At 45.1% G+C, this 144179-nt stretch overlaps 2 protein-coding genes across 5 annotated transcripts; one reads left to right on the forward strand and one right to left on the reverse strand.

Annotated features, from left to right (window-relative positions):
• Positions 1–7233: 7233 nt before the first annotated feature.
• SRD5A1 (steroid 5 alpha-reductase 1) lies at positions 7234–56169 on the reverse strand. 2 transcript variants are annotated; one of them, XM_045008112.1, is made up of 6 exons: positions 55581–56169; positions 43495–43587; positions 32323–32489; positions 16319–16420; positions 12463–12613; positions 7234–7558 (listed from the first exon to the last, which is right to left on the reverse strand). In XM_045008112.1, the coding sequence occupies exons 1-6, from the start codon at positions 55892–55894 to the stop codon at positions 7492–7494; spliced, it is 894 nt and encodes a 297-aa protein (XP_044864047.1). In that variant the 5' UTR covers positions 55895–56169; the 3' UTR covers positions 7234–7491. The 2 variants fall into 2 exon arrangements, with proteins under 2 accessions (XP_044864047.1, XP_044864046.1); XM_045008111.1 differs by lacking the exon at positions 43495–43587 and having other exon boundaries at positions 55581–56164.
• Positions 56170–56359: 190 nt separating this feature from the next.
• Positions 56360–114124, forward strand: NSUN2 (NOP2/Sun RNA methyltransferase 2). Of its 3 annotated transcripts, none has more exons than XM_045005000.1 (19): positions 56360–56537; positions 57093–57250; positions 58075–58179; positions 59900–60005; positions 61900–61971; positions 64951–65035; positions 65992–66184; positions 72064–72138; positions 73966–74096; positions 75683–75756; positions 81468–81598; positions 85733–85829; positions 88383–88558; positions 89804–89896; positions 90390–90525; positions 105909–105989; positions 107293–107431; positions 108908–108947; positions 111678–114124. In XM_045005000.1, exons 2-19 carry the CDS (start codon positions 57195–57197, stop codon positions 112072–112074), a joined length of 2187 nt encoding a protein of 728 aa, XP_044860935.1. In that variant the 5' UTR covers positions 56360–56537; positions 57093–57194; the 3' UTR covers positions 112075–114124. The 3 variants fall into 3 exon arrangements, with proteins under 3 accessions (XP_044860935.1, XP_044860933.1, XP_044860934.1); XM_045004998.1 differs by lacking the exon at positions 56360–56537 and adding an exon at positions 56648–56824; XM_045004999.1 differs by lacking the exon at positions 56360–56537 and adding an exon at positions 56650–56824 and having other exon boundaries at positions 111690–114124.
• The last annotated feature ends 30055 nt before the right edge of the window (positions 114125–144179 follow it).

A 144179-nucleotide genomic window follows, 5' to 3' on the forward strand; every position in this document is an offset into this window, starting at 1 on the left:
CCCATATGAGGAAAGATTAAAGAGGCTAGGACTCTTCAGTTTGGAAAAGAGAAGACTAAGGGGGGACATGATAGAGGTATATAAAATCATAAGTGATGTTGAGAAAGTGGATAAGGAAAAGTTATTTACTTATTCCCATAATACAAGAACTAGGGGTCACCAAATGAAATTAATAGGCAGCAGGTTTAAAACAAATAAAAGGAAGTTCTTCACGCAGCGCACAGTCAACTTGTGGAACTCCTTACCTGAGGAGGTTGTGAAGGCTAGGACTATAACAATGTTTAAAAGGGGACTGGATAAATTCATGGTGGCTAAGTCCATAAATGGCTATTAGCCAGGATGGGTAAGAATGGTGTCCCTAGCCTCTGTTCGTCAGAGGATGGAGATGGATGGCAGGAGAGAGATCACTTGATCATTGCCTGTTAGGTTCACTCCCTCAGGGGCACCTGGCATTGGCCACTGTCGGTAGACAGATACTGGGCTAGATGGACCTTTGGTCTGACCCGGTACGGCCTTTCTTATGTTTTTATGTTCTTAGGAAAGACCCTACTAAGTGTGGCCCAGTGGTTCTTTTGGCCAGGCATACATCAAGAGGTCTGGGATTACTGTGCCTCTTGTCCTGAGTGCCAGAAGTCCAGTGTGAAGGGGATACCAAGGGCCCCCCTGGTACTTTACCAGTGATTGGCATTACTTCCAAGCAGATTGGCCTCAAAGTGGTGGGACCTCTGGAAAAGAGCAGCTTGGGCCATAGATACATCCTGGTCATGGTCAACTATGCAACTCAGTACCTTGAAGCATGACCATTACAAACAGCCCCAGCCCCAGCCATCGCCAACAAGCTCTTGCAGATATTTTCCCGAGTGGGGTTGCCACGAGAGAGATTAACGAATCAAGGGACTAATGTGACCTCCAGGTTGATGGCAGAACTCTGCCGATTGTTGAACATTCGTTGCCTCAAGACCTTGGTCTACCATCCCCAGATGGACAGGCTGGCGGAACGTTTTAATGGGACATTGAAGGCGATGTTATGGAAATTCATGGTGGACGACCCCCACTAGGGGGACAAGTTACTTCCAGCAATCCTCTTCACCATATGGGAAGTGCCACAAGCTTCCACCAGGTTCTCCCCATTCGAGCTCCTCTACGGGAGGCAAGCCCGGGGAATCTCAGACCTCGAGAGAAACTTGGGAGGAGCAGGAGACCAGGGTCAGAGGCTCGGTCTAGTATGTCCTTCATTTGAGGGAGCGGCTTCGGGAATTGGGCACCCTGGCCAGGGAGAACCTGTTGCAGGCACAGCACAGCCAAGAGGCCCAGTACAACCGGGGAACGAAGATGAGGAACTTTGAGCCTTGGGACCGAGTCCTGCTATTACTGCTTTCCTCTGAGTCTAAACTATTGGCCAAATGGCAGGGGCCGTACGAGGTAGGTCCCATCGATTATAAGAGCCCGATGTCCGGACAACAAAGGGACACCCATGTGTACCACATAAACCTTCTTAAAGCGTGGAAGGACCGAGAGAGATTCCTGATTGCCCCATGCCCCTTGGAATCCAAACTAGGGCCATTGGCCAGTAAGTGTGAAGAGCTGGGGTCCATAGCCATTGGCCAGGAACTCAACTCTACCCAGCAGGAACAGGTGCAGCAGGTGGTGGCAGCTTTTCCCCATGATATTATCCACCCAACCAGGAAAGACCACGGTGACCAGTCACCACATAACCACTGTCTCCGGCCAAAAGGTGAGGGAGAACTACCGCCTGCTCCCCAAGAAGATGTGGGAGAACATGCTGAAGGAGTTGGAATCAATGCTAGCCCTGGGGGTAGTGGAAGAATCTAAGTGCAAGTGGCAGAGTCCCATAGTGCTGGTCCCCAAGCCGGATGGCTTGGTCAGATTTTGCCATCTCCCACTTTGATGCCTACCCCATACCACGGGTGGGTGAGTTACTGGAAAGACTAAGCCACGCAGAATTTATCTCCACCCTGGACCTGACCAAGGGGTACTGGCAGATCCCCCTGCCACCTACCTCACGAGCAAAGACAGCCTTTCCCATGCCATTCAGCCTCTTTCAATTTACAGTGATGCTTTTCGGTTTACATGGAGCTGCGGCTACATTCCAGTGGCTCATGAACCAGGTACTGAGCCCCCACAATTCATATCCTGCAGCATACATTGATATCGATTATAGCGCAGCTGGGAAGACCACATACGGCATCTAACCCAAGTACTACAGGCCCTAGACGCAGGCCACATGGCAAATCCAGCCAAGTGCCATTCAGGGCAATGAGAAGTGACTTATCTAGGCTGTACGGTAGGGCGGGGGAAATTACGCCCTATGACAGATAAGGTACAGGCTTTAAGGGATTTCTCCACCCCTAAAACCAGAACAGCAGTTCTAAGGGCTGGCGGGTTATTATTGGCAGTTTGTCCCTAATTTTTCGACACTGGCCACCTCCCTGACAGACCTAACAAAGAAAACACAGCCCCAGAAGATCCAATAGACAAATAGGCAAAGGATGCCTTGTTGGTCGAAATGGGAGGCAGGTAGCCTCAAATGATGTTGGAATTAAGATAAGGTTTTAAAGAAGGCAATACAGCTAAGCTTTGTTTGTCTTCAAAGCAGCACTTAAGATCTAAAAAGTGTCCAGGCATATTGAGAATATTTAAAAGGTAACTTCCAAAGAAAACAAAAACAACCCTCCTCCCCTGACCCCACCCAAAAAAGAGAAACTGGGCTTGTGCCTTTCCTTAGGATTTATATAAAGAAAAAAAATTGTAAACACTTTCTGCTTGTTTTTTACATTAAAGATTCAGGACTTATCTACTGTAAAAGACTATGGAGACTGGAGAAGTAAGAATATCACAAGAGAAAGGAGACTGAAAGCTGAGCAATTGGGAAGAGAATGGATTTTTAAATCACTATTTAAAACTCCATCTACTTTTAGTCCCTATTTAAAACCCAGCAATTAAGTCTCTGTTTAAGATTCAACAGCCCCACTCTTTCAGTTAAGGTACTGGAACTCTCATGAATGTTTACTGTGAGCTCACAGAGGTCCTTCAGCAAATCTAGGGGTACGTCTTCACTACCGGCCGTATTGGCAGGTAGCAATCGATTTCTCGGGGATCGATATATCGCATCTCATCTAGACACGATATATCGATCCCCGAACGTGCTCCTGTCGACTCCAGAACTCCACCAACGTGAACGGCGGTAGCGGAGTCGACAAGGGGAGCTGCAGACATTGATCCCGCGCCGTGAGGACGGTAGGTAATTCGATCTAAGGTACTTCGACTTCAGCTACGCTATTCACGTAGCTGAAGTTGCGTATCTTAGATCGATTCCCCCCCCCCCCCAGTGTAGACCAGCCCTAGGAAAGGAGAACAGACATGACATTATTAAGGTAAAAACAAGTATTCAAAAATCCAGTTCTCTTTGGAAAATAGATGTCATCCATGCACTTATCATAAAGTAGTAAAAACATTTTTGAAAAATTCTCTATAGTTCTTAGGTGGTGAGGTTAAAACTGCTAAAAGTGTCAGTTAAAGACCCTAACTTTCCTAAAACAGAAATAGATACCAAAAGTAAACTTTAAAAGTCATTAGAATGTCAAAAAGAACAGGAGTACTTGTGGCACCTTAGAGACTAACAAATTAATTTGAGCATAAGCTTTCGTGGGCTACAGCCCACTTCTTCGGATGCATAGAATGGAACACAGACAGGAGATATTTATACATACAGAGAACATGTAAAGGTGGAAGTAGCCATACCAACTGTAAGAGGCCAATCAGCTGAGATGAGCTATCATCAGCAGGAGAAAAAAAACCTTTGAAGTGATAATCGAGATGACCCATAGAAGGTGTGAGGAGAACTTAACATGGGGAAAAAGATTCAATTAGTGTAATGATCCAACCATTCCCAGTCTCTGTTTAAACCTAAGTTAATTGTATCTAATTTGCATATTAATTCAAGTTCAGTGGTCTCTCTTTGGAGCCTGTTTTTGAAGTTTTTTTGTTGCAAAATTGCCACCTTCAAGTCTGTCACTGAGTGGTTAGAGAGGTTGAAGTGTTCTCCCACTGGTTTTTGAATGTTATGATTCCTGATGTCAGATTTGTGTCCATTTATTCTTTTGCGTAGAGATTGTCCAGTTTGGCCAATGTATATGGCAAAGGGGCATGTCGGCGGGGACTGGTAAAAAATTAAGGCAAATCTTTTACTAGTAACACTAATATTTCTCATATGAAAAATAAAAAGCGGAACAACAAGTAGAATGGAAAAAATAAGGAAAGTAGAACATGTCATGGAAGTGGGCGAGACGCCAGCCACTGAAAAGTACCTGAGACAGTTATCAATCTGGAAGAAGTAGTAAATCTTAATCCATTATTTGCCAAAGTTATTGTTTCTGTCATAAGTAGTGCATGTAGTGTTAACAGTGTTCTATTGTTTGTGCCTGCACAGATGTGCAGGGGCTGAGGGTAGCTCTCACCACTACTCCTTGCTCAGTGGCTAGGCATAATACTGAGTACAAAGACTACATTTAGTGACACCACTAGCACTAGATTATCCGGGGCTGGGGGCGGGGTGAGGCAAGTCAATCCTGTGTTTGTGTGGGGGGTAGAGAGTGCACAAGCACCCACTGATATGGTGCAAATACCGTATTGTCCCGAGTATAGGCCGCACTTTTTCCCCCTAATTTAAGTCTTTAAATTAGGGGTGCGGCCTATAATCGGGATCTTGAAAAAAAAAAATCAATAAAAATACTTTAAATCCCAGCCGCGGCGGGGAATCAGAGCGCTCTGGGCTGCCGGCCGCGGCGGGGAGCCCAGAGCCCTTTAAATCCCAGCCGCGGCCGGGACTCAGAGGGCTCTGGGCTGCCCGCCGCGGCGGGGAGCCCAGAGCCTTTTAAATCCCAGCCGCGGCGGGGAATCAGAGCGCTCTGGGCTGCCGGCCGCGGCGGGGAGCCCAGAGCCCTTTAAATCCCAGCCGCGGCCGGGACTCAGAGGGCTCTGGGCTGCCCGCCGCGGCGGGGAGCCCAGAGCCTTTTAAATCCCAGCCGCGGCGGGGAATCAGAGGGCTCTGGGCTGCCCGCCGCGGCAGGGAGCCCAGAGCCCTTTAAATCCCAGCCGTGGCAGGGAATCAGAGGGCTCTGGGCTGCCCGCTGCGGCGGGGAACCCAGAGCCCTTTAAATCCCAGCCGCGGCAGGGAATCAGAGGGCTCTGGGCTGCCTGCAATCGCAGGGAGCCCAGAGCCCTTTAAATCCCAGCCGCGGCAGGGAATCAGAGGGCTCTGGGCTGCCCGCCGCGGCGGGGAGCCCAGAGCCCTTTAAATCCCAGCCGCGGCGGGGAATCAGAGCGCTCTGGGCTGCCCGCCGCGGCGGGGAGCTCAGAGCCCTTTAAATCCCAGCCGCGGCGGGGAATCAGAGGGCTCTGGGCTGCCCCAGCCGTGTCCCCGCCACCCCCACCGCCGGCCCTGGCCTCGCGCCGCCCAGCTCCAGCCCTGGCCACATCCCCGCCCCGGCCCCAGGCCCGCCTCCTCCGGCCACGTCCCCGCCTCCCCTGCCACCCGGCTCCACCCCGGCCATGTCCCCGCCTCCCCCGCCGCCCGGCTCCAGCCCCGTGTACCCACCTCCGCCGGCCCCAGCCTCAGGGCCGCCCGGGGGGGGGGAAAGGGGGCAATTTGCCCCCGGGCCCAGCAGGGGCCCCCACGAGAGTTTTTCGGGGCCCCCGGAGTGGTGTCCTTCACTCGCTCCGGGGGGCCCGGAAAACTCTTGCGGGGCCAGGCGCAGGAGCTTCCTCTGCTCCTGGTCTTCGCCTGCGGGGGGGGGTTACCTGGTGAGTTACCGCCCAAGCGGGACCCGTCGCTGAAGTACAGCCCGGTCTTCGGCGGTAATTCGGTGGCGGGGGGCCCTTCCGTTCCAGGACCCGCCGCCGAAGTGCCCCGAAGACCCGCGGCGGGACCTCCCGCCGCCGAATTACCGCCGAAGACCGGGCTGAACTTCAGCGGCGGGTCCCGCTTCGGCGGTAATTCGGCGGCGGGGGCGCCCCGCGGTGGGTCTTCGGGACACTTCGGTGGCAGGTCCCAGAATGGAAGGGGGCCCCCCCCCGCCGAAGACCCTGGGCCCCCGGAATTCTCTGGGCGGCCCTGCCCGGCCGCGCGTCCCCCGCCGCCCGGCGCCGTCCCCGGCCGCGCATCCCCCGCCGCCCGGCGCCGTCCCCGGCCGCGCATCCCCCGCCGCCCGGCGCCACATCGCCCGTCCCCGTCCCCGCGTCCCCTGCCGCCCGGCTCCGGACCCGGCACCGCATCCCTTCCCGGCACCGCATCCCTTCCCGGCCTCCCTACTCTGGCCGGCCAGCTACCTGGCTCTGGCCGTCCGGCTCCCGCCACATCCTCCAGCTCCGGGCTCCGGCCGCGTGACTCCTGCCCCGGCCCAGCATCCCGGGGCTCCTAGCTCCAGCCGCGGCCGGACTGTAGTGCCGCCAGCCACATCCAGGCAGCGCAGTAAGGGGGCAGGGAGGGGGTGTTGGAGAGAGGGCAGGGGAGTTCGGGGTGGGGGGTGGATAGGGGTTGGGGGGGGTCAGAGGGCAGGGAACAGGGGGATTGAATAGGGGCAAGGGTCCTGGTGGGGCAGTTAGAAAGGATCAGGGGATGGAGGCAGTCAGGGGCAAGGGTTCCAGGGGCTGTCAGGGGACAAAGAGAAGGGGTGGTTGGATGGGGCAGGGGTCCCTGGGGTGGGGGGAGGTGTCAAGGAACGCGGGGGGTTGGATGGGTCAAGAGTTCGGGGGGGGGCCATGATTCCTAACCCTAAGAACATTTGCTAATGTTGTTGATTGTTGTGCAGGGGAGAGGGTGAGAACTGTTCCCATCAGTCTCCTTGTTATCCATTCCTTTTCCCTTCTTTATTTACAGTATAACTACAAAATAGTTTTCAATATTTCTGAGTATGTAACATATGCCCTCAAAAGCAGGACTACCAAAAGTGTTAAAAATACTGGTACATGTCTTCCTATTCATTACATAAAATACTGTTTTACTGTTCTACTAATGTGTATATTTTCTTTGTTAAAAAAAGTTAAAAATTTAATTTTTTTAAAATAGCACCAAACTTTAAGGGTGCGGCTTATAATCAGGAGCGGCCTATACTCGGAACAATACGGTATATGAGATCTTGGAGGTATTGTGCCCGGCTGAGGCAGAAATAGCAACAGGCAGAGGCAGGATAAGAAGCAATACAGGCACCACTGTAGTTCTAATGATGAAGATATTATCTTATTAAGTCAGTTATTACACTATGCTCCAAATAGGAACAGGATGGCTGACTCTTCTGTCACTATGACCTCATCCATCAGTTGTATTTTATATGTTAGGAAACCAACATAAGTGACACTGAAAATGTTAAAAGAAAACCTTTAGCCTAACTTGTTGGGAGCTGTTTGTGAACTGAATATTTTCAGAATAGCAACCACCATCATTCAAAGTCAGCCAACTCCATGATGCACACCTCAGAGCACAAATGGAATCAATATCTTCCTGGCCTTTGGGTAATCTTCAAATTTCTCAAGATACCATCTGAAAAAAAACAAGCCACTTGAATTAGTATTCATCATCAAAATACTACAAAAGAGACTAAATTATTGTAGGAAACTGCCAGAGAAACATTTATAGCAATATAAGTGGATTATCTTCAAAGGAACATCTCCAGGCTTCACTTCATGTGCAGAACTCCTATTTTAAAATTATCACACCCATCCTCATGAGATCAGAGTGCTGACTACAAAAATTAAATCAAACCTATGGTTGCCAACAATGGTGAAATCAAATTAATGAGAGTGGTGTCTGTGGAACAAGGGCAAGTGAGTGGCCCAACATCATAAAAAGTAGATAATGTACCACAGCAAGTGCCCAGATTCCATTACAAGATGGATACATTGGGATGATGAAAGTGAAGTGGGTAGATTTTAAAGCAGCTACAAGAAACAACATGAGGAAAGACTGACAGGTTGGAACAATAGTACCTTCCTCTAGGTAAGATCTATATGAACTCTCATAAGAATTTAGATATACCAATTCAGATTGCTGGTGAGAAACAAAACAAATCATGAGGCTTAATCATCTCCAAACCTGGAAAAAGACCCAGGCTTATTTTGGTGCTCCGGCTCCGCTCCAGCTCCAGGCAAAAACCTGCAGCTCCACTACTCTGGAGCTGCTCCGTGCTCCAGCTCCAGCTCCAGGCTCCGCTCCAAAGCCCTGATTGTAAAAGATGTGTCAGCTCTCATGTTACTACACCTTCAAAAGGGACACCATCAACTTCAAAACAAGACCATTTTAAAAAATGAGTTAAGTGTTTTGAGGTTCTACACTTGTCCTGGAGTCCTTGTTTTACAAACACATTTTCCTGTTTTAAAAATATTTTTCTGCCCCTTCTTGCTGTGTGAAAGACTCACACATCCTGGGGAAATGGGATCTGATTTAGTCTGGTCTCCTCACAGGTGCAGGTGTTCATATTACCAGATCCAACAGCAGGATCAGGGTCTAAGTAATTATTACGGGGAAACATTAAAACTGACTACACACAAGACTGTCCAGTGCACAAAATAAATCATTTGGCATCATTTTTCTCCACTCTTTCATTTAGGGTTTTTTTCCTCCATACATCCCCCTCCTCCTTGTCTTCTGTGACACTCTTTCCTCCTCAACCTTTTCTACCTTTCACCAGGCTCCCTGTGCAAAAAGTTTGCAAAAGGGAACTGGCAAGGATTATTCAGTTTTCTTCTTCTTTGGAGTTGGCAAAAGGTTGATGTAGGAGGAAACTGGAAAAATCCTAGGCAATTTGCCTTGGCAAACTATTCATGCCTGATTGTGTTCATATTGAGCTTTAGAAACTCTAGCCACAATTGATCTCACATCGTTGCAGCTCGACAGTGCTAGTACCTTGTGAAAGTGCTAGTGTAGAGCAGTGGTAGCAGGGTGGATTTGATTTAAATCATTATTTAAATCACTAGTCAGGAAGACTGGATTTAATCATGGATTTCTACATAAAAGTGTATTCTTGTTGGTTGTTATAACCTTAATACATATCTTCACAACTCAGAGATGGTTTAATTTTTAGAAGGTACACACGATACATTTTTAAAGTGATTTATTTTGAAAAAACTTTTCAGATTAGTTTTACAGCTATATCAGAAAATGAATGATTGTTTGGTAATTTCATTTACCAAACATAACTGGAGCAGATATTTATGAAAAAAATAGATGGCCCTGTCACAGCCAAAGTTCTCAACATTGAGCTTAAGAGAAATGTTGAACACATACTGAGTACCCTGATGCCTATTTCTGTAGCCTTGAACAATATGCCGGGAAATAGTTTTATTGCTGATGCTGTTGAGATTTGGAAGGAACTGAGTGAGATCTTAAAGAGAGAACTATGCAATGACAGAGTTAAATTACAAGCATTAAAAAAAAATGCATGGGACAAGCACTAGCTCCAGCTCATTTTCCTGCAAATGTTCTCAATACTCGGTACCAGGGTCAAACCTTAACTGCTGAAGAGGATTTGCTATGACATGGACATCCAGCAATCATCCATCCATAATGCAAATTATTATAAACTTCAGAGCTAAGGGTGAACCATTCAAGAAATATATGTTTGCTGATGATGTTTTAAAGAAAGTCACACCAGTGAACTGGTGGACGTCACTTACGCACTTGGATTCAGAGACTGTTAAAGTGATAATCTCACTTTTAACAGCAGTAGTTTCTTCTGCTGGCATAGAAAGAATATTTTCTTCCTTTGGACTAATTGAGAAATTGTTTGGGTCCTGAAAAAGCAGGAAAGCTTGTTTTTCTTTTTCAGATTATGAACAAACAGGAAAATGAAGGTGAAGACGACTGAGTTATCTGCAGAAGCCAATATTTTAAGTTTCTCATGTTGACCTGGCTGACATAGTCGATTTAATTTTTGTTTTGTTTTTTAAATATTTCATTTAACTACTTTAGTTAAAAATAATTTTAACAAAAACAAACCTAATTTAAAAAAACTTGAATGTTTAACTAAATTCAAATGCTTGTTTTGTTAAAATATTCTATGTTTGCTGTTGAAGAAAAATCCAGAATACATAAAATTGTTGTTTTAGTTAAATAAAACAATGTAAAGTCTGTCTGGTGATGTTTTCCTCCTAATACAGCATGGCAAGAAAATCTTCCAAATATTAATGATTAACCTGTTGAATTGGAGATAGATCACCTCCCAGTGACTTCATAAATATCTGCTTCAATTACCTTTGGTAAATGAAATAACCAAACATATGAGGAGAGGCTGAGGGAACTGGGATTGTTTAGTCTGCAGAAGAGAAGAATGAGGGGGGATTTGATAGCTGCTTTCAACTATCTGAAAGGGGGTTCCAAAGAGGATGGATCTAGACTGTTCTCAGTGGTAGAAGATGACTGAACAAGGAGTAATGGTCTCAAGTTGCAGAGGGAGAGGTTTAGGCTGGATATTAGGAAAAACTTTTTCACTAGTAGGGTGGTGAAGAACTGGAATGGGTTACTTAAGGAGGTAGTGGAATCTCCTTCCTTAGAGGTTTTTAAGGTCAGGCTTGACAAAGCCCTGGCTGGGATGATTTAGTTGGGTTTGGTCCTGCTTTGAGCAGGGGGTTGGACTAGATGACCTCCTGAGGTCCCTTCCAACCCTGAGATTCTATGACTCTATGATTCATTTTCTGATATAAAACTAATCTGAAAAGTTTTCAAAATATATCACTTTATTAAATGTCTCATTTTTATAGCTTGTTTGACTGGAGTGGTTATTTGTACAAACTACCTAATGTCTCATTCACTTTATAGGGTGCTTTAAACAATCACTTAATGTTCCTTAGAAGTGACAATTAACATACTCTGTTAAGAAAGGAAAAAGTGAAATTGGCTATGCTATGGTTAGGTTAGGAGCTTTTTATAATTATTCTTTACAAATCTTTCAGACCTTATGTTACAACTAGATATAGTGTTTAACTCTTCATAAATGTTGGTGGTTTACATGATCATGTTCTAAATATGGCCCCAAACCTACACATGCACAGTTCCATTGTGCTCAGCAGGAATAGCTACATTCATAAAGTTACTCTAAAGTTGTTGCATGATTAGGGCTTGTATCATGATACACTATCTCTTGGTCAGCAACTAGAGAGCATCTTGATTATCTGTATTACCATAGCACCAAGGAGTCCCAGGCATGGAGCAGGACCCCAATGTGAGGTGCTATACAAAAACAGAACAAAAAGATTGATTGTAAGCTCTTTGGGGCAGGGACTAATATAATACAGGACACAACAGATGGATATAGAGAGATTGAGAGGGGAGAAGAAGGAAATCAGTGCAACAGTTTTGGTCAGCATGATAGACTACTGGGGTGCTGAAGTTACAGCCTAACTGTTATGTTGTGGGTCTGCCAGGGAACTGGTTATGGCTCCCTGATTTTCAGGGTAGATCTGTACTGATAGAGTAGATCCTGAGCCTGATGCAAGTACCACCTGGGGATTATGCTACTGTGAATGCTCCAGCTATGCTCCTCTCCATGTCCCCTGTGTCACAACTGAGTGTGGAGGGGCTGGATGCATCAGTTAAGGATCTGGCTGTTTTCTGGCCCTCTTGTACTCAGCAGGCAACATAAAGAGTCCAAAACACAACTATGAAGTCGATCCTCTGTTTTTTAAAAGCCCAGTATTAACTGAATTACTTTAGGGGTTTAACATAGATATTTCTCTGGAGTATTTGCATCCCAAGTATTCCAATATTAATTGCTAGTACATCCATTTTACCAAGGCTAGTGATGGATTCTCCATCACTGACAATTTTTAAAACCAAGACTGGATGTTTTTCTAAAAGCTATGCTCTAGGAATTATTTTGGGAAGTTATATGGCCTGTGTTTTACATGAGGTCAGACTAGATGATCACAATGGTCCCATTTGGCCTTGGAATCTATGAAAATTAGAATTGTTTTTATTGTTTCAGCTGAGTGAAATGTAAGTAGTAAGCAAGCAACAAATACTTGCGAGCAAATTTGATTTTAAAAATTCCTTAGGTTTCAGGAAAGTGTTCTAAGTAACATTGGGCAGGATCCTCATCTACTGACTTAATTCAACTGAGTTATGCCAATTTATACCTACTCAGGAAAATGCCCCCCCCCTTTTTTTTTTTAAAACACACATAATATTCTCCCTCTCTGCCATTTCTTAAAAAGCCCCATGAGATTAGTGTAAATTTTATTTAAAAATGCTTTAAGTAATCCAAACGTAAAGTTATCAAAAGAAAAAATACTTCAGAGTCAACATTTTTGTATGGCTACATATAAAAAAACCCCTTACATCTTTATGTTCTAGAAATATTTTTATACCCTAGATTTTGTGATTCAATAGCAGATTATTTATAGGAAAAGTGACGAGGAGGAGATCGAAATTTTAAAATTTCGAAAACTTACTGATGATGTTGGTGTGCCCTGGAACCTAGGATGAAAAATGTGCATATGGCAAAAGCAGCACTTTCAATAGTGCAGCTGGCAAGAGCAAATCCAAACCATTCAAGAATCTCTCCAAAAAAGTTGGCTCCAGTTACATATTCGAACAAGCCTCCTAAAGAACACAAACACATTATTATTACTCTATGCAAGGAACGTTGTAATAGTACCTGTAATTGTATTAACAGTTCCGTCAGGAAGGTCTGGCTAGATTTCCTTTATTAATCCCAGTTGTGGTGAAAGAATTACTTCTTTGCAAGGTTTCTACTATGAATGAGTTTCTTTTGGGCTAAGTAGTTCTGAAATCTCAACTTTCAGAGAATTTTCTTAAATTACTAAAGTGTGGACAAAATAAGTTAACTGGTTTCAGTAGGCACTTTTGTGCCTACATACATTACTATTTTACACTGAAAAAAGCTGACTGTTCATCCACAAAAAAGTCTTTGTATGTACAAAATTCTAAAATGGTTGAATTATTCATATTTGTGTGTGCTATAGGGGCCCAGTCTTGCTTCCACTTAAGTTAGTGAGACTACTCCCAGTAGTAATAAGAGCAGAAAACGGCCCTAATTTTTCCCTCTAAGGTAAACAAGCATATCTACATTGATAATGGTGAAACACATAATACAAAGTACTCTAGACATCAATTATGCTGGTATAGTAGACTCCTATGACTGTGAATGAAAAGCCTACTGACATATTTCTGAAATTAGGACTATAGATATAAGACTGATCAATGACTTCAAAACACCTGTAATAATTTACCATATCAGTTTGCAAGCAACCATACAAAATATATTATGAGTGACTAGTAGGACAAGTTTCAGAGTAGCAGCCGTGTTAGTCTGTATCCGCAAAAAGAACAGGAGTACTTGTGGCACCTTAGAGACTAACAAATTTATTTGAGCATAAGCTTTCGTGGGCTACAGCTCACTTCTTCGGATGCATAGAATGGAACATATATTGAGGAGATATATATACACATACAGAGAGCATGAAAAGGTGGGAGTTGTCTTACCAACTCTGAGAGGCCAATTAAATAAGAGAAAAAACTTTTGAAGTGATAATCAAAATAGCCCAGTACAGACACTTTGATAAGAAGTGTGAGAATACTTACATGGGGAGATAGATTCAATGTTTGTAATGGCTCAGCCATTCCCAGCTCTATTCAAGCCTAAGTTGATTGTAACTAGTTTGCACATCAAGTCAAGTTCAGCAGTTTCTCGTTGGAGTCTGTTTTTGAAGCTTTTCTGTTGCAAAATTGCCACCCTCAGGTCTGTTATTGAGTGACCAGACAGATTAAAGTGTTCTCCTACTGGTTTTTGAATGTTATGATTCCTGATGTCAGATTTGTGTCCATTTATTCTTTTGCGTAGAGACTGTCCAATTTGGCCAATGAACATGGCAGAGGGGCATTGCTGGCACATGATGGCATATATCACATTGGGAGATGTGCAGGTGAACGAGCCCCTGATGGCATGATACAATTAGGTGATGTCACTTGACTAGATATGTGGACAGAGTTGGCATCGGGCTTTGTTGCAAGGACAGGTTCCTGGGTCAGTGTTTTTGTTCAGTGGTGTGTGGTTGTTGGTGAGTATTTGCTTCAGGTTTGGGGGTTATCTGTAAGCAAGGACAGGTCTGTCTCCCAAGATGTGTGAGAGTGAGGGATCATCTGTCAGGATAGGTTGTAGATCTTTATAGCTATTAGGATAGCAGTGGAATAGCTCATCAAAGACTATACAAAGCTTTGCTGATTATATAAAAACCATAAATTCTACTACAAAATGCAGTTTTCCTTTTACTATTCTTACAGCTGTGTAATAGCAGAGTTACTAGTGTATTATGGAGGAATTATTTCACAATGGGAAATAATTTTTTCCCCAGTTGACAGTGACTTTTATGTAAAGAGGCCTTAACAGAGTGGACTGTCCCATTTAGGACACTTGTTAGTTTAGTTATCAGACCTAGCTGGGATGGAACCAGATGCTCCCTGGGCTGAAGATGGGACTACAGGAGGGTATTTGGCTTCTGTGATTAGCCCTTAAGTAGAGAGAGGGTTTGCTGGGTCCTGGCAGCTTGTTACAATGTATAGTCATTAGAAAAAAAAAGTAGCAAAATGTGTATGGTTTCCAGTGTTTGCATATACAATTCACTTAACAGTACACCTTTATTCACATGCAGATGTCATTCTCTCATGAATTCTCTCATGTTGCTAGTACCTATACTTGAAAATTTGGCACAAAGCCTACTAGAAATCCTCAACAAATGCCTGTAAAGCAGTGGCCAATCTGGTCATAGAGCCCCACAAGTACATATTCAACTAACTGCTTCCAAGTTTTGAAATGTGAGAGCTAGAATTTATGAGAACTCAGAAGTGTGATATTTCTATTTATAAATGACAGCCTTTTGAATGGTACCATACTGTTTTCAAAGGGTCATTTAGTCAGCTTAATACAATGCTTAATTTCTATAACCTAGTGGGGCACCTTAGAAATTAAGTATCGGGAGTAGTCATGTTAGTCTGTATCCACAATGTAGTCAGATGTAGCTGACGAAGTGAGGTTTTTTACCCACGAAAGCTTATGCCCCAAAAAATCTGTTAGTCTTTAAGGTACCACCAGACTCCTTGTTGTTTTTCTTAGAAATTAAGTTAGTGCCAAACTCTCCACAATTTTACTCTTCTGAATGACATTTTAGTCCTAAGTATTTTACCCACTTAAACCACAGAATTTGTTTGCTTAAAGTTTGGTAAAAAATAACACACCTCACTAGGAAACAGGAACAAAAGAGTCTCAGGAAAATAGTCAACTTTACTGTTTTAACTCTGGCACCTAGTGAAAGAGACAAGGTATTAAAGAGTCCCAAACTGTATTTCACAGCTGTATGATCCTAAAGTCAACTCTTCACTACTGGGAATTATAAGTAAAATAAAAGGATTTTAACACCCGTATTCATTTAGGAGAGCACTGACTCAGATAGTTCTATTGTAATCAGTAAGAGTACTCTGATGAACAAATGCTATTCAATTTAAGGGAGGCAAAAATCAGGGACAAAGTTTTAAAACTGTTTTCTTTAAGTAATAAAAATGAAACAGGTATCAGAAAAGTACAGTGGATGCCAAGCACAGTACTTACACATCTGACATGAAAATTCTTACATCACATTTTGGTTTAAAGTTGCTGATTTTATTTAGGTAAATATATTTTTTAAAACAGCATCCTCCTACCTGTGCAGCAATTAACCTCTCAATTCTTTTGCAAAACCTTTATATGTTGATCGTTTCATAGCAAGCCTGCAATCAAGTCCTGGGTGGGTGCTTTTATTCACAACTGTCAATGTTAGAGGACAATCTCAAAATTAAAATAAGAAGAATGACTGCCCAAGGAAAGATTGCAAAAAGTGGTTGCAAAATTCAGTGGAAAGGCGTGTTAATTCTCAGGAGAGTGAATAAACACATTAACAAGAACCATGAGAAAGCAGTGCAGAAGTGGAGTATCTCAAAAAAACTGCAGAGCAACATATATTAACAGGCCTTGGGTCATGACTAGTCACTAGACTCTACAAAAGCAGCCTTCTGCTCTCAGGCAATTACACAGAGATAGGCAGGGTGTTTGCGGCGTAGTCAGACAGTTTCCCTTCGTTTAGAGTAATAAAGCCAATTTCTTGTTTCAGGAAATACACTTGAAAATCCTCTTGCCATTGGTTTCCTGGTCTTGATATTTGTTATGTCCCTGAGCAATTTATGTCCTTTAAATACAACAGAACCAAGTTTTGAGACATTCCTTTGGAATTTTAAATTCCTTAACTTTTTACTCACCTCTTGGTATTTTGTAGCCCGTTTCCCCTGGTTTTCTCAGATTTCTGAGAATGTGATCAGAATAGATATTAATTGTCATGCCACTCAGCCACCCTGCAAAACCTAAAGAAAAAGAGTCAAAGTAATAATATTAAAATACTGGACTGAAAACACCCGTTTTAATAGAACAAACTATGGTTTATACAAACAAATAACCCTAAAATATAAGCAGTAATGTACCTCTACCTCTACATGAACTTGCAATTCCATCAAGCAGTTCTGGTGACATTGTAAATTATGGCCCCAATCCTATAAAGAACCAGTTGCAGGATTGGGGGCTATGAAAACAAGGACAGAAGGCTTTATTCTTATCACTACCCCAGATTTAAATTATACTTTTAATATATGCATATGTTCTCACACCCATACTGATAAACTGAACTGCTCAAATAAACTAACATTCAAAAAGATATTAAAGAAATTAATCCACATTGATCACTGTCAAAAAAGCATGCTTTAACCTTCTCTTTTATTGGATGTGTTCCTGAATTTTCCACAGCAGATACATCATTTTAGTTGTTACATAGGAGTAAGCACTGCAGATCCTGATGCAGGCCCAGCACAGAAATGTACATCCATAAGGCCCCTAATTCTGGAAATATTTATGCACTTCTAATTTTGTGCATGTGAATAGCCCCCGTGTCTATACTGTGCCTGCATCAGGTTGTCTCAGTATTTTCCACAGATACAGCTTGTACCTTGTTAATATTAGACATTCCCATTTTCCTCACATTTCCTTGACTTCAGTGAGACCTCTCATATGAGAGAACTTAAGCATGTGCAGGTTTGCAGAATCCAGGCCTAAAACAGGAACACCTACTTCTAAAAATTCTGCTACAGAGATTGAGTGCTGAGACTGCTGTCCAGCTTGGATAGCAAGCTTTTGAGTAAACTGCAAAGGCTCCATGAGCCCATATGGAGGCAGCGTACTCTAGATTAGTAGGTGAAGGGTCAGAATCCATTAGCTATGGTTGTAAGATCTTAACTACAGTTTCTGCTAAGAACTTTTCAATATAGGCCCGGAGTCCAGAGCTTGGCTTGGGCTATGGGGGCTGGCTAATAGAGAACAATACATAGCTCAGAGCAAGCTGGGGTAAACAGATAACCTTGTGTGTTTCAAGTCCGTGAGCGGAGTCAGCATAACTCCGAATGTAATTGTGCATCCTTATTGTGAGTTATAGACAAATGAAGCGCTGAGAAAGGCCTCACGGCTATTTAGGGTGACCAGATGTCCCGATTTTATAGGGACAGTCCCAATTTTAGGGACTTTCTTATTACCCCCCACCCCCGTCCTGATTTTTTACACTTGCTGTCTGGTCACCCTACGGCTACTCCCTAATGCGGGGAGGAGACAGTGGTACAATACCCCTCAGATCCTAGACAAAGTTCGGGGAGAGGCCTAATATGATTAACTTGAGTTATGCCACCCTCCCCTCACAGATGTATGCCAGTCCTAGCCCACAGAAATGCAAGGGTAAACTTGTGAAATTGTTAAGTACTAATTACTGCTTTTTCGCTTTAAATCTCTAAGAATGTACCTGTTGGTCAACCGAGAGAGCTGCTACCTCATTCCCCTGGACCCAAAAATTAGGATTTAACCTATACACTTTAATAGACATAGTTTGGGGGTAATTACCTGTGTCAGCAATATGTTAATTTGGGTCATGGGCGGAACCATTATGTAATCTTTTAGACCATTGGTTTATTGTGCTTTTCTTGTCTTGCTGTTAGAACCTATCCAGGGGTTTAGGAAAACCCATCCCTGTCGCTTCTCTCCACCCAAGGAGCACCATATATAATCTATTGTAACTAATTGTTTTGCAGTGTCTCTGAGCCTAATAAGCAAAGTTACACTCCACCAGCGCTGTGCGTAATAGACTCCTGTGCTTGACTCTAACGGTGTGGATTATTGTTCCTTCAGTAGGTCTATCAGCCCAGCTGATAGCAGATCAGAGATGATGAGACTTCATATTAACTTGCTGAAACAATGGAAAATAAAGAATATTAAACATTCCAGACTCACTCACTACCTGTTCCCACAAACCTCCTCCTCTTGCTTGCAATATTAAGCCAAGAAATTGAATGCAAATGCTGACCTTCTTTCCAAAAGGTGTGTGTGTGTGTGTGTGTATGAGTGTATGTGGTAAGTGGAAACTAAGGGCTGGTCTCCACTATGGGGAGAGCGACGCTGCTGCAATCGATTTAGCGGATCTAGTGGTACTCCAGCTCTCAAAAAAGAGTAAGGGAAGTCAACTGGAGAGCATTTTCCATCGACTCAGCGCTGTGAAGACATCAGAGTAAATTGACCTAAACTATGTTGACTCCGAGTAGCATAACTTAGGTCGACTTACCCCCGTAGTGAAGACAAGCCTTAAGCTTCCAACAAATATGCCTTTAACACTCAGGGATAAGGAAAAAAGTGAGGATTGAATGTACAAAGGATCTTGCAGTGAGGGGATTACAACCATACCCCTAACACCCTGTGTTGCAGGAGAATGGAACCATCAGTCAAAAAGTCTGCATGCAATCAACTAATGAAGACTGGTGGATCAGCGGGATCTTATGAAGTCTCCTTACCCCCAGGAAAGAATAGAAACTAGAGCAAAAAAGAGAGAGATGATATCTGGAGAAAACTAGATGACTGGTGCTCCCATTTGCTGTCTTTGGGAGTCATTGTTGAAGAAAGTCCATTTCCATCTGTATCTACTGGGTTTCCGGGCCATTTCCATCTGCAGCAGGTTGGTTACCTGCTCCTGCCCTGAGGGGTTTAAAAAGTGGCCTGCGAGGGCTTGAAAGCTGCAGCTCTAAAAGCTGGCCTGACTGGGGAAGTGGCCACAGCTGGGCTACACCCTAATCAGGCCACAGCTGGCCTGTATAAAAAGGCCAGGGAAGCCAAGAACAAACACTCTCCCTCTGCTGGTAGAGGGAGAAGGGCCTGGCTGCAAAGAGCTAAACAAGGTACCTAAGTGGAGCAGGGCTGGGGAAAGGCAGAGGAACTGGGGAGCTCCTGCCTGGAAAGCCCCAGGCTGCGGCCTAGCATTAGGCCAAGAGGTACTGGGGGTTGCAGGGGGCAGCCCAGGGGTAGGCAAAGGCAGCAGGTCTAAACCCCTTTGCCTATGATGAGTGGCTGATACTGCAGTCTGCCCCAGTGAACAGGGGCGAGATGGAGACTGGGCAGTAGCCAAACTGAGGCAAAGTGGGGATAGTGGGTTGGGGGGTCCCCAGGGAGGGGGAGACCCAGTTAACAGAGGCACCGGGGTCCAGGGAGGGACTCAGGGCCAGAGGACAGGTGGATCACTGGCCTGCAGAGGGTGCTCCATGCTGGAAATTTGAACTAATTCCTGGAAGTCACCAGCAGGAGGCGCCGCAGGGGTGAGTCTGCTCAATTACACCATCATACTTTAAAGAACAATGCCAACTTAAAAAAATCAGTCGGAAAACATGCCTCCTATCATTACAAGAAATATCTATGATCACTATAACTGACAAAATTAAGAATATTTTCCTCTGTTTCCAGCTTGCTTAAGTTTGTGTATTGACAACACTTTGGCCCAAACCTACTTACATACCTAAATCCCAGACTTAGGTGCTTAAACTGGGGATGTACGCACTTTGAGTCCCACTTTAGGCTCCACTCCAATTCACAAAACTCCCACTGAACCCTGTAATTGCCTAAACTCACTGAGTGTCTAAGTTTTCAGAGTAAAAGTTCCTAGGCATCTACATTTCTGGGCAAGTGCCACTCTCTAGGCATCCAGACATTTATCTCCTGACTAAGCCCCAGAGCAACTCACAAGCTGGGGAGGGGGAGAGGGAAATAAGCATGCAGCCACCTCAGTTGCATGCAGGGCCCAATCTGGTAGGTGACCTCTGAGCACCATTACCAGAACAGGTCCCTTTAGGAATCCAACTGGAGGAGAAAGATATGGTCGTGCCCACCTTAAAACCTTTACCCCAGGGGTTAGAGCACTCACCTGGGTTAAATTCCTCCCTCTGCCACAGAGGGGGAAAGGATATGAACATGGGTCTCCCAAGAGAGTGCTCTAGCCGCCAGTCTAATGTGGGACTCCCTCAGTATCTCCTGTTGAAGCTGTGGCTAAATAATGAAAGAGTGATAAGAGCAGCAGGACTGGGGACTGGACCGTGGGTCTCTCACAGCTCACATGAATGCCCTAATTACTGGACTCCAGTCATTCTCTTTCTATATATGACTTATAAGTATTTATGCACAGTGGAACAGTTTTAGCAAGTACCCACATCAGACTATCCCATAGCTCAGTGGCAAGAACACCCTCCTAAAAAGTGGGACACCCATATTCAAATCCTTTCTTCCCCTCAAGTGGGGTGTTGTCCAAACCCTAGATGAGTGCTCTAACCACCGGGCTAAAAGTTATAAGGTGAACATGGAGTGAGGCAGGCAGGTAACTCATTCACATAAGAAGTGACTTAGGCACCTAATTCAAGGTGGCAGGTTCTCTTTCATGGATTGCTAAACAGAGATAGATGCCTATCTCAGAGGGCATAGTTTAGCACACCCCTCTCATCAGCATCTCCTATTGGCTAGCTTGGGCAGCTCCCCACCTACTGTTGTGTCTTTTGTGGATCATGTTGTAAGGCACCTCTCCCTCCCCCACATTCATTGTATAGTGAGCCTAGACACATAATTCAGATTTTGTATTCCTGTGATTTCCTAGGCAGCTAAAAATTAGCTGCCATGATACTCAGCATTGCAACAACTAAATGCCTGTGTGGATCCAGGCCTTTGTGTATAATTAGGCACCAATCCAGAATGAGCTCTGAGTGAGCAGAAAAAATGGTTACTTACCTATACTATAACTGTTGTTCTTCAAGATGTAGGTGCAGATGTGTATTCCACTCAGGTGTGCACACCCAGTGCATTGAAGTCAGAGAATTCTATATTATCCTGCACCTAGTTGTGGTCCCTCCTGAGACTAATTAGGGGCAGTGCGGCCATGGGTGGTGGGTTTAATAGGCCAGGGCATGCTATGCCTTCCCAATCAGGATGTGGCGCACCTCCCTTTGGAGGCATCTTGACGACCCACCACATTTGAGTGCGGACGCCTGGGCTGTAGCCTTGCCTGCATTCCGCCTCAAGGCCCTGCTCCGCTCTTCCCCCATGACCCTGTCCACACTCTCCTCTTCCAGCCCTGTCTCTTTCCCCCAAAGCTTGCCCTTGGTTGGCCCCTTTCTGTCCCCATTCCACCCCTTCCCCTAAGGCCCCCCCATCACTCACCAAGTTGCTCCTCTCCTCCAATCCCCATTCACCAAGGCCCCCCACAACTGCTGCCGCCACTCACTCCTCTCCTCCATTGAGGAGAGGAGCGAGCAGTGATGGTGAGGCCTCGGGGGAGGAGGCCGAGCGGGGGCAGGGCTAAGGTCTGGGTGCTGGGGGAGCTTCCAGCACTCACACCAGCCTTCCTAAATTCCCTCTAGCTGACATTATAGCAATAAGAAAGGCTGTCTTTTGGCAAAGGAGGGAAAGAAAATGTGATGCTAGGGACTCAAATGAAGGTCCCACAAGGGCAGCAAGCACATGTTAAGGTCTGAGAGGGGAACCACTTCTTTTACACATGGAAAGACACTGACAATACCTTTCAAAAATCTAACTACCAGGAGTTGGAAAATACTGACTTCCCTTGGATCGGGAGATGAAACGCTGAGATCGCTAAGTGGACTCTCAATGAGTTGAGAGACAGACCTGATTTAAGATGCAACAGGTAATCTAAAATGATGCATGCTAACTGCCCTGTGTGGACACTGCTCACTACTCACCCAGTACAGTAACTGAAGTTCTTTCAGATGTGTCCCCCTGGGGGTGTTCCATGGTAGATGGAATCGGAGAACTTCGGTAGCAATGCCTGCTGCCCGCACATATCCTCCTCCCTGTCTCATGCCATGAGAGGCATCTATATAGCGCTGTGCGGTCTATCTGCCCTCAGTTCCTTCTCTGCCTCAGAGTCTATGTTTGAACTCTGAAGCAGAGGGGAGGAAGGTGAGTAGTGGAGCACCCATAGGGGGACACATCTTGAAAAATCTCAGTTACTGCACAGGATGACTAACCTTCTCTTATGCTTATAATAGTGTCCCTATGGGTGCTCTACTCGGACCTCCTCATTCCACCAAATGAATACAGTTCAGTGTTCCCCTACCCCTTTCTTTTCCTTGTTTAAAGTCAGACTCCTTCTGGAGCACTGCAGCCCTACATCGATCTAGAGGCCAGATTTAGGTGCCTAAAAATCAGAATTAGGCCCAACTGGAATTCATAAAACCCCTGCTCAGCTAACCCCAAATCCTGTAGATGCCTAAATTCTCTCAGCGACTAAATTCTTTCAGTAAAAGTCCCCTAGGAGCATATGTTTCTGCCTCTGAACAAAAACACTGCAGCCCCACACCAAGCATCCAGATGCTGAAGCTCCAGAGCAATGTATGAACCAGTGGAAAATAGGGGTTTCTCCACCTAACTTGCCTATCCAGTAAGTGAGCTCAAAGCTTGCCTATCAGATTGGGCCACTATAAGAGAGCTTATTTAATTGCAAAGAATAGACATTCAAGTGACAGAAAATAAGAAAATTAGAAACAAATGGTTACATATAAAACAATCATACTATCCTTTCTAGAGCCTAAACTTAACTAATGAGGCATTCACCGATCTCCTACAAAATAGCTTACCTCAAGTATTTTTACCCAGTTTGGCTGAGATGCCTCAGACATTCAAGCTCACTGGCGGCTTGTCCTCACACACTGAAGGAATAATTGGAGATTCATCTGCACCCGAGATATAGTTTCAAAAGTTCATTGTCATACCCTTTAACATAATAACCCATGCTGTTTCTCTTTCCCCCCGCAACCTCCACAATCAGTTAGCATTTTGCTCAGACTGTGAAGGGCCATCCATTGTGAACCATAGAATACTTAATCAGTGACCTGCCTTAACTCACATGTAAAGAACATGAATTTTAGTGCATATACATAACTACACATATTACCCATACATACATCTCAAAATGATTATGATAACCAGTGTGATACAGGCTTTTATTAGAGTCCTTACATGGTACTCTTTGGTGGATTAGTAGATAGAATCAGAGAATATTAGGGTTGGAAGAGACCTCAGGAGGTCATCTAGTCCAATCCCGTGCTCAGAGCAGAACCAACACCACTAAATAATCCCAGCCAAGGCTTTGTCAAGCTGGGCCTTAAAAACCTCTAAGGATGGAGATTCCACCACCTCCCTAGTGCTTCCATCCAGTGCTTCCTTTGATCTGCTGGCAATGCTCCTATTAATACTAATATGCCATTGGCCTTCTTGGCAACAAGGGCACACTGCTGACTCATATTCAGCTTCTCATCCTCTGTAATCCCTAGGTCCTTTTCTGCAGAACTGCTGCCCAGCCATTCGATCCCTAGTCTGTAGCAGTGCATGGGATTCTTCCGTCCTAAGTGCAGGACTCTGCACTTGTCCTTGTTGAACCTCATCAGATTTCTTTTGGCCCAATCCTCTAATTTGTCTAGGACCCTCTGTATCCTATCCCTACCCTCCAGCGTATCAACCACTCCTCCCAGTTTAGTGTCATCTGCAAACTTGCTAAGGGTGCAGTCCACACCATCCTCCAGATCGTTAATGAAGATATTGAACAAAACCGGCCCCAGCACCGACCCTTGGGGCACTCCACTTGATACCGGCTGCCAACTAGACATGGAACCATTGATCACTACCCGTTGAGCCCGACCATCTAGCCTGTTTTCTATCCACCTTACCGTCCATTCATCCAGCCCAGATTTTATTAACTTGCTGGCAAGAATACTGTGGGAGACTGTATCAAAGGCTTTGCTAAAGTCCAGAAATAGCACATCCACTGCTTTCCCCTCATCCACAGAGCCGGTTAACTCATCATAGAAGGCAATTAGGTTAGTCAGGCATGACTTGCCCTTGGTGAATCCATGCTGACTGTTCTTGATCACTTTCCCCTCCTTTAAGTGGTTCAGAATTGATTCCTTGAGGACCTGTTCCATGATTTTTCCAGGGACTGAGGTGAGACTGACTGGCCTGTAGTTCTCTGGATCTTCCTTCTTCCCTTTTTTAAAGATGGGCACTACATTAGCTTTTTTCCAGTCATCCGGGACGTCCCCCGATCGCCATGATTTTTCAAAGATAATGGCCAATGGCTCTGCAATCTCATCGGCCAACTCCTTTAGCACCCTCGGATGCAGTGCATCCGGCCCCATGGACTTGTGCTCGTCCAGCTTTTCTAAATAGTCCCGAACTACTTCTTTCTCCACAGAGAGCTGGTCACCTCCTCCCCATACCGTGCTGCAGAGTGCAGCAGTCTGGGAGCTGACCTTGTCTGTGAAGACAGAGGCAAAAAAAGCACTGAGTACACTAGCTTTCTCCACATCCTCTGTCACTAGGTTCCCTCCCTCATTGAGCAAGGGGCCCACACTTTCCTTGACTTTCTTCTTGTTGCTAACATACCTGAAGAAACCCTTCTTGTTACTCCTAACATCTCCGGCTAGCTGCAACTCCAAGTGTGATTTGGCCTTCCTAATTTCACTCCTGCATGCCTGAGCAATACTTTTATACTCCTCCCTGGTTATTTGTCCAATCTTCCACTTCTTGTAAGCTGTTTTGTGTTTAAGACGAGCAAGGATTTCACTGTTAAGCCAAGCTGGTCGCCTGCCATATTTCCTTTTCTTCCTACACATCGGGATGGTTTGTTCCTGCAACCTCAATAAGGATTCTTTAAAATACAGCCAGCTCTCCTCAACTCCTTTCCCTGTCATGTTATTCTCCCAGGGGACCTTGCCCATCAGTTCCCTGAGGGAGTCGAAGTCTGCTTTTCTGAAGTCCAGGGTCTCTGTTCTACTGCTCTCCTTTCTTCCTTGTGTCAGGATCCTGAACTTGACCATCTCATGGTCACTGCCTTCCAGGTTCCCATCCACTATTGCTTCCTCTACTATTTCTTCCCTGTTTGTGAGCAGCAGGTCAAGAAGAGCTTTTCCCCTAGTTGGTTCCTGCAGCACTTGCACCAGGAAATTGTCCCCTACACTTTCCAGAAACTTCCTGGATTGTCTGTGGACTGCTGTATTGCTCTCCCAGCAGATATCAGGGTGATTAAAGTCACCCATGAGAACCAGGGCCTGTGATCTAGCAACTTCTGTTAGTTGCTGGAAGAAAGCCTCATCCACCTCATCCCCCTGGTCTGGTGGTCTGTAGCAGACTCCCACCAGACATCACCCTTGTTGCTCACACTTCTAAACTTAATCCAGAGACTCTCAGGTTTTTCTGCAGTTTCTTACTGGAGCTCTGAGCAGTCATACTGCTCTCTTACATACAACGCAACTCCCCCACCTTTTCTGCCCTGCCTATCCTTCCTGAACAGTTTATATCCATCCATGACAGTACTCCAATCATGTGAGTTATCCCACCAAGTCTCTGTTATTCCAATTACATCATAATTCCATGACTGTGCCAGGACTTCTAGTTCTCCCTGCTTGTTCCCCAGGCTTCTTGCATTTGTGTATAGGCATGTAAGATAACTCACTGATCGTCCTGCTGTCCCAGTATGGGGCAGGAGCCCTCCCCTCTTGCACTCACCTACTTGTGCTTTCTCCCGATATCCCACTTCCCCACTTACCTCGGGGCTTTGGTCTCCTTCCCCCGGTGAATCTAGTTTAAAGCCCTCCTCACTAGGTTAGCCAGCCTGCTTGCAAAGATGCTCTTCCCTCTCTTCGTGAGGTGGAGCCTGTCTCTGCCTAGCAATCCTTCTTCTTGGAAGACCATCCCATAGTCAAAGAATCCAAACCCTTCTCTCTGACACCATCTGCGTAGCCATTCGTTGACTTCCACGATTTGACGATCTCTACCCTGTCCTTTTCCTGCCACAGGGAGGATAGACGAGAACATCCTTCTTCCCAGAGCCACGTAGTCTGCAGTGATATGCTCAAGGTCATTCTTGGCAGTATCATTGGTGCCCACGTGGAGCAGGAAGGGGTAGCAATCTGAGGGCTTGATGAGTCTCGGCAGTCTCTCTGTCACATCATGAATCCTAGCCCCTGGCAAGCAGCACACCTCTCGGTTTTCCCGGTCAGGGTGGCAGATAGATGACTCAGTCCCCCTGAGGAGAGAGTCCTCGACCACCACCACCCACCTCCTCCTCTTGGGAGTGGTGGTCGTGGAACCCCCATCCCTAGGACGGTGCATCTCATGCCTTCCAATCAGTGGAGTCTCCTTCTGCTCTGTTCCCTCAGATGTATCATCCACTCCACTCTCTGCACTAGTACCTGTGGAGAGAACATGAAAACGGTTGCTCACCTGCATCTGTATTACTGGTACATGGTACAAAGAGTTTCTGGTACTCTTTCCTCTTCCGGAAGTCACATGCCGCCAATTATCCTTACTGGCCTTCTGTCCCCGCTGAACATTGTGCCCGCTGAAGCTGATCCTGACGTCTATCCAGGAAATCCTCATTTTCTTTTATGGTACGCAGTGTTGATATTTGTTTCTCCAGACCTTGAATCTTCTCTTCCAATATGGAGATCAGCTTGCACTTTGTACAGACAAAGTCGCTTCTATCCTGTGGAAGGAAGACAAACATAGCGCATCCTGTGTGGGTCACAACAGCGGCTCGCTCAGCATCCATAGTCTCTTCCTTCTAAGAGCTTCCTTACTTGTGGCAGACGCTATTCAGAGAAACCTGCGAGAGGGGAGCCTCAGTAGGCTCTCTCCAGGCAAACTCCTTCTGTTTGCCTCTCTGCTGTTCGCTGCTCAGCTGGTTTGCAGCTGACTGCCTTTTTATAACAGTCAGGCCCAGCTGCAACAAAGCATCGAGATCATTAATAAAGGTGTTGAACAAAACTGGCCCCAGGACTGACCCCTAGGGGCACTCTGCTTGATACCAGCTGCCCACAAGACGTGGAGCTGTTGATCACTACCCGTTGAGCCCGACAATCTAGCCAGCTTTCTATCCACCTTATAGTCCATTCATCCAATCCATACTTTTTTAACTTGTTGGCAAGAATACTGTGGGAGACCGTAACAAAAGCTTTGCTAAAGTCAAGATATATCACATCCACGGCTTTCCCCATATCCACAGAGCCAGTTATCTCATCATAGAAGGCAATCAAGTTGGTCAGGCATGACTTGTCCTTGGTGAATCCATGTTGACTGTTCCTGATCACCTTCCTCTCCTCCAAGTGCTTCAAAATGGATTCCTTGAGGACCTGCTCCATGATTTTGCCAGGTTCTCTTTCTTCCCTTTTTTAAAGATGGGCACTATATTTGCCTTTTTCCAATCATCTGGAATCTCCCCCAATCACAATGAGTTTTCAAAGATAATGGCCAATGGCTCTGCAATCACATCAGCCAACTCCCTCAGCCCCCTTGGACGCATTAGATCTGGACCCATGGACTTGTGCATGTCCAGCTTTTCTAAATAGTCCTTAATCTGTCCTTTCACCACTGAGGGCTGCTCACCTCCTCCCCATGCTGTGTTGCCCAGTGCAGCAATCTAGGAGCTGACCTTGTCTGTGAAGACCGAGGTAAAAAAAAAAAATTGAGTACTTCAGCTTTTTCCACATCATCTGTCACTGTGTTGCTTCCCCCATTCAGTAAGGGTTCCACACCTTCCCTGACCTTCTTCTTGTTACTAACATACCTGTAGAAACCCTTCTTGTTACGCTTCACATCCCTTGCTAGCTACAACTCCAATTGTGCCTTGGCCTTCCTGATTACACCCCTGCATGCTCTAGCAATATTTTTATACTCCTCCCTAATCTTCTGTCCAAATGTCCACTTCTTGTAAGCTTCCTTTTTGAGTTTAAGATAACTGAAGACAGATGCCTTACCCAAGGGATCTCTGTAACTGTTATGTACCACAGTGCCCTCTCTCAGTTGGCATCAAGATGTCCTTGAGTCACATCCCCCTTTCCACCTCAGGGGACGAAGGGATTAGGACAGGGATCTGCCACTTCTGTTAGTTATTTCTCTAACCCCTAGACTATAGGATATTCTGATGTGGAGTTCCCTCAGTCTCTCTTGTTGAAGCTGTTCCACTGTAGATAAATAATTTAAAAAAGTAATTGGGCCAGACAAAGAAAGTGAAAGCACACAAGCCTGAGAAGGACTATCTAGACTGGTGTTAGAGCACTCACCTGGGAGGTGGAAGACCCAGGATCCAGTCCCCTAGCTCCAATGACTCCCTGCAGCCCAGGCTTATCTCTATGAGAGTGGCAGGGCTTAACACATATCCCTTCTTTTTTGGCAGCTCCCATTTGCTAGCTTAGGTGAGGAACTGCCTAGAATGCTGACTCTTGTGAATCCCATTGAGAGGCAACTATTTCTCCCTATTCATTGTATAGGAAGCCTAGGCACCTAACCCAGGCTTTGTGAATCCCAGTGATTTTCTAGGTGCCTCAAAGTTAGGTGTGGCAGTGCTCAGTGTCATCACACTTATGTTTCTTTGTGACTCTAGCCCAGCAGATAATTTCCAAAAGAGAATTTTTCCATAAGAACATAAGAACGGCCATACTGGGTCAGACCAAAGGTCCATCTAGCCCAGTATCCTGTCTTCCAATAGTGGCTAATGCCAGGTGCCCCAAAGGGAATGAACAGAACAGGTAATCAAGTGATTGATCTCATTTCCCATTCCCAGCTTCTGGCAAACAGAGGCTAGGAACACCATCCCTGCCCATCCTGGCCAATAGCCATGGATGGATCTATCCTCCATGAACTTATCTAGATCTTTTTTGAACCTTGTTATAGGCTTGGCCTTCACAATATCCTCTGGCAAGGAGTTCCACAGGTTGACTGTGCATTGTGTGAAAAAATACTTTTTTTGTTTTAAATCTGCTGCCTATTGGTGATTCCTTGTTCTTGTGTTATGAGAAGGCATAAATAACACTTCCTTGTTTACTTTCTCCACACCAGTCATGATTTTATAGACCTCTATCAAATCCCCCTTTAGTCATCTTTCCAAGCTGAAAAGTCCTAGTTTTATTAATCTCTCCTCATATGGCAGTCATTCCATATCCCTAATCATTTTTGTTGCCCTTTTCTGAACCTTTTCCAATTCCAATATATCTTTTTTGAGATGGGGCGACCACATCTGCATGCAGTATTCAAGATGTGGGTGTACCATAGATTTATATAGAGACAATATGATATTTTCTGTCTCATTATCTGTCCTTTTCTTAATGATTCCCAACATTCTATTTACTTTTTTGACTGCCACTGCACATTGAGTGGATGTTTTCAGAGAATTATCCACAATGACTCAGATCTCTTTCTTGAGTGGAAAATTATGGGGTCTAAATTGGCTATGTATAGTTGGGATTAGGTTTTCCAATGTGTATTACTTTGCATTTATCAAATTTGAAATTCATCTGCCATTTTGTTGCCCAGTCACGAGAGATCATTTAGTAGCTCTCCGCAATCTGCCTGGGACTTAACTAACTTGAACAATTTTGTATCATCTGAAAATTTTACCACCTCACTGTTTACCTCTTTTTCCAGATCATTTATGAATATATTGAATAGGACTGGGGCTCGTACAGACCCTTGGGGGACACACTATTTACCTCTCTCCATTCTGAACACTGACCATTTATTCCTATTCTTTGTTGCCTATCTTTTAACCAGTTACCAATCCATAAGAGGACTTTCCCTCTTATCCCATGACAGCTTACTTTGCTTAAGAGCTTTTGGTGAGGGACCTTGTTGACCCCCCCCCCAAAGAATTCTAGTAGATTGGTGAGGCTTTATTTCCCTTTACAAAAACCATGTTGACTCTTCCCTAACAAATTATGTTCATCTATGTCTGACAATTTTGTTCTTTATTATAGTTTCTACCAGTTTGCTTGGTACTGAAGTCAGGCTTACTGGCTGTAATTGCTGGGATCACCTGTGGAGCCCTTTTAAAAAATTTGGCGTCACATTAGCTATTCTCCAGTCATTTTGGTACAGAAGCTGATTTAAACGACACATTACAGTTAGTAGTTTTGCAATTTCACATTTGCGTTCCTTCAGAACTCTTGGGTGAATACCATCTGATTCTGGTGACTTATTCCTGTTTACAGAGTGGTAGCCATGTTAGTCTGTATCAACAAAAACAATGAGGAGTCCTTGTAGCACTTCCTTGTTGTTATTCCTGTTTAGTTTATCAATTTGTTCCAAAACCTCCTTCACTGATTCATAGATTACAAGGCCAGAAGGAACTATTGTGATCATTTAGGCCACGGCCACACTATAAACTTACATTGGTATAAGTATGATGCTCAGGGGTGTGAAAAATCCACACATCTAATACCAACCTAACCTCTGGTGTAGACAGCACTATGTTCACAGGAAAGCTTCTCCCGTTAACATAGCTATTGCCTCTGCTGGAGGTGGATTAATTACACTGGCTAGTGTAAATACACACAGATGCAACTGTGCTGCTGCAGCATTTTAAGTGTAGACCTGCTCCGTGTCTGACCTCCTGCATAACAAAGACTATAGCATTTCCCTGAATTAATTCCTGTTTGTACTAGAGAATCTCTTTTAGAAAAGACAGACAATTCTGATTTTAAAATTGCCAGTGACGGACAATCCACCACCTTTGGAAAATTATTCCAATAGTGAATTACCCTCAGTGTTAAAAATTTGTGCCTTATTTCAAATCTGAATCTTCAACTTCCAACCATTGGATCTGTGTCTGCTAGACTGAAGAGCCCTCTAATATCAAATTTCTGTTCTCCATGCAAGTATTTATAGACGGTAACCAAGTGACTCCTTAAACATCTTTGTTAAATTACATAGATTCTGCTCTTTGCGTCTTTCACTGTAAAGCATTTCCCAATCTTTTACTTATTCTCCTGGATCTCCTCTGAATCTTCTCCAATTCTCCAACCCTCTCCTTCTTGAATTGAGGACACCAGATCTGGACATTGTATTTTAATAGCAGTCACAATAGTGCCAAATACAGAGGTAATGCGACCTTCCTACTCCAACCCAATATTCCTTGGTTTTACATTCAAGACCACAATGTTACACTGGCAGCTCATGTTCATTCATTATCTACCATGACCCCCAAATCTTTTTCAGAGTCCTTGCTTCCCTGGATAGAATCCCCCATCCTGTAAGTATGGCCTACATTCTTTGTTCCTAGATTTAGGACCATACATTTTGCTGTATTGAAGCATATATTGTTTGCTTGCTCCCAGTTTACCACACAATCCAGATAGCTCTGTATCAGTGATCTGTCCTCTTCATTACTTATCACTTCCCCATCTACAAATATTATCAATAACAATTTTATATTTTCTTCCAGATCACTGATAAAAACATTGACGAGCACAGAGCCAAAAACTGATCCCCGTGGGACCGCACTAGAAAACACTGAATGAATGAGCCCACATTTACATTGAAACCTGTAATTTAATCAGCCTTTAATCCATTTAATGTATTCCATGTTCATTTTCTTCTAGCTTCTTAATTAAAATGTCATGTGGACCCATGTAAACTGCATTACAGAAGTCTAAGGATATTACATCAACACTTATCTTTATCAACCAAACTTGTAAACTCATCAAAAAAGGGCATCAAATTAGTCAGTTTTCCATAAACCCATGTTGACTGACAATTTTATTGATTTCCTTTAATTCTATATTAATCCAGACCCATTTCAGCCATTCCATTTTTTTTCCCAGGACCAATGTCAGGCTGATAGATACACAGTTGCTCAGACAGCACATCAGAAGAGGGAATCAAAATTCAAAGGTGGAAGTAAGGAGAGAAAAATAAAGATTAAATGACCTCCATTGTATCACAATAAGCAGGTCTAACAACAAAAAAAGTCTAGACCACTGGATTCCCATTTATGAGAACTATAATTCATTTTTTATAAATACTTACAATAATTATTTTTGCTTTTGGTTCTCATAAAACAGCATGTTTTTATTCAACTCACCTACAATGAAACAAGGACCTTTCAGCCAACCAGAAGGATATTCTGCATAATTACTTAAGCTCCGACCTTGCAAGTATCCATTATAGACACAGAATATGAGTGCTAGTGTGAAAGTAATGAATGGTGTTGGTTTTCCTCCACGAATCAAGAAAGGAAAGATGAGTGCCCTAGAACAAATACGAAAAGAAACATTTTAAATTACCGAGTTACTGTTATTGCAATATATAACAGTAGGTAGGAATGCATGTTAAGGGCCCAAATCTGCAATCCTTATACTTGCAAAACTCTCAGTTTTGCCTATGATCCCAATTCAACGAAGTGCCAAAGCATATCCAGAACAACAAACGTGAATATTCCCATTTACTATGTTTGGACTGCATGATCAGGTCCCAAGAGGCTAGTTGAGTCTTTACCAAATAATCTTATTTTAGTAAGGTCTTTACTGCAGATAAATACTAATATTCAATATATTTTAATTTTATGGTAAATTTGTTGTATTGAATAAAGCACCTTGGATAGCTCCTTGCTTGCAAAAGGACAACATGCAGCTGGCGTGTAATGTAGCACATAATTTGAGCCTTATTTTGTCCAAAGCCTTCACGGTGGTGCTACCAAGCATCTCCTTTTAAGGCAAACATGACCTCATAATTCCTGCTGAAACTAAGGATGGGGGGAAGCAACCTGAGAGAGGCTGCTGCTTTTACCCCTAAGGGACCCCAACAGGAAGGGACCCTTCTGGGAAGCTAATCTAGCAAATGCATCTTCCAATTCCCTGTTTTGTTTTTGTCACTGTCTTCTCATAAAGTACTCACCCTCTGAAAAATCAGTTCCCTTTAAGGTCTCTAACTGAGCAACCCCCCCCCCCTCCAAATGAACACAAAATCATCAGTCATTTTGAGGTGACTACTTGGCCTCAATCTCTAGCAGGTTTCATAGGAATTAAGGATGTGGCAAATCCCCAACTGGCATTCATCTGTGAAAATGTGGAAAATTGCTCAGATAACATTCCAGAAAAAACATGGAGTATCATGTGGTCTTGATGATGTGTCATGTTCATTCAGCCAAGTTCTGATCACAGAAATATTAATTTTATTATTCAAATGATATAGTCATAGTATTTACATGCAATTTAAATTAAAACAACATCATGTAAAAGCTGAATATGCTTTAACACTGCTGCAGTTATCCAGTAGTAACAAATCTTTGAAGTGGATAAAATTACCATCAAAATACATCTTTCCTCCCTCTTTCCCTCCATCTGAGTGGGATACACATATGTAACCACATCTTGAAGAACAACAGTTACAGTATAGGTATTGTGACAAAGTTCCTCCTCTACCTTGGTGGGTCCTGCGCTTATTGGCGGATTTGCTCACCTCAGTGATCTTCCCCTCTGGTGGAACCCACAGTCTGGGTCAACTCCTCCTGTGTCTGATCAGGAGTTGCAAGGTTTGGGGGGAACCCAGGCCTGCCCTCTGCTCCGGGTTCCAGCCCAGCGCCCTGTGGATTGCAGCTGTCTATAGTGCCTCCTGTAACAGCTGCATGACAGCTACAACTCCCTGGGCTACTTCCCTATGGCCTCCTCCAAACACCTTCTTTATCCTCACCACAGGACCTTCCTGCTGGTGTCTGATAATGCTTGATTGTATGATAATTCCTCAATCTTCCAGTAGCACACCCTTTCAGTCTCAGCTCCTTGTGCCTCTTGCTCCCAGCTTCTCACACACACTTCTCTCCTCTGGCTCCTCCTCTCCTGACTGGAGTGAGCTCCTTTTTAAACCAAGAGTCCTGATTAGCCTGCCTTGATTGGCTGCAGGTGTTCTAATCAGTGTAGCTTATCTCCACTGCCTTCTAGAAAGATCTTAATTGGCCCCAGGTGCCTTGATTAACCTGGAGCAACTGCAATTTGGTTACCACAGTATTAGGAATTTGTTTAGCCTGGGGCTAACATACCTGTTCCTCAGTACTTTACTGTAGCCATCTGGCCTTGCCCCATCACAGTATGCAACCATTTTTTGCCAAATTGTCATTCAACATGTGGTAGTTACAGCTGTTTAAACATTTTTTCCTAGAAGCGTTCTGGCATGATTTCTCTAATCACTCATATGGGGAAGTGTGGCAGTCTATAGCAAGATTGTACAACATGGTTATACTTGAGGAAAACAAAATCTGCTGACACTGATACTTGTCACTTATCAGAATTGTTAAATTGTGTTTAAACAAAGTAGTACGTAGACTTCTGATTCTAGGTGCAATGTCTATACGGGCAAAAGTCTGACCTATAATTCACTGCCAATGCAAATTCACCTGTGGTACTAACAGTGGAAGTGGTACTGCAGACTCAAGCTTTTTTACCATCTTGTCATATAATTCTACTCTCAGATGCTGTCTACAAGATTTTTTTTTGGCAAATGTTTCTCACCATTGCTAACATCACTGATACTAGCAATGGCAGGAATATTAGCATAGATAAATCTGCAGCCACCCGTGTTTTTTACCACTCTGCCCAGAGGAGTCCTAAACAATGTAACAGTTGTCATGGCAATCTTGTTTATCCCAACAGTCCCAATGTTGCTACCAATAGTAAAGCTGCATGTTGCCATTCCCAAAATCTCTTCCACTAGGTTACCCAAGAACATAGTTCGACTACAGTCTTGTCACTCAGGTTCTTTTATTTGGCATACATCAAAGCTATGCTAAATTGATCAAACTCAAGCTTATGGGGTGGGATATAGGGTGTGCCTCACATCCAAAGTTACACAGCAAACCTCTTCCTTTATATACATTTACACATTACATTGCATTAACTATATGCTGTGTCATACATTTTGGGATTGGCTTGATCACTTTGTAGAACCAAGTCCCTGTACAGCATGCACTTTCCAGGCACATACTCTTTACCTCATTTTACAATTCAGGCTTATTTTGTCCATTATCTTGTCCGCTGTCCATAGTCCCTGGATGTTCAACCTTATCTTAACTACTATAGACATTCTGAATCCAGCCTGCTGATTCATTTACCTACCTTAACCTGTTTCCCCAAGAAATAAGCCCTCACCCATGTTAAATTACTCATGTCAAGACAAGGAGTACTTGTGGCACCTTACAGACTAACAAATTTATTTGATCATAAGCTTTCGTGGGCTACAGCCCACTTCATCGGATGCATGAAGGGAAGGGGGGAGGGATAGCTCAGTGGTTTGAGCATTGGCCTGTGAGTTCAATCCTTGAGGGGGCCGCTTAGGGATCTGGGGCAAAAATCAGTACTTGGTCCTGCTAGTGAAGGCAGGGGGCTGGACTTGATGACCTTTCAAGGTCCCTTCCAGTTCTAGGAGATTGGTATATCTCCAGTTCTTCTTCTTCTCATGCAGTAGTCCACGAAAGCTTATGCTGAAATAAATTTGTTAGTCTCTAAGGGCTTGTCTACACTACAGGACTATTTCGAATCTACTTAAGTCGAATTTGTGGATTCGACCTTAATAAGTCGAATTTGTGTATCCATACTAAATACACAAATTCGAACTTCTTAGTCCACATTCACGGGGCCAGCTTCGACTTTGGAAGCGGTGCACTGTGGGAACCTATCCCACAGTTCCCGCACTCCCCGCTGCCCATTTGAATTGTGGGATTTCCCCCCAATGCATGCTGGGGGGAAAAATGTGTCGTCATTGAACCGTCAATCCCGCCCTCCCTGTCTTCCTTGAAAGCGCCGGCGGGAAATCTGTTCGCGCCCTTCTCTGGTCGGTTACAGCGTGGACGCCACAGCACTGCGAGCATGGAGCCCGCTGCGATCATCGCTGCACTTATGGCCGTTGTCAACTCCTCGCACATTATCGTCCACCTCTTCCACAGTCAGATGCTGAGAAACCGGGCGAGGAGGCTCCGGCAGCACGGTGAGGAGAGTGGCGCAGACCTCTCACAAAGCAGGGTACGCCGGGCAGTGGAGATCATGGTGGCAATGGGTCAAGTTCATGGTGTGGAACGGCGATTCTGGGCCCGGGAAACAAGCACAGACTGGTGGGACCGCATAGTGCTGCAGGTCTGGGATGACACAGAGTGGCTGCGAAACTTCAGGATGCGTAAGGGCACTTTCCTTGAACTGTGTGACTTGCTGTCCCCTGCCCTGAAGCGCCAGGACACAAGGATGCGAGCAGCCCTGACTGTGCAGAAGCGAGTGGCCATAGCCCTCTGGAAACTTGCCACGCCAGACAGCTACCGGTCAGTAGCGAACCACTTTGGCGTGGGCAAATCTACCGTGGGGATTGCTGTCATTCAAGTAGCCCACGCAATCGTTGAGCAACTGCTCTCAAAGGTAGTGACTGTCGGAAATGTCCAGGCCATCATAGATGGCTTCGCCGCGATGGGATTCCCAAACTGCGGTGGGGCTATAGATGGGACTCACATCCCTATCCTGGCACCAGCCCACCAGGCCAGCGAGTACATTAACCGAAAGGGCTACTTTTCAATGGTGCTGCAAGCTGTGGTGGACCATAGGGGACGTTTTACCAACATCAACGTCGGGTGGGCGGGCAAGGTTCATGATGCGCGTGTGTTCAGGAACTCTGGTCTGTTTATACGCCTCCAGGCAGGCACTTTCTTCCCGGACCACAAAATAACGGTTGGGGATGTGCAGATGCCTACAGTGATCCTCGGGGACCCGGCCTACCCGCTAATGCCCTGGCTCATGAAGCCCTATACAGGCGCCTTGGACACTGAAAAGGAACTCTTCAACTACCGGCTGAGCAAGTGCAGAATGGTGGTGGAGTGTGCTTTCGGACGTCTCAAGGGGAGATGGCGGACCTTACTGACTCGCTCGGACATCAGCGAAAAGAATATCCCCGTAGTTATTGCTGCTTGCTGTGTGCTCCACAATCTCTGTGAGAGCAAGGGCGAGACCTTTTTGGCCGCTTGGGAGGTTGAGGCAAATCGCCTGGCTGCTGTTTACGATCAGCCAGACACCCGTGCTGAGAGAATATCCCAGCGGGAAGCGATATGCATCAGGGAGGCTTTGAAAGCGAGTTTCCTCGCAGAGCAGGGTAACCTGTGACTGTCCACTTGATTTTAAGAGAGCCTGATCATAAACCAAGTTTTCCCCACTTCCCAAGGACGTTTTAAAACTAAGGACATGTTTTAGTAATTAATAATAAATCTTTCGTTGACTTTGCATTTCTGTTTATTCGTTGAAACATGGAAGCATTCTGTGCTGGTTAAGGTGTGCACTGATGGGTGGGTTTGCAGGAAGGGGCGAGGGGTGCTGTCCTTGGATAGGGGTTACCATGACGGCTGTGGGTTTGGGCGTTGGAAGGGGGGAGGGGTGTGGGGGAAGGGTGAGTATCTGCCCCTGGATGAGGTCTCTTTTTGGGGCTCGTGGCACCGGGGAGGATCGTGACTACGGTCCAAATGCATGTGAAGGGAAGCCTGCCTTTACATTCGGGGATGTCAGGCACCAGGACCCTGCACAAGCATACACATCAAGGAAAGACCCGGGGCAGCATACACCACACAGACTGTCCCTGGTGCCTAGTGACTGCAGTCTGTGTGTGCCCTGCAGTTGACCCTGCAGCCAAGTCTGTAGCATGGCACTGTGGGCTATGCAGTGACATTACAATTCCCCCCCCCCCCCACAGAACAACAGAAAGTCTTCTGACACCAGAAACGTGACGGAAACAGTCAGTAACACCAAACCGCTTTTAATAATGTAATACACAGTGGGGGGTTTGAACTTGGAGTTGGGACTGGTTGATGCTGTAAAGAAAGAGCTTGTACAAATTTACAGCGCGACAGTTGTCTCTAACATTATCGGTGTGCTGCGGTGCAGGGACAGTTCTCACGGCCCCTACCGCCCCTCCGTCTTGTCACTTTGGGTGAGGGGGGGACAGGACTTCTTGGCGTTGGAGGGCGGTTGCAGATGCACTGCAGGGGGGCTCTCTCCTCCTGACTGCGGTCTTGCAGAACATCTACAAGGCGCCGGAGCGTCTCCGTTTGCTCCCTCATTAGACCAAGCAGCGTTTGAGTCGCCTGCTGGTCTTCCTGCCGCCACCTATCCTCCCGTTCCAGGTGTGTGCGATGCTGCTGACACAGGCTCTCCCTCGACTGTCTCTGCTCTGCCGCCTCCGCTCTGGAGCTGGCCATCAGTTCCTGGAACATGTCGTCCCTTGTCTTTTTCTTTCGGCGTCTAATCCGAGCCAGCCTCTGCGAGGGGGATGGCGGGGCAGTCCGGGAAGGAGCCGAAGCTGTGTGATGTGAAAAAGTAGGTGATTTCCTTGAACACATACATGTTTGCCAACAGTAAACACAGTCTAGTCAGTTTCAGTTAACAAGACCAAAGAGGGAACCAAGTCTCAGGAGATCTCAGAACTAGTCCGAGATTTCGGAATACGCTCTCATTGGCGGCGCCATTGCACTGGAGAGCGCACAAGCGAGGAAAGATAGCTGCATCCCTCTTGCACAAAGTCCTGGTAAGCCTTACAGTACATACTGCTTATCAGTTACTGGTTAGCTGTGCTCTCCTGCTAAAGGCAATGTGCAAAGCAGAAAGGATAAGCCTTTAGCAGCCCCTCCCGCCAGCGCACGGGAACGATCAATGCATGCTTGTTCTCTGTGGACTCTCGCACGTGGCTGTTAGGCGAGGGTCATTGTTATGCAACCTAATTGTAAACCATTAACAATAGTAACACTACACTAATTGCCCTACTTAGATGCAGTATTTGCAGACCGAGATCACCCTGAGGCGGGTCACTCGTGCCCAGAAAGACCGCATGTTACGGGACGCACTGCACAGACCAGGACCATATGCAGCAATGCTAGTAGAGGCGATGGTTCCACTCTATATTCGGATGTCCTGGCGTGGAAGAGTCTGCTTCCACGGAGCGCCCAACAAGCGACCTCTTCCGACGAACCTCATGCGGAGGCTTTGCGAGGAACTGAATGACACCTTCGTAGAAATGTCGCTAGAGGACTATTTTTCTATCCCCATTTGTGTGGACCTTCTCTTTATATAGTTTAATATATATTATAGTTTAATATTTAGAATGTTTTAATTTGTAAATATTTAGAATTTCTTAAAGTCCATTTGTGTGGACCTTCTCTTCATATAATTTAATATATATTATAGTTTAATATTTAGAATTTTGTAAATACTGTTTCTATTTTTTCTATAACAATGTTATAAAAAATAAATGTTTATACGTGTGTTGCACTTACCGCCTGATCCTTCCCCTGATTCCGAGTCCTGGTTAACGGGCGGGGAGGGTTGGTAGGGGATCTCTGTGAGGGTGATGAAGAGATCCTGGCTGTCAGGGAAAGCGGGAGTGGGTTCCATGTCGCCTGCGCCGTCCTCTAAAGACCCTTCCTCATCTTCCCCATCGGCGAACAGGGAGGGGGAACTGTCCCGGTACACTATTCCGTCCTCGGAGTCCACCGTCACTGGTGGGGCACTGGTGGCAGACCCACCTAGAATGGCATGCAGTGCCTCGTAGAAGCGGCATGTCTGGGGCTGGGCTCCGGAGCGTCCGTTTGCCGCTCTGACTTTTTGATACCCTTGTCTTAGGTCCTTCACTTTCACGCGGCACTGCATCGCATCCCGGCTGTATCCTTTGTCTTTCATGGCTTTAGAGACCTTCTCGAAGGTCTTCGCGTTCCGCTTGTTGGAGCGCAGCTCCGAGAGCACAGACTCCTCGCCCCACACAGCGATCAGATCCTGGACTTCCCGGTCAGTCCATGCTGGGGACCTCTTTCTAGTCTGGGATTGCCCGGACTCCTCTGCTGGAGAGCTCTGCATCGTTGCAGGTGCTGCGGAGCTCGCCCCGATGTGCAACCAGAACGTCAGATTCAAACCGCCCAGACAGGAAAATGAATTCAAATTTTCGCGGGTCATTTCCTGTGTGGCTGGCCAGAGAATCCAAGCTCGGACTGCTGTCCAGAGCGTCAACAGAGTGGTGCACTGTGGGATAGCTCCCGGAGCTGCTAAGTTCGATTAGCATCCACACCAAGCCTAATTCGAGCTAGCAAGTGCGAATTTAGCGTTACTCCACCTGCCGGGGTGGAGTACCAAATTCGAACTAAAGAGCCCTCTAGTTCGAATTAAATGGCTTCCTGGTGTGGACGGTTGAGCGGTTAGTTCGAATTAACGCTGATAAATTCGAATTAAAGTCCTAGTGTAGACCAGGCCTAAGGTGCCACAAGTACTCCTGTTCTTTTTGCAGATAAGTCTAACATGGCTGCTACTCTGAAACCTGTCATGTCAAGACAGGCCTACCTTGCACTGGGAAACTTTTGCAAATTCCTTAGCGTAGGCAAGGCTTGAGAGTAAGATTATATGACATGATTTAGGGGGAAAAACATATGCCTGAGATCTGTCTGCAGTACAGTTTCCACTACTGCCACTATGAGCTGTTAATTACAAGTCTGCTGTTTCTTAATGTAGGTAAATCAAAATGGTTTTGGCCCTGCCTATTCTTTAATCACAACATTGAAACATTTATTGACTACATAGCTATTTCTGAAGATGATGGAAATTTACAGTGCGTGCAGGTGAATAAAGTTGAGTGGCAAGTGTGAGCAAACAAAACGTTTAGCGCCATTTCAGAAACTGAATGTCTTATGGGACAGTGCCCACTACCCCAGATGCAGGGGTTCCTGATATAGAAAAGAGGAACTGATGCCCCCTTGCTTGTGCTATAAAATACAGTGATTTGAATCAGGACTACCTGAATTTGTTTCAGTAAGATGTTTGTCCACTTACAACAGCTGTGTATTTGACCCCAATACTTTTGCAGAAAGAGAGCTAACTACTAGCATTAGACTAATGGATACTAAGAATCTTAAGCATAGCAGCCACAGATCTCATCTAAAGACCAACAGGCAGGAAGTTTATTTCCTATATAAAATCACAGCTGTTCAGGTGGAACTGTAATTGAGATAATCCTTTAATGTCCTGCATACTGTGAAACATAATGGAAGACATTCCAGAGGTATGCAAAATTATTTATTTGCCCCATTTTTCTGGATTGCACATCCCGGAACAAAGCTGTCTAATTTCCAACTGTGCAGCTATCTGTGCAACCTCATAATTTTTAGCGTTGCCCTCAATTGCACCTGTGCAACAATCACCAAGGACAATGAATTGCACAGGTATAACTACTCCTGAGGGAATTCTGCACACATTTTAAAAATCTGCACAATTTTGAAAATTTTGTCAATAAATAAATGTGGCTTCAGCATGGTAGTGGGGAGCACAGGCCACGAGCTGCATTAGAGTGAGAGATCATCCTGAAGTGCCCACCTCCCCTGGTACAGGGACTAGGCAGTGAGGCTGCATCTGACCTTGACACAGTTGAGGGGGGGTTCTGGTGGAGGAGCAATGGGACTCTGCAGGGGCTCCAGCTGAAGGTGGCTGGGGCTCGGCAGGGTGGTCTGGGCGTGGGGGGTTATCCCAATCTGAACAGGAATCAGAGTTGCCTTACCTGCTGAGTGCCAAAAAAAGAAACAGCACCAGATTACTTTGGGCATTCACGGAGCAGATGAACACAGTGGCTTTTGGGCTCGTAAACAAGCACTGAGTAGTGGGATCGCATCATTATGCAGGTCTGGGATGACAAGCAGTGGCTGAAAAACTTTCAGCTGCAGAAAGCCACCTTCCTGGAACTGTGTGCACAGAGCTTACCTCAGCACTGTGGTGCAAGGACACCAAAATGAGCTGCTCTATCCATGGAGAAGCAAAGGGCAATCACTGTGTAGAAATTGGCGACTCCAGCCTGCTACTGGTTGGTAGCGAATCAGTTTTAAGTTAGGAAGTCAACTGTTGGGGTTGTGTTAACACAAGTATGCAGGATTATTAACCACATTCTGATACAAAGGATTGTGACTCTTGGCAATGTGCGTGAAATAGCACTGCTCTGCAGCAATGGGATTCCCTAACTGCGGAGGGGCGATAAATGGCATGCCTATTCCAATTTTGGCCCTGGACCATCTTGTGACGGAGTACATCAATAGAAAAGAGTAATTCTCTATGGTATTGCAAGCGCTTGTGCATCACCACGGGTGTTTCACTGACATCAGTGTGGGATGGTCAAGGAAGGTGCATGACATATGCATCTTCAGGAACACTGGCCTGTGCAGAAAGATTCAACCCAGGACTTTCTTTCTAGACCAGAATATTCCAGTGGGGGATATTGAAATGCCCATAGTCATCCTGGGAAATCCAGCATACCCCTTGTTCCCTTGTCTCATAAAGACTTACATGGGAAACCTGAACAGCAGCAACAAGTACTTCAACAATAGGCTGAGTAGGTGCAGAATGACCATGGAATGTGCATTTGGCAGATGAAAAGCATGCTGGCACTGCCTTTATGTCAGCATTCCCATGGTCATAGCAGCCTACTACACACTCCATAATATTTGTGAGGCTAAGAGTGAAAAGTTTCCCCCAGGGTGGAGCACAGAGGTGGAGCACCTGACTGCTGAATTTTAGCAGCCAGATACCAGGGCTATTAAAGGGGCTCTATTCAAATCAGGAAGGCTTTGAGGCAACATTTTGATAATGAGCACCAGTAATGTATCTTTACATATAGCACTCTGCAATGCTTTGTAAACTCGCCCCCTTGCATTAAAATCGTGATGATTCCTGGCCGGGATTTGTAGTTAGCAAATGATCAAACTGCCACTCTGCATTACTACAAGCATCAATCACCATGTGTAGGAGATAAATGAAGATGGCTTATCTGTCAACGTTGTTTTGATTAAATACCAATTAACAATACCCACAAAAGGCATGGTGGGAAAGGAGATCACTATGAGAGCCTACACTGCCCTGCAATGTTATGTGTAAGTCCAGCTATCATTTTGGAAGCTGTATGAAGGTGTGAAGTGAACGGGGTACTGAGACGTTCCGGTAAGTTGCAAGGAATGTGTGGGAGAAGATTGGGGAGGGCATGGAAAGCCATTCTGGATCAGCTGTGGTAGAGGAGAGGATGCATGTGTTCAGCCTGGAGCATGATTAGTGACTTCAACATCTCTGTTTGCACCTCCAACACTTTAATCATCTACTCCTGGTCCTTTAAAATTTGATGCTCACTCTCCTTTCTGTCCTGTCTTTCTATTTTAAATTTTTCCTTGAGGGTCTCTCTCCACTTCCTTGATTTTTTTTCCCCCGGCCTCTGAAGATTGGAGCACCTCTCTGAAATATCCTCACTGCTTCGCCTTGGTTGCTTCTTTATCCGGAATGTCCACAAGGCAGTGTGTAAAGGGTTGCCCTGAAGGTGAAATCTAATCTGCAGAAGCACAAGAAACAATATACAGAAGCATGATTGTTAGTTCATGCATAGAATTGAATCAATACACCTCTTAACATACAAATCACTTTATCACTGTCCTCTTGCAAGCACATATCTCAGCGAATGCCCTGAACATGATGAGTGTGGCCTGGGTGGGGGTTGGACGTTCAAGATGGGGCTAAGGGACTAGGTGTTTTTTTAAGGGGATCAGTGCAGTCGACTAGGGACAATATTGTAAATTCCACCACCATTTTCCACAGGCGGGAGGTCATTGTAACCATTATCTCGCCCTGAAGGTAAGCAAGGATGCATCTCCTGCATGTGTGTGGCTACAGATCCAGTCCCTATGCTGCTCACTTGTGTGCTGAGTGGCATGGGAAAGTTTCCTACAATAGGGGAAGGAACAAAGCAGCTCTGCCATGGAATCTTTGGCAGAGAATTGGCAAGTACATCCAGGAAAGTTTCCTAGAGATCTCTTTGGAAGATTCCATGAAATTCTGGTGTGCATTAACACACCGTTCCGCCACGCTGCTTAGCTGCACAGGAGAATGTGGAACACACTCAAACACAAGTAGTTCTGTATATTTCCATCCCTTCACCCACTTCTAGAATATACAGAGCAAAGGAGAGCTTTACCTCATATAACCGAGCATCATCAACTCAAAAAGATCACTTACCAGGGTTCTCCTCTCCTGCATTACGCATGTCAGAGATGGACTGCTGGGACTGGCTTGACCCCTCTGGTGTGGTAAACGGTTCCCGACTTGCAGCGCCACCAGACAACCCTACTGTGTGTTCCACATCATCCTCCAACTCAACCTCCTCATCCATGACTTTGTCCTTGGTGTTAAGTCCACTGTTAACTGCCTCCAGCCCCGCCGAAGTATCCACAGGGTTTGTGGCGGTGGAGGTTGGTTCGCTGCCAAGGACGGCATCCAGCTCCTTGTAGAAGCAGCAGGTCTTCAGTGCAGGACCAGAGCGATGGTCTGCCTCCCTTGCCTTCTGGTACACCTGTCTCAGCTCCTTTATCTTTGCATGGCACTGGTGCATGTTCTGTTCATAGCCATTTTCCAACAAGCAATGAGAAACTGTCTGTAGGTATTGAAGGTATCAGAGGAGACCGTGCAGCCTCCTCTCCCCATACTCTGCAGATCCAACAGCTTTGGTGTGCTCCAAGTGGGAGCTTCATGGAGCCACCATGGTTGGCTGGGAAGATACAATGTCCATGCCAAGCAAACAGTGGAATTTTAAAAATTCCCAGTGATTTCAAGGGGGGAGGGGCTGCTGCCTGTGTGCCTTGGTGCAGGTCAGCAGAGTTCAAACCACTGACTCAGAGCGGTCAGGATGGGCATTGTGGAACACCTCCTGAAGGCCATTTACAGTGACATAACGAAGCGTGGTGTCTACACTCACACTCTGTCAATATAAATTTGTAACAAAAAGCTCCATACCTCTCATTGAGGTGGTTTTACTTTGGTGGCAAAGCAGGAGAGTTTTGTCGACAGAAGAAGCATTGCAGTGTGTACACATTCAGTGTTTTGTCAACCAAACTGTGTAGTGCAGACCAGGCCTGAGACTGTTAAGTCTTTCTTGAACTGTTGTAACACATAAAGCACTTTTTAAATGTGAAAAAAGACCTTTCACCACTGCACTTTGAGACTGGTAGTGTCAGGTAAATGCGTTGTGCAATAAAGACATTTGGAAACGTTGTTTGCAAAGTATACATGTTGATTATGATCAGCATTTGCAGTGTAGGCAGAGCTTGTGATAACAGCTTGGAGGCAAACTGCTTTATAAGTGAGCACCATTGTACCCATTCTTCAAATATCTCTTTATTGAGGTTCTCTGAATAGAATTCAATTAAACTTCTGAGAGACTAACAACAGTACTGTCAAGGTTACCTTTTAAAAAACAGAAACGGTTGTTTATTTTTGAATATGCATGAATTTTTTTGTTGAGATGGCTGACAAGTGAGTCACCTAGAATTATTCAACTTTAAACTTCTCTTCACTATTCAGCAAAACAGCAGGTTCTCCACTCTCATCAGCCATACACTTTGGATGATGTTGCCATTTTAACTAAAAGTTAGCTGTAGAACTTAAAGATGTTGCAGATTCATGGTATTCTTCAAAAATTTTCCATCGTGCTGCCACAAACTCAGCTAGCGAGTTCAGCAGTGTCACAGCTGTGCCATGTTTCGGACTGTGGAAGTTGACCTGTTTTGTTTATTCTTGTACAGATACTACTCCAAAATGTTGTCATAAATGCTGTCTCAAAACAATCCATGGTTTCAACAAATGAGTTTGCCGCAGTGTCTGCGCCAAAAGCCTGAAGTACAGATTTGTAGCTTTTGTAGTTGCATGATAAACTGCAAAGTGCATCTGTTTGAGCTCTCTTACTGGCCTCAGATAGCTCCTCATTCATAGAATCTCACAAGAGGCCCTAGTAATAAGTTGATCCTGTGAAAAAGCACATGCAGTTTTTGGACAAATCTAAAAACTGATTGCATCAGTGCACGACTCTGTCAGCAACACCACATAGGTCATGAATTGGATGTAGACTCGGGTGTACACACTCACGTCATTCATTGGATGTACACTGCTTTCTCACTGATTGGAATTACCTGAACTTGCACACCAGAAAAAGTGCCAGACATGTTACTAGCTGTAGTGAGGTGGCCTGGCTCCAAGCCGCCCCAGAGAGGGACAAGCCCCTCTGGATACCAAAGTGGGCGGAGCCACTGGAGCCTGCGCCCGCCCCCCAGAGATCAAGGCGCAGGACCGGAAGTATAAAAGCCCAACTCCAGGGCTCAGAAGCTGCCTGGCTGCCGGAGAGGCCGGACACTGGTGCCTTAGCTCCCGCTGGGGAGACTCCTGCTGCCTGTGACCGCCCCGAGGACTGGCCATACCCATTGAGGCCGGACGCCGACCAGACACTGGAGGAGCCAGTAAGCCTACCAGAGAGAAGAGACTCAGAGGAGCTGCCCAGCTTACTGCTCGCAAGTACCCCCAGGAGCCCATGGTGCTCAAGGCCGTAGAAGACGCCGACCAGATGCAGGTATTGATAGAGGGGGAGGTCGGAAGTAGCCTGGGGGGAGCTGACTCTAGTCTGGCTGTGGCACACCCAGAGTTGATGTCAGTGGGGATCCTGGCCGCAACACACTGACATAAGAACATAAGAACGGCCGTACCAGGTCAGACCAAAGGTCCATCTAGCCCAGTATCTGTCTACTGACAGTGGCCAAAGCCAGGTGCCCCAGAAGGAGTGAACCTAACAGGCAATGATCAAGTGATCTTTCTCCTGCCATCCATCTGCATCCTCTGCCGAACAGAGGCGAGGGACACCATTCCTTACCCATCCTGGCTAATAGCCATTTATGGACTTAACCATGAATTTATCCAGTTCTCTTTTAAACACTGTTATAGTCCTAGCCTTCACAACCTCCTCAGGTAAGGAGTTCCACAAGTTGACTGTGCGCTGCGTGAAGAAGAACTTCCTTTTATTTCTTTTAAAACTGCTGCCTATTAATTTCATTTGGTGACCCCTAGTTCTTGTATTATGGGAATAAGTAAATAACTTTTCCTTATCTACTTTCTCCACATCACTCATGATTTTATATACCTCTATCATATCTCCCCTTAGTCTCCTCTTTTCCAAGCTGAAGAGTCCTAGCCTCTTTAATCTTTCCTCATATGGGGACCCTCTCCAAACCCCTAATCATTTTAGCTGCCCTTTTCTGAACCTTTTCTAGTGCTAGAATATCTTTTTTGAGGTGAGGAGACCACATCTGTACACAGTATTCGAGATGTGGGCGTACCATAGATTTATATAAGGGCAATAATATATTCTCAGTCTTATTCTCTATCCCCTTTTTAATGATTCCTAACATCCTGTTTGCTTTTTTGACCACCTCTGCACACTGCGTGGACATCTTTAGAGAACTATCCACGATGACTCCAAGATCTTTTTCCTGACTCGTTGTAGCTAAATTAGCCCCCATCATGTTGTATGTATAGTTGGGGTTATTTTTTCCAATGTGCATTACTTTACATTTATCCACATTAAATTTCATTTGCCATTATGTTGCCCAATCACTTAGTTTTGAGAGACCTTTTTGAAGTTCTTCACAATCTGCTTTGGTCTTAACTATCTTGAGTAGTTTAGTATCATCTGCAAACTTTGCCACCTCACTGTTTACCCCTTTCTCCAGATCATTTATGAATAAATTGAATAGGATTGGTCCTAGCACTGACCCTTGGGGAACACCATTAGTTACCCCTCTCCATTCTGAGAATTTACCATTAATTCCTACCCTTTGTTCCCTGTCTTTTAACCAGTTCTCAATCCATGAAAGGACCTTCCCTTTTATCCCATGACAGCTTAATTTACATAAGAGCCTTTGGTGAGGGACCTTGTCAAAGGCTTTCTGGAAATCTAAGTACACTACGTCCACTGGATCCCCCTTGTCCACATGTTTGCTGACCCCTTTCAAAGAACTCTAATAGATTAGTAAGACACGATTTCCCTTTACAGAAACCATGTTGACTATTGCTCAAGAGTTTATGTTTTTCTATGTGTCTGACAATTTTATTCTTAACTATTGTTTCAACTAATTTGCCTGGTACCGACGTTAGACTTACCGGTCTGTAATTGCCGGGACCACCTCTAGAGCCCTTTTTAAATATTGGCATTACATTAGCTAACTTCCAATCATTGGGTACCGAAGCCGATTTAAAGGACAGGTTACAAACCTTAGTGTATAGTCCCGCAACTTCACATTTGAGTTCTTTAAGAACTCTTGGGTGAATGTCATCTGGTCCTGGTGACTTGTTAATGTTGAGTTTATCAATTAATTCTGAAACCTCCTCTAGTGACACTTCAATCTGTGACAATTCCTCAGATTTGTCACCTACAAAAGCCAGCTCAGGTTTGGGAATCTCCCTAACATCCTCAGCCGTGAAGACTGAAGCAAAGAATCTATTTAGTTTCTCCGCAATGACTTTATCGTCTTTAAGTGCTCCTTTTGTATTTCGATCGTCAAGGGGCCCCACTGGTTGTTTAGCAGGCTTCCTGCTTCTGATGTACTTAAAAAACATTTTGTTATTACCTTTGGAGTTTTTGGCTAGCCGTTCTTCAAACTCCTCTTTGGCTTTTCTTATTACACTCTTGCACTTAAGTTGGCAGTGTTTATGCTCCTTTCTATTTGCCTCACTAGGATTTGACTTCCACTTTTTAAAGGAAGTCTTTTTATCTCTCACTGCTTCTTTTACATGGTTGTTAAGCCACGGTGGCTCTTTTTTAGTTCTTTTACTGTGTTTCTTAATTTGGGGTATACATTGAAGTTGAGCCTCTATTATGGTGTCTTTAAAAAGCGCCCATGCAGCTTGTAGGGATTTCACTTTAGTCACTGTACCTTTTAACTTTTGTTTAACTAACACCCTCATTTTTGTATAGTTCCCCCTTTTGAATTTAAATGCCACAGTGTTGGGCTGTTGAGATGTTCTTCCCACCACAGGGATGTTGAATGCTATTGTATTATGGTCAATATTTCCAAGCAGTCCTGCTACAGTTACTTCTTGGACCAGCTCCTGCGCTCCACTCAGGATTAAATCTAGAGTTGCCTCTCCCCTTGGGGGCTCCCGTACCAGCTGCTCTATGAAGCAGTCATTTAAAGTATCGAGAAATTTTATCTGCATTTCGTCCTGAAGTGAAATGTTCCCAGTCAATATGGGGATAACTGAAATCCCCCACTATTATTGGGTTCTTAATTTTGATAGCCTCTCTAATTTCCCTTAGCATTTCATCATCACTATTACTGTCCTGGTCAGGTGGTCGATAATAGATCCCTAATGTTATATTTTTATTAGAGCATGACATTTCTATCCATAGAGATTCTATGGAACATGTGGATTCGCTTAAGATTTTTACTTCATTCGAATCTACATTTTCTTTCACATATAGTGCCACTCCTTCCACTGCATGACCTGTTCTGTCCTTCCGATATATTTTGTACCCCGGAATGATTGTGTCCCATTGATTGCTCTCAGTCCACCAGGTTTCTGTGATGCCTATTATATCGATATCCTCCTTTAAACCCCTCCTCTCTACACCATCATCTCATCCACGCATTGAGACTCTGAAGCTCTGCCTGCCTACCTGGCCCTGCGCGTGGAACTGGGAGCATTTCTGAGAATGCCACCATAGAGGTCCTGGATTTCAGTCTCTTCCCTAGCAGCCTAAATTTGGCTTCCAGGACATCTCTCCTACCCTTCCCAATGTCATTGGTACCTACATGTACCACGACCACCGGCTCCTCCCCAGCACTACACATAAGTCTGTCTAGATGCCTCAAGAGATCCGAAACCTTTGCACCAGGCAGGCAAGTCACCATACCGTTCTCCTCGTCATCACAAACCCAGCTATCTATGTTTCTAATGATCGAATCTCCCATTACTAACACCTGCCTTTTCCTAGAAACTGGAGTTCCCTCCCCCGGAGAGGTAACCTCAGTGCGAGAGGCAACCCCAGCACCATCTGGAAGGAGGGTCCCAAGTATGGGAAGGTTTCCCTATGCTCCTATTGACTGCTCTGCTTCCCTGGGTCTTTCTTCCTCCTCAACAGCGCAGGGGCTGTCTGACCAGAGGTGGGACAATTCTCCAGTGTCCCGGAAAGCCTCATCAACATACCTCTCTGCCTCTCTTAGCTCCTCCAGTTCCGCTACTTTGGCCTCCAAAGTCCGTACGTGGTCTCTGAGGGCCAGGAGCTCCTTGCACCGACTGCACACATACGCCACCCGCCCACAGGGCAGGTAATCATACATGCTACACTCAGTGCAATAAACTGGATAGCCCCCATTCTGCTGCTGGGCTTCTGCCTGCATTGTCCCCTAGTTAATGGAAGGGTGGTTTAAAGAAAGAGGTTTTGAAATGTAGTTTGGTTTATAGGTTTTAAGGGGACTAAAGTGGCACAGATAGAACCGACAAGGGACCCCCGCTCCCTTCCCCAACTCCCTTGTGAAACTCCCTGTTAGCAGCCCCTGATCGCAAAGCTCCCTGGTCGCTTGTGCGCGGCTTTATAAAGCCCTGGCCTGAGTGAATGCCCCGCCCACTGATTAAGGCTCAGCCAATTACCAGAGGCTTCTAACTTCCAAACCTTCCTTTGAAGCTCACAGCCTCCAACTGCCAGCCACAGCACACGGTCCTTCAAACAACCAACCAACCAAACAGACTGACAAACACAAGCTCAGCACACAGCAAGTAACCCCCAAACACAAACAAACACACTACAGACAGTCACTTACCCCACAGATGCTGTATTTGCTCCTCCTTCACCTGCAGCAGGAGCACAGACCGTCGCTGCAGCCCCTGTGTAACCAACCGCCCTCCTCCCCAAGTTCCATATCCTCCTCACCCAGACACCCAAGAACATGGTGTGGGGGCCTCTGGGCATCCAACCATTCCACTCCAGAGGACTGCCCAAGCAACAGAAAGTTGGCATTCAATAAGATTTGAAGTGCAGTGTGGCCTTGTCCTTCCCTCCTCCACCACCCCACCCGGTGCTTCCGTCCTCCTCCATCCCTCCCAGGCTACCTTTGCAGTTATCCCCCCATTTGTGTGACGAATTAATAAAGAATGCATGAATTTGAAACCACAATGACTTTATTGCCTCTGCAAGCGGTGATCAAAGTGGGGAGAGGAGGGCAGTTGGCTTACAGGGAAGTAGAGTGAACCAAGGGGGCGGGTTTTCCTCAAGGAGAAAAACAGAATTTTCACACTTTAGCCTGGCCAGTCATGAAACTGGTTTTCAAAGCTTCTCTAATGCGCAGCGCGCCCTGCTGTGGTCTTCTAACCGCCCTGGTGTCCAGCTGCGCTTAACCAGCGGCCAGGCGATCTGTCTCAACCTCCCACCCTGCCATAAGCATCTCCCCCTTACTCTCACAGATATTGTGAAGTGCACAGCAAGCAGTAATAACAGAGGTGTCACCTGGCCTTCAACCCCCCTCCTGGGGTCTCAGGTTACATGCTCAGGTATGCTCCCTTCCCCAAGGCAGGCCGTCCCAGCACAACTCCCCTGCAACCTTCCCAGGTCAATATTCCCCACTCAGCATTCACATAACAGATCAAGAACATTCCCACTTCGTCACACAAGCTTCCAGAGGGCTATCATCACCCGCTTGTGAACTGTGAGGGCTGCTCTCATCTTGGTATTTTTGCGCTTCAGGGCAGAGGAAAGCAAGTCACGAAGTCCCATGAAAGTGCCCTTACGTATGCGAAAGTTTTGCACCACCAGTCTGTGCTTGTTTCCCGGGCCCAGAATTGGCGTCCCACGGCATGAACCTGCCCCATTACCACCATGATGTCCAAATTGCCAGGGCCTGTGCTTTGAGAGAAGTCTGTGTCCATGTCCTCATCGCTCTCGTCACCACACTGCCGTCACCTCCTCGTCTGCTGTTGAAGTTTCCAGTGCTGCATATACTGCAGGATAATGAGCATGGTGTTTACAGTGCTCATAACTGCTGCAGTGATCTGAGCGGTGATCATGCTTGCTGTGGTATGGCGTCTGCGCGGAAAAAAAGGCACGAAACAATTGTCTGCCATTGCTCTCACGGGGGGGGCAACTGACGACATGGCTTACAGGGTTGGCTTATACGGAATTAAAATCAACGAAGGGGGCGGGATTTCATCAAGGAGAAACACACACACAACTGTCACACCAAAGCCTGGCCAGTCATGAAACTGTTTTTCAAAGCCTTTGTGATGTGCAGTGCGTCTTGCTATGCTCTTTTAAGCGCAAACATCCTAGTCAGCAAACAGCGCCAGCGAGCTTTTAAATGTCCAAAGGCACATTCTACCACCATTCTGCACTTGCTCAGCCTATAGTTGAACTGCTCCTTACTACTGTCCAGGCTTCATGAGCGAGGGGTAGGTGCGATCGTGTGGTGCTGCGGCTGGGAGAGCAGCCTGAGGCAAAAGCCTCCAGCTCGCATGATATTCCAGGCAGGACTGAATAACCATTAGACAAAACTTAAAGAACAGAATGACCTGGAGTCACTCCCATTTATGTCCAGGCGCCCCCAACCGATGTCACCGAGGTCGGCCAGGAGTACCCATGAGACGACGACGTTAACAGTTGTATCGCACTAACTGCCGCCGGCAAGGCAAGGCAACGAGATGCTGCTGTGTAGCACTGCAGTACCACGTCTGCCAGCAGCACCCAGGAGACGTACGGTGTCAATGAGCTGAGTGGGCTCCATGCTTGCCGTGGTATGCAGTCTGCACGGGTAACCCAGGAAAAAAAGCAAGAAATGATTGTTTGCTGTTGCTTTCACAGAGGGATGGAGGGAGGGGGGCCTGACGACATGTACCCAGAACCACCCGTGCCAATGTTTTTGCCCCATCGGGCACTTGGAATTCTGGGTTGAGTTCCCATGGGTGGCAGAGACTGCGGGAACTGTGGGATAGCTACCCAGAGTGCAATGCTCCTAAAGTCGACGCTAGCCTCGGTACTGTGGACGCAGTCCGCCAACTTAGTGCACTTAGTGGGGACACACACAATCGACTGTATCCATGGGTGGCAAGTTTGTAAAAATTTTGGTGGGGCCCAGAACCCGCCCCCAACTCCGCCCCCCCCAACTCCGCCCCCACCTTCCTAAGGCTCTGGGAGGGGGCTCGGCGGGGGAGGTCTGGGGTGCAGATCCTGGGCTGGGGATTAGGGTGCAGGAAGGGTGCTGGGTGCAGGCTCTGGGCTGGGGGTGGGTGTGCAGGAGGAGGTGAAGGGTGCAGGCTTTGGGATGGAGTTTGGGGTTAGGAAGGGGTGTGTGGGAAGGGGGAGGGAGTTTGGGGACAGGAGGGAGTGCAGGGTGAGGACTGTGGGGCTGAGGATGAGGGGTACATGATGCAGGAGGGGGCTCAGGGCTAGGGAAGAGGGTTGGGCTGTGGGGTGAGGGCTGTGGATGAGGGGTTCATGATGCGAGGGGGCTCAGGGCTAGGGAAGAGGGTTGGGCTGTGGGTGAGGGCTGTGGATGAGGGGTTCATGATGCAGGAGGGGGCTCAGGGCTAGGGCAGAGGTTTGGAGTGTGGGGTGAGGGCTGTGGATGAGGGGTTCATGATGTGGGGGCGCTCAAGGCTGGGGCAGAGGATTAGGGTGCGGGGGGATGAGGGCTCTGGCTGGGGCTGAGGATTAGGGTGCAGGGAGATGAGGGCTCTGGCTGGGGCTGAGGATTAGGGTGCAGGGGGATGAGGGGTTCATGATGTGGGGGTGCTCAGGGCTGGGGCTGAGGATTAGGGTGCGGGGGGAATGAGGGCTCTGGCTGGGGCTGAGGGTTTGGGGTTGGAGAGGCTCAGGGTAAGGGCAGCCTGCCTTGCCAGTACTGGCGGAGGGCAGGCACTAGGACCCTGCGGCAGCAGACAGCAAATCTGCTGGGATCCCTCCGGGCAGCAGGCAGGGGAGAGGCGCGCTGCGTTCTGTCAGGCAGGGACGCAACACAACGCGGCGGAGGGGGGGGGAACACGCGGAGGGGGGGTGGCAGGCGGGGGCTGGGACCTGCTCCAGGCAGGGTCGCGGCGGCAGGGGGAGACCTGCGGTGGCCGGGGCGATCCAGGCAGGACCGGGGGATGGGGGGGGGCGGGAAGAGACCCAGCTCCAACTATTGCTGGAGCAGGGCGCCCAGCCCTGAATATTGCTGGGGCCCGGGCCCCACACAAATATATAACCTGCCGCCCATGACTGTATCAAATCGATTTCTAAAAAAAATCGACTTCTATAAAATCGATTTCTATTAAATCGACCTAATTTCGTAGTGTAGACATACCCAGGGTGAGGTAGTGACCAGATATCAAATGTGAAAAATTTTAACAGGGCTGATTAGTAATAGGTACCTATATACGGAAAAGCCTTGAATACTGGGCCTGTCCCTATAAAATCAGGGCACCTGGTCATCCTAGGACAGTGGTTTTCAAATGGAATGAAAGGCACTGTATCGCAGCGGCTCTCATCAGCACCGCCGACCTGGCCATTAAAAGTCCCGTTGGTGGAACAATGACATGGGTCTCTGTGTGCTGCCCTCGCCCTGAGCACCAGTTCCTCACCAATTGGAGCTGGTTGGGGATGGTGCCTGCAGACAAGAGCCGCACAGAGCTGCTTGCGCGCCACTGCTTAGGAGGCTGACCTGCTCCTGGCCGCTTCTGCGGCGCAACATGGTCTGCGGTGCCAAGACAGCAGGAAGCCTGCCTTAGCATCCCCGCTGCACCGCTGACAGGGAACCACTTGAGGTAAGTCCATGCCCCAATCCCCTGCCCCAGCCCTGAGCTCCTTCCTGCACTCCAACTCCCTCATCCCTGGCCCCACAACAGAGCCTGCACCCCCAGCCCAGGGCCCTGACTCCCTCCCATAACCCAGCCCCCTGCTCCAGCCCTCTCCTACACCCCAACCCCCTCATCCCTGGCCCCACCCCCAGCCCAGCATCCTGACCCCCTCCCCTACCCCCTGCATCCCTCATTCCTAGCCCCACCCCACAACCCTCACCCCCACACCCTGAGCCCCTCCCACACCCCAAACCCCTCCTCCCCAGGTCTGTTGGATCAGGGGCATCAACACATTTTCTTCAACTGGGTCGACAGAAAAAAAAATGGAAAACCACTGCCCTAGAGTGAAGTCACAAGAGCAAGGGGCTCTTCGAGATGACATCACTACCTTCCACACCAATGCCTGGCAAATCTTGTCCCTTTTTTTGTCTCAGGTCCAAATCTGGACAAACTCGCAGGCTAGGCTGAGCCTCCTGGCTAGGGTGACCAAACAGCAAATGTGAAAAATCGGGACAGGATACGGGGTGTGTGTGTGTAAGAGGAGCCTATATAAGAAAAATACCCCAAAATTAGGACTGTCCCTATAGAATCGGGACATCTGGTAACCCTACTCCCGGCAGAAGCTGGGGCTTCCCCTCCCCGCTCAGCCCGAGGGACAAGCCGCGGGGAGCCGCGCTGGTACCTGTGTGCGTAGTGCCCGATGAAGAGCGCCAGCAGGACTCGGTTCGGCCACTCGGAGACGCGGGCCGCGCCGCTGAAGAGGCTCAGCCCCAGCGGGACCAGCAGCGCCGGCAGCTCCTGCAGAGGCCAGGCCAGGCGGGCGGGCACAAGGCAGCCGAGGCGGCGCGTGGAGTAGCGCCCGTACGGCATCCGCACGAAGCGCAGCAGCAGCGCGGAGAGCGCCCCCATGCCCACCATCCCGTAGGACAGGCTGTCCAGCAGCCGCCGCTCCTCCGGCCCCGACAGCCGCTGCCACAACCCGCCCGCCGCCTCCATGGCCGCGCGCGCTCCGCCCCCACCGGCCGCTGCCGCAGCGCCGCGCAACGGCGGGGTTTGGCCACGCGGCACCAACCAGATAACTCTGTGGCCACGGCGCTGAACGCGCGCACGGCGCTGTACTAGCACCGGGGCCGGCAGCAGGGCGGCTCGTCGCAGGCCGCCCAATCAGCACGCCGCGGTAGGGACAGCAGCGCAGAGCCAGAGCCCCGCCCAGCGACCGGCCCTCGCCCTGGGCTGTGATCGCGCCACACAGACGCCACGTGCGGAGAGGCGCTATTTGGGGGCGTGTCCTTGGGCAGGTTCTGACGCAGCTTTTCATCCACATAGGACGGCAGGAGTCAGGTGTCCGATCTGTGCAAACATTGATTGGAGAAGCGGGTCTGTCAATCATTTAGATTAGCCAATACAAAATTGAGACATCGGGCAGCGCCCCTGCCCTTATTTCCTCATGTAGGCGGCACACAGGCGCCGAAGGACAGCACGCCCATGGGCTGTCCCTGATAAGCGCTAGTCAAAAAATATGAAACAATGAATCCGCGCAAGTGACGCAGAGATTTCCCCCCGCCAGGCAGACCCCGGTTCATTAAAATAACGGCGCTTCCCGCTGGCGGCTGGCTCAACGAGGGAGAAAATTAGCACAGTTGAGTTTATGTTGCAGGCGAATTCGCGGACAGCCCTTGGGGGCTTTCCATGCAGGGCGGTCAGCTGGCAAGGACCCCGCGCAGGCCACCGCATGTACCACGTGACAGCATCGGGTGACGGCTGCTCTTCGGCTGCGGGGAAATCGCTCTGTGGCGCGCGGTAGCAGCCGGTTTCGTGCGGCGCGCGGGCGCGATGGGCCGCAGGCAACGCAACCGCCAAAGGCAGCAGCAGCAGCAGCGCCGCGAGCGGGGAGGCGGCGGGGACGGGCAGGGCCGGGAGCAGGCGGTGAGCAGCGGCCGGGCCGGGCCGGGCCGGGCCGGGCGGGGCGGGGCGGGGGAGGGCGCTAAGCTGTAGCCGCTTCACTGACGCCGCGAAGGCCCCGTGGCCGAGCCCCCGTGTCCCCCGCACGCAGCGGCTGCTCGGGCCCGGGGCGCGCGAAGGGTCCCTGACACCCCCCGGAGCGCCCTCTCCCCAACCCGGGAGCCGCGCCCAGGGGACGAGCTGCGCCTCTGCCCCGCGCCGTGTCTGACCCGCTCGTCGCCGCCTCTTGCAGGGCTGGGAAAGCGGCTACCCCGAAATCGTCAAGGAGAACGCGCTGTTCGAGCGCTACTACCGGGAGCTGCGGATCGTGCCCGAGGGCGAGTGGGAGCCGTTCATGGCGGCGCTGAGGGAGCCGCTCCCCGCCACCCTGCGCATCACCGGCTACAAGAGGTGAGCGCGGCCCGTGGGGAGGGGCGGGTCGCGGGGCGCAGGAAGCGCCCAGCAAAAGGTCACTGCTGCGGAGAGTGTGGGGGGGGGGGGAGCTGGACGCGCCCGCTAGGGGGCGCCGATGGCGCGGGACAGGGAAGCGGTGTTAGCCCCTGGGGTTCGGCATCCAGCCCCCGCTGTTACTCCTGCCAGGGGGTGGGTCCGGTCCGGTGCGGGGGGGGGGGTTGTCGTGGGGGTATTTTCTTTCTCCGGCGCAATCTGTAACTACTTTCATCTGTAGGGTAGAGATGGCAATGGTGGGAAAAAGCTGCCCCAGGTGAGAGGGGTTTATGGCTCTGTAATTAATTCTTCATTCCTCTATTTCCTGTTTGCACATCCCCTGACCAGTGCCCCCAGCAACAGGAGCAGCAGCACGGAATTGCACTAGTACACATAGCACTTCACTCAGCAGGAGTAGCAAAGTGAAACTGGTGTCAGCCTCGCTGTGTTGTTGCTGGAGCTGCTGGGCAGATGGTGTATGCAGGGCCATCAACAAAAGTGTGATCTTGCTTCTTAAAGTAGGAAGGGGAAAATCTGGGAGAAAGGGGAGAAAACTGATGATAAAGCAGAGTGATATGATCTGTACTACTTGTTCATTGGTAATGTACATAATTTTGGGGTCAATATTGGTTACTTGCTTTCTGGGCCATGAGGGGTTCAGAACACTATGAAGTTGGTGCACTCAGCCCCAGATTGAAGTGTTATACTCAGAACAGTTTTGTTTCATTGCACTCTTCAAATCAATCAACTTTTTTTTTTTAATCAAAAACATTTTGTTCTTTCTTTAGCCATGCAAAAGAAATTCTGCACTGCTTGAAGAACAAGTATTTCAAGGAGTTGCAGGACCTGGTAGTTGATGGGCAAAAAATTGAAGTGCCACAACCACTAAAGTGGTAAGAAAACTAAGACACTTTGTAAACTCAGAATATGTTGGTTCAAGAATTTAGCTTGCTCTCTTCCTTCTTTACCTTATCTCATAATTAACATATATACTATTAGTAGTGGAATTCACTGATCTTAAAGTTGAACCCTGGATTTGGCTAATATTTTTTTCTTGAAAGATACCCACTGGCTAATCAAATCTTAATGCATATAACTTTTAGCATTACAGACATAATTTTTATAAATATTATAACTTTCTTGGTGCTACTCAAAATGGATTTAAGGTGCTCAGTAGTACTGTTTTTGGCAAATATTTTAATACCCAAAATGAAGTTTCTTGTAGAATTAATTTTTTTTACATCATATTTTTTTTTTTAGTAAAAGGAAGACGCTACATAGTCATTTGAAAAGTTACGAGTGATCACCAAGGATTATTATAACTGAATAGAAAAAGATCTGAGGGAGGGGAGAATCTCTATTTTTCAGTTCATTTTTCAGAATCATTCTTAATTTGTCTGATTGTGGAGCTAAGTTCCCTCTAAGCTGTGCAGCCACGCAGCAGCATATTAACCATCGTGCAGGTGCTCAGGGCTATGGCTTCTCCCCCGGACCTGCCTCGGCCACAAGAGAGGCACCCCAACCTGGCCCAGACCTGCCGCAGACAGGGAAGAGGCACCCCCAACCCAGTCCCGGCTCAGACCTACTGTGTTGGGAGTGGCGCTTCTCCCCCTGGGCCCAACCCAGCCCAAACCCGGGCTTGTTGCAGACGGGACAGATGCGCCCCAGCCTGGACTTGCCATGGAAGGGGAAGATGTGCCTATTTTGCGGCTCTGGCCCCAAAGCTTCAGCGGCAGGGAGAGGCGCCGCTCCCCCTCCCACCCCAGGTGCTGCTGGAGGGAGAGAAAGCTGAGGGAGTCCTCTCTCCCTGCTGTAGCCCTGGGGTAGCCTGCACCCCAAACCCCTCATTCCTGGCCCCACTCCAGAGCCCACCCCCACACTCCAACTCTCTGCCCCACCCCTGAGCCCCCTCCCATCCCTCCCCTCAATCCCTCCCCCACCACATGAATTTTGTCTCCATATTGTTGCACGTAACAAAATTCATTCCGCACACGTGTGTGAAAAATTAGAGGGAATGCTGTTGTGGTTTTACTTCGCTGTGTGCTGACCGCCTGCCACAGCACAAGCAAAGTATAGTCCAGTGGAAGTTTTTGAGGCAGTGGTTTGTGTGATCTTTCTGATAGTCTGCTATGAATTACAGGCATATCCGTTGTTCGCTGTGATGTTGCTTTAGTGTAAAGATTAATAATAGCCTCACAAAGTGTATCCAGTACTGACATCATAGCTAGGAGCAGGAATATTATTTGATAATGTCCTGATCTGTTGAGTTTACACATTTTCTTACTGAGATCAGATGGTCCCGTGACAGATTTTGGCCTGGGTATCTGTGGTGTGGATTCAGCTAAGTGTTACAATGAAAGAGTCATAGTTAGAGTTGTAGCAGAATTGTTTAAAGACTGGAAACTTAAAGTCTAATATTTCTCTGATTTGACCATCTTAAGTATTTTAATTTTGTACTGTGTTCTGCACACTTCAGACAACCTGAATGTAAATAATTTGGACAGTTTGTAAATTGCCTAAAGAAAAGTGGCTGTATATTTTCATTTAGAAAGATTTTTGAGGTTGCATTAGTTTGTGGTGAGTTTGCACTGGGTGTCTGTCTTTGTTTTACAGGTATCCGGAAGAGCTAGCATGGCACACTAACTTGAGCAGAAAAATCTTGCGGAAGTCACCACAGCTGGAAAAGTTTCATCAGTTTCTGGTTAGCGAGACAGAATGTGTAAGGTTTTTTTTTTTAAAATAAAATGTAACAAACGAATAAATGAATTGTGTCTAAAGCTGAATTTTCTTTTTAGAACTGGAACACTTTTTATTGGGAAGTGAAGGCTTGTCTATGTATTACTGATGAAGAGCTCTAGAGGGTGTGATTTGCAAAGCCCTAACGTGCTCCACTCTTAACTGCCCCATGTAGGAAGTGCTGATGCACTCTTAACAGGTCCTTAGTTCAGGTTAATGCTAGCAGGATCTACATGGGACAGTTAATATGAACTAGGTACTTTTTAGAGTGGGCCAGCAGGGTCTATCTGGGGCAGTTAGAGTGGCACGTGTTAGCGTGCTTACAAATCACACTAAGTAGACAATCCATGATAGTGATCGCTTAGTCTATAATTAGGGCTTCTGTTTTTGTGGGTTTATTAATTTGATTTTTTGGATTTGTTTATGCTTGACTGGAGCCTCTTTCTGTAGTTGCTTGCTCTTGAGTATCAAATACATCTCTAATCGTAAGGGAAAGAAGAGAAGTTTGAACAGGATAAAGTAATATTGTTGTTTGTTTGACTCATATTTGTCAGTTTTGTGTGACCCTGATATTTAAATTTGTAATGAAATTTAGAATGAATGAGTGTAATGTCAGAATGATTATTATTTGTTACCATAGTACTTAAGAGCCTTAATCATGGAATAGCACACTATTGTGAATGGATATGAGCCAGGCAAGACTGTATTTAAGGCCAGAGAAAAAGATGTTGTAGTAATTGAGATGAGCACCTGGCTGAGAGATTTAGTTGTGTGAATGGATAGGAAAGAATTTGTGAGGTTTAGACAGCCTAGATGCGAGGGCCTAGAGAAAGATCTGAAACTGTGATGATGCCCTGATTATAGGCCTGAGTGACAGGCAACATGGTGGCATTGAGGAAAGGTTTTTTGGGGAAAATTAAGACATCTGCGTTAGCCATGTTGTGCTTGAGCTGATTGGTAGGCATCCATGAGGGAGAAGTCAGAGAGACATGCTGAGATTTTAAGTTTGGACAGAAGGATTTATGTCTGGAGGAGGGGAGAAAGAGAGATCTGTGAATCATTGGCAAAGAGATGGTAATTGAATTTATGATTGCAGATGAGATTAACCAGAGAAAAGGGGCAGGAGAAGGGCAGACTCAGGGCAGAGCCCTGTAGAATCCCCCCAGAAAGTTGGAATGGGAGATGAGGAGGATTCTCCAAAGGACATGTTGAAGAAGCAGTTAGAAGCCAAAGGAGGACAAGATTTCAAGACGAGTGTGATTGCTGGTGTCAAAGTTGGCTGACTTCAAGGAGGATGAGGATGTATTACTGGTTCTGAGTTTTGTCTGAAAAGAGATTATTAGAAATTTTGGCAAGAGGTGTTTCAGTGGAGCGAAAGGGGCCAGATTGGAGAAGGTCTAGGATGAAATTGAAGGAAAGGAGCTCTAGACAGGGATTGTGGACTGTATATTATAGTTCTGGAAATTTAGTAGTAGAAGGGAGATGGCACAGTAGTTGGATAGACAAGTGCGGTGAAGGGTGGATTTTTTTTAAGATGGGAGAGACTGAGATGTTTATATTGTGAGAAGGAGTCAGAGGAAAGTTAAGGAAAAGAGGAATTAGAGGAGTGAGTATGAGAGAGATCAGAAGTTGGGATGGGGACATTGGAGCAAGTGGAGTGGTTAAAGTAGGAGAGCAAAGGAGAAACTTTCTGCATTTGTGACAGGGAAGAAGGAAAATGTTGTGGGAGGGGGACGGGGGAAAGTTGCATGGGGTTTTGTAGTACTGACTTTTTCAGTGCACATTCATTTATACAGCACTATTACTATTTTATTATGAAGTAAATCACATTTGCATAAGATCTAATGGATACTGCACACATGTTCATTTTATTTTAGGGAAACATTAGTCGTCAAGAAGCTGTCAGTATGATCCCTCCTCTGCTGCTTAATGTTAATCCTCACCATAAGGTAATCTTTAAAGTCATGTGAGAACTGGAAGTCTTATAGGAAAAATAAGACAATTACAAACCCCATAGTATTTGTGTTGATGCTTTATTTGTTAGGACAGGCCATGGGTTCTGCATACAGAGATAGCAATGACTGTAGGCTCTAGTTCATGTATATTGAAAAATAAAAACTGATTTTTTTTAACTCTGTATGTTTAAGTTTTTGAATCCATTGCCTCCATCCTTCAAAAAAATATTTTATCTTGGAAATTTAACTGTATTCATGTATATTCCCCCCCTTCGTTTTCTGTGGCTTTCTCTGTTTATAATATTGAGTCACCTTTTTTAAGCTCTCCACTGTGGCTCATTTTTTCATTTTGAGCAAAAGCGATTTAGGAGCATTGTTTTGTTTTGTTTGGAGTGCTATCAACACTACAAGATGTGTGAATCAATCCAGGGTGGTGTTGGTTATATTTCAAGATGGTTACCAATTAACTCAAGGTAGTTGATATGTTTGTAAAGGTTAATTAGGCACTTCCCATACGTTTGTCCATGCGGGGAACAAAGGGTTGAAATAAATGGTCAGTTTTCAGAGTGGAGAGGAGTAAATAGTGGTGTCCCCACAGGGGTCTGTACTGGGACCAGTGCTGTTCAACATATTCATAAAAGAGCTAGAAAAAAAGGTAAATGGTGAGGTGGCAAAAATTGCAGATGATACAAAACTACTCAAGATAGTTTCTCAGTCTGCTTCGGACCTAGAGTTACAAAGGGATCTCACAAAACTGGGTGACTGGACAACAAAATGGCAGATGAAATTCATGCAAAGCAATGCACATTGGAAAATGTAATCCCAACTATACATACAAAATGATGGAGTCTAAATTATCTGTTACTACTCAAGAAAGAGATCTTGGAGTCATTGTGGATAGTTCTCTGAAAACATGCATGCAATGTACAGCGGCAGTCAAAAAAGCTAAGAAAATATTGGGAATCATTAAGAAAGGGATCGATGATAAGACAGGAAATATATTTAAGGCTACATTTTAGTCATGGGTATTTTTAGTAAAAGTCATGGACAGGTTCTGGACAGCAAACAAAAATTCATGGCCCGTGACCTGTCCATGACTTGTACTAATATACCCCTGACTAAATCTTGGGTGCTTCGGGGGGAGGGGGAGGAGGTGAACGCATGGGGCGCAGCCCAGGACTACCACTGCTGCTTGGGGTGGGTGGGGGCTTGGCGGGTCTGGCAGGCTCCCTACCTGGCTCCTTGCGGCTCCCCGGAAGCGGTGTCATGTCCCTCGGCTCCTAGGGCCAGGAACTGCGGCCAATGGGACCTGTGGGGTCAGCGCCTGCAGGTGGAGGCAGCACATGGACCTGAATGGCCTCGCCTCCACCTAGCAGCTGAAGGAGGGACATGTCGCTGCTTCTGGAGAGCCTCCTGAGGTAAGCACCACCTGGAGCCCTAATCCTCTCCCACACCCCAACTCCCTGCCCCAGTTCTGAGCACTCTCCCACACCCAAACTCCTGCTGCTGCTGGGTGGAGGGAGGGTGTGATGGCCCGAGACTGCCCCAGCAGCAGCTCCCAGGCCAGTCGCATTGGCCGCAGCAGAATCCATGACTTTGTGACAGATTTGCAACCATAATCATATTGCGTCTGTATAAATCCATGGTATGCCCACATCTTGAATACTGTGTGCAGATGTGGTCACCCCATCTCAAAAAAGATATATCGGAATTGGAAAAGCTTCAGAAAAGGGCAAAAAAAATGATTAGGGCTATTGAACAGCTTCCATATCAGGAAAGATTAATTAGATTAGGACTTTTCAGCTTGAAAAAGAGATGACTAAGGGGGGGATGTGATAGAGGTCTATAAAATCATGACTGGTATGGAGAAAGTAAATAAGTGTTATTTACTCCTCATAACACAAGAACTAGGGGGTCGGGTTTAAAAGGAAGTATTTCTTCACACAATGCACAGTCAACTTGTGGAACTGTGCCTGGGATGTTGTGCCTGGGATGTTGTGAAGGCCAAGACTCACAGGGTTCAAAAAAGAACTAGATAAGTTCATGGAGGATAAGTCCATCAATGGCTGTTAGCCAGGATGGGCAGGGATGCAAAACCCTGCTCTGAAGTGTCTGTAGCCTCTGTTTGCCAGAAGCTGGGAATTTGGCAACAGGGGAAGGTCACTTGATGATTACCTAGTCTGTTCATTCCCTCTGAAGCACCTGACATTGGCCACTGTTGGAAGACAGGATACTAAACATTGGTGTGACCCAGTTCTTATATGAAAATGTGTAACTTACTTTAAATTGTCCCCTAAGGTAAACCACAAACTCCTGGAGTGTGTCCAGACTAGCCTTTACAAATGTGTTAATTTTCAGTTAACCAAAGATAATTAATACGAAGTAAAAAAATGTTTAAATGTACCCTTAATCTGTATGCATAGTTCTCATTAACTCTAATGACAGTTGCTCATGTGAACTAGACTGAACTAGAACGCCTGTCTCAAGCTTTGTCTACTCTAGAGAACTTACAGTGGCACAGCTGTACCAATACAGCTGCGCTGCTGTAAGATCTCTCGCGTAATCATTCTATGCTGAAAGGAGAGAGCTCTCCAATCAACATAATTAAACCATCCTCAACAAGCAGCGGTAGCTATGTTAGCAGGAGAGCTTCCACTGTCCACACTGGTGTTATGTTGGTGTAACTTATGTTGCTCAGGGGTGTATTTTCACACCCCTGAACGACATAAGTTTTGTCAACAGAAGTGGTAGTGTAGATATAGCCTTAGCTGATGTGTATAGGTGCTCAGAACAAGGGTAACTCATCTGAGAAATAGCTAGAATGGACTGTTTGATGTCATACTTCTGAATTTTCTATTTTATGCCTTAAAACGTCTTTTATTTTTTTGCAAGAAATTACAGTTTAAAATCTAAACTGCTGAACATGTTTGAGAAATCTTGAAATATTTTACTGTTCAAACTTTTTATTGGTAGATTCTAGATATGTGTGCTGCACCGGGGTCTAAGACTGCGCAGCTCATTGAAATGTTGCATGCAGACATGAATGTTCCTTTTCCAGGTAAGTCTGTCAGGACTACTTACTTCGGGCTTCTGAAGCTTTTGATTTTTAAAGATTTTTATTATAAAAGACCATTTGCAAGTTTTACAAACATATATAACAAAACTTTAATTATGTGCTGAATTCCCCAAATTGCATGGTTAGGTTGGAGAGGTGCTCAGCATGTAATAGATTTTAAACTTGTATTTTTAAAGGTCCTATTTTATTATATTGTCAGCTTCCACTTCATGAGTCATCGCAGCTCTCCATAGCCAACAGTTGGCTTCTCAAATTATATGCAAGTTGTCTTTAAAACTTTTTGCTTCACTGTGACTCAAAAGATGAGCTATGTGGATTATATATTTGCGGAGAGTTGAGGTAACATTAAATGTGGTCAGAGCTTAATTTTTCCATGTAATTAAGCGAGTGTGAATTCAATAGACTGTACCTTAAGAATTTTTGTTCTAGTGCTCTCCTTAGATATTACATTAGTTTGCGTTAGTTCTCCATTATAAGAATGGTCTGTTTACAGTCATTCTTTAACTTCAGAATTATTTTTACTTTCTATAAAATGGCTGCAAAAATACCACGAGTTGTATTCAGCAGAGCAGCTTTGTCCTTTTTAGGCATCAGTGCATATCATCTCTGCAAAAAAGCTCTGCTAACTCTGGGATGAGATGTGGAAGAACTGTATTTTGTTGCAGTTGCATAGTGCCAAATTGGTCACTTCTAATTTAAACAGAGCACTCCATGTTCCAAATATTTGAAACAAGGCTTAAAAATTATGACTATAAAATGCTCATTTCCAAACAATTTATGCAATATGAAAGGAAAACCATATTTTACATATATAATTGAATAGTAAAGCCAATATTTGGGTACTGTGATATATATTTTTGCAGAATATTTGCTGGCTACTATATGAATGCAAAACATAGATGCTTCGTGTTAACCTGTAAATTTTATTTTGTTCCCAGAGGGGTTTGTAATTGCTAATGATGTTGACAACAAGCGCTGCTATTTGCTGGTTCATCAGGCTAAGAGGTTAAACAGTCCTTGCATCATGGTGGTAAATCATGACGCTTCCAGCATCCCTGCTCTACAAATAGACAATAATGGAAGAAAAGAGGTCCTCTTCTATGATAGGATTTTATGTGATGTTCCCTGCAGGTATATTGCATTTACTTCTTAATACACATATTCACTGTGCTACTTTTAATGTAATCTTTTTTGTTGTTGTCCCTCTGCCTTTCTGCGAAGAAAGTCAGGGTTCACTGTGATTTCCAAAACAGGCTGTTTCTCCTTTCACATCAGATTAGATTAAGAATTCTAGCTCAAGATAAGTGATCTTTTTGCCTCACTTCAGCCTATCCTTAACTTCCATTAGCCAATGGACTAAGTTTGTCTTCTAAACCTTTACATCAGGAATGGCAGGGTATATATGGAGCATATCTATGTGATCTAACACCTTCTAGTTTTTGTTTAATTCCAAAACTGCAGGAATTAATAGAAACAAAATTCATATTAATAGCAAATACAATCTTATACATTAATACTGTATCTAAAATGAGATACCCAGTCTAAATACCTATGGCAGAGGAGGCATTACCAAATGCTGCATCAGTATTAATTTCTTTTATTTGAAACAAGTTGTACAAGCATAGTTGTCTTTATTTCTTTCAGGGCTTAAAAGTGCAGTTCTGTTCTGAAAAGCGACTCTCTCCAAAAATGTCAGTGTAGGATTCCTAGTTATTGTCTCAATCACTTCTATATCAAATCTACCCAATTTACAAGTAAAACTTGCCCCCAAAACTGTCTGAAAATTTAGCTTGGAATCTGAAAGTCAGAATTCTTCCTAGTTCATGCATCACCAAGAAAAAAAAGTTAAGGGAAACTTAAATGGAATTCAAAAGGATGCAGTCAGTAAAAATACATACATTTTCCCTATATTGCTATCATCTTTGCCTACTAAAAGGAAACATTTTTAATAATTCAGGGTAGTTGCCCTTCTTTACTTTTTGCATTTCTTGGATAATGAAAATCAGTGAAATCACTTTCTTTTGTTTATGATCACTAATTTAAGGTTCCTAGCACTGCAGTGTTTCTTTCAAGTACTGCAAGGAAATGTTTTTAAGACAAAAAATCTGGAAACATTTTTATTTTTAGTAGATTTTCTAAAAGCTTGCCTTGTTCAGATGCCAAGCTTCTCTCAGAGTTGGGTTGGTGCTTGAAGAGTAAATTGTATTTAAAAGTAAAAATTCATTTAATGAGTAATGTGAACAGATATGACTCTGAATACTTTGAGTTAGAAGGTGCTGTTTTCACAGATTTTTTTTTTTTAAATCATCTCTGAGTAGGATCACTCCTGCTATGTCAGCACCCTCTCTCACTGAAAGATTCCAATAGCTTGGTCAGAGGAAAAGATGAGCTGCTGCTGTTGTTGTTTAGCTACTTTTGTATTATTAAATCAATTAATAGTTAATTGGATTGGAAGCTAAAAACTGAAGGGGAGGATTCCTATTCTGTGACTGAACAATCTTCTGTATGTATTTTTTGTTGGTTCCCTGTTTTTTGGAATTTTATTGTCCCTGTTACTCCCCTTTGATCCTCTCTTCCTCTTGCTCCCTTCCCCTTTTGTCTTCTCTGGTGTCCTCATAGCTGGCACTCAAGCCACTTTTCCTTTCAAGTTATGTTCACTCTCTTATTTTTGCTGATGATGCACGTTGTAGAGTAAGGATTCGTTTGTGAGGACGGTGGTGGGCGGGTGTACTGCTCATCCCGCTTAGTGAATGGAGAATGAGGGTATGTCTACATTACGTGATTATTCCGATTTTACATAAACCGGTTTTGTAAAACAGATTGTATAAAGTCGAGTGCACGCGGCCACACTAAGCTCCATGGTCCGAGGCTAGCGTCGATTTCTGGAGCTTTGCACTGTGGGTAGCTATTCCATAGCTATCCCATAGTTCCCGCAGTCCCCCCCCTTGGAATTCTGGGTTGAGATCCCAGTGCCTGATGGGGCAAAAATCATTGTCGCGGGTGGTTCTGGGTAAATGTCGTCAGTCATTCCTTCCTCCGGGAAAGCAACGGCAGACAATCATTTCGCGCCCTTTTTCTCTGGATTGTCCTGGCAGACGCCATAGCATGGCAACCATGGAGCCTGTTTTGCTTTTTGTCACTGTCACCGTATGTGTACTGGATGCCGCTGACAGGCTATACAGCAGCGCTACACAGCAGCATTCATTTGCTTTTGCATGATAGCAGAGATGGTTATCAGTCGTTCTGTACCGTCTGCTGCCATTGTAAATTGGCAATGAGATGATATTTATCTGTCGTTCTGTACTATCTGCTGCTGTCATAGGTGCCCCTGGCTGAGGTCGACCGGGGGCGCAAAGACAAAAATGGGAATGACTCCCCGAGTCAATCCCTCCTTTATGGTATCTAAAAATAGAATCAGTCCTGCCTAGAATATGGGGCTAGTGTACTAGAGAACCAGTGTATCATAGAACCAGAGAGCACAGCTTCTCCGTGTCAGACCCTGCAGAAATGATGAGCTGCATGCCATTCACGGGGGGTGCCCCTGCAACAACCCCACCCGTTGCTTCCCTCCATCCCCAACCTTCCTGGGCTACCGTGGCAGTGTCCCCCCCATTTGTGTCATGAAGTAATAAAGAATGCAGGAATAAGAAACAGTGACTTGTTAGTGAGATAAAATGAGGGGAAGGCAGCCTCCAGCTGCTATGATAGTCCAGGCAGTATAGAAGCTTTTCTTTACACATGAAAGGGAGGGGGCTGATGAAGCTCAGCCCTCAGTTGCTATGATGAGGACGGTTACCAGCCGTTCTGTACCATCTACTGGGAATGACCGGGAATCATTCCTATTTTTACCCAGGCGCCCCCGGCCAGCCTCACCTGAGGCCAGCCAGGAGCACTCACGGGCTGATGACGAGAACGGATACCAGTCCTATTGTACTGTACTGTCTGCCACCGGGGAGAGGGGCGAGGATGCTGCTGTTTAGCTCTCCAGCACCCCGTCTACCAGCAGCATGCAGTAGACATGGGGTGACATTGAAAAAAGGCGAGAAACGATTTTTTTCCCTTTTCTTTGGGGGGGGCGGGGTGAAGGGTGTAAATTGACGACATACACCCTGGAACACCCGGGAAAATGTTTTTGACCCTTCAGGCACTTGGAGCCCAGCCAAGAATGCAAATGCTTTTTGGAGACTGCGGGGACTGTGGGATAGCTGGAGTCCTCAGTACCCCTTCCCTCCCTCCCTCCATGAGTGTCCATTTGATTCTTTGGCTTTCCGTTATGCTTGTCACGCAGCACTGTGCTGAATCCCTGCTGTGGCCTCTGGAGATTTTTTCAAGTGCTTTGTCATTTCGTCTTCTGTAATGGAGCTGTGATAGAACAGATTTGCCTCCCCATACAGCGATCAGATCCAGTATCTCCCGTACGGTCCATGCTGGAGCTCTTTTTGGATTTGGGACTGCATCGCCACCTGTGCTGATCTGAGCTCCATGCTGGGCAAACAGGAAATGAAATTCAAAAGTTCGCGGGGCTTTTCCTGTCTACCTGGCCAGTGCATCCGAGTTCATATTGCTGTCCAGAGCGGTCACAATGGTGCACTGTGGGATACCAATACCGTCGATTTGCGGCCACACTAACCCTAATCCAATATGGTAATACCGATTTCAGCGCTACTCCTCTCGTCGGGGAGGAGTACAGAAACCGGTTTAAAGAGCCCTTTATATCGATATAAAGGGCCTCGTTGTGTGGACAGGTGCAGCGTTAAATCGGTTTTACGCTGCTAAAATTGGTTTAAACGCGTAGTGTAGACCAGGCCTGAGACAGATGAGTGGCTTTAAGCCCCAACACCTTCAGCGCTGTGTGAGAGAGGGGTATAGAAGAAAAGTCCGGCCTGTTGAACAGGATCTCAGTGCAGTTCTTTATCCAATTAGTGTCCGGGTCTAACTGGCCATAGCTTAGAGCCTTCCTGTGTAGCGCTGACTCTAATTGACTGCTTGGGAAGGAGAAAAATTGCAGGAGCAGCTTCAATTTAAAGCTCTCCTCTCCTAAAAATGAACTTGAAAAAAATCAGTGTCACTACAAAAAGCAGCTTTTTATGTGCCCTTACCCTGTGTCATATGTTAATGAACATTCACATATTTATGAATGTGCATCTTTTAAAAAAAAAAAAAGTGGGGTTTTTTTTTTTTTAAATTTAGTCTGGAAAGAAGTCCTTTAGTATGAACAGCAGCATCTTAAAGCTTTTAAAGCAACTTGTGTGCTTTGGTTCTGTTGTAAAAAGCTGGGAAGGGGATTTTATGAATACCAAAATAACTAGAGCCCTTGCAAATTCACAACCATGAAAAACACATAGTGAACTGTGAAATCTGATCTCCCCTGTGATATCTGGCTATTATAAGGGAGGGGCAGGACTCTGTGGATGCCCCAGCAGGGGATTCCTACTGTGCACTGTACTCCAGCTGCTAGTCCTGGTTGGTGTAGACTCTGTATGTAGTGGCTTAGATGTTTCTATTGAGAGTATCAACAAAAATAACAGATGAGATGTTGTTTCTTATTGTGTGGATTATTGTCCATACAATAAGAAACTGGAACTGGGATGGAGACTACTATTTTCACATCACCATCTGCTGTGTGATTTGTTCTCACTTTTGGTTACAAGCAACCTACCATGACTCTTGATAAACTGTTCCAGTGGTTAATTACCCTCACTGTGAAAAATGTACACCTCATTTCCAGTGCAGTGTTTGACATTACTAGCATCCAGAATTGTATGGTAGCCATTTTGTCTGAGTAAACCAAGTCTCTTTCATGTACTAACTTTACTTTCTCTTTAACTTTAAACTTCGTTATACATCTTCAAAATGGAGTTCTTTTAGTGAAGAGAGTACTTGTCGTGAAGAAGCATTTGTCAGGAATTTACTTGAGCCTAATGATATAGCAATATGAAGTTCCAACTCTTGTAAATGTCACATCTGAAATAAATTAATTTAAGCAAAAAATATTAATTAACTCTTTGAATACCTCTCACATTTTATTTTATATTAAAATAAGGAGTGAAGTCCTAGCATCTTTGAAGTCAAGGGAGTTTTTTAATTTACTTACTTGGGGCTGGGATTTTACACGTTAGGTCTGTGAAATTAATTTCAGTGGGTGCATTACAAGGTTTTGTCGCCTATTGGGCTTTCAGGAAGCATCTCTTGATTGATTGATTCTCAACTGGTAAAACTAGTCTGGTGCTGGAAATCCATTCAGATTAGAGATGGGTTGCATCATCTCTGAGACTTTGGAGCTAAATAGTTGGATCAAGATGGAAGATCCAGTTTATCCTTAGAGGTCGGAGTCAGAGTGCTGCTCTTTGGTCTGGTAGCTTGCAAGGAATGTGTTGAAGTGAGTAACTGGGGTAAGATGATATCTAACAGCATATGAATCAAATTAGATGGTAAATTTTTCAGTTCAGGATTGGAATTCCTGTGTTCAGTGCCTAGCAAAAATGGGTTTGTAATCCTGACTGGGCACTATTGCAATAATAGTGAAGAAAGTACTTGTTTAGTGATGTGGTGGTAGTTTCTTTGTTGTATCGTGTTTTGATTATTAACTTTGAAAACTTAATTTGTTTTTTAAAAAATGATTTTTTTGCTGTAAATAGTTATTCCACAATTTTCTTATCTTCTGACTGCCTTTAATCCCTAAAGAAATAATTAGAAAAGGGAGAAATCTATGTCTAACTTGATTGCTACCAGACACACTGTTCCAGTTTTTAGTGGGAATTCTGGGTGATAATTGAGACAGATTATTGCTCCCTTGTCTCACAGTTGGCTGGTATTAGAGGGGCTGAGACAAGATCTGCTGGGGGGTTTAGCATCCTCTTAAGATGAATCCCCTGTGGTTAGTATCAAAATGGGTTGTCTCCTCATGAGTTAAAACACCATTTTTGGATTTACTTATTTTTCAGCATAGAGTTGAATGTAGATCATAAAAATCTTTTATTTGTGAATTAACATGTAAACTTCTATTACAGTGGAGATGGAACCATGAGAAAAAACATTGATGTGTGGAAAAAATGGACAACACAAAATAGCTTACAGCTACATGGGTAAAAGGGCATATTATAATTCCTATATATGTTTGCAGAAAATGTCATCAGTGTAACAGTTTACAAATAGAAATTATGAAGTGTTGCCACCTTTCCCTTGCCCCACAAACAGCTAATTTCCTTGTACTTTCTTCTGAGAAGAGAAGAATCTCCCAAATATGGGATCAGTCTATATTAAGAATAGGGTAGCATCCCTATTATTTTTGGTTTTTATGAATACCAAAATAACTAGAGCCCTTGCAAATTCACAACCATGAAAAACACATAGTGAACTGTGAAATCTGATCTCCCCTGTGATATCTGGCTATTATAAGGGAGGGGCAGGACTCTGTGGATGCCCCAGCAGGGGATTCCTACTGTGCACTGTACTCCAGCTGCTAGTCCTGGTGGGGCTAGGGAGGGATGGGACTTCTTCCCCTGCAGGGGCCACTCTGGGGCTGGGTCAAACCCCCAGGAACTTCCATGGCTGTGCTGGACTCTGAAGGCAGTGTCCCTGCCAGTAGCAACACAGAAGTAATGGTGGCAATCCTGCGACGATTCCCGCCCCTCCCCCCGCCCACCACCACCACCACCACACACACACTAGCTTTGCAATGCCCTACACTCCCCTTTTGGGTCGTGACCCCCACATTTACAACACCATGACATTTCAGATGTAAATATCTGAAACTGAAATTGACTTTTAAAAATGGTATAACTGTGAAATTGACCAAAATGAATTGGTAGGGCCCTACAAATAACTAATGCAAAGGCAGGGAATCCATTGGGAGGGGGTTGCTAGCAGTGAGGGCACAGTAATGGTAGTGAGCCAACTAGTTGGATAGGAGGCGGGTGGCAGCAGCTTCAGGGAAGACCGTGATAGCCTAAAATGGCAGTGTCCACTTTGTACACCAAAAGTCTAATGTAAAGTAAAATATGAATATTGGTGAAATCCCTGTATTGTTATCTCTGGTGAATATGAATAAAAGATTGCCCCTGACCTTGTTTTACAAATAAACAACTTGGGTTCTTGGCTATTGTAATGCATCAAACATGGCTGTTAGTTTAACACTGTAGTTTGGTGGTAGAGGGTTTATGTGAATTCTGGAATTAAGTTAATCACATTTTTGTAAATTGATTTTTTTTTAAGAAAAATAACATTTTTAAAATCTTATTTTAAAACCTAAAATTATTTAATTTTACTAAACCTCTCAATTTAGATATGGTTTGATATGTAAACATTGTACTACCTTTTTCTTGTACAGATTTATATATGCTGCTTTTCAACACTGCAAATTGTTGCAGTCCATAGAATTTTTTGGTGAGGTTTTTGGGAAAATAGCTTAATTCACTAAGTTCTTTACAATTGAAGTGTTTAGTATACCTAAGAAAGTGTATTTGAAACAGTAGTATTCTATTAGTTGAAATAAATTAGTTTACGGGGTTTATTTTAAGGGCAGAGTTGTATTGTGGATACACATCACCGTCCAGGTTATTGTACTACAAAGACATATCACACAATACAACACTAACCAAACTGTGTTCTGCTGGCAGTTCTTCTCATACTATTGATTTTAATGCTAGAATTCCTGGGCCAGAGAGGGATAGTGGCCAAGATAAATTGCCTGCATTCAGATACTTTGGTAATAGAGGCATGAGGAAATTAAGCTCTGTGTTTAAACGTTGTGTGTCCTGTTTTAATGTCTGATTTAATATAGCTAGAATGTCTGTAATGAAGTTTTCCCTGAGGTTTAAAGTAAAGCTTCACCTGTAACAGGGTGTTTTGTACAAGGGATAATGGGAGTCTTGCTGGTCCCTGAATGGTTTAGTCAAACACTTTTCTTTTAGATTGCAATTAAGGATTGCAACCCGTGGTGTAGAACAACTGGCAGAAGGAGGTAGGATGGTCTATTCAACATGTTCATTGAATCCTGTTGAAAATGAAGCTGTGATTGCATCCCTGCTGGAAAAAAGTGAAGGTGAGAAAATGAGATATCTTGGCTAAATATTTACATTAAAATCTTATTGGTTCACAATAATAGGGGGAGATGTGCAGATTAGAATTCCAGGGATGAGTGCAGTATAGATGAGAAACTCCCAGTGGGTGAATGGGAGGGAAGTGGCCTTATTTTCTCCTCTTATATCAACAGCTGTAATAAAAGCTCTCTAGATCAAGTGAGGTCTCCTGAGACACCCTATCAGAATTGGTAGATTTTATAGCTGTAGCTGTTGGATTTTAAAACAGTTCTGTAAATGATGTACCAAAGACCCATTCAGACTCAGCTGTGCTGCCTCAGTAGCATCAACAGGAGTTTAAAAAGTAGTAAACATTTATTTTTGTCACTGTAGCAAGCATACATGGAGCACAACTGTTGAGTAAGAATGTGCCATTTTAACATAACCAAGTCTCCAAATAGAGCCCCACCTTAAAGTTGGATGCCACTGTCTGCTTTTGGTGGATGGAACCAATATTGTCTTGTGGCCAAGTTAAGCTCGGCAGTAGGGAGCACAGTTGGCAGCAGTATCTGACTGCTGTGAAAGAGAGCAGAATTGGGGCAGTAGCTTGCTTAAACAGCAGAGTTGTAGGGAAAGTAATTTTCACCCCATATTTTCCTCCACCACCACCAGGGTGGGAGGAGGATCAGATGCAGCAGTAGTTGGTAGTAAGTAGCCTAGGCCTGTTTGAGGGATGTTACCAAATATTAGGGAATGACATTAGCTCATGGACAACTGTGTTCTAGTGGCTTCTGCCTGGGGACTAAGAGTTATGAGTCAGCTTCGAAAAATGACACCTCATTGCAATCTGGGTAGTTTACAATTATGTTTTTCTATTTTAAGATTTTTACATTTTTATTTACTTATGGAATACCTGTGCAAATAAGAGAGGTGACTGCTTGGTTGACAAAGGGGAGTAAACTGACAAAAGTACTATAAAATGCACAAAGCAAGTAAACAAAAGCAGTAAAGAAAAAGACCTCTCTCTGCTCTTTCATTTATAGCAATCCTGAGTTACAGCAATTTAATAATAATAAAAACAACAGTGTGAGATTTTTTTTTAAACGGGTAATGATTCAAATATACTTAAAGGAATAATAGAAAATGTAATTTTGTTCATGTTCAGGGCATCTTGAAGCATTTTACCAAGTAATGAGTTAAATACTGGAAATAGTCTTTTGTTGAGGGACTGTTAGGCTATGAGGCATCAGAGTTTAAATCTATCAGGGTTGAAAATGGGCATTGTATTTAATTATAAAGTCATTTTCAACAGCCAGTGTTGGTAGCATTGTCTTTTTATCCTTCACTTTCATCTGTTGTCAAACTTCATTAAAGTTCTTATTGGACTTTTAACAATCTGTTCATAATGATGTGTAATTTCATATCTTCTTTGTTACCTTGAAGTACAAAATGTATTACAAAATAACTATCTCTATCTTACCCAACATGGTCTAAAATTTTATAGAAAACCATGTTTTGAAAGGTTACATAGAAGTACACCTCTAAACAATTGCCCTGAAGTTTATATTTTCAAGAACACTTATTTGCTTTTGCATATTTGGCTTTCTAGGTGCCTTAGAACTTGCTGATGTCTCTTCTGAGTTGCCAGGCTTGAAGTGGATGCCAGGGATTACACAATGGAAGGTATTCGGAAGATATTTCTGTAACGATATATACCATAGTCCCAGACTTGATGCATGCATTGTTACCTGCACAATTTAGGGCTCTCAGCATCCTACCCTCTTTTTGGGTACTTAGGAAGTAAGGAACCCAACTTTACCCCTCTGTGGGCTCTGGGCTCTACTCCTCAGTGGACTCAGGGCTCTGCGGGGCCTTTTAACAGTGAAAGAGTCTTACACAGTAATATCCTATTTATTACAATTACCAAAACAGAATACACACGCTAAGCATACAATGCTCACCACTCCCAATACAGCAGATGAACTTTTCGTGATGGCCAGTCAAGATTAGATTGTCTGGGGCTCCTGTTTCTGCATGTCAGGTCGTTGAGGTCTGACAGCTCTGATCTTGGACTGTGTCCTGGAGTTAGGTTCCAAAGAACTTCCCTTTGGACCCCACTGTATATAGTTAAAACTTGGGTCCTACCTACCTATACCTTAACCAGTAATTTTAAACTAAAGTACTACAAAAGTGTTTTTCACATTATGAAACCATTCTTTAACCAATCCTAGCAGATTACGAAACAATTCTTTAACCAGTTAGACCCCACCATCTTAGTTTATTTAAATCTTGTGAAATTAGTTATGCAACAAAGAATCAGACAGAGACCATACAGATTAAACAGTAGAGAAGTAGGGACCATAAAGGGCAAACAATAGAGAAGTATAGATTTCACAGTCACAACTGTTAAGTGGTTCCTTGCCAGACAGAGTATCAAACAAAGTTTTCTTTAAACATCTTACACTCTGTTTCTTTATCTGGAGATGGTGAGCACTATTAGGACAAGAGTGCCTGCCTAACAGCCTGGTATTACGTTGTTTTGATGCAATTTAGGTGGAATGGGAGAATGACTCTCTGCATCTTAGCTCATGTTTGCTGTTTCTCACTCTTGCTGCTGCTTTTACTGCAGAAAAAGGTGTCAGACCTTACAGCTTTGAGTGTAAAATCAGGCAGGAACTCAGAGTTCTAAAATTGAGGTATTAGCCTAAGCTAATAAAACTGGAAGAAGTTAAATGATAGCAATAAATATGCCACCAAGGTTTTTAATCCTCCCCAGCTAGTACACTCTACAAATCTTTGAGGCTCCACTAATGCAGTCTCCCGGGGGGAAAAATCACCATCATGTTTCTTAATTTTGCTTTTACTTCATCATTTCAGGCAGTTCTATCTCCCATTTTGTTGATAATCCTGTCAGATCCACTTTAAATTGTCTCTTACCTTTAGGCATGAAAAGTTACAATCTGTCACAAGAGGAAGCCACCTGGCTTCTTTCCCATCCTTTTTTAGCTGCTGGGATGCTCCAGCCAGTCATCTGTCCCTGAGGCTCTGTAGCTGAGCTGGATGCTTGGGAAAAAGGGTCAAGAAGTGGACAGGTCCTTCAGACTTATTGAAATACAGGTAGTCCTTGACTTTACGATGTTTGACTTACGACGAACGGCACTTAAAACGTTTCTGAATTGATACCCTGATCTGACTTACAACAATTGGTTTCGACTTTACGATGCTTGGTCCCGCAATAGAGTGGATTGCGGTTCCAAACTACGACTTTCTACTTATGATGCAATTTTCAAGAGCCAATTGTTTCTTAGATCCAAGGATTGCCTGTATTCTTTCAGCAGAAAGCAAACTTAGAAGGTTGCTTTAAGTTTCCTGACATTTCTGACACGGAAGGCTGAGCCTTAAAATGTGTACCTGTGTAGTAAATGCAAAATGGGTAATGGCATATGCAATTTGGAATCTTGTGTTTTGCATTTACAATGTAAGTACACACTTTTCGAAGCTTCGCCATGAAATAGAATCTGTCTGCAGAGTCATTTGCAAAATAGACCTACCTGCAAGTAGAGGGGAAGCTAAAAGAAAGGAAAACGGGTGACATGGGATGCCAAATTTATAAAACAAACAAATCTTGCTTTAGTATTTACCTTAGAGGATCCTAGCAGATGAAATGTATTTATGGATAGAATGGTGGTTTGAGAGCGTGATTCCAGTTGTTTTAAGTTGCATCTCCAGCTTGACCATAAATGAAAAGGGGTTCAAGTAGCATCCATAGTTGTATGCAAATAGCAAAGCACAAAGTGACAAGATTTTGCTTTTCCTTGAGTGGGATTCATACTTTACTTTTTAAATAAGCAAAAAGATAGGGTTGACTGCTTCAGTCAAGACGCAAAATATCCAGAAAGAATGTTAATTGATGTACTGCATTTCTGTGAATGTTTATGCTAAAAATTGATCTCAGGATAGAAATCTTCTCCATAACGTTAAGATGTATATATTCAAAATAATGCACAAACACTATGCAGAGAAATACTGGTAGATTTACTTGTCTCGAACTCATGTCTTCTACTTGAGAATGTATGTTAAGCCTTATTTTAGTGCATTTGTGGATGGTGCAAATTCCTGGTTTTCATTGCACATCATTTTCTCAAATAAATCTTCACCACTGAAACTTGTAATGCTCAGGTTTGTCCAAAGGTGTAACTAGCTTCCTTTAAAACTACAGTCTTTATGGTGGCTTTTAAGTTAGCTGATCATGATGTGGGGGAGGAGAACATATCTTATTCAAAGATGCCCATTACAATTCCAACACACCAATATGGATGGAACTCTCTCAGGTCAAAGTTGTGAGATTCAGCAGAGGTCACCTTATGCTTTTTCTGCTGAGGTATATAGGCTTTCCTTGGTACTTCCATGGCTGTTTCCTTTCTGACTGTATGTCAGAACATCATGCTGAAGGAGACCCCATCATGTCCATGGGATGTGGACCAGAGAATGAGAACCTGTTGTGTATGTTTTCATAGATTTTAAGACTGGAACGGACCAATAGATCAGTCCAGTCTGACTACTTGTATAACACTCTATAGAATTTCACCAGATTACCCCTGCATTGAGTTCAGTAATTTGTATAAAGTACATTTTCAAGATAAACAGGTTTTGTACAAGGCTAATTCAAAAATGGCTGAATTTTAGAAGTTGCAACTTCATGTGCTAGTCTAGAAAATTCAAAGTATAAGTGACTGAAATTTAGTACAAAAACCCTTCATTATTATGTTGTATGTGATAACAAGAGTAACATAAAACCATAAGTATTGTGTGAGCGGTTGTGGTTTCATGCTGTTGCTTCATTGGAGTTCCACAACTATGTACTTTTGACATTGTCCAAATGTGGAAGTATGCAGTTAATTCAGCAGAATAGAGCTACTCCTTTTTTGTCTTAAACATATATTAATGTGATAAGAGATTAAATTAATCATACAAGTCAGGAAAACGTTACCATTCTGACAGAAATATTGACTTGATATCCTTGCACATATATAATGATTTTTTTTCTTGGTAAATGTATCCCGTATAAATATACTCAGACTAATAATACCAAGTTAAGGTTCCTACAGGATTTTTAAATTTCCCACCTTTTTTGATGTGGTTAGTTTTTCAACCTGCATTATTTATTTTTTTTGTGTGTGTTCCTTCTGTATTTGTTAACAAGTAAATTAACATCAAATTTTATTCCTAAATGAACAACTGGCACTGGTAATCTTGATACAGCCATTTTTAGTTGTTACACAGGGTTGCCAACTTTCTAATTCCAGAAAACTGAACACCCTTGCCCCGCCCCTCCCTCTGTTGCTTGATCGTCCTCACCCTCTCTTGCTCATTTTCACTGCAAGACCCAAACAGGCATATTTATTGTTTTGACAGATGTATTAAGTTCAGGTTTTATTTGTTACAGGATGCTAGAGCTGGCAGCCAAATAAGTCAAAAAGGGTAATTTAAAAAAAAAATGAAATTTCACAAAGATGGTCATGATTCTTTCCCTCCCCTCTTCCCATTTTTCATAACCAGCTCCATGTTTTTAGTTCACTAAAGTTATTTTAATTTTATGCATGGAATTAGGACCACATATTATCATAGCTACAGTGGGTCCATTAAAGGCCTGAAGCCTAAATACAAATCCATAGAGTATAACAACAGAAATACATACCTGTCCAGATACCTATATAAATAAATCTGTAGAAACTGACTCCCACACCTACATTCAGATACACACGTGTATTCATGTGTACACATCTAGCATTCATTAAAACATATACTTCTACATTATTTAATTATTACAGTTGTTGCTTAGTGCCTAGAAACCCCCAGCTAAGTTGAGGGCTCCAGAGTGGTAGATGCTGGTCATACACGTAAAAAGCGATAGTCTGCAACAAAGAGTTTATAATGTAGGTAGAGAGAAATGTATGATACATTGGCTCTTCTGCAATTACTAGTCAACAACATTGATTTTTAAGAAATAATACATTTCTTTTAGAGTTCCCTTCTCTTTTAAAAACTTATGAAATGAATTCACATTTTATGTCATCATTTTTTTTGCGCAAGCCAGTAAAAAGAATAAAAGTCAGAGTTAAGCTGCAAATTTTATTCACACAGGTATATACACGTGGCAATACACGCAGCTCCCTACAAAAAGACACACAGTCTCTTACACACACACACAATGCATGCATGCCCACATTGACTTACACAGATATACTTTTTCATACACTTGTCCAGGGGCTGCCTAAATCACCCAGCTGGGAAGGGAGGAGAGGAGAGTGGGCTGGAGGAGAAAAGATGGGGGTGAGGTGGGGATGGAGGAGAGAGGATTGGAAGGGAAAGAGGTTAAAGACAAGAGCAGGGTAAGGGTGAGAGGGGGCAGTGGAGGAGAGGAGGAGGAGGTGTGGGGGGTATGTGGGGTGGATAGGGATGCAGGGGGAAGCAGAAGGCTATAGGTGCATGAAGATATGGGGGGCACAAGGGTGTATAGGGACATAATGGGAGTGCAGCAGTGTATGGAGGTGAATGGTGTATAGAGCTGTGGGGAGTGAAGGACATAAGGGTGGCGGCTCTGGGAGCTGGAGAGGATGAGTTGGAGAGTGCTGTAAGGGTTACAGGGCTGGGATGGGTAGGTGTGGGTGGCAGGACGGGATGGGGAGGGATGCAGTGAGGGGGGTGGGGGTTGGGATGCAATGACGGGGTGATGGGGGTGTGTGGAGGCTGGGATGGGGAGGGATGAAATGACTGGGAATGGCGGCGCAGGAGGGTTAGAATGGGGAGGGATGCAGTGAAGCGGGATGGGAGTGCAGCCCAGCACTCGGAGACAGGGATACACACACCTCAAACTGCTGGGTGCCAGCAATAGGGAAACAGACAGACCGCGATTTGCCACAGTGCCCGCACCGCAGCTCAAGCCCAGTCACACAAGGCACGCGAGGAGAAGGGGTCCGGGCAGCAGTGGGAGATGGACATGCCATGTGACCCCTCAACAACCGCATGCTGAGCGCTCGCAAGTCACACTTGCACTAGTTCCTCCCCTGCCGTAACTCAGACAGTAGGAACTGCAGGCGTGAAAGCACGTGGACCTCGCTGGCTGCCCCTAGGGCTAGGAGCTGGACATGCTGGCTGCTTCCCAACCCAGGAGCCGCATGGCACGGTGGCTATCAGGGAGTCTGCCAGCCCCACTATGCGGCGTGGCGGCGCCGCCAACTGGACAGTCAATGGCACGGTCAATGGTGCTGACTGGAGCTGCCACGATCTCTTTTTGACCGGGTGTTCCGTTCCAAAACTGGACACCGGTCACCATATTGTTACGGGATGCAAAATTGCAGGCTGAAATGACATTGTCCCATTTTCCCATGCAGGTAATGCTAAAAGATGGACAGTGGTTTGAAGCCTGGAAGGACGTGCCTTCTAACAGGCAGACCCAAATTCGGCCCACCATGTTCCCAATAAAAGATGAAGAAAAAATGAAAATAATGAACCTGGAGCGTTGGTAAGTTTTCCTAGAGTGGTTTAAAGTGATAGAGAATTTTGAGGTTTAGCTTTTATGGCGATGGGAAGACACCTTGCGGTAAGTGGCAGTTTAATTTTAGGAATGAATTGTGAGCTAGAACTAAACTTTTAAGTGGCTAGAATGCGGTGTTCATTATAAGCATTGGTAACTGGATACTATGAATAGAACCCTAAAAATACATATGGCATTAAGTATCAGAGGGGTAGCTGTGTTAGTCTGGATCTGTAAAAGCAGCAAAGAATCCTGTGGCACCTTATAGACTAACAGACGTTTTGCAGCATGAGCTTTCGTGGGTGAATACCCACTTCTTCAGATGCAAGTGGTGGAAATTTCCAGGGGCAGGTTTATATATGCAAGCAAGAAGCAAGCTAGAGATAACGAGGTCAGTTCAATCAGGGAGGATGAGGCCCTGTTCTAGCAGTTGAGTGAAAACCAAGAGAGGAGAAACTGGTTCTGTAGTTGGCAAGCCATTCACAGTCTTTGTTTAATCCTGAGCTGATGGTGTCAAATTTGCAGATGAACTGGAGCTCAGCAGTTTCTCTTTGAAGTCTGGTCCTGAAGTTTTTTTGCTGCAGGACAGCCACCTTAAGGTCTGCTATTGTGTGGCCAGGGAGGTTGAAGTGTTCTCCTACAGGTTTTTGTATATTGCCATTCCTAATATCTGATTTGTGTCCATTTATCCTTTTTCTTAGAGACTGTCCAGTTTGGCCGATGTACATAGCAGAGGGGCATTGCTGGCATATGATGGCATATATTACATTGGTGGACGTGCAGGTGAATGAACCGGTGATGGTGTGGCTGATCTGGTTAGGTCCTGTGATGGTGTCGCTGGTGTAGATATGTGGGCAGAGTTGGCATCGAGGTTTGTTGCATGGATTGGTTCCTGAGCTAGAGTTACTATGGTGCAGGGTGCAGTTACTGGTGAGAATATGCTTCAGGTTGGCAGGTTGTCTGTGGGCGAGGACTGGCCTGCCACCCAAGGCCTGTGAAAGTGTGGGATCATTCTCCAGGATGGGTTGTAGATCCCTGATGATGCGCTGGAGGGGTTTTAGCTGGGGACTGTATGTGATGGCCAGTGGAGTCCTGTTGGTTTCTTTCTTGGGTTTGTCTTGCAGTAGGAGGCTTCTGGGTACACGTCTGGCTCTGTTGATCTGTCTCCTTATTTCCTCGTGCGGGTACTGTAGTTTTGAGAATGCGTGGTGGAGATTTTGTAGGTGTTGGTCTCTGTCTGTGGGGTTAGAGCAGATGCGGTTGTACCTCAGTGCTTGGCTGTAGACAATGGATCTTGTGGTGTGCCCGGGATGGAAGCTGGTGGCATGAAGGTAGGCATAGCGGTCGGTAGGTTTTCGGTATAGGGTGGTGTTAATGTGACCATCAATTATTTGCACCGTAGTGTCTAGGAAGTGGACCTCCCGTGTAGATTGGTCCAGGCTGAGGTTGATGGTGGGGTGGAAGCTGTTGAAATCGTGGTGGAATTTTTCCAGAGTCTCCTTCCCATGAGTCCAGATGATGAAGATGTCATCAATGTAGCGTAGGTAGAGAAGGGGCGTGAGTGGACGGGAGCTGAGGAAGCGTTGTTCCAGGTCAGCCATAAAAATATTGGCATATTGTGGGGCCATGCGGGTGCCCATAGCGGTGCCACTGATCTGGAGATATATATTGTCATCAAATTTGAAATAGTTGTGTCTGAGGATAAAGGCACAGAGCTCAGCAACCAGTTGTGCTGTGGCATCATCAGGGATACTGTTCCTGACAGCTTGTATTCCATCAGCGTGTGGGATGTTGGTGTAGAGAGCCTCTACATCCATGGTGGCCAGGATGGTGTTTTCTGGAAGGTCACCAATGCATTGTAGTTTCCTCAGGAAATCAGTGGTGTCACGGAGATAGCTGGGAGTGCTGGTGGCATAGGGTCTGAGTAGAGAGTCCACATATCCAGACAGTCCTTCAGTGAGAGTTCCAATGCCCGAGATGATGGGGCGTCCAGGATTTCCAGGTTTGTGGATTTTGGGCAGTAGATAGAATAGCCCTGGTCGGGGCTCTAAGGGTATGGTGATTTGTTCCAGTGTTATTTTAGGGAGTGTCCTGAGTAGATGGTTCAGTTTCTTAGTGTATTCCTCAGTGGGATCTGAGGGAAGTGGCAATAACATCAATATATTGATGACAATATATATCTCCAGATCAGTGGCACCGCTATGGGCACCCGCATGGCCCCACAATATGCCAATATTTTTATGGCTGACCTGGAACAACGCTTCCTCAGCTCCCGTCCACTCACGCCCCTTCTCTACCTACGCTACATTGATGACATCTTCATCATCTGGACTCATGGGAAGGAGACTCTGGAAAAATTCCACCACGATTTCAACAGCTTCCACCCCACCATCAACCTCAGCCTGGACCAATCTACACGGGAGGTCCACTTCCTAGACACTACGGTGCAAATAATTGATGGTCACATTAACACCACCCTATACCGAAAACCTACCGACCGCTATGCCTACCTTCATGCCACCAGCTTCCATCCCGGGCACACCACAAGATCCATTGTCTACAGCCAAGCACTGAGGTACAACCGCATCTGCTCTAACCCCACAGACAGAGACCAACACCTACAAAATCTCCACCAAGCATTCTCAAAACTACAGTACCCGCACGAGGAAATAAGGAGACAGATCAACAGAGCCAGACGTGTACCCAGAAGCCTCCTACTGCAAGACAAACCCAAGAAAGAAACCAACAGGACTCCACTGGCCATCACATACAGTCCCCAGCTAAAACCCCTCCAGCGCATCATCAGGGATCTACAACCCATCCTGGAGAATGATCCCACACTTTCACAGGCCTTGGGTGGCAGGCCAGTCCTCGCCCACAGACAACCTGCCAACCTGAAGCATATTCTCACCAGTAACTGCACCCTGCACCATAGTAACTCTAGCTCAGGAACCAATCCATGCAACAAACCTCGATGCCAACTCTGCCCACATATCTACACCAGCGACACCATCACAGGACCTAACCAGATCAGCCACACCATCACCGGTTCATTCACCTGCACGTCCACCAATGTAATATATGCCATCATATGCCAGCAATGCCCCTCTGCTATGTACATCGGCCAAACTGGACAGTCTCTAAGAAAAAGGATAAATGGACACAAATCAGATATTAGGAATGGCAATATACAAAAACCTGTAGGAGAACACTTCAACCTCCCTGGCCACACAATAGCAGACCTTAAGGTGGCTGTCCTGCAGCAAAAAAACTTCAGGACCAGACTTCAAAGAGAAACTGCTGAGCTCCAGTTCATCTGCAAATTTGACACCATCAGCTCAGGATTAAACAAAGACTGTGAATGGCTTGCCAACTACAGAACCAGTTTCTCCTCTCTTGGTTTTCACTCAACTGCTAGAACAGGGCCTCATCCTCCCTGATTGAACTGACCTCGTTATCTCTAGCTTGCTTCTTGCTTGCATATATAAACCTGCCCCTGGAAATTTCCACCACTTGCATCTGAAGAAGTGGGTATTCACCCACGAAAGCTCATGCTGCAAAACGTCTGTTAGTCTATAAGGTGCCACAGGATTCTTTGCTGCTTTATATGGCATTAAGAGAGAATTATAGGTTGATTTCAAGGAAGATTGTACTACTTGGTGACAACATAAGAACAAATTCTGGGCTTCATTTACAATCTGGCAGAATTACTACAAGTGTATACAGGGCATGAAAAGTGCTATGTAACAGCTAGGTATTACTGTTAGATCTCTTGATTAAAATAGTAGTGCAGTTAAACAACCAGTTGTGTGCAAATTGAAAAGCCTTTCATAGTGAATAATCTTTAAAATAAATAAATAAAAATCAAGCATTTAAAATTCTCATTTTATCAACGCTAAAGTTTAGTCACATTTAAAACTAAGGATATTTTACAACTGATGCAATTCACTATAGGAAGCTAGAATATTTCATTTAGACTCTGTTTCTAACTTGATGATTTCATCTTCCTAATTTTAACAGATACATAATTTACACTAAAGTAAATGTGAGCATGTTTCTTTCAGTATTTCATAAAAACCTGATTGCTGGTATTGACCATGAAGTACTTTTTTCCCTCTCCAGCATTAGAATATTGCCACATCACCAGAATACTGGAGGTTTCTTTGTAGCTGTATTAATAAAAAAATCGCCAATGCCATGGAATAAACGCCAATCTAAGGTAATGTTCCTTTTTAAAGAGCAGTGATGACAGCATATATTAAGTTTTGGAAGCTTTCATAAACTATTTAGAGTATTATTGGAAAAACCACAGTTAATAAAGGTAGTTGTCTTTCATGTTTGTGTGGGCCTTTCACACAGCAAGAAGGTAAAGGAAAACATCTAGAAGCAGGTTTTCAAAAGCACTTAAGGCAGGGATTCATAAACTGGGGGTCAGGACCCCTCGGGGGGTTGCAAGGTTACTACATTGGGGGGGGTTGTGAGCTGTCCGCCTCCACCCCCAAACCCTGCTTTGCCTCCAGCATTTATAATGGTGTTAAATATATTTAAAAGCCTTTTTAATTTATGGGGGGTGAGGGAGTGTTGCACTCAGAGCCTTGCTATGTGAAAGGAGTCACCAGTACAAAAGTTTGAGAACCACTGACCTAAGGTATTTAGGGTCCCATAGTTTGTAAATCCCTTTTAGAAGTAGGAAAATGAGATTGTGAAACCCCAGTAAAATAGAAAGGCAGATAGTGTACTGAAAGAGAACTTTTTTTTAAACTGACAAGATTTCAAGTTGATGTCCCTTTAACTTAAAACATTGCGTCTCTTTAGAGGGGAATATTCCTCATGGGAATCACTTGGAACAATGAGGTGAAGTGACTTGCCCAGCAGGCCAGTAGCAGAGCTAGAAATAGTTTCAGTCCAGTGGTTTCTTCACTAGGCCGCTATGTGATTCCTCAGTGTTCAGTCCCCCCTTCTGTACATGTTGTTACAATGGAATGGAGATAATGGTCGTACTTTGAAATGTTTGCAATGTGTAGTTGCTAACAGGGCTGGGGAGAGAAATTTCATCTATGGTCTGTCTCAAAAGCTTGACAGTTTTATTATATTGTTTTATAATTTTCAGTGTGTGAGAGAAGGTGTCTTCCTCTCTCCTTCTGCCTTCCACCTCACCATTCCCTTCAACATGTACCCCCTCCCCAGGGGTGAAAGTAACTTAAAGGACTTACCAATATGCCGGAGTCCTGAGCGGGGGCGTGGCCTCAACCGGAAGAGGCAGGGCCTTTCAGGATTTAAAAGCCCTGAGGCTCCGGCTGTGGCTGGGAGCCCCTGGGCCTTTAAATAACCCCGGAGCTACCAGTGGCAGAGGCGGCTGGGACCTCCGGGGCAAATTAAAGGGCCTGGGGCTCCGGCTGCCACGGAGTTCCGGGCCCTTTAAATCACCACGGGAGCCCGACTGCCAGAGCTCCGGTGGGGATTTAAAGGGCCCAGGGCTCCCTGCAGCGGCAGGAGCACCGGGCCCTTTAAATCCCTGCCCGAGCCCGGCTGCCAGAGCTCCGGCGGTGCTTTAAAGGACCCGGGGCTCCCTGCAGCAGCTGGAGCCCTGGGCCCTTTAAATCACTGCCGCAGAAGCCAGTCCAGTCTGGCGTACTGGCCCGTACCGGCTTACTTTCACCTCTGCCCCTCCCCCATCAAAATGTCCAGCACCCCTATAGAAACATTAATATGTAAGAAGTTGCTCCTTGCTGTCTCATGCCCTATGCTGCTGCATACACATATCACAGGCCTAGCAGCAGCAGTTTCGAGGGCTACACACTACCTTGGTTATATAATCTGAGCTGCATGCTGAGCTGGCCCCTCAGTCCTACTACCAACCTCCAGCTGCGACGGCTGTATCTGCTTCAGCCAGGCTTTTCCAGCCGCCAGTCTCCAGCTGCACCCAGCCTGCCCCTCCTCCAAACTGTACCACTTCCCCACAGATTGACCAGCCTCCACACAGGGAATATTTTAACTATTCATTTTCTGGATTTCATGTCTTTAAATTTGTTACCTTCATTCCCACTTCCTAGATCCCCAAACACAGTGAGAAAGTAAGGGGCTCAGCCCCCTGCTGAGGGGTAGGGCTTCCATATATCCTAGCATGCACACCAACGGGGAGAATTGAGGACTGTCATGCCTACATCCCAGTTTCTGCTATTCCTGATACTTTCCAACCATTCCTGTGTTCTCTCTTTCCACTTTCCTTAATTTCTACTCCCTCTACTTTACCAGAGGTCCCCTCCCCACCATCCCTTAATGGAGACCCAAAGCCCTCTTCCCCTATTGCCACCTACTCTTGCACCCCTAGTTGCCATTCCTCTCCCCCTAAGCATTCTCGGGGGGGGGGGGGGGGGGAATGTTTTCCAGGAAAAAATTTCAGTGCCTTCTGTACTCAGATTACATTTCTCAAAACAGACACACACACCAACAACTTAATAAATGGCCTGAACAACTGGGTAGACTTTAGAGGACTTAGAAAAGTTGAGGTTTCAATGGAAAGCTGATCTTAACCTTAACTATAGCAGAGTTCTCACTCTGCTGTAATGGGGTGCATAGAGACCAAATACAGTACATGTATCTTTGAATGGATGGTAATGTGACCTTTGGGGAGCTACTTTATCCATGGTGTATACAATTAACTTTTATGTGAATGTTAGTGAGAGCTGAGCATATGTTCGTTTTAGGGATAATGTAGGCATTTTGTTATAACAATTGTATCTAACTTTTTCTTCATAATAATCTGGAACAGCTTCAGCGCAAGTTATCACAGAGAACAGGAGACATTTCAGCGAGTGCAGCTGCTGCAGAAGATGGCTCTGTAGAGATTATTGAAGAACCACCAGATGCTGAGGATGAAGAGACTAAGGAAACTCAACACTTGCTGAATGCAGAGAGTGAGCAAAGCAAGAAAGATGGAGTATGTGGGTAAGCATCTGTCCTGTCCTGTCCTTGCTTCCTAACTGAGTGTCTAACACAAGAGTCCCATGCTCGGTGGAGAACTCCAGTTCTGTTCAGTTCTTAAATTGTATGTCTAATTTTAAAAAGTGGACCTAATAGAATACACACTGCACTTTCCATAACATGATCGTTTGCTTTAATTTTGCCCTTTTCCCTTGCCCTTTCCTTAGATTGGTGCTAAAGACATTTAAAGAGCTTGCAAATACATTGCTGACTGTGTGTGTGTTTGCTGTACAAGACTCGGTTCTTGTACAGTTCCAGTCTTGATTATCTTACTCTCGGAATACTCAAAGAACTGGTCTGAACAACTGGGCAGCCCAGAGGGAAGGGTGCTGACTTAGGATGCCTTTTTAATAATGGAGTGATGATGCCTTTTGGAGACATGGCTCAGTTTTTGTGAGCTTTTTTAGAAATGAGTTTAAAAGAGGAACTTAAGAGAGTAGGTCTGTGGTACACTGGGATAGGAATGGCGTTTCAGGCATAGAAGGCACCATGGAAAAAAGCATACAAGAGTGAGGAGGAGGAAAGGGTTTCAGTAGTGAAGTGATGAGACTGACTATGGATAGGTAAAAAATGAGAGCACCCAACTCTATGTTGTCTATATTAAGGTACCAGTGTTTTATGGTCTCAGATTTTGTTTATACCTTCAAAAACATTTCATGGGTATTTTAAACCCTTCATTTCAATGTGCCAGCTGTGCAAGCAAAGGTTTACATCACATCTAACACACTTCAGTGCTTGATTTTCACTCACACTACATCAACCTTCTATCTGCTTCTTACATCAATCCTGTCATAGCAGTATGGAAACAATTGCGTCTTCTGGCTCCTCCAGAGTCCATTATTTCTCCCTTCCCTACTGAGGAGGGCAGTACTACTTTCAAGAGTTGAGCTGTTGCTGCTCCTGACCCTCTTCTCTTTGCCTTATCTCCCACCTGCCTTCCCATTTGTGTCTGAGAAAACTTCTCAGCATGCTTCACAATTGCTCCCTCCATAAGCCTCTGCTCATCTTCCAACTGCCGTATATTTCTCTTCTGCCATCTCCATCTGAGTTTTCAGTGGTTAAAATTGTAGAATAGTATTGAATGCTAGGTGAAGTATAGGAAAATGTCAATGCCTGGTTTTGTACGTTTGTTACTATTTGCAGAACAAGCATTGACTAATGAGTAAATCTGCAGTGTTTAACAAAATATTTACATGAATTTACTTCTAGACCACCACCATCTAAGAAAATGAAGCTGTTTGGATTTAAAGAAGATCCATTTGTGTTCCTGTCTGAAGATGATCCATTGTTTCCACCCATCCAGTAAGGAGAAATTCTGTCCTTTTATTCTGTAATAAAGATTTCAAAAGTAATTCATGATCAGTTCCACAGGTGAATAGGTCTAGTATAATTCTTGGGGGGGAATCTAGATTATTGCTCATACATAAAGCAAGCTTCCTTAATTTTAAGATGACGTGAACATACTCAAAACTATAACTCTTCCTTTTAAATGGAAATAGCCAAGTAAGAATGAAAATTGAGTTGAGCTTAGAAATATTTTCAGAATGTAGGTAAAGCATTCAACATGCAAATTTTCAACTGAACTTTATTTTTAAAATATAATTTTTTTTCTCTGTGAATTGTCTAAAATGTTTTGATTCTATGGAGTGCATGGATTAACCTCATGTATTCTGAAGCCAAACCATCTGTTGAGTGGCTGAGTCGGGAGGGGGTTGTGAGGAATAGGTTAGTCAATAAATTGTCATTTACTCAATCTTGAACTTGGGCAAACAAAACATAAATATTATGTCCACAGGAAGTTTTATGCATTGGATCCTTCATTCCCCAAGATGAATTTACTAACGCGAACTCAAGAAGGAAAAAAGAGGCAGCTATACATGGTTTCTAAGGAGCTAAGGAATGTATTGCTGAACAACAGTGAGAGAATGAAGGTATAACTCTTATTTTTTAGATTTTCAGCAAGGGGCCCATAGGCAGTCAGTGTGTGGATATTGTTTGTGTATCCCTCCAGAACCTAATGTGTGTCTACAGAAGCTATCTGCTGCTGTGACTTTTACTTAGTCTAAATGGGTGTGTTTTGTTTCCTCTTGCCTTATTGTCAAGGAAGTGACTGTCTGTCTGAATTTTTGGTACCCAGTCTCCTCCAAGACTGGAAGTAATATTACTTCTACAAGATGGAGGAAGGGAATTCTTTAAAGTGGAGATGGTGCCACCCTGCACAATGAAAATAAAATAAGTGGAGCGGACCATACAATAGAATTTGTATAGATACATTTTATTCTTATGACCTGGGATTTGTAACAGTGGAGTAGAGCTGGTTGGGAACTTCTCAGACAAAACTTCTTTTGTTGGAAAAATAATGATCCTTTGAAGCCAAAACTACTACTGTGAGTGCTTGTCTGTATGAGTTCCACATCAAGTACACATGTGCTCTATGTGCCAAAGATTGGAACACTGTGGTCAGCAGTGTCTGTTGTTCACACCTGCACCCTGCAAAGCCTGGGGCCACAGGGACATGCCGGCCACTTCCGGGAGTGACACAGGGTCAGGGCAGGCAGGGACCCTGCCTTAGCTCTGCTGCACTGCCTGGCTGGAGCCCACACCCTGCACTCCTCCACATCCCAGCCCTGAGCTCCCTCCTAGAGCCTGCACCCCAGCCCAGAGCCCCCTCCAGCACCCAAACTTCCTCCCAGAGCTTGAACCCCTTCTTGCAGCTCTGCCCCAGGCTCAGCCTGGAGCCCTCTCCCACACTCTGAACCCCTTGGCCCCAGTCCAGAGCCTGCACCCTAACCCTCTGCCCAGTGAAAGTGAGTGAGGGTAGGGGAAAGTGAGCGACGGAGGGAGGAGGGATGAAGTGAGTGGGGCAGGGCCTTGGGGAAGGGGCAGGGCAAGGGTGTTTGGGTCTGTGAGATTAGACAGTTGGCAACCCTACCTGAGGGGATAAAAGAGGGCAGAGCAACCAACCAACCATCATTTCCTTTCACTGTCCTTGACTGTTAGAACCAGTTGATAGTGTCCCATCTCGTCTGCTCGGATATTAGTTTACCTGTAAATAGTTAGCTATTGGTAGTTAGGGTATATTGTAATCTGATAGGTTTTTAGTTTATTTGGGGGTTTTTTGTTCTTTGTTTTTCCCAGTGGGGAAATTTCCTCATGTCTGCTCAAAACTCCCCAGGTTTTAAATTGTGTTTGTCATGTGAGGCTGCTGTGTCCCTTAATGACAGTACTCTACTCTAATTGTCTTTACTGCCTGGCTGATGGACTTGTTAGGGGAAAATGTAGGGATTGTAAGTCCCTTATGAAAAGGTCTGCTAAATTCAAAGAAAACAGGCTAAAACTTCCTCTGTTAGAATAATCAGTGTAACCTATTTCAGACCCTGAAGGGAGATAGGATCTTCCCAGTCTTTAACAATTGTCAACTGAAAGTGTTCCTGCCATGGCCTGAGCCTCAGAGGGTCACTGTTGCCTCAGCCTCTGCTGGGGCAGATAGCAGAAAAACCCTATTACCAGAAGTAGCGTAGGGCTCAGTCCTCTACTAAAACTGCTCCAAAAAAGAAAGGAGAGATTACTCTTCCTTGCTCTTCACAGATTGCTTCTAAAATTACCTCAAGTCCCTTCAGGTCTCAAAGAGAGACCCTCTAAGAACTTGGGGCTGCTGACGCCTGCTTCTCTTAGCAGTGGCACTGCGCTCCTCAGCTCTGCTTCCTTCAGCTCCAACACAGTCAGAGCTGTTAGCTTTAGGGCCAACTCATTCATGGCAGTGCTTTAAGGTGCCAAGGTTGCTGCTGCCATCTGTACCAGCTGTATCTAGGTCTAAAACCTTGGTATTGGATCTGTCCCCAGCAGAGTGCTGATGTACACAGCATGAGTGGATCTGACTGTGACTGCCCTTTGAGCCTCCATTGCTGTCCAAGTCAGGACCATTGGGGTTATTGCTTGGGAGTCCTGTAGGATCTGCCCCTCAACAGCAAGATGAAGCTGTGCTGTCGTCTTCTTCTGATAGTGAGGATGCCTCACCTTCATCAAGGTTGCCGTACTATGATCCATATAAGGTGAGGATACAGACTAGGGTTAAAGGCAAACTAAAGTAAGTTAAGCCAGTTCCCTCTGCCTGATATCTAACCCCAGCCACATATTTTTCATCTATGTGGTCAAAGTTCTTGATCTTATTGGCCCCTATAGTCCTATCAACACACCACCAGACACTCTTCAACATCTGCTTCCAGAGACAGGTTGCCTTCACCTCAGGCTCTGTGTTTCAGTATCAGTAATTACGTCAGCAGTTTGGGGTCTCTGCTTTTTAGCTGCATTGGCTTCTTACTTAGCATAAAGCTATTGATAATATCCTCACATACACATCCCCTTCATTACCAGATAAAGCTGATTCATCACCTTTGACTTTACTAGAATTATAAATTAAACTTTGGTAAATGGCAATGATACTTGGAATGCCATTTCAGCCTATCCAAGATAAGGGACATAAATTATTGGACATTTTATGTATGTCCTAATCTGAGGGGCTTGCTTTTCCCATAAACAAGATTGTCACAGTTACAATGGCAGACACCAGCATCACTGCCTGCAACTTGTAAAAAGGTGAAAAAATGGTATCCGGTTCCTTCAGTTGAGTTTGAATATTTTCCATTTTGGATGCTGGAAATAATTCAAAAAAGTTAGTCTGTCCAGTAGCCACAACCTCCTTCCTTGTCCCTCTCCCTGAAGAGTCTACTTTAGCAAGGGGTTCAGTTGCTTCTGACTCTAGGGCCTGTCAAGGATGTTCCTTGGTGAGCATTGGGCGAAAGGCTTCGATGCCCAATATTTTCCGATTCCCAAGAAATCGGGAGGCTCATGTTTGACATTAGACTTGAGAAATCTAAATTCCTTTGTGCGTCAGTTCAAGTTTCAGATGGTAGCCCTCCCTTCCTTTCTGCCCATCCTGGATCCTCTTGATTGGTTTGCAGTTCTCGATTCACCTAACACATTAGAAATACGTGTGTTTTGTAGTGGGCAGTATGCATTACCAATGCAGGGGGCTGCCTTTTGGCTTGCTGATGGCCCCAGGGACTTTTATGAAGTGCCTGGCTGTAATTGTAGTGCATTTAAGTTGAAGGAATATCTTGGTTTACCTGTATATCAATGACTGGTTAGTTCAGGTTTCTTCTCCTTGACAAGTATCAGACAGCATTCAGTACATGAGAATAAACAAGGGCCTGTCTCACGTGACTGTCTCAAAGAATAGAATTTATTGGGACCCTCATAGACTGCACGGTTGCAGAGTTGTTTCTCTCTGACCAGGTTCAACAACATGTTGGAACTGATCAATCAGCTACAGAACAACCCTCAGACAGAACAAGCCTTTTTGCCTGTTGGGTCATATGGCCTCATGCACTCTGGTAAGTCCATTTGCAAGGCTGCATCTTCAGGAGTGGCTAAAAACTGTTTATCGCCTCGGAGTTCAGAGTATGGATGTGAAGCTGCAGATTCCCTCAGTTGGTGGAAGGATCAGCAGCAAGTTTGCAAAGGCATTCCTTTCTCTCCATCACTTCCTGCAAGGTTGATTGTCACAGATGGATCAGTGTTATTTTAGAGATGTCTCATTTCAGCGTCAGTGGTCTCATTGCATTACCTGGCATCCTATTAATGTTCTCGATCTCCGGGCAATACGGCTTGCATGCAGATCCTTTCTCTCATGTTGTAGGTCAACATATTGAAATACGATTGACAATACTGCAGCAGTATTTTATGTGAATAAGTAGGGCAGAGCCAGGGAAGCAGTCCTTTTATGGAACTTATATATTACTTGGCACAACTTAACAATATCTGTTCATCTGACGTCTTTTCAGTTTATTGGTAGACTGTCTAAGCAGGAATTTTTTGATGAACCGCAAGAGGACTGTAAAGGATTCTGTCATTAAGTCTGTGTTTGGTCAATGGGGCATACCCCAAATAGATTTATTCCTACCAACCACAAGAAATACATGTCTTTCTGCTCAAAGTGGGGACAGAACCTGAGTTCTTTAGAGGATATGTTTCTGATTCCATGGACTCAGGGTCTGCTTAATGCTTACCCCCCTGTTCCCTTAATCCCTTGTGTTGAGGAAAATCAAACAAAATGGAGCCCTGGTTATTCTGGTAGCTCCAGTATGGCACAGACAGCACTGGTTTGCAGAACTCAGGAAACAGTTGCTTCCTCTTCCACTGTGTGCTGACTTGGTCAGCCAGAACAATAGGACCACTTTTCACCCAGTCGTGGCATCTTTCAGCTCTCTGCATGGAAAGAATTTGGCTGATAGATTTGGAGAAAACTTGTTCTGTTGATATTCAAAAGGTATTGATTGAAAGTAGGAAAACAGCAAAATGGAAATGTTTTTCTATTTGGTTGACATGAAGCAATCTTTCTCCAATGGAAATGATGACTGTTGATAATCTTGATTACCTTTTTATCTTTGAAAAACCTGAAGTTTTCAGTTAGTTCTCTGCATGTCCATTTGGCTGCTATTTTAGCTTATCCTTCATTTCAGAATTATCCTGTTTTCTTCTCATCTTTCAGTGAAAATATTTTTGAAAGAAGTTGTTACAATTTTTCACCTGTGTGACAGCTTTCTCCTTCATGGGATCTTAAGATTGTACTTGCAGGGCTTATGGGTCATCCTTTTGAACCACTGAGCTCCAGTACTTTGCTGCATTTGTCCATGAAGACAACTTTCCTTATGGCCATTACATCGGCATGTTGGGTGAGCAAGTTGCAAGCACTTATGGCAGGGCTGCCATGCACAATTTTCCACAAATACAAGTTAATTCCCAGACTGCAACCTAAATTTTCCTAAGGTGCAGTTTGATTGTCATTTAAATCAATCTACGTTTATCTCTGTTCTTTCCCAAATCCACACATTCAGTTGGATATTACAGAATCATTTAGAACATCCCTTAGGCTACTTGTTTTCCATTGCTGATAAGGGTCAGAGAGAGAAGGTGGGTGAGGTAATAGACATTACCTTGCCTACCTTCTGTTTTTAATACTGGGACCAACATGGCTACAACAACTAAGGCTCAGGGAGTTTCAACCCAGATAATTTCTAGGTGTGTATTAGGTTATATAGACTTACAAGATGGCCATTTTACAGCTCCCTGGGAACATTAGGGCACATTCAACCAGGGCACAGGCAGCCTCCGCAACCTCATTTAGATGTGTTTCTATAGTTGATATTTGTAGGGCTGCTACCAGGAGTGATGTATGTACCTTCACAAAACATTACTCTGTTGTGGAAGTATCATGTGCACATTCTCAATTTGGCAGGGCTGTATTAAAATTCCTATTTAATTAGACTGAGTACCCTCTACCTTTAAAATTATACTGCTTGGGAGTCACCAGACATGGATGTTAGGTAAAAAGCAAGTCCTTACTCACCTCTCCAGCACCCGAGTTCGTGCGGAGTTGGTATGGGGCTCACAATCTGTCAGAGACCAGACACCAATTCGTTGATCAACGGGCTCACACTATCCTTAGCTTAAAAGGCTTCGGAGTAAGTGTGGCAAGTTTATTAGGGGTGAGCATCAATATTTATACACAGAAGTAAACAAAGTGATTAACAGATCATAATGGTCATGCATAATCAAACAAGATTCTACAGGATAAAACAGGTTAAAATGTAAATTTAAAAAGACAAAAGGGGAGATGGCTACTTAAGGGGAGGGGGGGTGTCATGAGTAGTTCGCAGGTCAGAGCTTTGATTAAAAGTTTCAGACAGAGACATCAAGTCTGGGTTAAGTTTAAGCTCATCAAAAGTTCAGACTCAACATTCCTCCATTTGTAGCTTTGGGATAACTATTTACCAAAAGCTACACCCCATTTTAAGGAGCCAAGGGCCGCTTGGCAATTTCAGCCTGGGCCAACTCGAAGAGAGTAAGGCCTTTGGCTGAAGTAGGAAAAGAATAAACTGACCCACATGAGTCTATGAGGGAGGGGACACACTGAATACAGCAACACAGTATTATAAGGATTACTATGGCCCCAACAATACCCACCAAGAGTTTTTTAACCCACCCAAATCCAGGCAGCCAATTCCATAAGGCTCCCCACCAATCATAAGGTGGCTGGCCAGAGGAGTAGTTCTTAGCCATTTCCCTTAGATGTTTGGTACGTTGAAAGGTGTCAGGGTAGGTGTCATTTACAAAAACACAGCATTCTTCATTTATGAGGGCGCAAGTTCCTCCCTGGGCTGCTAACATTATGTCTAAAGCCATTCGGTTTTGCAAAGCTAACTGGCGCAGTTGGGACATTTCCCCGGCCTGATTCTCAAATAGGGTCGCAGTTTCATTGGTTAAAGATTCTAGTAGTCCCTGTAGACGGATGACACCACCCCTCAAGCTAATGAGACCAGCCCACCGCTGCCACGACAAACCATCACGGATATTAATATCTCTGAAAGTTTCACGGATGTTACGAACGTGGGGAAAATGGGGGGGGGGGGTGAGGGAGATGCGAGAAGGCGGTGTGAGCCACGCTAAATAACATGACCCTGCCCAATCAGGGGAGAGAAAGGAATAAGCTTTGGGCCCGCACACCCAGTATGTTCCATACATTGCGTTTCGGGTATTCCATTTCTCAAAGTAGGAGGTAACCCACCACCCGTTGGACCACTGTTCCCCTGGTAACACAGAGGGGTTGTTGTGCGAACTGCAGAGGCACAATTTGGTAGTGGTGTTTTCAAAGTGCAGTGTAGTACTGCTTGAGCAGTTGTAGAAGGCAATCGTATATCCCTTAACAATTAGTTGGACACCCTCGTGATCTGAGCAGGGCTTCTTAAAAGCTGACTCTGAAGGCTTGCCCACCCATGAAAAAGTTGGATCGGGGTGAGGGATCCACATATGGGATAAGTGGGATGCGCAAGGCTTGAAGCCAAGATTTTTACTAAAGGCGGTGCCATTAAAATACATGTTGCATTTACTTGTTTCTACAAAAGTTGACCCCTTTTCTTTAACAAAACACAGTGATCCTGTCTGATTGGTTACCCTGAGATATCTGTTAATTGGCACTCCTGTTTTGTCCTATGTAAGATTGTGTTGGACTGGATCTTTTACTCTAGCCGGTGGCATCCAAGTCATATTAGCAGTGGTCAGGGGAATGGGTGTGAAGGGGAGTCCCTGTTCTGCATTTACTGGAAATTGAGTACATACCCAGCAATTACTTCTATTTCCTAAAATACGAGTTTTAACCTCGTGGGAATATCTAATAAAAGCATTATCTTCATAAGCAGAAAATAAACTAAAAAGGCATAATGAAAAACATACAGTTGTCAGAATAAAAGGTCCTCTCATTTTTTTCGAGTCAATTTAAGTCTGATGTCTGAAAGAGGTAAGCTGGTCCACTGGTCAGAGGCAGTGTCTTCAGTGGTGGCAAGAGCTGTTGGTCCGTCACTGTGGTCCACTACGGCTGGCTTGACGTGGGAGTGGTGGATCCAGGATTTGCGTCCTTCCAGGAACACTGCAGTCTGGGTTGTTAAAAGAACCTGGTGGGGTCCAGTAAACCTCGGCTGGAGGGTGTCGCCACGAACGAACTTTTTGGCCCAGACGAAGTCCCCTGGTTGGAACGGGTGGATCTGTTCTTCTAGTGGCACGGTCTGGGAAAACTGCGAGGCTTTCCAAAGGGTACGGAGGCAAGCCTGTAGGGAGAGAAACTGGCACGCAGTCATATGATCCCCTCCCAATAGTGAAACATCAGCACGTGGTAGCGCCCCGCCTTTGAAAGGGGGGTGTCCATAGAGCAGTTCAAAGGGGGATAATCCCAATACGCGGGTTGGGCGAGTACGAAGGTGAAACAGGACCAAGGGAAGTACCTGAGGCCACTTTAACCCTGTTTCCTGACAGTATTTAGCCAATGTGAGCTTAAGCTCCCTATTCATACGCTCAACTTTCCCGCTAGACTGGGGGTGGTAGGGTGTGTGAAAGGAGTGTGAAATGCCCAGTCCTTGTTCTAAACGGCCAAGGACATTACCAGTAAAGTGGGGTCCGCGATCTGAGTCAAGCACGAGAGGGATGCCAAAACGGGGTACAATGTCTCTAAGGAGGATCTTCGCCACTGTGGCAGCAGTACAGTTAGCAGTAGGAAAAGCTTCGACCCATGAAGTCAGAGGGCAAACCAAAACAAGGAGGTGCTTTTTCCCCCAAAAAAAGCCTTTGGCATATCTGCAAAGTCAATTTGAAGATGTTGAAATGGAGCAGCAGGCGGAGGTCTTCCACCCTTAATTTTGCTAAGGGGCGGAGCAGGTCCATTACGCTGACATGTGCTGCATGCTTTCACTATTGACAGGCAGTAGGGTTGAATGCCTGGAGCATACCAGAAGCGAGCGATGGTGTCCACAAGGGCGTGCGTGCCGTAGTGACCCCCCTTATCATGGTGCCAGCGAACTGCCACGGGGTATGTGGAGCGAGGGAGGCAGGCTCGGCCATCCGGCATAAGCCAGGTCCCTTTGACCAGAGTGGCTCCGAGGCTCTCCCACGACTGTAGTTCAGCAGCGGGTACCGGTACGGGGTGCGGTGGAGTAAAGGAGGAGGTTGCAATAGCCAACATGGGCATGGCTAAGGGTAAGACGGCAGCCGTCTTGGCGGAAGCGTCAGCCAGGGCATTCCCATGGGTGACGGGGCTATCATCTTTAGTATGGGCCCGGCAGTGAACTACAGCCAGGACCGAGGGTTCTTGGAGGGCGTCCAAAAGCTTATGGATGAGGGGGAGGTGCTGAATGGGTTTACCTGCAGCTGTCTGGAAACCTCGAAACTTCCAGAGGTGGATGTGACAATGCACAACTCCAAAAGCATACTTGCTATCAGTAAAAATGGTAACGGTCTTACCAGCGGCCAACTGGCAAGCTCGGGCCAGGGCATAGAGTTCGGCGGCTTGGGCTCCCCAGTTGCCTGGCAGTGAGGCGGCCTCTTGAATGTCCCATTCAGAGGTGACTGCATAACCGGTGAAACGCTTGCCATCAACATAGAAGGAGCTTCCGTCCGAGAAAAGGATGCAATCAGGGTTGTCCAGTGGCACGTCAAACAGGTTGTTCCTTATCTGTAAGATGCTATGAACTACTTCCACACAGTCGTGCTGATCCTGGAGGACTGGCAGGTCAGGAAGCAAGGTAGCTGGATTAAGGGGCCCACACCTTTCAAAAATTAGGTTAGTGTCTTCTAGGAGTTCGGCCTCTAGCTGCTGCTGACGATGGGCCGAAAAGACTTGGGTCGTGCCCCTACGCAGAAGGGCTGACAAGGCATGAGAGGTCCAGACCGTGGTAAAATGACCCAGGGTCAGGCTCTTTGCCTTTGTGATCAGCAGGGCAGCTGCTGCCAGAGTCCGGGTGCAGGATGGGGTTCCCTGAGCGACAGGGTCGATCTGCTGAGAGTAAAAAGCAAGCGGGAAATGGTGGGGCCCGCTCAGCTGGGTAAGGACGCCACTAGCAATTCCGCCCCTCTCGTGGACAAAAAGGTGAAAGGGTTTGCTGTAATTGGGGGGGCAGAGAGACATGGAGGAGGCCACACTGTCCTTGAGTAACTGAAAGGCTTGGATCGTGTCTGGGGACCACTGCAAAGGGTCAGGAGCAAGGTTAGCAGTGAGTCGGTGGAGCGGTTTGCTTAACTCCCCGCAGGACGGCAACCAGGGGCGACAGAAGCCAATTAATCCTAAGAAACCTCGAAGTTGTTTCTTGGTGTTTGGCAGAGGGCAGTTTTGGCTAGTCTTTATGCGGACCGGGTCCATTTGTCTCCCCTCTGGGGTTAACAGGAAGCCCAGATATCGGACCTTCTGTGAGACCCACTGAATCTTGTTAGGGTCTACCTTGTGGCCTCTGGTGTGTAGGTATAATAAAAGTGCCTTACCATCGATGCGGAGGGCAGCTTCTTCGCGGTTACCTAATAGGATGTCATCTACGTATAGGACTAACGTGGATCCCTGCGGACTGGTGAAGCCTTCCAAGTCGTGGCGGAGGCATTGGCTGAAAATCGTGGGGCTGTTTCTGTAGCCTTGGGGAAGTCGTTGCCAGACATAACTTTGTCCCTCCCAGGTGAAACCAAAGAGATACTGAGAGTCTGGGTGCACAGGAATGCTAAAAAAGGCTGATTTTAAGTCAATAACAGTGAACCACTCAGCATCCATGGGGATTTGGCTGATGATAGTAGCTGGATCAGGAACTACTGCATGAAGAGGGACCACATACTGATTAACAACCCGTAGATCCTGTACAAAGCGCCAACGAATAGGGTCTCCGTCCTTTTTAGGATGCTTTTTGACAGGCAGTATAGGGGTGTTACAGGGAGTGCGCTGAGGGCGGACTAACTTTTGTGCAATGAATCCCTCGATAATGGGGCGGATGCCCTCCCGGGCTTCCAGCGACAGGGGGTATTGAGGGACTGACGGGGGGGTTAAGGAGGGCTTCACTTGAATCCTTACTGGCTCTGCCGAAAGGAGCAGGCCAACATCAGTGTCAGAAATTCCCCAGAGGGTTAAAGGCAAGTCAGTGAGGTCAGGGGAGAGAGAGGGGGGGTGTTTCCCAATTACCCTGAGTTGGGGCCGAATCTCCTAACACTGTCATCAATAATCCTACCCCTTCAGGAGTGCAGGTTAAAGTAGCCTCAAGCTTACAGAGTAAATCCCGGCCCATCAAAGGGATCGGACAAGCTGGGGAAAAAAGAAAACGGTGAGAAAAACATTTATCAGCATAAATAACATTTAGAGGTAAAGTGAGTCCCAGAGACTGTGGGTTGCCCTCCACCCCAGTTGCAGTTTTAACCTCAGAGGATAGCCAGGGAGAGGGGGCATGATTTAGAAGAGAGAAAGTAGCTCCAGTATCAATGAGGAAAGAGACAGGCAGTCCTTGGACTGAAAGGGTTAGACGAGGCTCTTTGCTGGGAGGGGAGAAAGTGAGGAAGGAGCCGGCTAAAGACATTAAGGAAATAAGACCATCACATTGTTTGCCTTCGCCCCCGGGGTACCGTCATTTAGAAGGCTGAGTTTGCTGCAGCTGCTGCTGTTGCCCGTAGTTGATCCAGGCCTGAGGAACAGGCTGGGCTGGTGGTGCAGGGGTGTATTCGTCCCTGGTGTAAGTATCTGCGGATGCGACCGGACCCTCTGGGCGTCCCCAGGGGCATTCACGTTTAAAGTGACCGGGCTGTCCGCACTGAAAACAATTTCCTGGTGGCTGGGGTTGCCAGGACCCTCTTCCCCGAGCACCCTGAAATCCCCTGCCACGGCCACGGCCTCTGCCTCGAATACCGCCGTGAAAAGCCAAAGCCATCAACTTATATTCTTCCTTTTTCTCTTTCTTTTTACTACTTTCCCTTTCTTTCTCCCATGCAAAATCAGCTACGTCCAACACTGAAGTGACTGACTCACCTCCCCAACCAGGGCGAAACTTTAAGAAATAATCCCTTACAGGGGGCACTGACTGATTCAGAAAAAACGAAATAAGAGTAGGGTGGTCTGCTTCTCTCTCAGGATCCATCTGAGTGAACATTCGGGCCCCCTCCAATAGCCTCGACCAGAACTTTCTGGGTGGCTCATCAGATTCCTGCCGAATCTGCATGAACTTAGCCTGATTAGGCGAGCGGTGAGCCATTTCTTTGAGTCTCTCTAACAATCGCTCTCGGTCTGTTCGCAGTTGAGTCAGCCTTTGCTGACTCCAGTCTAGGGGATTCCAGCCGGCGGCTTGATCCCGCCTATCCATCCAAGTGGTATTAACCGCATCGCTATCCCCCCATGTCCTTTCTGCCATCCACAATCTACTACGTTCCTCTCCGGTCAAAACTCTACTTAACTGATCTACATCCGTATAAGTAGGATTATGACTTGAAAACAATCTTTCTAAAAGTTCTGTGATCTTTCGGGGATTTTCCCCAAAGGACCCTGACAACCGTCCCCACTCTTTCAAGTCCCATTCTAGCCATCCTTTATATTCCACAATATTAGTATGTTGTAACTGGCCATTATTGTCCACAAAAGGTTGGTCGTGCACCTGTAAAGGCATTTCTGTACTTACACCTTCATTACTCATAAAAGGTTTGGTGGAGGCAGCCTCTGGGCTATCCTCAGGGGAGGGGTATGCATTCTGCTGCATCTGCTTGATCTTTTGCCTAGTAATTACTCCTCCCGAGGTGTGCCCCTCCATTTCCTCCTTATCCCTCTGCAGAGATTCCAATCTGGAGTCCTGCAGATTCCCCTCTGCGCTCTGGAGAGAGTTCCCCTGCGGAGGAATAGGGGCAGGTGCAGTGGGGACCAACTGACGAGTCAAAACATGCCGTGGTTTATACTCTTCATCGAAATAACATGGAGGGGATTCACTCTCGGGAGAATACCTGACTGCCATAATTTTTAAAGATTTCCACAGCTCTGCTGCTGTGTCCCAACAAAACCAGTAACATAACTGTCCCGGATGGTCTTTTTCGATCTGGCTCCTTACTCCTCTTAAGGCAGCCTGTTCGAAAGAGCCATATGAAGGCCACCTCATCTCCGGGTCGGCCAATACCGCGGTATACCCAGTCCAATTCCTTACACACAGTGTGTACAACTTCCTCCTAGACATTCCTGTCTGTACTGGGAGTTTCCCTTCGTTCCATAACTTATTTACAATCCCCAGCGGACTCTCAAGAGGCACGCTAGTCCCTTGACCCATGGTGTCTGACAGGAGCCCTCCAACTGGCGTTTATCCTGCTGTCCAGTACACGACCCCTCAATATTGAATTGGCTGGGAGAAATCTCCCGTGGCGCCTGCCAATTCGTATATGAGTGGTCTGACCACTGGACAGAGGCACCGCACCAGAAGGATATCCCGGACGAGCCCCCAAATTGTTAGGTAAAAAGCAAGTCCTTACTCACCTCTCCAGCACCCGAGTTCGTGCGGAGTTGGTATGGGGCTCACAATCTGTCAGAGACCAGACACCAATTCGTTGATCAACGGGCTCACACTATCCTTAGCTTAAAAGGCTTCGGAGTAAGTGTGGCAAGTTTATTAGGGGTGAGCATCAATATTTATACACAGAAGTAAACAAAGTGATTAACAGATCATAATGGTCATGCATAATCAAACAAGATTCTACAGGATAAAACAGGTTAAAATGTAAATTTAAAAAGACAAGGGGAGATGGCTACTTAAGGGGAGGGGGGGTGTCATGAGTAGTTCGCAGGTCAGAGCTTTGATTAAAAGTTTCAGGCAGAGACATCAAGTCTGGGTTAAGTTTAAGCTCATCAAAAGTTCAGACTCAACATGGACATGCATAGAAAAGCATGCAAAGAAGAAGGACGTTACTTGTTCAGTAACTAGAGTGCTTTGAGGTGTGTTGTCTTTGTGTTCCACAACACATTCTCCTTTCTCAGCTTCTGCTGAGTCTAATACTTCAAACTGAATAGGAGTGAAGGAACAGAGGGTCAGTTTGTTTTTCCACCCTGCTTTATATACTCAAAGTGGTGAAGGTCCTGAGGCTGTACAGGGAGTGGGGACACTGCAGGCTAAAGTGTTATGATCTCCAGTGCATGGAGTACTTGCTCACCAGACATGGAACACACATAGATGACACATCTTGAAGAACTCCACTTATTGAACCAGTAAATAACTTCCCTTTTTTCTGCAAATGTAGTGGTTACTCGCAGAATAGTCATTAAGGTCTGATTCACATCAGGGACTTGAATCTGAGTCTCCCACGTGCCAAGCGAGTGCCCAGACCATTGCCTTTTGGCTATTCTGGGGTGTGGGCTTTTTTCATTAAAAATATTAAAAGTTTTGTTCACAACAGAGCAGAAATGTTAAAACCTCAAATTTTTTGTGTGAAGTGGAATTCTTGTTTTCCAGATGGGCCTATAGTGGAAAGAAATGTATTACAGCTCTCTGGATTATGTGTGGAAGTGTTCAGAGATTTCATAGCCTCCCAAATAAAGGAATTTATATGGCTTTCATCAGAGAAGTATCTGCGCATCTCACAAACATTAAAGGCTTATCCTTGGAACACACCTGTGAGACAGGGAAATATTCTCATTGTACAGATGTGAACTGAAAGATTAATGTCAAGGTGTTTTTTGTGGGTGGTTTGTTTTTTTGTCTTTTTTGTTTTTGTTTGTTTTTTTGGGTAGGTTATGCTGCTAGGCATGGGTGCTTAAAATGGATTTAGGATCTTAACAATAAATGTGTACGTGTATGTGCATTTTTATTTTATATAAAAAATACACGCGCGCGCACACACACATACATATATGGAAAAGTCACTTAAGGCCAAGATTAAAAACACGTGTGTGTATTAGTGACAAAGTCAGGCCAGATGGTTGCAAGAGGGTCTTGGAAGGCAGATATGTTAGCCCTAGAATGTTAAAGGCCTTTTTTCCTACAAGCTAAGAGGGGTTACCTCAGGTCAATTAGGGACACCTGAATCCAATTAAGGGCTGCCTGAGGCCTTTAAAAAACTCTCCTCTAGGCAGAGAAGAGTGGGGAGAGAGACAAGCTACTGCCAGGCTAGTGGCAGCTGGAAAACAAGCTTTTTCCGGGCTGAGAGGCTGTGCTCCTTCTCATAGGGGAACAGCCAAACCTGAGTGCCTGCTAGGGGAAGGACTGACATCTCAGGGCAAGCAACAGGATGACACCGTGCCCCAGTGAGGAGGCAAGGAAAGGTATTCCCTTTTGTTTTGGGGTTTAAGAGACTGTTCCCTTTTTCTTTGATGAAGGATCACCCATTAGGTCAACTGTGGGGCCTACCCTGGAAACACCGCCAAAGGAGCACAGAAGGGGGGAGGCAAACACTGCCCAGAGTGGGACTGATTTACCCCAGGCCCGCCATCACCAGAGAGGGAAGTGCTAAGTCTGGTGAAATGAAGGAGGTGCCTTGCCACAGTATATATTGTTTTAATGTTGGCCTTAAGTGACTTTTCCAAGGTCACACAGGAAGTCCTAAACAGAGCTGGAAACTGAACCTATTTCTTAGAAGCATTTTAGTGCCTTAATCGCAAGACCACCTCTTCTCCCCATAGGGATAAGTGATCAATTTTCAACAAGGAAGTGGTTAGCAAGAGGATACCACAAGATGTATAACTGTATCTTCAGAGTTGGGAACTTTTATTCATCCTTTTCTCCCAAAACACTATAACTTGAACAGCACTAATAATGTAAGCTGGTCTAAATTTTGATTCTGACTTTTGAGTTTAATTCAATCTCCAACAGAAATGAAGACCTCTGTATTGCAGAGTTACTCTTCCCTGTGATTGCTAGTTAAGCAGTTTCAAGATGAGTTACGTAACTCTTAAACTAGGTTTTCCTTAAAAACTTTATTGGTACTTTTTTACTTTGATTGACAGGTTATTAACACTGGGATAAAAGTCTGGTCTCGCAACAGTGATGGTGAACAGTTCGGCTGTGCCTTCAGACTAGCACAAGAGGTAATTGCAAAGCACTATGCTTTCATATCATGGGATCTCTATTCATATTCCCCATAATGCCTGCTGTATCCTCAATATGAATGTTACATATTATGAAATGCAGCCTCCAAACTTAGCGTTTTAAACTGCATTAAACAAATGGATTGTGTTCTGATGTTACTGTTCATTCAGAGCTTTTCTTTAATTTGATCTTCAGAAAGCAGTGTGATCGTGGTTGGTGTGGGATACAGCTGAGAATGCCAAACTCAGGACAGACTGATAAAAATAGGACAGACACACCCAAAACTGGTGGTTATTCTAACATTAGTTTCACCATACCAGTAATAGAATGAGCTTCTGTACCACTACACTGGTTAACAAGAAGCTAACAACACAGTCCCCTTAAGCAACCAGCCCGTATCACCACCCAGACATCTGGGCTTTATGATGAGAGGTTACTGAAAACCTGATTCATCACATATGAAGTTCTTCCTATCCCAAAGGATTGGTCACTCCCCAGGTCATTATATAGACTTAGACCATACCCAGATATCACACTGAAGCCAATTCCTTTAGTCTAAAGGTTTTATTATTTAAAAAAAAAAAGTTGTTAAATAGTCAAAGGAATCATATACATTACAAGTGATTAGAGTTGTAGGTCAGGTTCATAGCAGAGATAATTCTGCTGGCTTGCAAAAGTTGCTTTCTGGATCATGCCCGAAAGCTTCAGGGTCATTCAGTCCTTTGTTCAAAGCTTCCATAGAAAGTTACAGTTCAGAGGAATGAAGCAAGAATGAAAATGATGCAGTGATGTCATAACTGCAATTTATAGTACACAGCACAGGTATATGGAAATTTACTATCAGAAATGGAGTCCAGGGTCATATGCCCTTACCACATCTCCTTACATGCTCTGCTGAATCATAGGGCATCAGTGGCTCCAGGCTGTCTGAGGCATCCTCAAGAAGAACAGCAGGGCGAGTTGAGTCCCTTCAGTGGCCTATTAACTCATGGATGGGCCATCAGCACAGATATAGCTAGTGCTGATGCAAATTTGTCTGGGGCTGTCTCCTAGGAACACAAAAGCACAAGTTTGAGATACAAATATATAGCAGATAATCATAACTTCAGATGCAAAGATGATACATGCAAATAAACAGGATTATCAATTAGCAAATCATAACTTTTCTAAAGATACTTTAGATGACTTGTATAAGATTTATTGCAGTTATATAATTATAATGTGATAAATAGCTACCCATCTTTTATATAGCATCACAAGCAGAGATTGCATTTTGAAACTAATTGTATTTTTTACCACTAGGGAATATATACACTGTACCCATTCATTAATGCAAGGATTATAAATGTGTGCATAGAAGATGTTAAAGTGCTGTTAACTCAAGAGAATCCATTCTTAAGTAAATTTAGCAGTGAAACACACAAACGGGTCAAAGACTTGGGTAAGCTTTCTGTTTTTATTATGGCGAAATAGAGCACTATTTTGTATCTGTAAAACTTGCAGACTCTTTGCAATGAGTTATCCATTCAAATTAATGGAAAATCCAACATCCAGCTACTTTAATATATTAGTCTTAGCCATGACTTCTAGCCATCTATAGTGCAATAGTTAATATAGACCAGGGGTCGGAATCTTTCAGAAGCGATGTACCGAGTCTTCATTTATTCACTCTAATTTAAGGTTTCGTGTGCCAGTAATACATTTTAACCTTTTTAGAAGGTCTCTTTCTATAAGTATAATATATAACTAAACTATTGTTGTATGTAAGTAAATAAGGTTTTAAAAATGTTTAAGAAGCTTAATTTAAAATTTAAATTAAAAAGCAGAGCCCCCCGGACTAGTGGTCAGGACCCAGGCAGTGTGAGTGCCACTGAAAATCAGCTCGCCTGCCGCCTTTGGCACATGTGCCATAGGTTGCCTACCCCTGATATAGACATTCTAATGTTGCTGGAGACAAGAGCCTTTCCAGAGGCTGTGGCTCCATCTGGCCCCAACCCTGGAAGCTTACTAGACTAAAGTTTGTAAACCCTGCAGAACCCAGAGAGCCTGGACTCTTGCATAGAACGTGACCTTCATGGAACCAGAAGAGTCACTGGGTCTGGGATTCCCACAAAGCATAAATTCAGCAAGCACTTCTGACTAGCCACATATCTTAACTCTGCCTATTTTTGTTCCTGCATGTACTTTAGTTGAAGCTGTTCCTAACCCCTGCAGGTGTCTTTATTCATTGTATGTTTTAAGGATGGCATAGGCCATCTCTAGATTAAATATACTAATATTTTATCTAAACAAGTAGGAAAAGATGCCCACTCTGAACTTTTTTTCCCTCTCCCTGTTGTGTGAAAAACCCTTTTACAAACAGGGCACTGACTATACAGGAGAAACAGTAAAAATGACTCTAAGCATAGTTCTGTCAAATGTACACAGTAAAGCAAAAGAATAAAAAACAATTGTTAAACTCTTTCAGCCATAGTAGTCTTAAGTATTACTTGTAAAATTTCAGACAGAAGTTTGATTTTAGTTCTTTCATGCCAGGGTTCTATATCATCTTGCATCTATACTCATCACAATGGTATCTGCATGCCTGATGCTGTCCCTTTAAGATAAAATGTAGAGACAAAAGTATTCTTCCAAAACTCTAACCTAGTCTTTTGGCCAACATTCTGTGACTTCTGATTTGTTTTTGAATACTTCATATGGACCCCATAACCAGATCTGTGGAGAGAAATTTTTATTGTTCTAGAATTCAGGCATATATTTGTTTCTATGCAGGTGGTTTTTTGTTTTTGTGATAAGACTGTTCTGATTGCTGAACAAATTGCTGTACAACAATACACATTTTGCTTTTAGAATATTTTGGAATCACAAGTATTTTTAATACGTTTCCAAGTAAATTTACCTAATCTTTCTTTTCTAGCAATGGGGAGCATTGTCCTGAAGTATGAACCAGATCCCAGGTAAGTAGATGCTTTACTAATATATATTTTTTCACTTATCCCCACTCAGAAAATGTGTAAGAGAAATACATGTGAATATAGAAACAAAATCACGAAACTCATTACAATGGGTCTTTATCTTGAATTTCAGTGTCACTTTAAAGCATTTGAGCATCTTTTTTAAATGAAAATATTTGTTGTGAATTAATTTTCACTGTATTTGCTGATTAGAAAAATAGGCTTCCTTTAGTTTAGTGGTTATGCCTAGCAACAGCCAAGTGGTACTTCACTCCATCATAGGCAGTGTCGGAGCATGAAAATTATTCATAAATGTGGCATTAGCATGTCATGCATTTTAAAAAAAAGCTAATATTGATTCTCCTTAAATTTGGTCAAGAAATGTTGTTATTTTTTAAATCTTTCAGCCATGGATGTTAGGGCCCTTATTTTTGTTTGGTCCTGAACTTGTCCTTCAGCATTCTAGGTGCAGCTTGGTGCTTCTAATTTACATGCCAACGTGATTTGTAAATGTGATCAGGCAGTTAGGATTCTAAATGGGTGCAGTTGTGGAGGCTATTTTTGTAAACTTGCATTTCTAAAAAGTCATGGCAGATTAGGGCTTGGCTACACTGGGACTTTATACTGCAATAAAGCCTCCCAGAGCACTCTACCTTACTCCCGTTCACACTGGCAAGGCACATAGAGCGCTCTGACTCCCTGGCTAGAGCGCTCCTTGTACTCCACCTCCATGAGAGGGATAACGGCTGTTGCATATTGGCTGAGACGCCCCAGGGCCAGTGTAAACGGGAGTTAAGTTACAGTGCTCTGATTGACCTCCGGAAATGTCCCATAATCCCCTTAAGTCAAGTGGCCTCTCTTCTCTTTGTTGTGAAATCGGCTGAGGAATGCGGAAGTGCCTTTTCAGAGCTCCGGTTCAGACAGCAGCTGCTTATCTGCAACGGGGCAAAACAAACGTTTACTGAGTGAGAGTCAGGGGGGTTAGGGGGATCTGAACTTACAAGATAGCGTGCTGACATATTCTCAGCACTCCAAAAACCCTCTCTTTCTCTCTCCCCCCACATACAAACAACACACTCCAGCCCACCCCCCCAATTGAAAAGCATGTTGCAGCCACTTGAACACTGGAATAGCTTCCCATAATGCACCGCTCCCAATGCACTGCAAATGCCGCAAATGTGGCCACACCAGTGCCCTTGCAGCTGTCAGTGTGGACAGACTGGAGTGCTTTCCATAGTGCGCTCTCCGAAGGCTGGTTTAACCCAAAGCACTCTACAGCTGCAAGTGTAGCCAAGCCCTTAGAGGTTAAGCAGGCTTTGCACTTCACCTTCACTATTGTCAGAGCTCTGAATGTAAATACAAAGCTTGAAATACTTGTTAACTCAAAGACTAAGCCAACTAGCCTCAAGTAAATAAAGAAAAATGTGAATGGAAGCCCACCACTAAGGTCAAGAGCAATACCTGGCAGGGGAGACATATCCAACACATACTCTCTATTCCTCCTTATGGTCTTGGGTTTTTTTTGGCTCCTCCTTCCCCATTAACTCCAGTGCTTACCTCTGTTGCTGCTAATAGCTTTGCAGAGCACAGCTCTACAGTGAAATTAACATGATTCTTTACCAGTTTCACTGCCTGCAGGGTTTGGAATAGAAAAAGTGAAAATGACTATTGTCTTGTCTGTCTTTACTTTGTAAAACGCAGAGCAGTAACAGAGGCATTGGAGTTGTCATTCAACTCACAAAGGTAACAGCTCACATTGAGAAAATTACCTTTTGAAATTGTAAGGACCAGACAGTTTTATTTTAAAGGAATGCTTAAATGATGCAGAAATGGATGGCTTAGTAGGAAAATTTTCTGTTTGCTAATGGGAAGTTGGATGAGTATATTTGTTTTCAAATTTCTATACATCTGGTTCAATTTTGATCAATGGATTCTCTGTCTTTTCCATATATGGAAAGAATCCTGGGATTTAAAAACTCTTCCCTTCCTCGCTACTGTGTAAGGAAATGGAAAAGTGTGTTGAAAAATTGGAAAGTGTTTAGAAAATAGCCACAACAATTATTCAGGTGCTGAAGAAAATGCTTTACGGAGTTCAATCTGTTTAGGATATCAAAAAGAAGATTGAGAGGTCAATTGACTGCAGGGCATAGGTGCCTTTGTGGGGAGAGAATACTGGGTTCTCAGGGCTTTTAAATCTAGGGGAGAAGATGTAACAAGAACCAGTTTTTGGAAGCTGAAACCAGACAAATGAAAATTAGAGAAAAAGCACCCTTTTTTTAAATAGGGTGATTTTCCTTGGCAGTTTGTTCCAATGGCTAGTGAGAGATTCTCCAACTCCATGTTTTCTGATCACGAGTGGATGCCTTTCTGGAAGGCATGCTTTAGGCTCAGTACAGGGAAATTAGGTGAAATGTAGTGGCCTCTGACAAATAGTGCCTTTTGGCCTTAGTCTATTCTCCTATTTGATCAAACTCCATGAATCTATGATATATGAATTATATAGCTATTGCTCTACGTGCCTGTATGTTCCTCTCACAACCTATAATATTGACTTGTCCTTATCAGTGTTTAAATAGTGCTGGATTAGGTATTGCATTAAAAGTAAAATTGCTGTTAGAGGTGCATAATACTGTTGCCTTGCTCTATTGAAATCATGTGTGTAGCTATTTAATGAGAATTCATTTCTACAGAAATATTTTAAATATTAATTTACTCAATCTTTACCAAACACAAATTTTTTAATAGAAAACCTGATACCCTTCAGTGCCCTATTGTTCTGTGTGGCTGGCATGGAAAGACCTCACTTCGTGCCTTTGTGCCCAAGAATGAGAGACTTCATTACCTGAGGATGATGGGAGTTGAAGTGTTTAAAGCAAAGAGGAAAGAGGAGAATTTTGAAAGTAAAACAGAGGAAGGAGATCAGGACAGCACAAAGCACATGGAGGAAGAGATGGATATGGAACACAATGAATTAGCCACAAAAATGGAGGCAGAAGTGGACGAAGAACCTATTCATGAGCTTATGGAAAGCAGTGTTATAGAACTAGAGAATAAAATGGAAAATGTCCAGCCTTCCACTGAAAATGCTGAAAATAGAGACATTGCTGACCTTAGTAGTGTGAAAGCTTGAGTTTTCACTGTCTGTCATTTTGGTGTTACTTTTATGAGATGTAATCTAGACTTTTGTCTTCAGTATGTAAATACACTTTTAAAACTGTTTCTGTTTCTTGGGGGAGGTTGAAATGTTGGCATGAGGTATTCTTTTTACAGAAGGTCCTTCCTGTTTTATTTTTTAAATAAAAAAAAATCTTCCCCTAAGAGTCTTTCTTATTCTTCCCATTTAACTCTATAGCATTGGTAATGTGGTATGTCTGTTGCCGGTGATGGACTATGCACCAGTGTATAGAGATTGATTTTTCAAATATGAATTGTTTATTTAATCTGTAAATCCTGTCTGAGTTTGTCTTGATAGGATCATTTTTGAAAGAAGATCAATAGGTTTTCATGGAAACATAATTACATGAAATTGCATGAGGTTTTCAGGGAAACATAATTACAAGAGAAGTAATTTTCCTCTATAGTAAACGATACTAAATAGGCTGTTGTAAAGTATCAAACATATTGGGCCGATGTACCAACTAGTACAGTTACCAGAAAAATTACTCTTATTACTGAGTAAATTCAAAGTTATAAACAAGACACAACCCCCCAAATAGGAAATACTCATTGTACAAATATATATGTTCTGTATGTGCAAAAGTCCTAGATGGAAAGGCAGTTTCCCAAGTTTGAGAGCCAGTTAATGTCTGTGTAACATTTCCAGCTCTTGTTGGGTGAACATACAGTAGCAATGTCCAGGAACACTATTGGTCATGTGCCTGGCTGGGAAACTGCAGCCATCTCTTCCTGATGCCTACCATGCTTTTGTAATCCATGCCTCTGTCACTTCAAGACTAGACTGCTGCATTGCACTCTACCTGGGCACTATACCTTATGTGTACCTGGAAACAAGCTGCCACAGAAGGCAATCCTAGGTAAGCAGTGCTTCCTAGCTGGAGCACATGACACCAGTGTTCCAAAATCTGTGTTGGTTGCCTTAGTGGGTAATTATGGGTGGAATTTAAAGTGGTGGGTTTGATACACAAAGTACTAAATGGCTCAGAGCCACTTTTACGAATTCAATGATAGCCCACAGCTATGACTAACTGATCTGTAATCTCAACGACATTATCAGACTAACAGTCTCTATTTCAGTTTTGTACAATTTCATAAAGAATGTCCGATCTTCTGACGTGTGAAAGAATAGAAAAGAAAAAACAAAGTGGGTGAGTTAATGCCTTTTATTGGACCAACTTCTGTTGGTGAGACAGACAAGCTTTTGAGCTATAGACGGCTGCTCTTCAGGTCTGGGAAAGGTACTCAAGTGTGGGGGTTTTTGTTCATTTTTTTTAAAGTCTCATGTAGTAACAAACTTTTCTCTTAAGAATCTATGAAAACAGTTAAGAAAACTATTCTCAAAGCTCATATTTCATTTGTTAAAGATGAGTCCATTTTGGAAATGAAAAGCCTGCTAAATATATTTTAAATGAAAGTTAGGATTCTTTCCTCTATTGTTTGATCAAATCAACTTGAAATTGGCTATGCAACTTTTGGGCAGCTTTATAAACTGGAAAAAGACTTAGCAGAGGTTTCCTTGAGAGAGGTTTGTATGCCAAGAACTGCCAAATAATTTCCTAACTCTCTGTAATTCTCTCTTTTAGGGTGACTTGGGTTTCATGTTGTTTTAATATTGGCATCCAGTCAGTTCATATTTGCTCGTCTGCATTTGAGAATTAAGCATTTGATTTGAGTGGAAGGCAGGGGTGAAATATTTGTTGTATTTTTGAACCTTAAGGTCTCATGTACAAGTCCTGCAATGTCCTCTCCCTGTAATATAGTAACTCTTATCCAGTCAATACTGTTGATCAAAGCTGTTAGAACACAGTGTAGAAATTCACCCGCTCACATTCTCATTTGTCAGTATGGTTTTTTATTTTAATGATGCCTGCCATTATGTTGCTATCTAACGAAAAGACACCCATGAGCAGGTTGCATGAGCTGTTAGGATTGACTGACTTTGTCAACAAGTTCGCATCGGCATTTTTTTCCTGTTTACATCAATAAAAGATTGATTTTGGTTTTTTGTGTGTGGTTCTAAAGATAATGTAAACCAAAGAATACTTAATGTCTACCATTGCTTGGCACTTGGAGTTTTCTCTTGCTAAATGGTAATGCAAAATTCATTCTAAATTTTTTATATGGGCAGCAAGGGGAAGAGGGAGGGGCCAAACTGCTGCAGTGGGCAAAGCAGAGAGTGTGGAGGTGTGGAGGCAGATGATAGGCAAGGGTGGTAGAGGGGACAGTAGTGTTGGTTGGGGACAGATGGATTGGGGGAGGGCTCCGTGATGTACCCCCTCCTTTCTGCAGCAACAGTAATTACCACCACCACCACAAGAGCAAAGGTGGAAAACAGTTACTCAGTTCTGCAGTAGTCAGTCCAGACTTCTCCAGGAAATTTGTCAATCAAGGATTATTAATACACTGTGATGCTGCTTCTGACTCTTGCTTCACCCCACAGACGCAGTGACAGAGATGATGTTCTTGTCCTGACTCAGTTCTTGCAAAGAATGGATAATTCACACATCTGGCCCAGAGCAGTGAGTGAATCAGTCCTGTCTTCCCAGGCTATCTCCTTTCCATATATGCCATCTATTTATTTTCCCACTCATTGTTTTCTATAAGATTTTTGTGGGAGAGAGTGGAATAATCATGTTCCATCAATACTGGTGGTATTGCATCTCTTAATTTACCATTGGTTGAGTTGCTAAGATAGCAACTCTTACTGGTCTGTATAGAACTACTTGTTCTATTTGAACTACTTGTTCAAAATGGCATCTCCATTATGCTCCAGGCTTGGAATCGTGTATTTTTCCTAAAATGTATTCTGCAATAACATGTTACTTAGCCTAATGTTCAAATGGCTGAGACATGTTTGTCAACTTTTTGTATTGAGCATTGGCTTCATGTATCCCTGAAGTTACACACTGCAGAAAAGGAGACAAAAGAGGGCGTCAGAGAGACTAAGCAATTATAATACTGTTGGAAATATTTCCAAAGCCTCTGGAAATGCAGTGGATGAAAAGCCCTTTTAGACTTGTGGAGATTTCCTGCAATTAATCAATGTTCAGTAAACACAAAAAGAATATAAATGTGTGATAGATGGTAGCAGAAGTTTGCTTGTTTTGCAAGAAGACTTTGTCTATGGACAATATTCCATACTTGGGGATCTTTTACTCCAGAACTAGGTGACTTGACTCATCTAGCTTCCACTTGAAAGTGCAAATATCAATTCCTATAAGCTTTGTACTGTGACTGACTTGCCAGGAGATCTAGGAGTGTGATCTGTGGTTCAAGAGGAACCTCATGCTTTAATTCTTTAACTTGAGATATAATTGTCTCCTATCTGAAGAGGTTGAAAGAAAGGTTGAAGGGGGGGGGGGAGAGAATACCATAAGGAGAAAGAACGAGGAATCTGGTGGCACCTTAAAGACTAACAGATTTATTTGGGCATAAGCTTTCATAGGTAAAAAAACATGCATCTGAAGAAGTGGTCTTTTACCCATGAAAGCTTATGCCCAAATAAATCTGTTAGTCTTTAAGGTGCCACTGGACTCCTCACTGTGTTTGTGGATACAGACTAACACAGCTACTCGTGTTCTCCTCTGATAAGGAGAAAAGCTTGTGGTGAAGGAACCAAGGAGATGTTCTAGTAATCTGACCCACTTGCACTGTTTACCCACAAAAACAACGAGGCGTACTTGTGGCACTTTAGAGACTAACAAATTTATTTGGACATAAGCTTTTGTGGGCTAAAACACACTTCATCAGATGCATGGAGTGGAAAACACAGTAAGCAAGTATATACAGTACATGAAAAGATGGGAGTTGCCTTACCAAGTGGGGGGGTCAGTGTTAATGAGATAATTCAGTTAAAGTGGGAAGTGGGCTATTCTCAGCAGTAGAATAACAAGGGAGGAAAAATCACTCTTGTAGTGGTAATGAGGCCAATGTAATCAGGGTGGCCCACTTCAAACAGTTGACAAGAAGGTGTGAGTAATGGTAGGGGGAAATTAGTTTTTGTAGTGCCCCATCCACTCCCAGTCTTTATTCAGGCCTAATTTGACGGTGTCCAGCTTGCAAATTAATTCCAGTTCTGCAGTTTCTCGTTGGAGTCTGTTTTTTTGAAGGTTTTTTTTTTTTTGAAGAATTGCGACTTTTAAGTCTGTTATTGAGTGTCCAGGGAGATTGAAGTGTTCTCCGACTGGATTTTGAATGTTATAATTCTTGACATCTGATTTGTGTCCATTTATTCTTTTGTGACTGTCCGGTTTGGCCAATGTACATGGCAGAGGGGCATTGCTGGCACATGATGGCATATATCACATTTGTAGATGTGCAGGTGAAATAGAATGATAGAGCCAGAAGGGTACCCAGAAGTCACCTACTACAAGACAGGCGAACAAAGAAAGTAACAGAACGCCACTAGCCATCACCTTCAGCCCCCAAGTAAAACCTCTCCAGTGCATCATCAAGGATCTAGAACCGGACACCATCAAATTAGGCCTGAATAAAGACTGGAAATGGATGAAGTGGGTTTTAGCCCACGAAAGCTTATGCCCAAATAAATTTGTTAGTCTCAGTACTATATTGTAACCAATTTGTGCGCTTGATTTTTTTCCAGAGCACAACTTACTCAGTGTAAGCATGAATCTACTACTAATAGATGAAATTCAGTTAAAAAAGAGTGTTCTCCAAATTAAATCCTTGTTCTCCTAAAAACAATTGGTGTATGTGGTTAATCATAATGTACAATGTAATCAATGTATAAAAGTCAAAGAAGGAAAATCCTAAAGGTGGTGGAGTTGTTAGCGTTGACATAAATGTACCTTAAAAGGTACGTAAAGTAGTGACATTCATTGCTGCATTTACACAAGTTGCAGATGGATACCTGCAAAATCCCACTACACATCTGTGAGATGTCTTCTGCATCTTACACTGCCAAATGTTTATTTCCAAAATGAGATGATTGCCTCTTTCTCCCCCCCCCCCCACCGAAGTAGATCCACTCTAGAGTCATGCATCTGACGAAGTGTGTATTCACCCACAAAAGCTTATGCTCTAATACTTCTGTTAGTCTATAAGATGCCACAGGACTCTGTCGCTTTCTAATGTTGCAGTTATCAAAGGATCCCACTGCTTAAGTGCAGAGAAACACTGGGCACAGCAGGGGGCAGCACAAAGTTATAAACAAATGGAATGTTCTGCATTTATTTCTGGGTATTTTAAGTGTTTGGGCCTGTTTAGGTTCAAGTTAATTTGAAATGCCTATGTTAATCCTTGGTACCAAGACTGTAATTAGATTATGGTTAAGTCATGCAGTGTTTTTTAAAGAAAATTTCTGAAGATTACTTCTGCTTGGTGAATTTTGTTCTTGCAGTTTAGCCCATTTTTAGGCTTTGCAGATCTACAGTTCTATGTCCATTTCTTTTATTAATGTATCCACTTCTGCTGTAACTAGAAGAAAATAAAAATCCACATCCAAGTTCAGTGTACTTTTTCCTTCAAATTACATTTAAGGTGACCATATGTAGTCTATCTAATTTAGTCGCCCATAATTGTTTTATAAATAATTTGTTTGTGTTCCGAACACTTGTCACCTGTGGTGTAATACAGAATGTAAATATTGAATCTTTCTTCAAAATAGAACAGTAGAATAGATCTAATTGATCTATATGTATCACTCATATTGCAAGATCTGTAATTATTACTTAAACATCAAAAGTTCAGCAATTTTTATTGGATAGGATAAATGTATAGGAATTGGTAAATCTGACAAAAGAAGATAGGATATAACAGCTGAGCTGACTATACACTGTATTGTTTTTGGATATAATGTAGTTATTCAAGTACTGATTCCTGCCTTTATTTCACTGTGGGATACGCATGTGCTGCATGCACCTCAGATTGGCGAATTCTAGCAAGTAGTATTTTTTGGTCCACACCTGCTCCCTTTTCTCATGTTCTGGGTCGGGGACATGAGGAACCACCAATTACGAAGAGTCCACTCACACTGAATCTGGTAGCAGAGGTGCCGACTTTCCAAAGTGTTGGGGGTGTGGTCAGCCCCCCCCCGGCTCTGCCCCAGTCCCTGCCTCCACTCCACCCCTTCCCCCAAGAACCCACCCCCACCCTCTCTTTTCCTGCCCCACTTCATCCCTGCCTGGCCTCTTCCCATCCAGTTCCGCTCCCTCGCCTGACCATGCTATGTCCTCACTCTTTCGCCCCCCCCTCCCCATGGGTGGGAGGCACTGGGGGAGGAGGAAGTGCTGATGGGGCCTGCCAGTGGGTGCTCAACACTCACCACTTTTTCCCTGTGGGTGCTCTAGCCTCGGAGCACCCACGGAGTTGGTGCCTATGTCCAGCAGTGTGACACAACAAGACACAGACTACTAAGGATTAGGTATCCTACACTGCTCAACAGGATATCTTCATCCTCCGGAACCTGCAATCTCTCCTGTAGTTGGGATCTGTCCGCACCAGGTTGATTCTAGCACCAGGAGGAACCCCATCTTACATTCCATCCACTAGCTATTGCTTCCCAACATAGGTACTGATTGTGCTACCGATGGGACCAGACCAGATCTCATCAGGAGGATATGATGTACTGGTGGAACCATCCTCCCCTACTTTTGACCATATTGGCCTTACTGGGGGCCATAGGATACCTACACGTGGCATCCAGCATCATGCAATCCAATAGGGATCATCTGTTACCCTCTAACAGGTCAACCAGATCCTCTTGAGCCTATGGAGGAGGAGGAAGACAAACCGGATCCACCTGTGCAGAGAGATTTCCTCTTCTTTACCCAAAGAGGTTGTTGCTCCATCCTTGCCATCTCCTCTGGATGACAGACAGTTCCAAGAACTACTTTGGAGAGTAGAAGAGCTCTAAATCCACTTGGAAGAGGCCCAGGACTCTCAGCACAAACTCCTGGACATCCTATAGCAGGGGTGGGCAAACTTTTTGGGCAAGGGCCACATCTGGGTGGGGAAATTGTATGCAGGGGGTTGGGGTGCAGGAGGGAGTGTGGGGTGTGGGAGGGGGTGTGGTGTGCAGGAAGGGGGTTGGGGCAGAGGAGGGGTGCGGGGCATATGAGGGGACTCATGGAAGGTGGCACATGATGGCATATAACATTAGTAGATGTACAAGTGAATGAGCCCCTGATGGTGTGGCTTATGTGGCTGGGTCCTCTGATGGTGTCACTAGAGTAGATATGGGGACAGAGTAGGCAACAAGGTTTGCTACAAGGATTGATTCCTGGGTTAGTGTTTCTGTGGTGTGGTGTGTAGTTGCTGGTGAGTATTTGCTTCAGATTCCGGGACTGCCCTATGATGCCACATGGAATGTTGGGGTGTATAGGGAGGTGCTGAAATGGAGTTCTCCAGTGACTGCATAGGGAAACAGGCCCTGAATGTTGGCTCTGCAGGTCAACGAGCATCTGCAGCATTTGTGTTTTGCTGCCTGAGCATACCCATTATGTCTTGCTGTATCTCCCTCTCCTTTTCCTGGGCCTTTCTCCTGTCCACTCTTTCCTTTATGCTGTCTGCCATATCCACCCTCCAGGCCCTCTGTTCACAGGGAGATGGTACACTGACTTGTAGAATCTCACTGAACATGTCCTCCCTAGTCCTTCTCTTTCTTTTTCTCCTCATGAATATCAAGCATTCCACAGGTGTGGAGGGGAGTGCCCCTCAAGGCCTGAATGGTAGCAGCTACAGATAAAACAGATGGGTGTATCACTGTATTTACAGTCACAATGGAAAGCGAGAAGTAAGTTTTAGAACTCATTCCCTTATTTCTATAGAAGTTATAAATAAGACATGCTTATTGACACTTCAGCTATGGAGTGCCTCTGCACTGCACTAGTCTCCAGCCACAGTGAGTATGGCCCATCAGGGCTAGGTGGTGGTGGGCAAAGTAAAGAGGGAATTGTTCGGTTGCATGAAACAATAACATTTTGGCCCCTTTTTCTATGAGTACAGGGCAGTAGCACAGAACACTGGAACTATTCTCCACAAGTTGTGGTGATTTTGGCTGATATCTCACTCCTGAGGGTAATAAAGGCAGAGACACCACCACAGCTGCTGCTTGCATCCTGAAGGTGCCTGGGTTCAGATGGCACTAGCCAGTTTATTGTAAGGTACCTGCCGAAGTCATTGCAGAGTGGCATGGGAGTGTCCAACTGTGGAAGGAAAAAAAGCTGCCGTCCCTAGAAACTTTCAGGAGAGGATTGCACAATGCCTTCATGAAAGTTTCATTGGGATCTCTCAGAAGCATACAAGGGACATCCCAATGTACATAAACTGCTCATACACCTTTCTCCCCTCCCCACCTTAACCTTACATGGGAATGAAAAGCAAATAACTCTACCTTTGTTTGTTGTGCCTCTCCATACTCTAAAACAACGAAAAGTTGATACCTGACTTTTGCTAACTTGGAGTTGGGCTGGGTGCCATCTTTACATTTAAACATTGTAAGGAAAAAGGCATCCACACTTAGCTGAGGTGTCTTCTCTTGGATGGGCTCATCTGTGTTCAGCTGGCAGGACTAGCTAGACTGCATTGGCGTCTCGAAAAGATCCTGCCTATTGGCATAGCTGGACTCTCCTACTCTGTATTCCTCCTCCTCTTCACTGATCACAGCAGGGGTATCTGTCTTGGGCTCCTTGGAAGTATCCATGGCAGTCAATGGGATGCTGGTGAGGTCTCCACAAATGATGGCATGCAGCTCGTTGTAAAACTAGCAGGACTGAGAGTTGGTGCCAGCTTGATTGTTTGCCTCTGTGGCCTTGTGGGATGCCTGCTGCAGTTCCTTCACTTTCACATGATGCAGCTGCTGATCCCTATCATATCCTTTTACCTGCCTCCACTGTGGAAACTGTTCATACGTGTCCATGTTTCTATGACTGAGCTGTAGCGGTATATGCACAGCACTTTCTCCCCACAGGCCCAGGAGATCCAATGCCTCCTGTCTACTCCAGGCAGGAGTGCATCTAATGTGGGGAACTAGTATGTTGGGCAGTTTCACCAAATAAAGGAGAGGGGCTAGGTGTGTTCACCAAGCTGGGCAATAAGGAAAAGACATTTCAAAAATACACTAGTGCTTTAAATGGGGGAACGGGTGGCTTCTGGTTTGTGTAACCCCTGCAGAATGGTCACCGTTGTGCATTGTGGGACAGCTGCTGGGTGACTGTTAGGGTTGCCATAAGTCAGGCAGTGTCTACACTTACACTGTATTGACATCAGTAGGTCAACCATAACTCAACACCTTTTGGGGAGATGGTGTTACTGCATCACCATAACTATGTTGGCCGGAGACAAATTTATGTGTGCGCATGTAGGTTGACCGAACTTCGTAGTTTAGAGCAGGTCTGAGACAGGTAAATGGGCTGTCCACCATCTCTGACAGAAGCATGGAGCCTGCACAGCTCTGCACTATTGTCAAGCACAGGGCGCACAATTCTGCAAAGCCATAAAAAGAACCGAATTAGTAGGGAACATGAAGATTCCTTGGAAGACAGATTGCTGTGGGGCACAGTGAGAACCAATTCAAAGTTGGTGGTGGTATTCATAGAGCAGCTGCAGGCAGTTCAGTGCCACTTCTGGGCCTGAGAAACAAGCACTGACTGACTGGGATTGATTTGTAATGCAGCCTTGGGATGATGAGCCCTGCTGAAGAACTTTCAGATGCACAAGGCCACAGTCTTTGATCTGTGCGCTGAGCTAGTCCCAGCCCTCCAGTGCAGGGACACCAGAATGAGAGATGCATTGACTGTGGAAAAGCGAGTGATGATTGCACTATGGAAACTTGCAACACCACATTTCTACCAGTCAGTCACAAATCAATTTGGAGTTGGGGAAATCCACCATGGGGAGTGTGACATTGCACTCCATATGGTTTTATGAAAATATGCTAATGAGTGTGAATATGATGTAACTGGAATATGCTTCATGCAAAAGGTCTCTTGCAAAGTATCATTACAAAGCTTATAATCTACTGTGTGTGGTCATCCTATTTGTATAAATGTATCATTCTTGTATCTGAAACTATAAATATGAAATATAACTCTGAGGTCCTATTGTAATTATACAAAGTGTGGTCCATTAATGGTGGTTTGGAATCTTGATGGCTCCCATCAACTAGGAAAATTGGTTGTAAATGGCTCCGTTTACTTGCAAGCCTTCCTGTGAGTCAGGCCAGGAAGAATTAAGGCTTGCTGTCTCACAGGACATGTGACCATGTCACCTGGTACTGGAATCCATCTTAAACCTGGTGCTTTTCCATTTAGAAGAAGGAGTGTGGATCCAGAGAGACAAAAGATTCCTGCCTTGTGCAGGGCCGGTGCAACCATTTAGGTGATCTAGGCGGTCGCCTAGGGCGCTAGGATTTAGGGGCACCATTTTCTTTGGCAGCGACCGCAGCGGCTGGATCTTTGGCCGCCCCGGTTGCCGCCAGCACTTAGGCGGAGGGAGCTGGGGCAGGGGGGCATGGGGAGGGCCGCCTGCAGCAAGTAAGAGGGGGGGGCGGCATGCAGGGGAACTCCCTGCCCCAGCTCACCCCTGCCCTGCCTCTTCCCCGAGCACGCCGTGGCTGCTTCACTTCTCCCGCCTCCCATGCTTGCGGCACCAATCAGCTTAGGCGCCGCAAGCCTGGGAGGCGGGAGAAGTGAAGCAGTGACAGGGTGCTCGTGCTCATGCGCGGAGCAGGGGTGAGCTGGGGCGGGGCGGGGTGGGGGGGTGGGGAGCTGCCGCAAGGGGGGCACCTCAGGGCGGGGGCGTGGGGTGGGCACAAGGTGGAAGTTTCGCCTAGGGCACGAAACATCCTTGCACCGGCCCTGGCCTCATGCCAAAACTATATAAGGGTGTGGAACAGAACAAAGGAGGTTCCAGGCATGAGAAATCCCCTAGTTACCACCTGAACTGGAACTAACAAGAACTGTACCAGGGAAAGGATTGGGCTCAGACTAGGAAGGCGTCCAGTCTGTGAAAGAAGCTTATTGGAACGTCTCTGAGGGTGAGATTTTATCTGTAATCAGTTTCTTAATGTATTAGGTGTAGACTTTCGTGTTTGTTTTATTTTGCTTGATAACTTACTTTGTTCTGTCCATTATTACTTGGAACCATTTAAATCCTACGTTTTATACTTAATAAAATCACTTTTGCTTATTAATTAACCCAGAGTAAATAAGTAATACCTGGGGGAGCAAACAGCTGTGCATATCTCTCTATCAGTGTTATAGAGGGTGGACAATTTGAGTTTACCTCGTATAAGCTTTATGTAGATTAAAATGGATTCATTTGAGGTTTGTATCCCATTGGGAGCTGGGTGTCTGGGTGCTGGAGATAGGAGCACTTCTTAAGCTGTTTTCAGTTAAATCTGCAGCTTTTGGGTGTGTGGTTCAGACCCCAGGTCTGTGTTGGAGCAGACTGGCATGTCTGGTTCAACAAGGCAGGGTTCTGGTGGCCCAAACTGTCAGAGAAAATGGGCTCAGAGGTAGTCTCAGTACATCAGGTGACAGTCCCAAGGGGGTTTCTGTGATCGAACCCGTCACAAGGGGTTGGTTATGCAAAAGTGCAGATCCATTAATCACCTCCTGCTATGCAGGACTGTGATTCTTGGCTATGTGCAGAACATAGTGGATTGATTTGCAGCAAAAGGTTCCCGAACTGGGGTGGAGCAATAGATGCCACGCATATCCCTATTTTACAGCACCTTGCCACAGAGTACATCAACAGAAAGAGCTACTTTTCTATAGTTATGCAAACATTGGTGGACCACCAGGAATGCTTCACCAACATCAGCATAGGCTGGTCAGGGAAGGTCCATGACATTTACATCTTTCAGAAAGTTGCAAGCAGGGACTTTCTTTCCCGAGCAACAGATTAGCACTGGGAATGTTGAAATGCCAGTAGTGGTCATGGGTGACCGCCTACCCTGATTTACGAAGCCATATGTTGGCCACCTCGACAGCACCAAGGAATGATTCAACTACTAGCTCAGCAGGTGCAGAATGACAGTTGAATGTGGTTTTGGTCAATAGCAGGGACTCTGGCATTTTTTATTCACAAGATTGGATTTCAGTGACAAAATGTCCCACTGTTTATAGCGGCCTACTGTGTCCCGCATAATATCTGTGAAGCAGAGGGTGAAACCTTTCTGCCGGGGTGGAGGTGGAGCTGCTGTCTGCTGAGTTTGAACAACCAGACACAAGGGGTACTAGAAGAGTTCAACACAAAGCTATACAGCTCAGGAAGGCTCTGAAAGACCATTTTAGCTCTCAACCAGAGAAGTGCGTCGTGGTATTGTGTGCTCTACCTGGCCCAGCTCTTTTGTGACCTGTTGGGAATTGCATGGTGATTGCTGCACATGTAGGAATATCCAACATGTCAATACATATATTATTTTGTTTGTGGTTTAGCCTATGAGTTGTCACACTACTGGTAACAAGTAATTGATTGCTTTCAGACTTGCTAAGCACTTGGTAGCAGATGTTGCAAACTATTAAAGATGAATTAAGTTTTAAATAGACATTTATTTTGTAACAGAATTCAGTGCAAAAATGTGTGAAACTTTAAAACAAATATATTTGAAACTTACTGTAACTTAGTAAATTAAGGAAACCAGAACTTATGAAGGGAAAGAACATTCATGTCTATTTCAGCTACACCTGCACCAACCGTGCTTTTCACAAGTCAGTGTAGGCAAAGTTGTGATTGTTTTTAATGTCCTCTGGGATGGAGTGGTAGGTGCAGTGCAGCAGCCCCGGATGCCACATGGAATGTTGAGGGGAGGGGCTATAGGGAGGTCTCAATATTTGAGTTCTCAATGAGCTGCAGAAGGAGGCGAACCTGGGGTAGTTGAAACTGCAAATTCCCCAGAGCCTGCAGCATATATGTTTGCTGCCTGAGAAGCCCCATTATGTCTTGGTGCATCTTCCTCTCCTTTTCCTGCACTGTTCTTCACTCCGCTTTCTTTCTCTAGGCTATCTCAACTGTTCATCTTCCAGGCCCTCTGTTCATGGACCGATGCAGCACAGGCTTACAGGATCTTTTCTTCTCCTTCTCTGGGTCAGATATTCTGCAGGTGTGGGGAGAGACCCTGAAGGCCACAGTGGCAGTAGCTGTAGATAAAACACATAGATGTACCATTGTCAGAGTATTCACTACGGAAAGCAAAACTTAAGATGCTGAATTCACTCCCCTTGCTCCCTAAAGTTTTAAGCCCTGCATTCTCACTTGGGATTGCTTGTGCATGGCACCAATCATAACATCAGCCATGGTGAGTATGACCCACTGGGGGTAGGGGATATGAGAAGGGAATTGCTTGGTTGCATGATTCTAGAAGTATAGGGTCTTGGCACTGAATACTGGCACCATCTTCCACAGGCGGTGATGATTTTAGCTGATATCTTATGCCTGAGGGTAACAAAGGCAGAAAGAGCACAGCTACTGCTGGCTTCCCAAAGCTACACAGCACAGGTGACCACGCAGAGCTCATCAGCACAGGTAACAATGCAGTCTCTTGAGAATCGAAAAAGAGCTCCAGCATGGACTGCACGGGAGGTGCTGGATCTGATCACTGTATGGGGAGAGGATTCCATGCTAACAGAACTCCATTCCAAAAGACGAAATGAAAAAACATTTGAAAAAATTTCCAAGGCCATGATGCAGAGAGGCCACACCAGGGACTCAGTACAGTGCCATGTGAAAGTTAAGGAGCTCAGACAAGCCTACTAGAAAACCAAAGAAGCAAACGGAAGGTCCGGGGCAGGGCTGAAAACATGCCACTTCTACGCTGAGCTGCATGCAGTTCTAGGGGGGTCCACTACCACTACTCCACCCCTGTCTGTGGATTCCGAGGTGGGGGTGTTAATCTCAGCCATGGCTGAGGATTCTGCGGACGGGGAAGATGAGGAAGAGGAGAACGAGCTTGCAGAGAGCACACAGCACTCCGTTCTCCCCAACAGCCAGGAGCTTTTTCTCACCCTGACGGAATTACCCTCCCAGCCCTCCCAAGCCACTATCCCAGACAATGAAGCCATGGAAGGGACCTCTGGTGAGTGTACCTTTGTAAATATAAAACATGGTTTAAAAGCAAGCGTTTTTTAATGATTAATTCGCCCTGAGGACTTGGGATGCATTCGCGGCCAGTACAGTTACTGGAAAAGTCTGTTAACGTGTCTGGAGATGGAGCGGAAATCCTCCAGGGACATCTCCATGAAGCTCTCCTGGAGGTACTCCAAAAGCCTTTGCAGAAGGTTTCTGGGCAGGGCAGCCTTATTCCGTCCTCCATGGTAGGACACTTGACCATGCCATGGATGTAGCAAGTAATCTGGTATCATTGCATGACAAAGCCTAGCAGCGTATGGTCCCGGTGTTTGCTGGCATTCAAGCAACATCCGTTCTTTATCTCGCTGTGTTATCCTCAGGAAAGTGATATCGTTCATGGTAACCTGGTTGCAATTCAGGAATTTAATTAAGGGGACAGAGATGGTTGGGCTATTTGCCTGTGGCTTAAAAGAAATCCTTCCCTGCATTTAGCCAAGCAGGGGGAGGTGGGGAGGTAATTGGCGCTGAGCTTTTTTGCGTTTGACTAGCTGTGATCTTCCCTGCTACCAGCCACGTGGTGGCGGGAGGGGAAAAGCGATCATCCCAGAGAATTGGATGGGGGTGGTTCTGGTGCTGCACGTTAACAGGAAAGAAGCAGCACTCAATGGGCTTTGCTTGCTATTTGGGAAAGGAGGGCGCTGGATATATGAAGGCTGCAGAAGCCGAAAGACAATGGCTTACCATGGCCGCATGCAAGCCAAATTCTGATGCCCGGACCTGCGTCTGTGATCTCTAACACCAAAGCCACAGGCACTCAGTATTAAGATGCAAAATGCAACCTTGTAGTGAGATCACATGTGCTATGTAAGGTGAATAGTGTTGTTCACTGTGAAAGAGTATAACCATTGTTCTGTAAAATGTATCTTTTTAAATACTTCTCTCCCTTTTTTCCCTCCCTCCTGCAGCTGCAAATTTTTCAAGTCTCCCTCTTCCATCCCGAAGGCTATCTCAGATAAGGCAGTGGGAAAAAAAAGACGTGAGACGAAATGTTCTCAGAAATCATGGAAGTGACCTGCAATGAAAGAGCTCATCTGAATGAGTGGAAGGAGGTGGTATCAAAGTACAGGAAAGATGCCAGTGACCGTGAGCACAGGAGGGACCAACATGAGCATAGGAGGGACGAACGTGAGGAGAGGAGAGATGCTCGAGATGAAAGGTGGTGGCAGGAAGATCTGAGGTGTCGGGATGCAACTCTGGGGCTGCTGCGTGATCAAACGGACATACTCTGGTGTCTGGTGGAGCTTCAGGAACGGCAGCAGGATCACAGAGTGCCGCTGCAGCCCCTGTATAACCACCCTCCCCCCTCACCATGTTCCTTAGCCTCCTCACCCACCAAACGACTAAGAATGCGTGGGGCGAGGCTCCGTGCATCTGCCCATTCCACCCCAGTGGACAGCCCAACCAAAAGGCTGTCATTATTTTGAAATTTTTTTAGTGGCCTTTTCCTTCCTTCCTATCCTCCTCCCCACCCAAGCTACCTTGTCAGTTCTCACCCTCTTTTTATAATTAATTAATAGAGAATACATGATTTTTAAATGAGTGATTTTATTTCCTTAGGAAGCAAGCAGTAATCGAAGGGAGAGGGTGGGTGGCTTACAGGGAATGAGTCAATCAAGGGTGGGGGTTTTCATCAAGGAGAAACAAACACAACAGTCACACCGTACCCTGGCCCGTGATGAAACTGGTTTTCAAAGCTTCTCCGATGCGCACCACTTCCTGCTGTGCTCTTCTAATCGCCCTCGTGTCTGGCTGCGCATACTCAGCAGCCGGGTGATTTGCCTCAGCTTCCCACCCCACCATAAAGGTCTCCCCCTTACTCTCACAGAGATTGTGGAGAACACAGCAAGCAGCAATAACAATGGGGACATTGGTTTGGCTGAGGTCTGAGCGAGTCAGTAATGTGCGCCAGCGTGCCTTTAAACGGCCAAATGCACATTCTACTACCATTCAGCCTGTAGTTGAACAGCTCCTGACTACTGTCCAGGCTGCCTGTGTATGGCTTCATGAGCCATGGCATCAAGGGGTAGGCTGGGTCCCCTAGGATAACTACAGGCATTTCAACATCCCCAACTGTTATTTTCTGGTCTGAGAAGTAATTCCCTTGCTGCAGCCATTTAAACAGAGTAGTGTTCCTGAAGACGCGAGCGTCATGAACCCTTCCCGGCCATCCCACGTGGATGTTGGTGAAACGTCCCTTGTGACCCACCAGTGCTTGCAGCACCGTGGAAAAGTACCCCTTTCGCTTTATGTACTGGGTGCCCTGGTGCCAAGATAAGGATATAGGTTCCATCTATCACCCCACCACAGTTAGGGAATCCCATTGCAGCAAAGCCATCCACTATGACCTGCACATTTCCCAGAGTCACAATCTTTCGTAACAGCAGCTTCACAGCAGCCCCCACAGTAGATTTGCCCACTCCAAATTGCTTCCTGACTGACCGGTAGCTGGCTGGTGTTGCAAGCTTCCAGAGGGCTATCGCCACTCGCTTCTCGACTGTGAGGGCTGCTCTCATCTTGGTATTCTGGCATTTCAGGGCAGGGGAAAGCAAGTCACAAAGTTCCATGAAAGTGCCCTTACGCATGCGAAAGTTTTGCAGCCACTGGGAATTGTCCCACATTTGCAACACTATGCGGTCCCACCAGTCTGTGTATTTGTTTCCCGGGCCCAAAATCGGCGTTCAATGGCTAGAACCTGCCCCATTACCAGCATGATCTCCAAAGCGCGGGGGCCCGCGGTTTGAGAGAATTCTGTGTCCATGTCCTCATCACTCTCGTCGTCGCGCTGCCGTAGCCGCCACCTCCTCGACTGGTTTTGCAGGTCCTGGTTCAGCATAGACTGCACGATAATGCGCGAGGTGTTTACAAGGTCCATGATTGCTGTTTTGAGCTGAGCAGGGTCGATGCTTGCCGTGCTATGACGTCTGCACAGTTCACCCAGGGAAAAAGGCGCAAAACGGTTGTCTGCTACTTGCACGGAGGTACGGGTGAGGCTGTACCCAGAACCACCCACGACAATGTTTTTTGCCCCATCAGGCACTGGGATCTCAACCCAGAATTCCAATGGGCGGGGGAGACTGCAGGAACTATGGGATAGCTATGGGATAGCTACCCACAGTGCGACGCTCCGGAAATCGACACTATCCTCGGTACATGGACGCACACCGCCGAATTAATGTGTTTAGTGTGGCCGCATGCACTCGACTTTATACAATGTTTTTAAAAACCGGTTTCTGTAAAATCAGAATAATCCCGTAGTGTAGACGTACCCTCTGTCTGATTCAGAGCTGTGCCTGTACAGCCTCTTCTCCCCACAGGCCCAGGAGATCCAATATCTCTTGTCTACTCCAGGCTGGAGCATGCAGTCAGCATGGTCACCTGGGAAGTTGTACTCAACAATGGAGAGCTGCTAGGCATGCTCACCAAGCTGGGCAATCAGTAGAAGGAATTTCAAAACTTTGTGGTTCCTTAGACCAGAACCCCCCATTCCCATTTATGTGACCCTTAGACAGTGGCGTTTACTACAGTGACTAGAGCAGTCAGTGTGAGACATTGTGGGGCAGTTGCTGGAGGACTGTTATGGTCAACATAGGTAACTCAGCACCTACGCAAGTGCTCCATCAACCTCCATACATTGACCTTGTCTCAATGCTGTTCGGGTAGGTGATGTCACTATGTTGGCGTAACAGGCCACTTACATCAGTGGGGGACAAATTTAAGTGTAGACACATGCACAGCTAGGTTGATACAAGGCATCTTGCATTGAACTAACTTTGTAGTGTAGACCAGGTCTGAGCCTGCAGAGATCCTAACATATTCTGGCTATGTGAACTGTCCATGAATCTCAATGGAGTGTTAATTCCAATATGTATTCTTCCATGGGTCTTGCCAGCATCACATCAGCAAAGACCTCTGTGTGGCAGGAGAGGAGTGCAGTGGGCCTGGCCCACCCTCCCTCACACTTTCAACCCAGCTGCTGGGATAAGAGGTGAGAGTCCTGTTGACATTCTGGGGCAGGGGAGAGCCATCTGCTATTGCTACTCCAGGTTAGGGACAATGCTGTGAGGGTGCAGTGCTGTGGTGTGCCTAAGGCCTTGGATTGCCTTAATCTAACCCTGTCTGTAGTATGTGATACATTTAAATCAGGCCCTGACTTGCTTTACTGATTATTAGTCAGTTCCATCTTTAAACACTTTGAATTGTTCAGACTCACAAGGGGATGCTTTGTTTCTTAATTCAGCTGTGTGGGGAGCTATCTTTCCACACATCATCTGGTTTGTGCTTAACAGACTCATGCCTTTCCAAAGTCAAATTTTTCTTAGGGGTGCAATATTTCTAAAATTCTCAGTTAATTAATGTTTAATTCCATGCCTTCCTGATCCCACTGGAAAGAAAGATGCAATCACAGTACTGTCTTTTTCCCCTGCAATGTTCAGGCTTTTGCTGCATCTGCCAGTCAACTGAGCAGGCAGTTGAGGCTAGCCTTCCTTTCCTGTTCTCAGCATCCTTCTGTTTAAAGTGAGGCGACTTGACAGACAAGACATCATTTGTGCTGGTTATTTGCACACATGCAAACCTCCCCTTTTTATCATCCATAGCCTGAATCCAGCCAATCAGTTGCAGGTCTCTTTCAAAGCTGTGTGTGTCTTGACTAGGGCGCTCTGTCTTCTTGTCTACTGAACTGAGGGTGGTAACTATGGGTTGTCTATGCTGCACACTAAGCTTGGATCTGTTAGACCCGGGCGTGTAGACCTAAGTTCCCTCTTAGCTGCGTGTGTGCGCAGCTGCCTATTAAGCCCCACTGCGCCGAGAAGAGGCCCCAGTGTGGACCTGCTGCAGCCAGGGGAGAGGTGCCTCTCCCCCTGCCCTGAGCTGCTGCAGCGAGAGAGAGCTGAGAGGAGTCCTCTCTGCCCACCGCAGCCCCAGGGCAGCCTGCACCCCAAACCCCTCATCACGTCCCCACCCCAGAGTCCACACCCCAAACCCCTCATTCCCAGCCCCAGCCCAGAGACTGCACCTCCCTCACCCCAACTCTCTTCCCCAGCCCTGAGCCCCCTCATGCACCTTGAACCCCTCATCCTCGCCCCGCCCCAGAGCCTGCAACCCCCACCAGAGCCATCACCCCTTCCCCAGCCCTGAGCCCCCTCCTGCACTCCAAACCCCTCGGCCCCACCCCCACCACATGAATGTAGTGATGTGCACCAATATGAAGGTGATGTGTCGCACATCACCTCCATACTGGAGCACATAACAAAATTCATTTTGCACATAAACGTAAAAAATTAGAGGGAACACTGGTGTGTTTTCAAGGCTGTGCTTGAGCATCCACACTGCAATGGAAACCCAGGCCTCACAACCATGCTGCACTCTGCAGACCTGGGTAAGAACTTCATCTCTGTGGGCATGTACAATCATATCCCAGAGTTCCTAGCACTCTCAACAGCCGAAGCTGCACTGGGGCTTTCTTCACAGTGGGTTGTCAGCAAACTTGTCTGTCTGTCCCGCAGGAGTTGACGGAAGATTTTTGGGAAAAGTTTTAGTCCACAAATGCATTGAGCCAAGCTATTTTGTGTCCACACACTCCCTGCAGCCAGAGTCAGCATGGATCTCACCCCAGTGGAAGAACTTTGTGCTGGTCTAGGAGACTGTGTTATGTTATGCTGGTACCATTTTCACAGGCATACCTGTGTTAGTGTGCCTGTAGCACATCTGGGGCACTAGTACTATGATTTGTTGATAATAAACCTGACCAAGAGCCTTCACCACCAAATTGCACCTGTGATTTTTCTTTAGGAATAACTTTGAGGTCTGCTGAATCTGCATGCTGCACTCTATCATAGAATAGAATATCAGGGTTGGAAGGAACCTCAGAAGGTCATCTAGTCCAACCCCCTGTTCAAAGCAGGACCAATCCCCAACTAAATCATCCCAGCCAGGGCTTTGTCAAGCCTGACCTTAAAAACCTCTAAGGAAGGAGATTCCGCCACCTCCCTAGGTAACCCATTCCAGTGCTTCACCACCCTACTAGTGAAAAAGTGTTTCCTAATATCCAACCTAAACCTCCCCCACTGCAACTAGAGACCATTACTCCTTGTTCTGTCATCAGGTACCACTGAAAACAGTCTAGATCCATCCTCTTTGGAACCCCCTCATTCTTCTCTTCTGCAGACTAAATAAGCCTAGTTTCCTCAGCCTCTCCTCATAAGTCAGATTCAGACTAACACGGCTACTCCTCTGATACTCATAAGTCATGTGCTCCAGCCCCCTAATCAGTTTTGTTGCCCTCTGCTGGACTCTTTCCAATTTTTCCACATTCTTCTTGTAGTGTGGGGTCCAAAACTGGACACATTATTCCAGATGAGGACTCACTAATGCCGAATACAGGGGAATGATCACATCCCTCGATCTGCTGGCAATTCCCCTACTTATACAGCCCAAAATGCCGTTAGCCTTTTTGGCAACAAGGGCACACTGTTGACTTATATCCAGCTTCTCATCCACTGTAACCCCTAGGTCCTTTTCTCCAGAACTGCTGCCTAGCCATTTGGTCCCTAGTCTGTAGCAATGCATGGGATTCTTCTATTCTAAGTGCCGGACTCTGCACTTGTCCTTGTTGAACCTCATCAGATTTCTTGTGGCTCAATCCTCTAATTTGTCTAGGTCCTTCTATATCCTATCCCTACCCTCAGGGCTGGCTCCAGGCACTAGCTCAGCAAGCAGGGGAAGGGGCGGCACGTTGGGCTCTTTGGCAGCAATTCAGCTTCAGGTTCGATTTTGGCTTTTTTTTTCCTGTTGCTTGTGGCAGCAAAAACCCTGGAGCCGGTCCTGCTTATCCTCCAGCATATCTACCACTCCTCCCAGTTTAGCGTCATCTGCAAACTTGCTGAGATGCAATCAACACCATTCTCCAGATTATTAATAAAGATATTGAACAAAACCGACCCCAAGACTGACCCTTGGAGCACTCCGCTTGACACTGGCTTCCAACTAAACATGGAGCCATTGATCACTACCCGTTGAGCCCAATGATCTAGCCAGTTTTCTGTCCACTTTATAGTCCATTCATCCAGCCCTGTAGTGGGGTGATGACTCACTGCTGCGGTGCCTCCTGCTGGTCATCCAGGGAATTACCTCACCAATCTCCGGAGAACCCTCTGCAGATCAGTGTCTCGCCTTGCCGCTGGCCCCCATGTCCCTCCCGGACCCCGGTGCCCCTTCTCTCAGGGTTCTGCCCCCTGCAGTACCCCGCAGTCTCGCTGGGTCTCCCCTTCCTAGGGAACCCCCAACCCCCTATCCCCAACTCACCTCAGTCTTTGGCTACTGCCAGTCACCGTCTAGCCCCCACTCACTGGGGCTGACTGCAGTGTAAATGCCACTCATCATTGGCAAGGAGGATTTGGACCTGCTGCCTCTGCCTACCCTTGGGCTGCCCCTCTGCAACCCCAGTACCTTTTCTGGGCCTTTAGCAAGGCCTGCAGCCTGAGGGTTTTCCAGGCTGGAGCTCCCCAGCTCCTCTGGCCTTCCCCCAGCCCTGCTCCACTCTAGGTACCCTGCTCAGCTCCCCAGCAGCCAGGCCCATCTCTCTCAATAGCTAGAGAGAGACTCTTGAGGTCTGGCTAGCAGCCCTTTTATAGGGCCAGCTGCAGCCTGATTGGAGCATGGCCCCAGCTGAGGCTGCTTCCCCAGTCAGCTTTCCTTTTCCTTCAGCCCCCAGCCCTCTCCCAGGGCTGGCTGTAACTCTTTCAGGGCTGGAGTGAGTAACCACCACACTACAAGCCCATACCTCTTTAACTTGCCAGCAAGAATACTGTGGAAGACCGTACCAAAAGCTTTGCTAAAGTCAAGGAATAACACATCCACTGCTTTCCCCTCACCCACGGAGCCAGTTATCTCATCATAGAAGGCAATTAGGTTAGTCAGGCATGACTTGCCCTTCATGAATCCATGCTGACTGTTCCTGATCACTTTCCCCTCCTTTAAGTGGTTCAGGATTGATTCCTTGAGGACCTGTTCCATGATTTTTCCAGGGACTGAGGTGAGACTGACTGGCCTGTAGTTCCCTGGATCTTCCTTCTTCCCTTTTTTAAAGATGGGCACTACATTAGCCTTTTTCCAGTCATCCGGGACCTCTGCCAATCACCGTGAGTTTTCAAAGATATTGGCCAATGGCTCTGCAATAACATCTGCCAACTCCTTTAGCATCCTCGGATGCAGCACATCCAGCCCCATGGACTTGTGCTTGTCCATCTTTTCTAGATAGTCCCAAACCACCCCTTTCTTCACAGAGGGCTGGTCACCTCCTCCCCATACTGTGCTGCCCAGTGCAGTAGTCTGAGAGCTGACCTTGTTTGTGAAGACAGAGGCAAAAAAATCATTGAGTACATTAGCTTTTTCCACATCCTCTGTCACTAGGTTGCCTCCCCTATTCAGTAAGGGGCCCACACTTTCCCTGACCTTCTTGTTACTCTTAACATCCCTGTCTAGCTGCAACTCCAAGTGTAATTTGGCCTTCCTGATTTCACTCCTGCATTCCTGAACAACATTTTTATACTCTTCCCTGGTCATTTGTCCAATCTTCCATTTCTTGTAAGCTTCTTTTTTGTGATTAAGATCAGCAAGGATTTCACTGTTAAGCCAAGCTGGTCGCCTGCCATATTTACTGTTCTTTCTACACAACAGGATGGTTTGTTCCTGCAATCTCAATAAGGATTCTTCAAAATACAGCCAGCTCTCCTGGACTCCTTTCCACCTCATGTTATTCTCCCAGGAGATCCTGCCCATCAGTTCCCTGAGGGTGTCAAAATCTGCTTTTCTGAAGTCCAGGGACCGTATTCTGCTGCTCTCCTTTCTTTCTTGTGTCAGGATCCTGAACTTGACAATCTCATGGCCACTGCCTCCCAGGTTCCCATCCACTTTTGCTTCCCCTACTAATTCTTCCCTGTTTGTGAGCAGCAGGTCAAGAAGAGCTCTGCCCCAGTTGGTTCCTCCAGCACTTGCACCAGGAAATTGTCCCCTACACTTTCCAAAAACTTCATGGATTTGTCAGGGGGCATCAGAATGTTATTTTGCCAGGAGCAGGCGTTTGCTCCCTATAAATGCTGTCCAGATGCTCAGGGATGTTATCTGACATTGTGAATTCCTGCTTCAGTTGATATAGATAATATTTACAGACTGGTCTCATTCAAAGGTAATAGTGACTAGAAACGTCTTCTGTGAGAGGAAGAAACACGATCACATACATTATAACCTGAAACATGGCTGTTGGCTTCTGTAATGGAAATACAGAGTCCCTAGCTAGTAAGTTGATTCTCTGTAACTTGAAGTCTTCAAATCATGATTTGAAGTGCACAAGGTGGGAGAGAGCACAAAGAACCCCACAACACGCCAGCCACATGTAAGGACCAGACCAATCACAATCTCGGTACTCTCCTGAGTGTAGTGACACTGCAGGGCTAGCGTTGTTAGGAGCACACCATTCAAAATCGGGAGGGAAGGTAGGGTCATGACCCTGCTGCCCCTGGAACTGCCAGGAGAGCTGACTTGCTCCAGAAATGAATGTGTGCTGCTCTCCTTTATTCAATAACATTCCCATTTGCCTCTGCATGTTACAGCACTCCAGAAGCCATTGTGTAGTGCTTGAACGGTGTCATAGCCAGACCCTTAATGGTGCTGTGTGCCTCTAATGTTTATCAAGAGCTTTGAAGATGAAAAAGCATTGTCATTGGTTGGAAGTAACTATTATGACCACTTTCCCTGAATAATGTATAACTCGAGGTCTTAGGACTGGAGTATGGGAGGGAGCCCAAGTTACATGTAGCCCTGTTTTGAATACACATTATTTTCTTCTGGTTGTTAGCACTCACATCCCAAACATCCAAGTCAGAGTATCTGCTTCAAAGGTAACAATTTTAATTGCTACAAAGTTTGGTTTTGGATATACACTTTAATTGTGGGATTAATGAAAGCAGTGTTCCTTCTTTCTGCTGTCTTCCCCCATTCTCCTCTATATTTTCTAAAACAGACAGAATCTCCTGTCCTGTCTTGTGTTATACTATTAAAGCTAATGATCACTGCTCACAGCAGCTGAGTTCTAAAAAACTCACTGAGAGCTTTTATTCCTGTAGGATCTATAGATTTTTATCACTGCAAATGTCTTTCTGCTGGAGCAGATGTAATTACATAAAAATAGACACAAAAGCTTCGGAAGTTAATTGTTATATTATCTCTGAAATTGAATGTACATGGCAGAGAATGGTGATTGTTGACCTGCATCAGGAAGAATCCCTTGAGCCTCATTAAATCAATCCCAAGAGTCAGTAAAGAGCTTGAGCTGCCTGCCCTTTTCTGGGGGGGGCGGGGGGGGGGGAGGCGAGGAGAGTCAGCATCCTTCATGCACCACATGGGCTTATGTGCAATCAGAAATTGTAGGTATGTTGCCCTATGTAAAGCCATTTCACACAAAGCAGAAGTATATTTCACTCTCCAATATTTCCTGGAGAGGGGTTCACATTTGGGACATTATCATTTCTCTCTTGAGAATATTAAAATGTAATGTTGTGAGTTTTAAGCTTGACTAGGTTTGAATGACTCTCTGAGTTTAACATAAAGTGCCCTGTACTCTTTCCAGCTAAAATTAGTACATTCAGTTCAAATCATTTTTAATTTTTTCTACCTTAACTATGAATTTTTCTTTGTAGTACAGACAATCCTTGGAAAACGATCCTTTTCAGTTCAGCAACAAAATTATAGTAGCCTCCTGTGTGCAATACACAAGGCTGTTCATGCCTAAGTCCTAAAGCAAGCCTGGAAATGATTTAACCAAAAAGTGCCACTATCTGCTTTGTGTTCTTAGGTTTTATTCACTGTTATGAAGGTTTCATATTGAGAACACTAAAAGGGATTAGTTATAAAAGTGGAGATTTTCTAAATGATTTTCAGCACTTCTTGTCTTATCAAATTGGAAGGAAAAAATGCTTTTCTACAGACCCCATGGTATCTTTTCCCATAAATATATTTCCTATGTGTTTAAAAGTGGCCTTACTGACTTGTGTATACATTTCCTTTAAGGTTGCAGTATTGTACTCAAGCTCTGTTCACAATCTCAGAATAGCAGTTTTTTCTGCTAAAATGATTAATGGTGATTGGTAGTTAACCAGAGTGACATTAAACCCAATGCTATAACAAGACAAATTGGGGTAGTTCATGCCTTCTCAATCTGTTGTTTCAATCTGTCTGACTACAGATTCAAGGTGACAGTACTACCCAGACATCATTTGGAAAGGTCTTCACAAGCAGAAGTACTAATCTTAAATCTGCAGAAAATGATGAATCTGCAATTGAAAATGTGGTACACTGTATGGGCTAGCACTGTCTTTTGTCCCCCTTCCTGTGTCACTGCTGGAGGTAAGAAGGGAGATGGCTGGCTTGATTAGCCTTGGCTGAACTCAGTGACACAAAACTGTTGTATGCCTTGTACTGTCAGGGCCCTTAGTGCGTTGCTTCCCTGGACTTCTGTGGTGGTTTGAACCGGACTGTGTGAGCTTTGGAAGGATCCAACTACTTTTGCTTTGTCTGGGCGAGGTAGTTTGTAGTCAACTTGCTGCAGAGTGTCACTGTCTAGATATCTGGTAGTGTGTCCTACAAGAAAGTAGCCCCTACCAGCTCCAGCCCTGGGGGATTCCCAGTCAATACTCTTCCATTTTGATTAAGAAAAAGAGGATTCTGTACTAGATCTGGCAGGAAAGACAGTATGCAAATACCCTGGGACACAAGTCTTAGAGAGCAGTTACAAAAAGAAAGGCAGAGGATTTCCATACTATCCCCATGGGAGGAAGGCCAAAAGTGTACAAACTTCAGGATTTCTTGGGTCTAGTATACAAACTGACTATGTCCAGCCATGTCAGACAGAGTCAGTGAGTGAGTCTTGGTCTCACAATCCTGAGCTTGGCTGCCCATCTGGTGCTCTGGATAGTGCCTAGTAGCCATGTTGAGGATCCTCCCATGTGGTCTCCCTGTGCCTTGTTACACTGTTGATTTATGTCTTTTGCTGGGTGTATGACTTCTGCTCGTGTAGGTGATAGATGGACTGCATGATGCTCCCCTCTCTCCCCTGCAGTACCTATATGAGGCTCTTCTCATACCTTGTTCTCTGCTTCCCCTTATCTTCTGTTAGTCTAGCTCCTCAGCCCATTGGCCAGCCTGCTCTATCACCCAGCACTAACTCTTCTGCAGCAGCTGCTCCTCAATAGCTCCTTTGGGCACCTTGTATCTCTACCCTTCCTGCTCCCAACTCTTCCAGACTTGATTTGTGGCTGCCCAGCTCTGATGCAACTTTATCTCCACAGCCAGGTCTAAGGCTGCTATACACACACTTCACCTTCCATCTACCAGGTCCAGTTGCTGTTTCTGTCTGTGCCCTCACTTCCTTATCCTGGTCACTGTGGGTAACACAGAGACCACTACTGGCTGGATGCTGATCTGAGTCACTCCCTTTCCCCAGAATTGGATGTGTTACCCAGTAAAGATTCAGCAGGCTTGCAACACTAGCTTCTCATCTGAAAAGGTTGATACTCTGTATCCACAGTTAAACCAGAAGGAGATCCAGCAACCTGCCCTGTACAGTCCTCCTCTGAGCTCAAAACTCACTCTCAGCATCACCACTTGCCTTGTTTGGGTTCAGAAACAGCATGAGTTCAGATTGTCCAACCAGCTGCTGTGTGTGTCTCATTGGCATGACTTGCTCCAGTCCTTGCTCCAAACTGACCAGTAATGGCTCCTTCTATGTGCTCTCTTACTGTGTGTCACATGGTGATCCTAAAGCCTAAGATATCTCCCCCTTTGGGGACCTCTCTGATTGTGGCAGACCATGCTCTCCTTTGGCCTTAGCTTTCTAACCCAAAACTTTTGTTCCAAGTGTAGCACAGGCCAGACATGCACTGCTGCATCTTTGGCTTCTGCTAGAAAGTTCATTCATCCATCCTTTTCTCAGCATCTCAGCAGGATTCATTTCCTGGGATTTTCTTATGACTTCTACTGGCTTGTCTCTTACTTAAACATCTCCCCCACCCCAGTGCTAGTGTCCTCATGTTTCAGGGCCATCACCCAGTATCCAAAGTGATTCTTTCGTATTTACACTCTGATTCTTTATCCTTCTTCCCCTCTTTGTCACTGTGGTAGCTCTGTTGGCCATTCTATGGCCTATCTTTCCATGTGAAATTGCATCTATTATAGCCTGCTCCATATTCACAGCCTTGTGCCAACATCCTACCAGAGCCTGTGACGTTCATGATTGCTATGCCCTTCCTGCCTCCAGCCACATCAGACTCCCCAGTCTCTCTCAGTAGCGCTGGCCAGGAATATTTTGATATTATGTTTTTTCATCAAAAATGTTGATTTGTCAAAGCTGAACCAGTCTTCATGAACATTTAGTTGGGAAAGCTTCTCAGGTTCATGATGTGCAGTGGGAGAGAGAGGGGGATTGTGTGAGTGCACATGTACGCATGCACATGCATAATAGTGACACTCTGTAGCCAGATGGTTAAGGCACTCAACTGGAATGGGAGAGACCCAGCTTCAAGTCTCTGTGCTGCATCAGGCAGACCAGGAACTTGAATTTTGTATTTTGTAGTTATATGTGTGGAGGCTGGTAAGGGCAGTGTGCTGGGAGAGAAGCTGAGCCCTGATTAGGGGGCGGGGCTTCTCTGCTTAGGGGGCCTATAAATGTAGATAGCCAATCAGGCAACAGCATAGACAGCTGCAGCGGCACAGGAGCCAGCAAACAGAGCTGTAAACAGGGGAGTTTCAGTGGGAGTTTGCGGGGGAGACTAAGAGAGCTAGGTAGAGGAATAGACAGGCTAGTGAAGGGAGTGGGTGGTGTTCTGCCGGTGTTCTGGTGTCCATTGGGCATTTGTTTTGCTGTGGGTAGTGGTGGTTTGGTTTGTGTTTCCTGGACTAACAGGTTTTAGGTGGGAAGGCTATGACTGATAGAGGCAGCAGTGGAGGACACAATGAAGATGACTGGATGTGGAAGCTGTGGCATGTACATGATCCCAAAGGGGGTACCTGAAAAAAGTTTCGTCTGCATGAAGTGCCGCCTGATAGAGCTGATGGAAGAAAAGATCAGAGGATTGGAGATGCAGGTGGAAACTCTGGTTGAGTTTAGAAGGGGATTTGAGTGGATGATGGAGCAAAGACATGAGGAGGCTGAAGGGAAAAGCTCAGACTTGCAGATGGAAGCAGGACCAAAGAATTCTGAGGGGAGAATGCTGGGTGAGGAAAGTGGACAGTGGAAGCATATGATTGAGAGAGCCAGGCAGAGGAACAGACAGGCTAGTGAAGGAGAAATAGAGCTCAGGAACATGTTTGTGGAGTTGGAAAATGAAGAAGGGGCACAGCAGGTGGTTGCCGAAGGTGAGAGGGCAAGGAAGAAGAGAAGAGCAGCTATAGGAAGAGGGGAAGAGTCAATGGAGATAACAACACCAAATATGAACCCCAGGAGGATACAGAATGGGTTGCGGAGGACTGCAAGGGACAATAGAAATCATGAGGACTTGCAGCCAGAGGGAACAGGGGATAGACTGGAGAATCACACCATCACCAGGAAAAGGCAGGTCTACGTGATTGGGGACTCCTTACTGAGAAGAATAGGCAGGCCTGTAACTAGAGCTGATCCAGAGAACAGAAGGGTGTGCTCTCTGTCAGGTGATAAGATACGGGATGTGGACCTAGGGCTGAAGAGGATCCTAACGGGCGCGGGAAAGAATCCACTGATTGTCCTTCATGTGGGAACAAATGATACTGCTAGATTCTTGCTGGAATGTATCAAGGGAGACTATGCCAGGCTGGGGAAGACGCTTAAGGAAATCAAGACTCAGGTGATCTTCAGTGAGATTCTGCCTGTTCCTAGAAAAGGGCAACAAAGGAGTGACAAGATTATGACAATCAACAGATGGCTCAGACAGTGGTGCTATAAGGAGGGCTTTGGGATGTACGGCCACTGGAAGGCATTCATGGACAGAGGACTGTTCTCTCGGGATGGACTTCACCTGAGTCAGGAGGGAAATAGACTTCTAGGATGGAGGCTGGCACAACTGATTAAGAGAGCTTTAAACTAGGAATTTGGGGGAGATGGCTGGGAGATGTCCAGGTAATCTCCATGCCGGATTTTAACATTGAGAGGGAAGAAAACAAAGTAAGAAAAGATACAGCCGTGGTAGGAGAATGGACATAAGGAGGAAGGGTAGTGTAGATACCAGTCTAATAGGTGATACTGGTGGTAGAATGTCTGGACCTAATCCGTAAAGAATGTGAGTGAAGCCAAACAGCAAAAATTAAGATGTTTGTACACTAATGCGAGGAGCCTAGGTAACAAAATGGAGGAACTAGAGTTACTGGTGCAGGAAGTGAAACCAGATATTATAGGGATAACAGAAACATGGTGGAATAGTAGTCATGACTGGAGAACAGGTATTGAAGGCTATGTGCTGTTTAGGAAAGACAGAAATAAAGGCAAAGGTGGTGGAGTAGCATTGTATATCAATGATGAGGTAGACTGTAAAGAAATAAGAAATGATGGAATGGATAAGACAGAGTCTGTCTGGGCAAAAATCACATTGGGGAAGAAAGCTACTAGAGTCTACCCTGAGATAGTGCATGGGGTGTGCTACAGACCACCGGGATCCGATTCGGATATGGATAGAGACCTCTTTAATGTTTTAAATGAAGTAAACACTAATGGGAATTGTATGATCATGGGAGACTTTAACTTCCCAGATATAGACTGAAGGACAAGTGCTAGTAGTAATAATGGGGCTCAGATTTTCCTGGATACGATAGCTGATGGATTCCTTCACCCAGTAGTTGAAGAACTAACAAGAAGGGATGCCATTTTAGATTTGGTTTTGGTGAGTAGTGAGGACCTCATAGAAGAAATGGTTGTAGGGGACAACCTTGGTTCGAGTGATCATGAGCTAATTCAGTTCAAACTAGATGGAAGGATAAACAAAAATAGATCTGTGACTATGTTTTTTGATTAAGGGCTAACTTTAAAAAATTAAGGAAATTAATTAGGGAAGTGGATTGGACTGAAGAACTTGTGGACCTAAAGGCGGAGGAGGCTTGGAATTACTTCAAGTCAAAGTTGCAGAAACTATCAGAAGCCTGCATCCCAAGAAAGGGGAAAAAATTCATAGGCAGGAGTTGTAGATCAAGCTGGATGAGAAAGCATCTCAGAGAGGTGATTAAGAAAAAGCAGAAAACCTACAAAGAGAGGAAGATAGGAGGGATTAGCAAGGAAAGCTACCTTATGAGGTCAGAACATGTAGGGATAAACTGGGAAAGGCCAAAAACCATGCAGAGTTGGACCTTGCAAAGGGAATTAAAACCAATAGTAAAAGGTTCTATAACCATATAAATAAGAAGAAAACAAACAAACAAAAAAAAAGTGGGACCGCTAAACACTGAGGATGGAATGGAGGTTAAGGATAATCTAGGCATGGCCCAATACCTAAACAAATACTTTGCCTCAGTCTTTAATTAGGCTAATGAGGATCTTAGGGATAATGGTAGGATGACAAAAGAGAAAGAGGATATGGGGGTAGATATTACCACATCCGAGGTAGAAGCCAAACTCGAACATCTTAACGGGACTAAACTGGGGGGCCCAGATAATCTTCATCCAAGAATATTAAAGGAACTGGCACATGAAATTGCAAGCCCATTAGCAAGAATTTGTAATGAATCTGTAAACTCAGGGGTTGTACTGTATGACTGGAGAATGGCTAACATAGTTCCTATTTTTAAGAAAGGGAAAAAAAGTGATCCGGTAACTACAGGCCTGTTAGTTTGACATCTGTAGTATGCAAGGTCTTGGAAAAATTTTTGAAGGAGAAAGTAGTTAAGGACATTAAGATCATTGGTAATTGGGACAAAATACAACATGGTTTTACAAAAGGTAGATCGTGCCAAATCAACCTGATCTCCTTCTTTGAGAACATAATAGATTTCTTAGACAAAGGAAACACATGGATCTAATTTACCTTTATTTCAGTAAGGCATTTGATACGGTTCCACATGGGGAATTATTAGTTAAATTGGAAAAGATGGGGATAAATATGAAAATTGAAAGGTGGATAAGGAACTGGTTAAAGGGGAGACTACAACGGGTCATACTGAAAGGTGAACTGTCAGTCTGGAAGGAGGTTACTAGTGGAGTTCCTCAGGGATCAGTTTTGGGACCAATCTTATTTAATCTTTTTATTACTGACCTTGGCACAAAAAGTGGGAATGTGCTAATAAAGTTTGCAGATGACACAAAGGTGAGAGGTATTGCTAATACAGAGAAAGACCGGGCTATCATACAGGAAGATCTGGATGACCTTGTAAACTGGAGTAATAGTAATAGGATGAAATTTAATAGTGAAAAGTGCAAGGTCATTCATTTAGGGATTAATAACAAGAATTTTGGTTATAAATTGGGGACGCATCAGTTGGAAGTAACAGAGGAGGAGAAGGACCTTAGAGTATTGGTTGATCAAAGGATGACTATGAGCCGCCAATGTGATATGGCTGTGAAAAAAGCTAATGCAGTCTTGGGATGCATCAGGTGAGGTATTTCCAGTAGATATACAAGGCACTGGTGAGACCTCATCTGGAATACTGTTCTGGTCTCCCATGTTTAAGAAGGATGAATTCAAACTGGAACAGGTACAGAGAAGGGCTACTAGGATGATCCGAGGAATGGAAAACCTGTCTTATGAAAAGAGACTCAAAGAGCTTGGCTTGTTTAGCCTAACCAAAAGAAGGCTGAGGGGAGATATGATTGCTCTTTATAAATATATCAGAGGGATAAATATTAGGGAGGGAGAGGAATTATTTAAGCTTAGTACCAATGTGGACACAAGAACAAACGGATAGAAACTGGACACTAGAAAGTTTAGACTTGAAATTCGATGAAGGTTTCTAACCGTCAGA

The sequence above is a fragment of the Mauremys mutica genome, chromosome 2 (genome assembly GCF_020497125.1).
Source record: "Mauremys mutica isolate MM-2020 ecotype Southern chromosome 2, ASM2049712v1, whole genome shotgun sequence".
NCBI classification, from domain to species: Eukaryota; Metazoa; Chordata; order Testudines; family Geoemydidae; genus Mauremys; species Mauremys mutica.

Bases quoted from the DNA above. Each gene is read 5' to 3' on its own strand.
- SRD5A1 (XM_045008112.1), bottom strand. From the start codon at position 55,894: ATGGAGGCGGCGGGCGGGTTGTGGCAGCGGCTGTCGGGGCCGGAGGAG. The intron at 32,490-43,494 runs GTGCTCCAATCT...TATTTGTTCTAG, and splicing joins AGTGAGGATATTTCAGAGAG to GGCACTCATCTTTCCTTTCT. The intron at 12,614-16,318 runs GTGAGTAAAAAG...TGTGTTCTTTAG, and splicing joins GGGCTACAAAATACCAAGAG to GAGGCTTGTTCGAATATGTA.
- NSUN2 (XM_045004998.1), top strand. From the start codon at position 56,732: ATGGGCCGCAGGCAACGCAACCGCCAAAGGCAGCAGCAGCAGCAGCGC. The intron at 56,825-57,092 runs GTGAGCAGCGGC...CGCCTCTTGCAG, and splicing joins GGCAGGGCCGGGAGCAGGCG to GGCTGGGAAAGCGGCTACCC. The intron at 90,526-105,908 runs GTATAACTCTTA...TTTGATTGACAG, and splicing joins ACAACAGTGAGAGAATGAAG to GTTATTAACACTGGGATAAA.